The 105,689-nt window shown below is 52.9% G+C and overlaps 7 protein-coding genes across 16 annotated transcripts; 6 read left to right on the top strand and 1 right to left on the bottom strand.

Moving 5' to 3' along the window:
* Positions 1–4,788: 4,788 nt before the first annotated feature.
* On the top strand, positions 4,789–41,571 carry PRTG (protogenin). The gene is made up of 19 exons (XM_063314325.1): positions 4,789–5,185; positions 17,970–18,114; positions 18,691–18,824; positions 19,031–19,168; positions 19,899–20,057; positions 20,443–20,602; positions 21,023–21,270; positions 24,141–24,305; positions 24,904–25,209; positions 25,866–26,054; positions 36,376–36,471; positions 36,863–37,049; positions 37,684–37,811; positions 37,990–38,160; positions 38,616–38,801; positions 38,994–39,114; positions 39,681–39,846; positions 40,893–40,997; positions 41,221–41,571. The coding sequence occupies exons 1-19, from the start codon at positions 4,789–4,791 to the stop codon at positions 41,569–41,571; spliced, it is 3,552 nt and encodes a 1,183-aa protein (XP_063170395.1).
* Positions 41,572–46,356: 4,785 nt separating this feature from the next.
* On the top strand, positions 46,357–50,749 carry PYGO1 (pygopus family PHD finger 1). Its single transcript, XM_063314037.1, has 3 exons — positions 46,357–46,500; positions 46,650–46,735; positions 46,893–50,749. The coding sequence occupies exons 1-3, from the start codon at positions 46,449–46,451 to the stop codon at positions 48,057–48,059; spliced, it is 1,305 nt and encodes a 434-aa protein (XP_063170107.1). The 5' UTR covers positions 46,357–46,448; the 3' UTR covers positions 48,060–50,749.
* A 333-nt stretch (positions 50,750–51,082) lies between these two features.
* Positions 51,083–61,609, top strand: DNAAF4 (dynein axonemal assembly factor 4). 4 transcript variants are annotated; one of them, XM_063314102.1, is made up of 9 exons: positions 51,083–51,241; positions 51,331–51,481; positions 51,622–51,755; positions 56,745–56,973; positions 57,912–58,057; positions 59,228–59,337; positions 59,703–59,856; positions 60,352–60,457; positions 61,405–61,609. In XM_063314102.1, the coding sequence occupies exons 1-9, from the start codon at positions 51,119–51,121 to the stop codon at positions 61,503–61,505; spliced, it is 1,254 nt and encodes a 417-aa protein (XP_063170172.1). In that variant the 5' UTR covers positions 51,083–51,118; the 3' UTR covers positions 61,506–61,609. The 4 variants fall into 4 exon arrangements, with proteins under 4 accessions (XP_063170172.1, XP_063170174.1, XP_063170173.1 ...); XM_063314104.1 differs by having other exon boundaries at positions 60,384–60,457; positions 61,405–61,508; XM_063314103.1 differs by lacking the exon at positions 60,352–60,457.
* Positions 61,610–62,267: 658 nt separating this feature from the next.
* CCPG1 (cell cycle progression 1) lies at positions 62,268–75,103 on the top strand. Of its 6 annotated transcripts, none has more exons than XM_063314205.1 (10): positions 62,268–62,382; positions 62,996–63,065; positions 64,840–64,966; positions 65,572–65,651; positions 66,649–66,856; positions 67,978–68,028; positions 69,486–69,728; positions 72,096–72,241; positions 72,656–74,076; positions 74,483–75,103. In XM_063314205.1, the coding sequence occupies exons 2-10, from the start codon at positions 63,006–63,008 to the stop codon at positions 74,664–74,666; spliced, it is 2,520 nt and encodes an 839-aa protein (XP_063170275.1). In that variant the 5' UTR covers positions 62,268–62,382; positions 62,996–63,005; the 3' UTR covers positions 74,667–75,103. The 6 variants fall into 6 exon arrangements, with proteins under 6 accessions (XP_063170275.1, XP_063170276.1, XP_063170278.1 ...); XM_063314206.1 differs by having other exon boundaries at positions 62,275–62,382; positions 72,123–72,241; XM_063314208.1 differs by having other exon boundaries at positions 62,277–62,382; positions 74,522–75,103.
* On the bottom strand, positions 75,096–81,825 carry PIGB (phosphatidylinositol glycan anchor biosynthesis class B). Of its 2 annotated transcripts, XM_063314212.1 has the most exons (11): positions 81,038–81,825; positions 80,842–80,959; positions 79,833–79,937; positions 79,557–79,687; positions 79,000–79,140; positions 78,681–78,732; positions 77,735–77,946; positions 77,395–77,459; positions 76,528–76,738; positions 76,020–76,206; positions 75,096–75,484 (listed from the first exon to the last, which is right to left on the bottom strand). In XM_063314212.1, exons 1-11 carry the CDS (start codon positions 81,265–81,267, stop codon positions 75,344–75,346), a joined length of 1,593 nt encoding a protein of 530 aa, XP_063170282.1. In that variant the 5' UTR covers positions 81,268–81,825; the 3' UTR covers positions 75,096–75,343. The 2 variants fall into 2 exon arrangements, with proteins under 2 accessions (XP_063170282.1, XP_063170283.1); XM_063314213.1 differs by lacking the exon at positions 79,000–79,140 and having other exon boundaries at positions 81,038–81,282.
* Positions 81,826–88,331: 6,506 nt separating this feature from the next.
* RAB27A (RAB27A, member RAS oncogene family) lies at positions 88,332–92,533 on the top strand. Its single transcript, XM_063314066.1, has 5 exons — positions 88,332–88,899; positions 90,792–90,877; positions 91,288–91,391; positions 91,834–91,957; positions 92,273–92,533. The coding sequence occupies exons 1-5, from the start codon at positions 88,747–88,749 to the stop codon at positions 92,469–92,471; spliced, it is 666 nt and encodes a 221-aa protein (XP_063170136.1). The 5' UTR covers positions 88,332–88,746; the 3' UTR covers positions 92,472–92,533.
* Positions 92,534–92,929: 396 nt separating this feature from the next.
* Positions 92,930–94,628, top strand: RSL24D1 (ribosomal L24 domain containing 1). Its single transcript, XM_063313870.1, has 6 exons — positions 92,930–93,072; positions 93,144–93,257; positions 93,371–93,443; positions 93,632–93,695; positions 94,092–94,177; positions 94,414–94,628. Exons 1-6 carry the CDS (start codon positions 92,992–92,994, stop codon positions 94,482–94,484), a joined length of 489 nt encoding a protein of 162 aa, XP_063169940.1. The 5' UTR covers positions 92,930–92,991; the 3' UTR covers positions 94,485–94,628.
* Positions 94,629–105,689: the final 11,061 nt, after the last annotated feature.

Raw genomic sequence — 105,689 nt, 5'->3', positions numbered from 1 at the left:
GCTTGAGTCCTAAACCTTCATTGGCTCCCAGTGAAAGACAAAAATGGTGTTGGGCATCAGCCAATATGCATGTTCAGTATTTGCACCGCACCTTAAAAGTACTATACGTGCTGAAAAGCTGAAAACTAAAACAAGTTAAAGCAGCAACAAACATTAAGTCCAGGATCTGGGAAGGCTCAGAGACACAGGCATGTCTTTGAAAAGAGGCAAAACAGCATCCCAGGGGCCAGGCATGGTACTAGAAAAATCTGCTTTTTCAAGACATCACCATAAGCTGTACATAGGCTTTCATCAATGAAGTCTCATCAAAGTCTCTCTTGAGAACTACAGTGACATTCAGATCCACTGGACTCAAGTTTTCAAGATTATTTTCATCATAAAAAGATGTCAAAGGTGGCCTGATTGTGCAGTTAGTGCAGGTCCTTCAGGACAGGTGTGAGGTGTGCCTTGCTCAGTTCTCCATCAGCATTTGTGACACTGTAGTCTCTGGACTGGCTTTTAAGGAACTTCTCTCGTAGAACTTGCTGGCAGAGCTTTGAGGTGGCGGGGGGGATGGGCAGCCATCCATGCAGACATCAGCAACTAGGGTGTATCTCTGTCCAGGAAAGCCTGTTGCTGGCATATCAACCACATTCTCCCGTTGAGAGCTATTTGGGCATTCATGGATTATCCCTGCCCAAGGGGAAAACTGCTTATTGAGAGGGAAATGCAATACATCCCAGAGATGCCTCCCCCCCCCCCCCGCTGAAACTCACTCTCAGAGCCTGTCTTCCCAGGGAAGCCCAGTCCAGCACAAGACTCGCCTTCCCACAGCCACGATCTTTGCAATCACTTGCCTGTTTCCACAAGAGGGCAGAGCAGACCCAGGCAGAGAAGAGGCAGGTGAACAGGGGCCTTTGGTCTCCTGCCCTTCAATTCTTTGGGTGATCTTGGGATCCAGACAAGAAGATGCTGAGTGCAGAGGGAACATCCGGGGATCAGTCAAGAAGGGGTCCGGCCAGCGAATGAATGGGAGCTGAATGAATGCGGATTGAGAAGTGAGTAACCATGCAGAAGAAGCAGGAGGCCTTAGTTTGGCTTTGTGGAGTGAAGGAGAGCAATCTCAATTACCAAAGTGATACACAAAGGAAGAGTGAATGGGAAGGCCAGAAGTTGTAGTGTAACTGAGCCCTTGACCGTAGCTCTGTTATCCTCAGAGAAAAGTTTAAAGAACAAGGCAGCGTATGGGTCAGTGGAGGGTGATGGCGGAAGCAACCCTGGTTTGCAAGGACACCAGGGTGGAGAGAGGTGACTGCTACCTCAAGCTATGCTTCCTCATGCCTAAATTTTTGCTGCTGTCGCTTAGCTGCTTTTTGGCTTTCTGCATGACACCGCTGACCTCAGAAGGTAGTGAACGGTGTGCAGAATTTTAGGGGTGGCCAGACCACATGTGAGGGTAATGGTGGGCTCAGCCCCTTTCCAATCATCTCCAGTAGCTGCTGCAGCAAGCAGACGGGTTTTTTCCCCATTGAGCCGCCCTGAATCGCCTAATGATCCCATCCTGCGCACTCAGGCCCAGCGCCGGTCACACACTCCAAGTGCTCGCCTGGGCTGAACCCGCCTGCCCTCTTTTTCCCACAGTGTTGGAGGCTGCTGTCCATTGTCCCAACAGCACCACATACAACTCCCCCCTCGCTCTGTCATAGTTTGCAGGCCAGTTAAGGGCCACCCGACACGGGAGCCAGGGGGCCGCAGAGGCCAAGCTCCAATGACAGCAGGGGCCCTGCCGCATGGCATCCTTGGGGGTGGGCGCTGGGCTGGCCCCCAATCCCAGGCAGCCAAGCTGCGAGGGAGGCCTGCCTTTGCCGGTCAGTTGCATGGTGGGAAAGTCCCTCCTGCTACTCTGGAACAAACCATTCATTCCTGCTCTGCTTTCCTAGAAAGCAACTCCTCTGCAGGGCCTTTTGAGTGTGCCTGATTGGGCAGCCAGGCAGGAGGACCTGGCATCTTCCCAGGGCTGAAGTCTATTCTCAGGAACTGCCTACGCTCCGCCTGCCTGCAGGCTTCCTGGGGCTACAGTGGCTGCTGGCAGGGAGAGGAGAGTTAAACTAAAGGAAGGGGCCCTGTTGGGCTTTGCCCCTCCAGAAGGTAAAATGGAGGAGGAGCTAAGATTGACGGTCATTCATTCATTCCTCTAGACCCCAGTGCATTCAGTACAGAATCATAGAGCTGGACCATTCCTAAGAGGTCATCAAGTCCAACCCCCTGCACACTGTATTTCTTGTTCTGGATTCCCTTCTCACACGTGGCAGAATGTGAACAAGCAGCATCTGCTGATGGGCCTTGCCTCAGGATGGAGGACTGGGTGGGAGGCCTCCTGGGGGCCTTCTGTTGGCATCGGTGGGACACATGACTTTCCTAGACCTTCTCTCCTGTGACTGATGCTGGAAGTGGTCCAGATTTGGCTTGCTGGCCTGAACTAGCAGCCACTGGTTAGGGTTGGGTTGAAGGCCCAATGAGGTCAAAGCCATTTTGGGCAACTCCGTATCAGAACCAGCTTGAATCTTGCCATTCTGCTGAGCGTGAAGCCCTCTGCTGCCTGGCCCATCATCCTATTACATGCCAGGATATCAGCCAGGCTGAACACCCAGGGTGCCCCCAAGAGGGGGGAACCACTTCCCACAGCTGTGTGGGCTGTGTATGCTGGGAGTTGTAGTCCCAAGGCAGGTGAGACATTCCAGTGGGAAAAGGCAAATACAGAGCTCTGCCCCGTGGTAAGAGAGAGGCAGCAGGTGGCTTGACCGGCTCTTTTCCACAAACAGGCCAGCCGGGGCCCCTTCTGTCACCGTGGGGGAGGGGTGCGCCCCGGGGGGGGTGGGACCTTCCAGCACTCGCGGGGGGGGGCTGTTTGCAAAGGCACCAACTTATTTTCGGAGGGGAGTGCAAGATCTCAGCCTCAGTGTCCCCGAGAAGCTTCCAGTCTCGCCACCGCATCCCGAGAGGGTTGCTGCAACCTCGGCTTGCTCTTGAGGCGCCTGTCGAGGGTTGGGCGTCCTGAGCCCCCTTGCTTTGCCCGAGGCCTTCTCCGGCCGAGGGCGGGTGGCGGCACTTTCGGGGACCACGAAGCCTTGCTGGAGGGCGGCGGGGCGAGTGGCTGCTCCTCTCGGCCTCGCCCGCTCTCGCTCTCAGCGGTACACTGCGCCTCCGCGAGGCGGTTTTGCAGCGCCTGGCCTCCCGCAGCCCAGCGCGCGATGGGCGGCCGGGCGGGGATAGGCGGCGAGGGCGCGCGGCGGGCCACGGGAGCGCGCCTCCTCCCTCCACCCCGAGCCTCTGACCTCAGGTGCCTGCTCCGGCCGCGGGGGAGGGGCGAGCAGGGGGTCGCTTGCCCCTCCCCAGCCGCACCGAGGGCCAATGGCGAGCGGCGCAGAAAGTAGCGCCGGAACCGCGGCGCGTCCGGGGAGCCCTTGCGCCCTCCGCCCGGCCTGGCCTGGCCTGCCCTGGCCTGCCCGCCCCTCCCCCGCTTTTGTGCAGCCGCCGTCCGCGCGCCGGGGTCTCACTCTGTGTCCGTGCGCGGCCGGGGTAGCGGCGGGGGAGAGGAGAAAGAGTCCCGCGGGCGAGGGGCCGGCCGCGGGAGGGCAGCCATTCGCCTGTGGACCGAGGGACGCGCGCGCGGCTGGCTGGCTGGCGGGCTGGCCGGCCGGGGAGGGCGATGTCCGGAGAGCCTGCCGCTGCTGCCTCTGCTAAATGGCGCCCCGCCGGAACGCTGACCTCGCCGCCGCCGCCGCCCTCCTCCTGCTCGCCGCCCTCCCGGGTGAGTTCCTTTCCGGCCAGGCGCCGCGCATCCCGGTCTGGCCGGGCGCTCGGCCGGCGCCCCTCCAACCCTGGCGGCTGGCCCGGAGGAGCAGGCGAGGCGGTCGCGGCCGCTCCGCGCTCTCGCTTCTCCTCGCCCCTCGCCTCCCCTTCCGAGCCGGCTCCGCTGGGCGCACGTGCGTACCGTGGTGCGCCTTGCCCGGGAGACCTTCGCCGGGCGCGGAGGGGGCGGCCTGGGGGCTGGCCCCTCGGCAGCCCCCGACGGGTAGACTCGCACGCTCCGCTTCGAAGCGCGGCCAGGGGGCTCGACGGTCCAGTGCCGGCCAGGCTGTTGTCCTGGCAGCGCGCCGGCGCGGCCCTGGCCGCGGTTGCCGAAGCAGCGGTCCCTCATCCCGGCCGGGAGCCGCGCGCTTCTTGTCGGCTGGGAGTGCCCCGTCCTGTCCAGCCTGCCTGCCCGCTCCTCGGCAAAGGCACCTCCGTCCCTGCGCCCCCCCCCCGCTCGCCCTGTGCCCCCATCTTGTCCTTGCAGTAGAAAAAGCTCTCCCTTCCCCTCTGATCTGGTCACCATCAGCTGGGCGCCCTCGTTCGGGGTTGGGGTTGCCTCCCCCCGTGGCTGGCTTAGAAGGGTCACCTTGTTTCCAATGCAGGCAGGTTATTAAGAACCTGAGGGGTCCCCCTGCTGCCTGTAGAAATGCGGGGAAGCGCTCCTCGAGGCTACTGCTCCCCCCGCCCCGCGATCCTCTCCCCTCCCGGAAGGGCACTTTCAGAACAACGGCAGCAGCGCCAGAGGATGTGAGCTGCCTTAGAGCCCCCATTTCACAAATCAGTGCTGATGGTCCGGAGGAGGAGGAAGAGAAGCCGTCGGGAAGCGGCAAGGCCTTTCTCTTTCTCTCCCAGCCAGCCTCCTCCCGCACGAGACACCTGTCTGCCAGGGAGGACCCGGGAAGGCTGATCGGCTCTGCTGGGCTGGGCCACCACGGTGCCTCCTGACTGGGTGTGATGGCGTTTGGTGGAAAACAGAGTAAAAGGCCTCTGGCAAAAATAACGTTTTCCTCCTTGCTTTCTACTTTTCTCGCTCTCACTTTCATAGGGATAAGGAGCTTTAGCGAACTCTTTTTCCTGCGAGAGCCTCAGGATATGACTGTTGCTAGAAAGGAAGCCGTGGTTTTAGACTGCCTGGCCGGTGGTGAGGTCCCCATCACCATCACATGGCTCAGAAATGGGGTGAAGGTTTCTGAAAATGAGCAGATCTACTCTCTGTCCAATGGCTCGTTATACATCAGTGAGCTGGAGAGCAAGAGGAAAGGTGAAGCGCTGGACGGAGGCTTCTACCAGTGCTTGGCCCTGAATAAATATGGCGCCGTCCTCAGCCAGAAAGCGCATCTGACCTTTGCAAGTAAGTTTTCCTTACTTCTTTGGGCTGCCTGTTTCAGCACACCCTGGACATGGTTCCTGGGTTTCGGTCAGGTGGGTCCACCCTGGGCGCTTCAAAGAAGCAGGCATGCTCAGTGCCCTGCAATTGCCTGGTGCTGCTCATCAGCCACCCGACGTGGCTGCTTCTGGGCACAAGTCAGCATCTGCTTCTCCTCTGCGAGGCACCAGAGTGGGCTGCGTGGACGGGAGGCCCGTCCGGCTGACTCCAGCCCCTGAAGTTGATGGCCCACGAAGTTGCTTGGTCTTTAAGCGCCTGGGAGATTATGCTGCACCATCACAGTTGTCTTTTTGCGGCTTACCAAGTTGTGTGAACCCTGGCTTGTGATCTGTAAATCTTGGCTTGTGGCTCATTCCACAAACTGATTTTAAAAGCTACCTGCGATAGTGCGGTGGCCAGCACTGTTTAAGGATGTTGGTTTGCTGCCATCCTGTGGCACTTTCAAAGCATTTGAGCCTCTGCCCACGTCTCAGGGCTGCTGAGAAGAATAGCAGCTGCCTGGCAGGCCGGCAGGCCCTGGGCAGAAAAGGGGCCCTGGTTACTTCTGGGAAGCATGGAAGACTCTGCTTGCTTGGGCACTCCTGTCTGGACTACTGGATGTGTCTCCCCCTCTTCCATGGGTTGTAAAACGCAGAAAGTGCCTTTGAGATGCTTGCCTGCTGGTAAACCAACGCAGTGCTTCCACGAGGCTACCTGCGTGTTGTTTTGAGGGGTTAACTTCTCAGTTCCCCTGAACTTTCTCTGCTTTCTCTGTCCTGTAAGAAGGATGAAGTGGGTAGGAAGAAAGATACCTTTGGGGTCTCTGGGTAATGTCTCTCTGTTGTTGTTGCTGCTGCTGCTGCTGTTGTTGCACGAAATGCTGCATTGGGTCTGCAGCCCCATCATTGCAGGGTTGTTTTTTACAGACTTGTGATGCCGGCTGTTCTTTGTTCCAACTGCATTTTCAGCCTCAAAGATATCCCTCCCCCCTGTGGTGCCGAATAACGCAGGAAGTAAACTAAGGTGTTGAGATTGCATGTTATTCAGCAGAGGAGTACCAAGGAGCTATTTTGCGGTAGTGTTTGCCATCCCTGCTTGCCTTTGCGTCTCAGGAGAAGCCGTGGTCCTCACACTGGTGCCGAGGAGCTGATCTTGGGAATGCTGCAGAATTCCATTTTATCCTCCGGGAGTACCTCTCCACCAGCTGCTCCTGCTGCTCCGTGATCAGGGAGCTCTTTGCAATGAGGGCGGATAGGTGGGCTCCCCAAGGCTTGGAGGAAGGGCCGCTCAGCCAGCACCCCCTTTTGCAAGGGAGCAGGTCCAGCCAGTGCAGCAGGATCCAGCTGTGACTCTGCACCAGGGCAATCCTTCCTGCCCATCCACACTCCTCTGCTGGGTTTAGGGGCGGTGCCAGGCCGAGAGGGGGGAAGGTGTTATGGAAGGAAAGTTCCAGCCACACCGCCTGTAAGGCTCCATGGCCCTCTTTGATCTGGCAGCTGAGCTGGCCTTTCCGGGGAGGGGAGGGGTGGGTGGCCTTTCCTGTGGCAAACACTTCGCCTTCCCTGGGAGTTGCTTTCTACTGAGCCTTGTAGCTTATGGATGAGGGGCCTAGAGACTGTACTTTCCTTGTGGAAAATGGGGTGAAGGGACACTTAATGACTTCAGGAACTGGGAAAATGTCTTATTTGGGTTATGTGGAGCCAGAGAACTTGGAAGAATGTGGGGTTGCATGATGGGGTGGGGGCCAAAGCAGCAGCACACTGAACTCTCAGGAGAGCATAAAGGAGACCCTCCACCCCACCTTAGACTTTTGCCTCAGCTTTTCAGAGGCACCAGGGACAGGCAAGGCCTTTTGCAGATGCACAAGACAACACAGTTTTGGGGTGTCTACATGCATAGGCCCAGCAGTTAACCAACTCTACGGAGTGTTCTCCTGCCTCCACAAAGTGGTGTTGTGCTGATAGCATTTGAAGGTTTTAAACTGTCGTTTCCTTGTGTGCTTAAAGTTTGTCCAAAGTCTGTGATTCCCCAGTGATTCATAACTTCTGCCATGAACGTGAGAAGGCCCAAACTCTGCTTTAGGTTAAGTTCCATAGATCGGAATTAAGCTGGCTGCCTGTTGTCTGCTGCAGGGATCTCGGGGTGGGGGTGGGGGGTGACTTTCCAGCATTTTGTGCTGAAAGGAAAGTTTTCCCTGGTCTGTGACCACTTTACGGCCTTGAAGAATAAAACGACTTTCTTCGTGGCCAAGCCGAACCTCAGCATCCTCCGCAGGTGGAGGAGGGGCCTTTCTCCCCTCCCCTCCCCTCCCCTCCCCTGGAGAAGCAAGGGGTAGATTCTTGCTCAAGCCTTTCAGCACCTTGCTGTGCCCTGGGTTTCACAGTGTGATGCTGGGCACTGAGTTTGGAAATCTAACACTTTAATAATCTACCCTGCAGTTTAAGGCTTCAGCACGCAAAAAGCCTAAAACGTTAGCTGGGGAAGAGGAGTGTTGTTGCACCCTCCGCAGCCATTCCATTATTCATGTGCAAATTAAGAATTCACTGGGTTAAAAGGTTAGAAACTGGCCAGGGTGAGGTTTACCCTTGTGATAAAGAGCAGATGACCCTCATTCACTGGCTGGAGCTTTTCATGTCAACTCCTCTGCAAAGTTAGTGATTGCCCTGAATTGTTCCTGAGGAATGCAGGGTCCAAATGTGTGCAGTGGCCTCCCCCCCCACCCCACCCCCGCCATGCCACTCCAGCCTTATCTTGAGAGCCCATCAAAGCAGATCTGGTGGGATGGCAAGGCCTCTGCAGAGGCCCCCAGGGGCTGGCTGGCTCTCCCTGGAAGAGAAGGAAGAGAAGAACTGAAGGGTCTGGAGTGGAGGCTGCCCTTCCCCAGCATCTCTTCCTCACCTTCCCCTTTTAGAGGGGGACCCGAGAGATAAGATAGCAGTTGGCTGAAGCTAATAGCTTTGGGGGTAGGTTGGGGGCAGATGTCTGCCGGCTTCTAATACACAGCAGGGTAATTGAAGGGGGGGAGATTCCTCTTCTGCACTTTCTTTGTGAGGCACCAAGTGAGGGTAAAATGCTAATATCAGAAGATTAAGCCTCCTGTTTGAAGTTGAGGCGGCCCTGCCTGTGGTCTTAACAGGAGCTGAGTTGGGCCAATATCCACAGCCTTTTTAGCTTGGCTGGGGAAGTCACCCCACCATGACCAGACATTTCAACACCCAGGATTCAGACTAAATGAGAAAACTGCACATTGAAAACTGCAGATCCTTCTGAAATTATTTCAAAATAGAGCTGTGCTGTATTTTAGATAGAGGGAGAATTGCTTTAAATTGGCAGTTTCATTTATTTAACTACATTTCTAAACTGCTCAGCAGCCACAGTTCCTCCTCACTAGTGTATAGACAACAATTGGAGGGTTGGGAGTAGGGCTGGGCCCATCTAGCCATTGTTGTATCTGGCACCAGGGCCCACCGGGTGCATCCTCTTCTGCTCTTGGCCCTGCACGTCCAGGAGTGGAAGCGGATTGCCCCTGTGCCTGGGGGCAGCGCCCAGACATCAAGACTGGGAGCCGCTGAAAGACCCCAGAAGTTGTTCAACCCTTTTGAAGCCATCTATCATCTTGTGGCAGCATGTTCCATGGGTATCAGAAACACACAATATAAACAAGCTAAGATAAAACAATACTGTAAAAACAACAAGGTTGGGTGTCGCATTGACTGATTCAAGTTTGGATATGGCGGCATAGGACAGCTGCAACCTAGAAATCCTTCTAGAGAATTCCTTTTCCTCTAAGACTTACTGTTTTCTAAGGTTCAAGGAAATATAACCTTATTGGTCTCTTCTTGCTTTTCCAGTGCCAGCAGAGCATTGCTCTGAGCAAGGATGAGCAGGTTGCAGGGAAGGAAAATCAGAGGTCTTGATTGGGTCTCTCATCTGTTTTAGCCTCCTGGTGAGACTTCAGGCTGTTTGGAATACAAACCTTTACCCCTTGTTTGTTATTCAAAGCCTTCTAGAGCACCAGTAGAAGCACCCCCTATTCCACCCCCTACCCCGCGCCCCGCCATTGAAATGACCTCAGGATGTGGTTTAGCTTTCCAGATAAGAGCAGAAAGGACATCACACCAGTTTTAATCCTAATGCAAACTATTAAATAGGAATTCAGGTCCACAGGAACAGCAGCTTTTATGGGACCTGGAGAATGAGAGGGGGGAACAGGAACAGAAATCTTGAGCTTTGTGCCTCAACAGCCTGAAGCCTGGAAAGGGAGAACCGGTTCTTTTCCCCCTTGATAAACATTTCCATTTCTGGCTGCGCACTGGCACTTTGTCTTTTCCCAGATGGCCAGGCAGGCGAGTGGGGATATGTTTGCCTGGTTAAGCATCCCTCTGGTGCAGATGTTAACTGCAGAACACTAATCCAGGGTTTGTCCTCAGCCTCTGGGTTTGCATGAACAGATTCTGGCTTGTCTGGGCGGTGGAGCAAACATCAGGCTGGAAGAACGAGGACTGCTCCTGTGGCTTACTGGTGCCGGTCGGGAATGATTAGAGGAGCCATTCGGCTGCTGGGGGGTGTCAACGCAGCTGCCCCTGACCAGCTTGGGGTAATGAATCTGCAGGCTGCCACCCACAGCTCTCTGGTTGCCTTGTGGGTGCCCCTGCCCTCCGCAGTTGCCGAAAGGCCTGAGCAGGACCCCCGGCTCTCAGACCAGCTTCCCTCCTTCTCCGCTTAACAGCTGGGCCTTTTCATCCACCACAGAACCACGGCATCAGTCGCTAAAGGGCACGTCCAAAGGCAGGGAGGGATCCCTGCACCCTTTCCTCCACCCCGGCTGGGGCTGACCACCCAAAAAAGTTCCTGCCCGCAATGTTGCCACAGAAGTGCCCCCAGCAGCTGTCTTGGCTTCAGTTTGGCACTGTTTTCTCTGCCCCAGCTGCTAAATTGGGGTCAATTACTCCTAATCTTTATCACTAGTCATTTCGGGCACTCAGCCGTACTTGCTGCGGTCAAAGCAAATGTTAAGTCAAGGAAGAGGTGGGAAGAAGCAGAGCTTTCTGGCTGTGATGTTTGTACATTTTGGACAGCTAGCCCAAATGCTGAGCTTTTGGGTTTGACGCCTGGCCACCCATCAGCGAAGCGCTTTTTGTCTGTGTAGAGAAAGGGTGCCCTGAATAAGTAGCCAGAGGAAGAAAGAAAACAAATGGTCGGTCAGAGGATAGCTGTGGACGGAAGGTGGAACAGCTGCCAGTACAAAAGAGAAATATTGGGTTAAATGATTAGAGGACAATGGCAAGAAGAAAGTAGCATCCTATCCTCAAATCTAATTTGGATTCCCACCTCCTCCTTCCCCCGGGTGGGTTTTGTGAGTCGTCTTTTTTGCCATGGTTGGTGGCTCCTAAGCAAAACTAGGAGCAATTGTTCCTCATTGGCCCATTAAGGGCTGTATATTGTACTGGTGGGTAAATGAACAACACTGCACTGGCTTTTGTTTTGCTGCTGAATATTTTCTCTGCTGCCCGAGCAAGTGAGGTGGCATCTGGATGCTGCAGCCACTGAGCAGGCTTGACTCGGGTCTGCTGGGAGGAAGGTGGGACTGCCCTGCTGTGCTCTTGCACCGAAAGCCTTCCCCGTGTGCGAAGGCAGATCTGCTGGTCCAAGTGGTCTCATCTGAATCCCGGCCTGCTAAAGAAGGCACTTCGCTAGCCTCCATGGAGGCAGAGCTGAGCCTAAACCTGTGCTGGCAGCAGATTGGGAGCCGTTAGGGCCGAGGGGGATGTTTCTGGTGGTTAGCATTCTTCAGAGAGAAGGAGGGAAGAGCCTTTGTCTGGAGCAGAATGTCAAGTCTGATTGGATTTGTATCAGACTTGATATGTCCCTGTGTCATTGCCAGCAAGACATTTGATTAATTCCCCGTTCTGATTTGGTGCCTGTTTCCTAAGCACAATCTTGCTGTTTGCTTGGGGGGGCGGGGGTTCAGACTATTGTCAGGGCTGCCGGAAGTCACTCATCTCATGCGGGGTTACCCACTTGGGGAGGCCGCTGGCATGTTCTGCCCCAAGTGAGAGGTTCTGCTGGTTGGTTGCCTCGTGGCAATATGCCGTAAAATGGCCTGTTTGCATTGGGCTTAGGGGATGGTGCATGGCTAGCAGGTGGTTGTCTTGGACCGGAAACGTTTGCCAGTGAGTGGTGAGCAGCCTTGGCTGTCTTGCTGGAGGGGGAGAGCAAAGGATCCTCTCCCCTGGCCCTAAGCGATGGGTTCCCACACCTGGGGAGGAAGGTCTAGAGCATTAGCTGATGTGAAGGGTAGCAGATGGGCTGCTGGCTAGCCTGCCACATGGGAGCGGGCAATACCCGTATCAGAGGTCTTTCCTGGACATAATTTAAGGTTTTGACCCTTGAAGGCCCAACCAGCCAAGGGCCTGCTAAGCAGGGAGCGGGTCTCTTCCTGTGCTGCTCCAGAGCCTCTGGCCCTCTCTTCCATGGACTTTTCAGTTGGGATTAGGTGACAGCTGGTGTTTACTTTGCCATAAGATGTGTTAAGCGCTTTAGGGTTGTTTCACTTTTTTCAATTGCTAGCCGCGTCGAGTGCCCTTGCAAGACCAGGAAAGAGGCATTTGTGGCTTTCTGCGCTTCCCCCTTTAAAAGATTTTGTGAAAAATAAGAGGACAAAACAAGGCAGGGAGGAACTGCTAGGCTTCCAGGCAGGGGATGGACTGTCCCTAAATACTCCAGACCAGCTTTGCTGGGCTCCTGCAGGAGAGTCGCCTTTGAAGCATTTTCAGCTGCTCCCCTGTTGGCTGGGAACAGCGTGGCTGCCTGGTGGTCTGGATTCCTGCTTTTGGCCCCAGCGCAAGCAGCAGGGGGCCGCTTGAGGGGTGCGTGAAATAAGTGAACTGGGGGGGAGGGGCACAACTGCCAGGCTGTGCTGCTTTTGGCTTCCTGGGGCCAGGAAGGTGTCCTGCTGGAAAGGTGGAAGGAGGAACAGGTATCTCCCACATACAATTATGCAGGTGGTGCAGGGGGCGTCTTCTGAAGATTCTCCCCACCCCACCCCCATATTGGCCCAAGAGCTTGGTGCAGGGTATTCTCCACTTCCGGCTCCTTTGAAGTCTTGCATACATCTCTGAACCTTCATAAGGGTACAGCTTGGCAGGAATCAGTGAGTGGGTCCCTGTGGTTCTCCTTGGATAATCTGCTTCTGAGGTTCTGTGAGATCACAGCGGCTGACTGGGAGTATTTAAACAGGCAACTCCGTCAAGCAAGCAGATCCCAGTCAGCGGTCTCTGAGTAAAGAAGCAGAGGGGGGTAGCTGAATGTTCTGTTAAAAACCCACAAAGGCAATACGCTGCCCTTGAAACAATGGGGATATTTGGGCCTTTATTGCATGAGCCTCTATCCGGGTACTCTAGATTAAATGAATGTACTGATTTCTGCCTCTTTGCTTGCACATTTGTGAGCAGCTTCTTTGCTGCCACAGACCCAGGTCAAAGGTCAAAGCTTTCTGGGCAGAAGCACACATGCCCCCTCCCTTTCAGGTGGAAAATCCCGATCCTTTACTTGTGGTTTGGCTGGGGAGTCTTTAAAATGCACCTCCTTCCATACATTTCTGACATTCTTCATGGGAAAACTATAGGTACTGTTCAGCGCCCCTATTATCCACCGGGAGTGCAGTTGGGGGATAGGGGCCCAACCAAAGGCTCTCTCCCTGTGTCCCCTTTTCAGCCAATGTAGGTAACAGCATCCTCTGTACCTCCCAACATGATACTTTTCCCAGAGAAGCATGAAGCTGTCTTTCCGTTTCCCAAATGGTATGGATTCATGCTTGAAAAAACGTGTTCCCTGTTGTAAATCCAAAACTCCCATTGTGGGTTGGCCCTGAATAAGAGAAGGGCCAAGGCCTCCTGATCTGCTTGTACTGGGTTAGAGTCTCTGGTGATCAAAAACCAATAATTCAAAACCTGTTGGAATTGAAAGACAGAAATTAGCATAGCTGCTGGGGTGGGGGTGGAGTGTTGTGTGTTGCTTAGCCCTGTTGGCTAAGGGATACCCCAAACGGGGGCAATCCACACTGCAAGAAGCAGATTGGGAAAGGAAGACTCATTTTAATCCTAACAGTCTACTTCAGAACGTTGCAAAAAGGATAGTTTCTTAATCATCATTAATGCTTATTTCCTCTTTAGTCCTTGCAATGTTATATCAACACAAAACACTGTTCCTTCCTAGATCAAAGGAAGGGCCAGCTTTAATTATGCCCTAATGCATGCATACACAGAACAAATGTGCTCTTAGGTTGCAGGGCTTTCAACTAAAATGTGGCCTCAGAGGTAACAGTGTCCTTAGAGGAGGGTCTTTTGGCTTAAATTCCCCCCCCCCCACTGCTGGTCTGGTTGCAAGAGACAAAAGCTGCCTGGCCTCGCAGAGCCCACCCTGGGTGAGTGCGCCAGGCATTCCCATGGGCCAGGGACAGCGTTGCCAGGGCTCCCGGCTGACCTCTGGAACCCTAGGCCACACTTTGAAGGGCTGGGCAGCCTCTTTGCTTGTCCTGCTCTGGCCAGCGGCAGGAAACTCTGGGGTCCTGGCTTGGCCACGGAGGGGCCGCTGACCCTTGGTTCCCTCCAGTGTCCAGATTCACATTCTTTTGTTGAGAGTTTGGGGGGGGGGAGAAGCATTGCCAAGGAAGGCTATTCATCTGGTCAAAAGAGGGGGGCTCCGGCAGAGTGGATTGCTCTGGGGTCGCCAGAGCCCCTGCCCAGCTTGGCCTTCCATCAAAGAAGATTTAGGGCGGGCCTCTTCTCCAGCCCCACAAAGGGATGGACAGCTCCCGTTTCAAGGGGGTGATCCTTCCTGTCCAAGGGGCCCCGGACAGCAACCTTTGCTGTTTCGCACGAAGGCCAGCCCTGCAGGACCTTTGAGGCCCCTCTGCACATCTCGCCTAGCCTGGTTTAGACAGACATCGCCTGAGAGATTTTTCCTCAGGAAAATGCTGTTGTGTGCCATGCAACACACATTCGTTCCCCTCGTGTTTTGGGGAATTGGCCACACCATTTCCAGAAAGGGCAGCCAGGGAAGTTTCCATGGTTGTCACGCCAGCCCTGTGCTTCGAGGATGCATCCTTCCCTTCCTTTCACCCTGATGCTGCAGGCTTTGTGATCAGAAGCTAGTGCAGATTTCAAAGGCTAGTTGGTGGGGGCATGTCTTTTAACAGATGTTCTCTGCCCCCCTCCCTCCAGCTCAACAGAGCTGTGCTCCTTGCTCTGCTTTTCCCAAGGGTTTGGAGTGAGGAACATTGGTTAGTCGATTTGTGGATTCAGGGACTCTCTGAGGCACAGGCCATTTCTGCCCCTCCTGGCCGCAAGCCCTTGCTTGGATGGGGCTGGATCCTGGTCTTTCGGAAGGGCCATGATGGAGGGGACTTTGCCCCCTCTGTCGAGCAGGAACAAGGCCCTGGTGGGGCCTGGCCCACCCATCAGTCGGCCAGCCAGCTCTGCCTGGCCCTTTGGGCCGTGCTGGATTCTCTCCTTTCGGGCTCGGCGGGAGGATCCTGGCACTTCCCCTTGGGGGCTGGTTCTCAGGCTGATGTTCCCTCTGTGTGGGGTTACACAGGATGTGGGGGCTCGGGACCCTCTCCTTCCTTTTACACGTGGCCGATGAAGGCCGACAGCGAGAGTCTGCAACACCCGTTGCAACAGTGCCTTGTGGTCTGAGAGCAAGACCCACATGGGGGGTGTGCCTGGGGGTGGTGCTCCTGGGATCCAGCCTGCCCTGTCCCCTGCAGCCCCAGACCCCACTGGGAGGGCTGGGCCCTCCTGTTCTGCCGCGAGAGGCCTTCCCGCGTGCCCCTGCCAAACCAGAGTCCATCGCGCTGCCCAGGGACACCAAGTCCTGTGAGTGCAGCTGGCCACACACCCTGCCTCCGAGGGACCATCTGTCTTTTGGCGGGGAGAAAACCGCTTCATGCTCGTCGAGAAAGGAGGAGGGGAGGAGGCATCTGCAGCTGCAGCCTTGCTGCTTGGAAAGGGACAGTGTTTGCTGAGCATCTTTTCTTGGTAAGCCTCAGCTACTCTCTGGGCATTTGCTATGGCTGCCATCGGAGGGAGCCACCCTTGTGCGAAGAAGCAGGTGACCAAATGCCACCTGGGGGTGTCCGGGTGAGGCTCTGGGTGGAAAGGGTCTGCACCAAGGGACCCTCATCCCTCCTCCGTTGGCATCCCTTGGGAGTGGCTGGGTTGCCCTTCCTTTCTTTGTCCTCCCAAGGGGCTGCTGACCTATGGCAGAGGCGATAGAACTCCAGGCCACCCAGAGCTGGCCCTGCTCCTCGTGGGTCAGCCTCCTACAGCCGGCCACAAGGCCCGCATGAAGTGGTCCCCCCAGCACTCGCAGTGGGCCTGCCGAGATCTGCCCAGGCAGAGGTGATGAATGGGGCCTGGCAGAAGGGACAGATGGCTTGGACCCTCCTTCCCTGCTTATTGCATCTGGAATGCCCCTTCCTATTCATCGATGGAAGCTTTGTGTCCCTGTCTCTCTGGCAAGACTGATTTATGCCTCTTAGCCTCTCAAAGGGAAGCACAAGGCAGAAAAACCAGTCCATCGTGCTTTGATCGTGTTTCACGGCACCCACATTCACACTTCTGGCAGCCCTGCCGCAGCAGAGCAGAGCAGAGCAGGCTGGTTGGAATGTGGGTGACCTCTCAGAGGCCTTGTTCCGGTCCCTTCTCCAGGGAGGTCTTCCCTGGGTGTCTTCCTCTTTGGCCACTCTGCTGCCTCCATTCTATCCCCACGTGATGGTTGCATGCTGCCTTCCTCTCAGAAGGCTGGTGTTATGTGCATGCGTGCATGCAACTTGTGTGAGAGAGAGAGGTATAGCAGAGGTGCTGCGCAATCCCCATTCCAGTGACAACTTCCAGAGCACCAGGGACAGCGCTGGGGCATTGGCAGTCCTTCCCCTTGGGCCAGGGACCCCTTGGACTCTGTGAAGGGGCCTCTGCGCTGCTGGACAAGGAGGGTGGTTCCTGGGGGCAATTACCCCCTTTGCTCTTTCCTAGGAGCTGTTCTTTTGTGGGGCTTACCCAATACCCCCAAAGGAGAGTGATGCTTGCTGCACACACTGAAAGGGCCAATTTTCCCTGGCGGTGGGGTGGTGGTGGGGAGAAAGGGAGGTGGATCCCGTGGAGGGGGTTGCAGTGCTCTCCTGAAGGGAAAAGGGGGTCCTTCTGTCTCTGATGCCTGTGAAGTCCTGGCCTTTGGGCTGTTCTAACACACGACCCCTGTTTTGTCCATTGCGTACAGTTCAATAGCAACTTTTAAGGAAAGACGTCATTTCTTAAATCATGTATAACTCTGAGAAGACTTTTAATGCAACTTTATTGGTGGTCATGGTGCCACTTGCCTGGCAGTGCCTCCATGCACCCAGCGTGAGAGCCGGCTGTCTCCTGCTTTTGTACATGCAAAGGATCGGGGTGCCTTTGGGGAGCTGAGAGGGTTTAAATTGGTCCCTTAGTCATGCCAGGGCTGCAACTTCCAGAATTCCCAGCCTGGTGGAAATGGTGACTGGACAGAAGGAGCTGGGAGGGCTGTAGTCAACCCCTCCCCAAGCATTTTGTATGGGCCTCCAAGGAAGGGGTAGGTGCCCTACCTCCATGGGAAGCTCCTCCTCATGTGAAGGCGACAGCTGCTAAGAGCTCACTCTTCCTCTGACCTGGGGAGGCCCTTCCGGCTGCTCCCATCCACGGGGCTGCTTGGACTGGGATGTTGACTGGGTGGCCACATGGTTGGCTGCTTCTCCTGGCCCTCGCCCACAAGGGACCGGGCTGAGAGGACGGCACCCATTTTATTTCAGAATGAGCCCAGAGGTGCACATCAAACCTCTCCCTGCAGTGGGAACCACGGCTGTGCACCACATTGGTGTTCCAGGAGAGACCGATGGCTATTGCTCTAAAGCAGACTCTCTGGCATGTTTCTTCTCGCAAGTGGAGGAAGAAGGAAGGAGAATGGCCAGGCCAGACACTCGCATGCAACTGCTTGCTTCCTGTGGTCCAGTTCTCCTTTCCAGTTCAAAAGGAGCTCTGTGGGGGACACCGGGGGCTCTCTGTGACTGACTGGCGCTGTAGCTGTGTCTCTTCTTTGGTGCGTTGGTGCATTTCTTTACAAAATGACGAACAAGTTGGCTATCCAGCAAAGAAGCGAAGAATATTGTGCTGGAGAGAGACTCTAGGGCTCTGGCGTGCAAGCAAAGCTGTTCCTCCACTGGCTGCACCAGAAGGCTAGCCTGGCCAGCTCAACTGACCCGGAGGTGTCTGCACAGGCCCCGAGGCCTCCTGGCCCTTGGGAGGACCTTGCTGATAAGGCGCCCTCTTATCAGCAGTACTGGAGTTTATTGATGCACAGCTTAGCAGTGCTATAAGGCTCCTGGCCAGGGAGGGGCAGGGCTGGAAGGAGGGACTGTTAGAAGAGGGGGCTGGCCTCCCCCAGAAGGGCCCTGGTGACCAGCTGACTCCCAAAGGGCCTCCTGGCCACCTTCAGAAAGAACTCCCTCGGAGTGAAAGGTCCTTGGTGGGGAATTATATTGTCCCTAAGCTGCAGCTTTTAACCGCCAGCTCATTGGATAGGTTGTGTTGTCGGGCTTTCTTAAATTCACTAAAATGTGCTGCTGTTAATGCGCAGCAGAGTCACCTTCTTTCGTTCAACAGACCTTCTCTCTCCTCCGTGTTGAGGTCTGAAAAAGGGAAGGTTCCCTCTTCCCCACCGGCTCAGCCTTTCCCCTCCTCCCTCCTTGCAGCCATCTCTGCATTTGAAGTCCAGCCTCTTCCCAGTGAGGTCCACGAAGGGAGCGTGGCCAGATTTGCCTGCAAAATCCCTGCCAACCCTCCAGCCATTATCACCTGGGAGGTGAACCGGACAGCTCTGCTGATGGATGCAGACAGGTAAGGCTTTTTGATTCTCTCCTAAGAACCTCTCAATGTCAGGGGCAGGACATGGGCGCATCTCCCTTTTAACCTGCACAATAACCCTATGAGGGGAGGCAGGGAGGAAGGGTGGACTGTGGCTGAGAAGGGTGAGAAGTTCAGCTCTCCTTGGGCCTGGGTCCAGCACCCATCTTTGGTACTGCAGTGACACTCAAACCGTTTTGAAGTGCGAGAGCCTGACTGCACCATCCACAAGATGCAGTTGTGAGCTTCAGACAGACATTACCCATTTTGATTTTGAGAGAACAGAAGGAAGAGGGACACTTGAGGCAGGTACCTTGAGCTTAAATTAGACTAGAAAATGCAGAGATGCTCTGTGTGCACACTGGAGGATGTGATTCTGCCTTCCAAAATACTGATTCCACATTGCAGCTTTCCCCAGCGGGGCGGTTCCAGGCGTTGTGGGATTGTAGCTCCGAGACCCCTCAGCTGGCTCTGACCAAAAGCAGCCTGACTGACTTGGAGGGCACCAGGCAGGGAAGGCAGACCCCCTGGAAGTACAGATCTACTTTCTTCCCCATCCCCTTCTTCCAGGATAACTGTGCTGCCATCAGGAGTGCTACAGATCTACAGTGTTCGGTCAAGAGACGCAGGGAGTTACCGTTGTGTTGCTACGACAGTTGCTGGCCGGCGGAAGAGTGGTGAGGCGACGCTCACAGTTGTCCCAGGTATCCAGAAAATCTTGCTGCTGGCAGACTTTCTGACATTGCTGTCAGCAAACAGGGATGCTCGGTCTCCTGGTGTGCCAGGTGGGAAGATGGTCCTCACCCAAGTCCTTCCCTCCATAATTTCATTCCTGAGGCTTAAAATTGTTCACGTGTGGTGTGTGGATGACACATTTCTATTTAATGCTTTTTGAACTTTTTTCCAGTAGTTTCCAATACGAAGCTTTTCCATAAGCCGTCCATTATAGCTGGCCCCCAAAATGTCACGGCTTCTCTTCACCAAACGGTCATCTTCGAGTGTGTTGCCGTCGGGAATCCAAAACCGATTGTGTCCTGGAGTCGACTTGGTGAGTTGTGGCACGTCTGCAGGTGGCCTTTTGGGGGAATGAAAGGTGCCACAGCTTGCAGGTGGGACAAGGGAGAGTAGGTGGAAAAGGCCCTGCTGAGTGTGCCAAGCTCATCGTTGCTGCCCACAGGTTGGCACACAAAAAGGGTAACTGTCCCTTTGAAGTTCTCGGGTGGTGCCCCCAAAGCTGGAAAGGAAGGCTTGCACTGGAGGGGACAGTCATTTCTGGGCAGATGGTAGGCATCACCAGCTTTCCCCAGCCGGTGGGCAACTCAGGGTCATTTGCCAAGTCACATGGCAGAAGCTCCCCGCCATCCAAGCTATCTGGAAAGGGTCCATTGAGGAGAGGAAGTTAAAAATGGCTTGTTGTCTGCTAAATGCTTCTCAACATTGCAGTATCAGCCAGTTGTGCAGGCCTTGTGCATCCTGATGAGGGGAAAGTGGTAGTGGCAGGCTTGCAACTGCTGGGCAGCATCAGCGGGGAAGAGGCGAGTGCTGTGGATCAGAGCCTTTGCTACCAAGGGAGTTGGGGATCTGCTGGCATTTGTGCAGAAGGGAAACTCAGCACTCGGGACTTCTCCAGCGCCAGACTGGGGAAGCAGACATTCCAATAAGTCTTGGGGTTATGGGAGGCAGCTTCCACTTCACAGAGATCCTAGGCGGGACCTGGCAGCCCGGGATGTGAGCCATCACAAACCAAGGTGGACGGTTGACATGTTCCTTCCCAACAGACCTCAAGTCCATTGATGTTTTCAACACCCGGGTGCTTGGAAATGGGAACCTCATGATCTCAGACGTGAAGGTGCAACACTCTGGTGTGTACGTTTGCCGTGCTACAATCCCTGGCACACGCAACTTCACCACTGCGATGGCAACACTTATGGTGCTAGGTGAGGGGCAGTGGGCTGGGGGCAGTTTCAGCTCTGGGCAGGAGCTTGATCCCACCGCTTGCACGGGGCCCGGAATCTCCTCTGCTGAAGGAGAAAGCGAAGGGAGCCAGGAAGGTCCAGATGAGGTCCTGCCAGCTTGGATTTGGGGTGGAAGATGGGACTTGTGGTCAGAGGGGTTGTTTTTGAGAAGTTGCACAGGCGTCCTCCCTTATGTGGGCCAGGCTTTCCGGAGGAAGAGGAGGAGGATCCGTCAGAGATGTTTTGCCTGGATCCCAGACAAGCACAGAAGGGATGTGCAGTTTGAAATAATGGTGAAGGTTGCATGAGAAAGGGAGAAGGAGAAATGGGTCCTGCTCAAGGTCAAATGCAGTCTCCTCTCTTGCAGCCCCCCCTGCCTTTGTGGAGTGGCCAGAAAGCTTGACCAGGCCCCGAGCTGGCACAGCCCGTTTTGCCTGCCAGGCAGAAGGCATTCCAACCCCCAAGATATCCTGGCTGAAGAATGGCCGGAAGATCCATTCCAATGGCAGAATTAAGATGTACAACAGGTGGGGATGCTTGCCAGCCTGGTTCTTGCATAAGAAGGGGTGGCCCAGCCAAGGCATGGGGCAGAGGTGGAGCACAGGGTGAGGGTGAGGCCTGCTCTTGGGGGAATGGGAACAACGCTCTTCCCTCTGGGTAGGGGTGTGTGTCTTCAAGATGTGCACGACATACCTGCTGCTCCATTTGGATGGGAATTTGATGTGCAGAATAATGGTGTTCATTTATCAGCACGACAAGAGTACTTGCCCACTCACCTCCCAGGACTTCTTCGTGTGGGCAAGAATTACAAGACAATTATTCTTGATAGCCCACGTTGATTCACATTTTTCTGAGCTGACCTTCTGCTTTACCTGTCTGAGCCGTTGTTTGCTTCTCACCTGCCTGGTCTGGCTCCCTTCCAATGCCTTCCCTCTTCACCTTTCCAGTAAATTGGTGATCAACCAGATCATCCCTGAAGACGATGCTATCTACCAGTGTGTGGCCGAGAACAGCCAAGGGTCTGTCCTTTCCAGGGCACGCCTGACAGTGGTTCTCTCTGAAGACCGACCCAGCGCGCCTTGCAATGTTCACGCAGAAACAATGTCAAGCTCGGCCATCCTCCTGGCTTGGGAGAGGCCGCTTTATAATTCGGACAAAGTGATTGCCTACTCGGTGCACTACATGAAGGCGGAAGGTAGGTTGAGGAGGCCTTCTGTGGCCTCTCTTGGCAAGCCTCTTGGGCCAGCTGAAAGAGGGCTTCAGCTGTTGGAAGGCTAGGAAAAAATACCAAGGCTTGGGGCTGGGAGGGACTGGCTTGGATTGGAGTGGGTCCTCAGCTAACAACCGGTGGAATTTGGTTAGCGACGGTAACAGGGACTGCTGTTGCTAAGCAATGTGGCCACGTGGCATCGCGCTTTACCACCGCATCACTTAGCAATGGAAATTCCAGTCCCAATTACTGTCATAACTTGAGGACTACCTGTAAGTGGATGGATGAAATTTTCATGGTGGCCAGGAGTCTCCTGGTGTAAGGATTGCTGTACTCAGATCCCAAATACTGTAGTCTCACACATTTCCATTGTAGAGAAGGAAAGCTCTTTATTGGAAGATTGAAGTAAGCATTCCAAGAGAAAGCTGCAACTGTCAAAATTGGCGCACAAATCCTAATTAAAACCTTCCCTTCACAGTGAGCTCATGTTCCCCCTCCCGCACATGGCTCCAGCCGTTGCGATGACCTTGGTTCCCGGCGCCTTGGCTCCTGTGGGAATTCCCCCCTCCCTCCATGCAGCACAAACAGTTGTGACACGTGTCGAGACTTCTCGGTCAGACTGGCATTGACAGGAACCAGCAATCAAATGCACTGAGTGTGTTTGATTGTACGATCCTGGCGGCTGGGTCCGTTGGGGTTGTGGGACTAACTGGAACTGCTTCTGTGTGTGGGTGACCTTGTGTGGTTCTTCAGTGCCTAGAGCAGTGGGCCCTATAGGGACCTGGTCAGAAGTCGCAGCCATGTATTCCCTCCTCATATTCTGCATTTTGGCATTTATTACATTTTTTTTTTAATATCCCCAGATCTTTGGGAACGTAGATATTGTAATAAATTAGTCTGATGATGGGCTGGAAAGCTGATATTGATTCTTCCCAGCAAGTGGCTATATTTAACTAGTGTGTCTCCAGAAAAAGGACTCATTTGGGGATGCAGGAATTGCTGGAAAGATAAGATCCTGTGGAAGGAATGATGGGCTTCTGGCATATCCCGGAAGGGGGGGGCGCGCTCAGTGACTGGAGCAGAAGCAAGTTGCGGGCGGGGGGGCAGCAAGCACCTGCCTGGCTGACCCTGGTGGGAGCAGAAGGCTGGGCTGAAGGCCTTTGAGCTGGGCCCACGTTGGGGCTCTTGGGGTTGATGGAGAGAGGTGTCTTTCTGTTTCCCAAAGGTGGAGGGGGGGCTTCTCACAAGCCAGATAGTTTTACATTCATCAGAGATGGTAGTTTGCCACACTGGCCCCAGTGCTCCAACCTGGGAGTTGCGCTCTCTTGTGGTTGAGGCTGGTGGTGGTGGTGGTGGTGGAGAATTGGGGGTCCATTGAGAGGGTCTGCTTTGGAAGATGGCTTCCTCTCCAGAGATGGGGGAGGACGGGTGTTTGTGGGGATGGGAAGAACAGGGCTGCTGCTGATTCCTCGCTAGCAAGAAGAAGCAAGCCGAAGGTCCAGGGAGCGGCTTTCTCTCCCCTTCTGGCTGAGTCGTGAGCCGCATTGCCACAGGGGGCCTCACAGCCATTCACAGCACACAGAAACCCTTTCGAGGACCTTGTGTGGCAGGTCAGAAATTGTGCCTCATTAACAATCCAGTAATTGGAGGCAAGTGCTGATAATCTTGCCTAATTAAAATGCTATCAACTTAACTCAAAACTGTGGGAAAATCAACCAGTGGAATGTTGGCCGTTTGCTTCCATTCTTAAGAGGAAACGCTGATGCTGCTTTGACAGGGTGGCTTTGTGTGTGTGTGTTTGTGTGTGTGTGTGTGTGTGCGTGTATCTTTTACAAAGCTGATAAGCAGTTGGTAAGAATTGGGTGCTGAGGAAGGTCCAGGGCACTTGCCAGCTCTTTTCTGCTTCAGAGACCCATGCTGAGCCTTCCTAACATCCCCGCATTTGGATATAAATTGCCACGGGCTCTTTTCCCAGAACATCGTTAAGGAGCAAAAAGTGCCTGGTCCTGTTCTAGATCAGGCGTTGCCTACTCTTTCTGCACTAACTGCTGCCTTTGGGTTTAAATGAGAACCTCCTTGGCCATTCCAGAGCACTGTGGTCTCTCAGTGGGTGGGTGGGTATCGACGTTGGTGGACCTCTAAGGGAAGGGCTCCTCCTGGCTGCAGGCGAAAGGGGTCCAGCAGTTGAAGCCGTCTGGATGTTTCTCTCTCTCCTGCTCCCACTTTCTTTAGTCCCAAGCATATGCAGTGCCTGCTGGTGGCTATTTGCTGGCCCTAAACCACCCATGTCCAAACAGTGTCAAAGCCCGCTTGCCAGTGTGGCCCTGTCATTGATCAAGAGGCTGCAGCGTAGCCTGGACAAGTGAAGGGGTAGGAGAAAGTGGCTCTCCTGTATCCGAAGGGTCCTGCTCACACATCTGCGGTTGCTCTGAGGGAGTGGCAGGGAAGCAGAATTTGGCCATGTCTGGAGAAAGTTTGCAGCCAGAAGCGGGACCGGAGACAGCCTTTAGAATCGGCAGGGATTCCTTGGCGAGTTCCGCAGAAGCAGCAGTCGCCTCTTGTGCATTGAACAGGGATAACTGACCCTCCAGGCCTTTCCAAACCCAGCAGATCTGCTGCCGACTCCCGCCAGTTGGCTCCTGTCCAGGCGACTGCTTGTAGAATCACGAGCCTGACCCTCCTGACAGCTGGGCCTGCTGGCACAGGGGGTTGGTTGTAGCCAGGCTCAGAGAGGAGACTTGTTCTTAGTTTTGTCTTGGCCTCACAGGAACCCTGATTTATTTTAGGGGCTTTTGAGGGAGCCTCCCATCATCATACGTTCATGCTGCTATTGGTCAACTCCTTTTGTGTTCTAGGCTTAAACAATGAAGAATACCAGGTTGTCATTGGGAATGACACAACCCATTATATTATTGATGACTTGGACCCTGCCAGCAATTACACCTTCTACGTGGTGGCCTACATGCCCCTGGGGGCAAGCCAGATGTCTGACCACGTGACTCAGCACACGCTGGAAGACGGTACTTGTCCCCCTTGCTGGAAAAGCTGCTGGGAGAGGCCCAGAACCTGGGGTGGGGGTGCTGCTGGCAGCAGTTCTGGCCACAGAGGAGGACCCCAGTGGGTTTAGCCAGACTCTGCAAGGAAGGGGTCCATTTGCATTTTTACGACTGCCAGGTTGCCGTAGCCCAGCTGGCGATCCTGCAGCATGAAGGGGTCACAGGCCCACTGCAGTGGGGCTGGTGGCCCTTGCAGATAGCAGGAATAGGCTTATTCTGCAGGGAGCACCCGACAGAAGTCGTGGCTCCTTGGATCTCTTGGTTTGAGCAGCTTGGCGAGTGCCTGGGCCTGCCCAGTTCCACTGCTTTTATTGAGGATAGTTGGGTTCTCTCAAGAGCAGGGTTCTCTGTATGGATTACAAACCTACTGAAAGAATTAAAACATGAATGACAGTAGAAATGTGACAAATAGCACAGGGGATGAAATACGGTACATCGAAGCCTCCGTCTCGGAGTGTTCGGCCTTTTGCTTTCTGAGTGGAACAGACGCCTCCGCGTTCCACGTCCTTTTGAGCTGGTGGAGAAGCTCACCCATTCTTCCGTCTCTCCTCCTCCTCCTCAGTCCCGCTGAGGGCGCCCGAGCTCAGCCTGACGAGCAGAAGCCCCTCCGACGTCCTCATCTCCTGGCTGCCCATTCCAGCCAAGTACCGGCGAGGGGAGGTGGTGGCCTTCCGCCTGGCCTTCCGCCTCAGCACGGAGAGCGGCATCCAGGTCCTGGAGCTGCCGGGTGCCATCTACGAATACCTGCTGCGGGGGCTGAAGCCCGACAGTGTCTACTTGGTTCGCGTTTCTGCTGCCACGAGAGTCGGCTGGGGCGAGGCCTCTCTGTGGACTTCCCATCGCACCCCAAAAGCCACCAGTGTCAAAGGTGCTCCCTCTTTTCCCACCCAAAGGAGAGCAGAGCCATTCCATACACATGGGTGCCTTCTATGTAGGTCAGGGGTTGGCTTGGAAGCAGCAGTGTCCAAAGTCACAGGTGGTGGCCAGTTCCGCGTCAACACAGGGTGCTTCAGATGGGCTGCTCTCAGAGACATTGTGGTCCCTTTTACTTAGTAGCGTTGTTTGTGACAAGCAAAGGGCAAATGAAGCCATGGGAAACCACGAGAAGGTTTCAAGGGGAAGATGCTGCTGCTCGGACTGCCAAAGAGCTCCAGTGTGACCCAGCTTTCTCCTCAAGCACTGGGGCCAGGATGTCAGGGAGCCCAGTTTGTTCTGTGGTGGGCTGTGAGTGGTGTTCTGTTGTATTATTGTGTTGTTTTATGTATTGTCACTAGATTGAGATGGGCAGCCATACAATTTCAGCAAATAAATAGGAATAATTTTGGGGGGATTGCAATGCCTCCCACCCCCTTTATCAAACCAAAGGGTGGCATCACTCTCTGATGCTCTGCTGAAATGGATAGGTGATAAGAATCGGCTTTGTGGTCCTGCAGCTCAGACTCCTCTTTGTAAGCCTGATAAAGGTGTAGTGTGGGGCTCTTCCCTTCTGCTCTTGCTGAGCCTCTCAAATCCATTCTTTCCCAGCACCAAAGTCTCCCGAGCTGCACCTGGAGCCCCTGAACTGCACAACCATTGCTGTGAGGTGGCAGCAAGAGCTTGCAGACATGGCAGCCATCCAAGGCTACAAGCTGTACTACAAGGAGGAAGGCCAGCAAGAAAGCGGGCCAATTCTGCTGAAGGCCAGGGACTTCACCTACACCCTCAGCGGCCTCGGTGAGCAGGACACGCGTGTTCTTCCCCATGACCCTCCTCAGCCCAGGGGTTTGGGGGAAGGAGCGGGAGGAGGCACTTCCTTTGTTGCTGCTGTCAAGAGGGGGCAAGAGAGAACAAGAATCGGTGGTCAGGGTGTGGCCCCCATGAAGTCGCATGGAGGTGGCCCAAATTATTCACAGTGTGGAGTTGGGAGTGAGCAGGTGGGAGGCCGTATTTGCTAATGACACAGGAATATTTTGGGTGGGTAAAAGGAAAAGAGGCAGCTGAGAGCTGCGGTGGCTGTGCTTAAGATAAGCCAGTCCTGCATGTGGCACGCTGAGCAGATGCATCCAGACCACAAACATGTCGATGGCATCCGAAGGGGACAGTGGAAGTGTGCTGGGCATCTCCATGGAAACAGAGACTCAGGACAAGGGAGGGAGGTGGAGCCTTTCTAACAGCCTCCTCTCAGTTAAGGCTCATAATACGTCAAGCTCCTTGTCGTAGTCAAGCTCCTTGTTGCAGCCCACAATCGAGAGCACCAGGTTCTCACAGATTCTGAATAGGGAGGGTTATTGCTGTGTGAAAGGGGCAGGGTCACAGGATCTCAGAAACTGGTTGTATCTACCCTGGCCCTCATTTAGCACCAAATACCTCCAGGCAGGGCCTTCCTGTTTCCTTTGATCTTCTTTCTAACTGAGTCTTGGCTTAATGGGGAAGATGCTAATTGCTTATTTGTTACCGTAAAACAGCAATCTATTCTTGTTCTGCAATATCTTGGAAACATCTGTCTTCATTCCTGGGCTCAGCGTCTTCCATCACAGAGATACTGCTTAGCCGGGCTCCCAGCATGTCCTGGGATTTCCAGGGGTTCAAATGGGGGCTCTCTTTGGAGTGTGAACTACTGGGTGGGGATTACAGTCATCAGATTGTCCCCCTTGGCACAGTTTCCAGTCATTCCTCAGGCACTCCTGTCAAGCTGGCAGCCTGTGGCATTGCTGCCTCTGAAGAGCCCCCCCCTGCACTTCCTTTCATTGCCAAAGGCTACTGGCTCTGGGAAGGTAGGCCCCCTGCCTCCCTCTTCTCCTGCTTCAGCTGCCCTCGAGAGCTAGGTGGCAGGGCCACCACCTTCCCTTTCTGGCAGGAAGATGCAAGCAAGCTCTTTGTGCCCAGAAGCCAAGGCTCTTATAGACACACACACACATCGCCTCCCCAGACCCTGGGTCCTGACTCTGCCTGCTTGGTGTCCACTGTTTATTTTTGAATGCTCCACAATTATGTGCCTGAATTCTGGGCTGCCCCCATTCAAATAAACAACTTGGCTCCCTTGGTGATGGTGTCAAAAGTCCCAGACACTGATTTTTCAGTAGAAGATGTGGCTCCTTGCACTCTGGTGTCATACTCTTTCTCTAAGATTGCTTGGATTTATGCCAGAGGTGACCTAACCGGGCTGGGCACCTTTGCCACTCCCTCACTGAATCCTTCTCACACTCCCTTGGCACTGAAACTCCCTGAGGTGGCACTTTGCAGATTGCTCAGTGTTTTGTGTCTGCAGTATCTGAGGAATAAACAGATTTTTTGCTTTGCGGAAGATCCTGGCCTGCAGCAAAGCGTGGAAAGAAGGACGATTCAAGGAGAATCACAAACCATTTTTGTCTGTGGCCTTGTAAGAGTGTCCTCTTTCCTATGAAGGCTGGGTGAGTCTGCATTTGGGGAATTGAAGCATTCTTGTTTGTTTGGGAAAGGGTGTACCCTCGAGGAAGCCCATTATTTCAGCAGGAGGAGAGAGACCAGCTGGAGCCTCATAGAGTCTGCCTTTCCAGAGGGGCTTCTGTAGATCCGGGAGAGTTGTGGACCCTCTCCTGTGCTCAGGCTTTGCTGATCTGCTGCCCTCAGAGGAGAACCTCCCAGTGGTGGTGCACACAAGGCTGTTGAGGGGAAGGCTTGTGTAATATTATGGCATGACCACAGAGCCAGCCTGAGCAGGCCTTGCCACAGTAAAACCCCACCACTTTTGCAGAGGCTTCTGTTTCCTCAGGCCGCTTCAATAAATCCTGATGCTTCAGCTACACTGGACCTCAGCTTGCCTAGGCTGGATGGGACCTGTGGTGGCCTCTCCATCCGCAGGATGGCTTCTGTGCAGCTCCACCCACTCAGCTGGCCATGAGTGCGTTCCCAGGGGACTTTCTGTTGATTCATCCTTGCTGCTACTTCCTCCACCCTTCATACAGCTTCCCTGGCTCTGCTGCTGAGACACCAGTTCCCTCGGCATCCTTCCCTGACCCTGGAAGTGCTGTCCTGGTGCTGACTATGAGAAGCAGATGAGCCCTGGTGGGCTGTGGCACGAAGCCACCTCCAGATGACTGGGAAGCCACTTCCAGGGCCCCTGAGCATTCAGGCTCCCCCCTCCTTCAGTGAGGGAAGCTGAGGTTCTGTGCTCCCAAGAAGGAAGACAATCTCTATTTTTTTTTAAACGTTGATTATGAGGCTGAAAGAGGAGTTTTCAAGTGGAAGAAGATCACCTCAGACTTTCCGTGAATTCCCTGGATGAGGCAGTTTAGTTAGGGGGTGAAAGAACAGTCTGGAAACTGCCTGACAGTGAAATTTGGGTGCAAAGCTAATGTGTCAGTGGCTGTGGGCCAAGACCAGCTCTCTCTTTGTGGACCTCCTCTACCTCCTATGTTGGCCCAGGTGGGGAACCTCACTCACCTTCACCAAGATGAATGTGGCAGTTTTGCTTCCCATCTTTGCCCAAGAGATGCTGGGTCATGAAAGACAAGAGAAAGGCTTCAAGGCTTGGCAAGAAGTGAATCTGGAGGGCCTGCCTGGTTGTGGCCACAGTATATTGGAGGGAGATTCACAAAGCCCTTGTGTTAACCAAGGCAGGCAGTTGCCGGCAAGTTGGCCATCCAAGGTGGGATAGAGGTTCTGGAACACAACATTCATTTATGGTGTGAAATAAGATGTTTTCCCTTTGATTTTTGCAAAAGGAGAGAAGTTGCAGTTTGTATTTTCTCCTAGTGAATATTCCAGCTTGAATTAATCTCAGTGAAAGGCTGAACTGTAGGGAATTTAGAGGGTATGGAAGAGGGAAAATGCAATCTGTGGAGCTCCCTCTTTGATGGAACCTGCCCCAATTACAACTGACTTCCACCTTCTCTGCCCCAGGCCTTTTCATCCCAAGAAAACATAGACACGACCAAAGATTGTCTTGTTTTTAATTAAGAAACATCACTGGAAATCTGTACTCCAGAAATCATGCATTGCCAGAGAGAGCATTTTGTGGCCCAGCAAGTTTAATCTGCTTTGTGGACAATAATGCAGACCGGACATCCTAGGCAACTGTGTGTTGCAGGTGAGAAGACGCAGGTCTCACTCTTGAGCTAACCTTCTTCATTAGTCTTCCGTTTCACTGATCTGCCTTGATCATGATCTCTTACAACAGGAGGATAAGATATTTTGGAAACTGCCTGAAACCAAAATCACCCATCTTTGATGGGAGCCCAAACAGAGGTTGGAGAGTGGCAGCTGCCTCCTGCACGGGCAAGGCACTCTTCCACCTCCTGTGCTGCAAGCTCTGCCAGCACTGCTCAAGCTCTGTGTCAGCTCTCTACTCTGCTGGTGTTTCACCCTGGGCAGGCGTGTCTGAGCTGCTTCTTGCCCAACCGCTTCCTGCCCCCCAGTCAAAAGGTTAGAGTGATGGTCAAGCCCAGTGCCCGGGCTCCTGGCCAGGCCTAGCAAGGAAGAGCTTTGATGCTATGTGCCTTATGCGGCCGGTTTGTAGGTTTGCTTCTATGCTCACCATGCGCATGCCATGGAAAATGTGTCCACAGTGGCCGTATGGCCAGCTTGCATCCTTTCTGGTTGCACAGCTGGAAGCCGAGCTGAGGGTGCTTCGGGGCTTCGCCCCTCTCAGTGGGGGTTCTGTGCGAGGGTGGGAGGGCGTGCGGCTGCTCTTTGATCCTGAGACAGTCTGTGCTTTTATTCTTACATTTTTCCGTGGTGTTTTCACTCCCAAGGGGAAAATATGAATTTGTTTTCCTTTCTCAATGAAGAGTTTTTAGAATGCAGCTGCAGATAGAGAGGGAGGGACTTGTCCCTAGGTATTTTATTGGTAAAGTTCCAACAATTTGGGAATTACACTATTTTTTTTTAGATAAACCCTGTTCTTTTCAGCCCTGATTTAAAAAGCAGCAGCTTTTGAAGGGAGTTAGAAGGGAACGTCTGTCTGAGGAAATGAAATCAGCGTTGTCCATTCATCATTTGGTGCACCAGCCAACCCCCAGCCCAAGCTCTCCATGATTCCTGGAGCATCCAATGAGGGACCCTTAGAGGCGTGAGGCCCCTAAAGGTCTGGCCAAATCAAATGGGAAGAGAAAGTTTGTTAAGCTACCATTAGCACATGAAAGGGAATTCAGAGTTAGAAGACCTGTTTTCTATGTCTGTCTGTATTTAAAACCAAAAAGGAACATTCAACCTTAGATTAAAAGTTTTAGTAGCCTCCACTCATAAGTTTTTGTTGCCATCCAGTGTTTAAGTTTTTGCAGAGCAAAGGGGTTAGGGTTAGGGTTACCATACAAGTTCAGTGGATGTAGAGAAAGGTTCGAGAGTTTGGTAGCCCCAGCAAGGAGTCATTCAGCCTCAGGATAAAGGGGGTCTCACTCTCCCCCAGATTCCCCTTCCCTTCCTGTGTTGAATTAGCGATTGTAAGCTCTTGTACAGCCCCCACAATTCCCCACAAGCATGGGTGTGGTAGTCCCAGCCCATCTAGAGATAGCGAGTTGGGAAAGGCTATTGTCATGAGCACTGATGGCGAGCTGGAAGGGGCCTCTATCCAGGGGGGAAAACGCATGCGTAGTACTGAGGAATTAAGCAGCCATTCAAAGAGACACAGATCAGATCCGCCTTAACTTTTGGGGTTTATCTGTCTGGGTTTTTCCCACGCTTCTTCAGTTTGTTAGGATTCTGTTTTATGTAGCAGTAATAAACACTAGAGACCTACTCCTCGTCTCAGCATGGACAGCTATCTTGAGATTGGCCCAGGCAGGCGAGGGACGGGGATCCTGTGTGGATCACGATCTTCTTTTGTGGACATTTACTGAGGCATGTGGTGTTCACACGAGCATATATTTGACCAGCGAACATTAGACTTCACTTTCACTGTTTATGCCCCTCTCAGTTTATAAATACATAATGCTGTATAGAAGGGGTCAGGTTGAGACTGAGGTTGCAGCAACTTCCATACCCGCCTTTGTGGCCGATGTGCTTGGACAAGGTGCTCCCCTCCAGGACCAGCGGCTGCAACGTGGGTGAAGGTGTTGCCTATGGGGCAGGGCCAGAAAGCAAGCTGCTGCAGAGCAGAGCTTGTGAGATGAGGCCCCTTTCCACATATGACAAGCAAGGCAAGACACCCCACTCCGAGTCGCCACAGTGCAAGGACTGTTGGTGGTCTTTCCATTTTACCACTCCAAGGGGTCGGAATGCCATGGAGGACCTGCAACAGCCCAGCAGAGCAGTGTTCTGTTAGCACTTATTTTGGAGCTGGTGGGGAGAGTTAGAGCATCGGGGGTGGAATCTCTCTCTGTCAGTCTGTAAACGTTTGCAAGATGACGGCGGGGCATGTCCTGCGATTGGCCAGATATGGGGCATTTCTTGCTTTGGCCAGAAAACTTTTAGGCGAAGGGATTAGTCTGTAGACCAAAGGGCCCTGGGATTTTCTTGCCTCTGTCTGTCTCTGCTCACCCCACCCTTGTGTTCTCACTGGTGTGTGTGTATGTGTGTAGCTGCTTTGGGGCTTTTTCTAAGCCAGGTACCTCTTGCTTTCTCCCTTAAATAAATTTGTCAGCTTGGGCAGCCCACGTGGACTGCTTTGGTCTGCAGAATCTCCTGTGTTGGTTTGAGCAGCTGGCTGTTGAGAGAACGGCTTCCGTCGCGGTGCGCCACAAGCGGGTGCTGTCCTCCCCCAGGGCCCTTTCATGTGATGGGATGAGAGGCAAGCCACACAGCACACTCTCTCTCCCAGGTGCAGCCTCCTGCATTTGGGGACCGTTTTGTATTAACTTCCATATCTTTCTGTATTGTTGTTGCAACTAAACTGCAAAAATTTGCAAGCCCCCCTGCCCCCCCCCCAGTGCTTTTGGTCCATCAGCCAAGGTAGGATGACCATGTTCTCTCCAGTCAGACTGGTGTGGGGGGGAGCAACATCGCCCCTGCCCCCAGTATGGCCTCTTTCTGTGCAATTCCATTTGAATGGTGTTGGGTGAGGTGAGCTTTACGAGGCCCTGGTCTCATCTTACAAAGGGGCGGGCGGACAGACACCAACAAAGGGAGGAAGGGGGCCATGGCAGGCCAGCCGGCTGAGCAGGGGAGATCGAAATGAGGCCCAGGCTGCTTTGGGGAAACCTGCCTCACCTTCTTTCCTGGCTTCCGGCTTCAGCTCCAAGGCGGCTTGGGGTTCTGTGCTGCTTTCATGCAATGTTCAGTCAAGCTGAGCCCCATGGTGGGAGCTCCAGCTCTGCGGGGCTCCTGGGGACCAGAGGAAGAGGAGGAGCAGTCACACTCACTGGCATCTCCCAGTTTGGGCATCCTGTCCAACTGGTTCGCTCAAATGGCTGTTGGCTAGCGCCAATCAGACCATGGCTTGCTAACTCTTGATTGGAAGTGTTTGGAAACCAAGATTTGCACTCGTTGCCACAAGCCATAATTTTGCCTCTGGGTGTATAGGGTGACTCCCTACTGCTTTGGTTTTGTTTATATTATTTATTTCCTGTAGATGTTTGTACATCACCTGTTTCACGAGAACTGTAAAGCGTTTCTGTCAGTAAGACAATCCTCAAATGTAAGCGATCCAGAAGCCAATAAAAGTCCCCTGGTAAAATCAACTCTCACAAAAAAAGATCCATCCCTTGTGCGAAAGTGCTCACCAGATCAGGGTGATCTCTGGAAAGGGGGGGCTTTGTTCTGTAGCCCCCCCCCAAAAGGACTTGTTTCTTCCATGCACATTTTCATTCAATTTCTCTTTGTTATGGGGCTGAAAACCACCCTTTCTGTGGGGAGCATTTGTCCCAGGGAAGATGAAGGCATTTCAGCAACCATTTGGAGGGTTGTGTGAAGGTATTTCTTGTTGGGGGGGGCAGCAAGGGGCTTCTTTCTATTTTTATGCAACAAGAGAAGCCTCTTCAGATGGCATGGACCAGCAGTTGGAAATCCCATGGGAAGCTATTGATGGTCAGAAAAGGAGGAATGCCAGGCACTGCTCTGTTCCTCTACAGCAGTGTTTCTCAACCTTGGCAACTTTCAGATGGGTGAACTTCAGCTCCCAGAATCCCCCAGCCAGCATGGTTGAGAAACACTGCTCTACAGCATCAATTATATTGTTGCTGCTGCAGTGGCTGAGGCAGGCTGTGCAGGGCTCAAATAAAGGCTTAAAGGAGAAAGCCCCCAGAGAAGGAGGAGGGGTGGGCTGCGGGTGAGCTCCGACAGCCCCCCTGCTGTCCAAGCAACAGGAAGGAAGGAATCTGCCCCCAGGCGGGCTCCCTGTCTGGCAGGAGAGTCGCTTAAGATGCCCTCCCCGGTCCTCCCCATGCAGAACAGAGGTGGGATGAAAAGGAGATGGCTCCTGGGATGCCTCGGTTTCCCAGGGCCCTGGGAGGGAGGTTGGGGGGACAGTGGCTGCCCCCACAAAACACAGGTGGCACCCTGGAGGCTTTCGCAGAGTTTGACTGCATCCCACCACTGCTCAGCGCCGTATTGGCACAAGAAGTTCTTCCTTGAAAGGTGTTTTGAACTGGCGTGGAAGACCAAGAGTGTGGCCCCCAGGTGCTGCAGAAAGAGAAGCAGCACTTTTACTGTGGGGGGGGGGATGGCCCCCTTCCTGGGGAAGGACAAAGCCACAGCAAGGCAGGCTGGTGTAGGGGGAGGGCAAGATGCTGGGCCTTCCCAGAGTCTGCTCCCCTCCCCTGCTTTGTGCAAGGAGGCAGGAAGTGTGTGGGTCCCCTCCCGGGACTGGGCCCCACAGTGGGGAGAGGGGAGGCAGGCGGATGCTGCTGGACAGGAGTAATTTGAGCACCCTGTGTCTTCCCATGGAGTGAGCTGAGCGCTGGCTGGGAAAACAGAGGTGCCTTCTCTCCTCCTCACAATAAATTCAAGGAGTTTCCAGAATTGCTGCAAACTGCAGTGAGGAATTGTTACAATTTTGCTGTTGGGATCAGCAGAACCCACTGCTGGAAGGAAATGCTTGAAACAGCGGCATCCCCGTGGCCCCGGCAGGGCCCCCCTCCCCCCCTCCGCTTGTGCCCAGCCTCCGCTGCTGCAGTGCCTTTGTGCCCCTGGGCTTTGGGGGTCAGGTTTCTCTCTGCTGGGTCGTTCCCACCCTTCCCCCTCACAGCTCCTCCGGCCGGGCTGGCAGCAGTTGTTGGGAGTGGGTTTGGGAGAGTCCCAGATCCCGGGTCAAAGGCCACGACCCAGATGTCAGAGCCGCCCGGCTGCCGGCCTCTCCTTGAAGGGTTCTCTGGAGTTTATTGTGCAGGGGGAGGGCAGGGGAGGGAGGGGATTGTCTTGGGGGCTCCAGCCAGACCGGCTGGGGGGCTTAACTCTTGCAGAAACACAAAAGCTTAAATTGGACACTTGGGGTAGAGCCCAGGGCCCCCTTTCCCTTAAGGAGCAACTCTGCTCAGCAGCTCTTAGGACAGTTTTCAGAATCCCAGCAAGTTCACTTGCCGTTTTTCTTTGCTAAACTTTCCAGTCCAGCCTGACAATGAATGGCTGCTGCCAGCCAGCCTCCGTGGAAGAAGGGTGGCTCCTGGGTGCTGATCTTCCCACAGGAGCAGAAAGTGTCCACTGGTGATGGGATCCCTGTTGTATCTGCAGACCCACATAAAGCGCTGCTGATTTTTGGTCTGGAGATCAGGCATCCAGACTCTTTGCAAAATGCAGAGGATTAAAGCCCCATCATGCATACCTTTGAAATGTATCTTCTAAGATTTTTTTAAAAAGATCCAGTTAATAAAATGTGGCCTCCTGCCCAACCCATATAGAGGGAGGCAAAAAGAACGCAAAATAGTGAACAAAATCTCAGTCCTGGGAAAGTGTGGAGTGTGCGAGAGACCCCTTGACTCTGCTTGGAGGGAACTCTGCCGGGCCTCCAAAACCCTCTTGCTCTACAGCACAACAGTGGAGGTCCATAGTCCTTGCATCATCTGATTTTTGACTTGTCTTCCTCAAAGGGTTGACATCCTCCCCCCTCCCTCACCCTTTGCTTTCCCAAATCTTTATCAGCTGGGAATGAGAAGGTGCCAAGGAGAGGGTTAGGGTTAGGCTGCTCACTGTCCTGACCTCGGATTCCTCCTTTGTTTTATCTAGTCCTGACCTGTTGCCTCATTTTGGCCCCCTTTGGAGGCTCACAGCATAGCAACTGAAAGAAACGGGGGGGGGGGGGGGCTTTTCAGGGGCTGGAGTGCCACCCTTTGCTGGCCTTCAAGGGAAAAATCTGTAAAGAGATGCCCCTTCTCGGAGGTAGACAGTCTTGGCTAGGATTTGCTCATCTGTTCCCATTTTTTCAGCAAGGGGACCAAAAGTGGTGTCTTTTTCTGCAGCGTTGAGTATAAATGGTCTCTGCTGGATTCTGAAGATGTGGCTGGCTGGACAGTCTTGCTCTTCCCACTGAGGTTTCAGTCATGTTTTGCTAGCAATGATGGGGAACATTCTTGTGCAGCCCCTCCAAGTCTGTGGCTTCTTCCAAGGAAGGGGAAGGGCCCCCTCTGGTGTCCTGCCACAGAAGGAGGCTGGCCGGATGTTAGCAGATCAAAGGACCCTGGGCTGGAGGAGAGGGACAAAGCCTTGGCTTGCCCGATCTTTGTCCAGCATGGGGGGTGGGCCCTGTTTCCTTGACTGCCTCCCCCGCAGACCATTAGTTCGGGGATGGTGCCTCTGAAGGGAGGTTGACTAAAGACTGTCATGGGTGAAGAAGCAGCAAGCCTCCGCAGGTTATACGGCTGCAGCCAAGTTCTCCCTGGCAGATTCGGGAGGAGAGTTTAGCTCTCCGCTGTGTTCCAAGGGGTGTGAACGTAGCCCCCCCATTCTAAGCCCTCTCCCAGCAGTCCGGTGCGCTGCTGCGTCCATGCAGTCATTGTGTGGGATCTTCAGGGAGACTGATGGCTACGGAGCCAGGCGTATTGGGGGCTGCTGCTACAGGAGGAGGCGCCCATGCTGGCTGTTCTGGGAGTGCTGAGAGCACCAAGTTGGAGGAGGCCAGTCTGGAAACTGGCTGAGGATCAGGGTGCTTGGCTTCCCTCCCAGTGCTGGGTCCTGACAAGCTAAGCAATTGTTCTTCAACCTTGTCCAGACCCCAGAAAGAAGTACCACGTCAGGCTGCTGGCATACAACAGCATGGAGGAAGGCTACGAAGCAGACCAGACTGTCAGCACCCCCGGCTGTGTGTGTGAGTCTCCCACTAGTTTTTCTGCTGGGCTTGTTGTGCTTCCAGAGGCTCTTCAAATTGTACAGATATTGTGAAGTCTGGGAATGGGATGATGTGGGTCCAGAACAGCAGATGGTTGGGGTGAAGCTTCTCTGTCCTGCTCCTTAGCCCCCAATGCCCCTGTCATAATTTCCAGGGGTTGATAAGGCGGTCTAAAAAAAAGACGGGGGGGAGCCATCTAGAGCACTGGGGCTTCTTGATTGCTTTGGGCTGTAGAAAAATTGGCTTGATTTGGGGGGTTCTTTGCTGGCTGGACTTCTGATGCAGAGCCATCAGGTCACCACAACTCCTTGGGAAAAGCAGGATGCTGATCTGGTTCCACCATGCTTGGGGCACTCTCCTCTCTCTGCAGCTGTCCGGGACCGCCTGGTGCCACCCCCGCCGCCACCCCACCACCTTTATGCCAAAGCAAACTCTTCCTCCTCTATTTTCCTGCACTGGGGACGGCCAGCCTTCACTTCGGCACAGGTCATCAACTACACTCTCCGCTGTCACCCCGTGGGGCTGCAGAACGCTTCCCTGGTCCTCTACCTTCAGACGTGCGTAGTTCCTCTTTGCCTGCTCTGTCCTTGCCCTGCATCCCCTCCAAGAAGTTGGTCGGGACCCTTCCTGTTCACCCAAGGCAGAATTGGGGCGTCAGCTGTGGTTTGGAGGGCAGCTCCTGCACCAACCAGGCCTTCTCCACAGACGTCCCTGAGTCCACTCTTCATTCTCCAGGCCTGGTCCTTGGCCAGGATGTGGTCTTGAGGAGGCCTGGTGTCTAGCCTGCATGAAGCGCCAAGCCAGCTAATCCAGATTATAATGCGTTTAAGCTAAAAGATCCCATATGTAGCAATCTCTCAATAGGGACATTGGAATTTGGCCAAGGCCTTTTGTGGGTAATGGTGGCTGGGTGTGGGGAGACTGCCTCTGGCTGGGGCCTACCACCTCAATCACAGGAAGTGGCCCCACTGGCAGCCAGAGAAGCAGCCCAGGGCTCCTGGCTGGGGAAGCCCAAGGGAATGCTTCTGCTGGTACTGGCAGGCCAACATGGCCCTCCCTCCCCTCCCCAAAGAACCTCTCCTGTGGCAAGGTTGAAGCGCATCCTCCCTGTTGCATGCCGGGAAGACTGCAGAAAGCAACAAGCAGGGATCCATGCTGTCTCTCTCCTGCTAACCTGTCCCTTATGTCCAGGCCAGAGACTCACCTGATGGTCCAAGGGTTGGAGCCAAATACCAAGTACGAGTTTGCTGTTCGGCTGCACGTGGATCAGCTCTCCAGCCCGTGGAGCCTGGTGGTTTACCACACCACCCTCCCAGAAGGTGAGGAGGAGGATGCCTGGCGCCCTTCGACTGAGGATCCACCCCAGCCCACAGGGCAGTCTCCCTGCTCTGCCCTGCATGCTGGAAAGGCTGGGGGCGAGCAGGTTCTCTTGGGGTCCATCAGCTGAGGACTCTGGAGCCACAGAGGTATCCACTGACAGCCTGTTCGTGCCCACAGCCCCAGCCGGTCCACCACTGGGAGTGAAGGTGACACTGATTGAGGAGGACACAGCCTTGGTCTCCTGGAAGCCACCGGCTGGCACTGGGACCCTCGTCTCCCGTTACACCATCCTTTATGCGTCCAGGAAAGCATGGGCTGCAGGCGAGTGGCAAGTCCTGCACCGGGAAGGTGAGTGGAGCCTGCAGGCTCTGAAGGGGGTGTGCCAACAGTAGGGCCTTCCTGCTTTCCTGTTCCTTTCTCACTTGTGCAGCCTTAACCTTATGGTTGCTGAATGTGTTGCCCTGGAGGCAGCCCTGGTTCACCGGGCTGATGGTGTTGGGGGTTTCAAGTGAAGCATTTGAAGCACAAGAAAAACACTGGAATTTGGTTTGCAAAACTTGGGACACTCTTCTTTTAGAAGTCATGCTATGATAGAGATGTTTTGCTGCCATTCCGTAATGTGATGTCTTATTGGTCAGTCACAGATCTCATAGTGATCTTGCACCATGATGAAGAATCTCAAGAAGAATCAGAGAGAGCAGAAACAGGCCAAAGTGCTGTGCCAGGCACCATGCAGTTTGGCACCAGTCACCCAAGCAGATAATAATGGTTGGCATGTCATCTTGTCTCCTTCCTCCCTGTAGGAACAATAACCATGGCTTTACTGGAGAACCTCAGGGCAGGAAATGTCTACCTCATCAAAATTGCTGCATCCAATGAAGTTGGTGAAGGGCCTTTTTCCAGTGCGGTGGAACTGGTGGTCTTGCCAAAGGAACCATCAGAGTCAAACCAAAGACCTAAACGCCTGGATTCTGCAGAGGCTGACGCAAGTGAGCCCCGTGCTTCCTGACCCAGCCTGCATGCATCACACAGCCCCCCTGCTCAATGGTGCCATGCCCCTCCACCCTCTGTCCTACAAGCGCTTCTCATCTTAGAAAGGGCAGCCTGGCAGATCCTCTCCTGGCACACTGTAGAGTTTGTTTTCTTGCTGTGGGATAGATGTGCCTGTTTCCTTGTTGCAGCTCTTTCTGGCTCTTACCAGTTGGACCAGAAGTCAATGACGGGCATAATTGCAGGCGTCTCCATTGCCCTGTTGTGTATCTTGGTCTGTGTCCTTATCCTGATCTACCGTGGCAAAACAAGGTAAGACCTGTCGTGTGTGTGCGAGTGAAAGCCTGGGTGGGAAGCATCAGGCCCACAGCACCAATGTACCGTGTGAGAGTGCATTGATGTCTGTGTACGCAGACCAGTCGAGAATCCTTCCTGGGATGTGTGAAACTGGTGGTAGAACTTCAGTCTAGCCACAGCCCTCAGGGACACAGCCAGAATGACCAAGTGGCTCCTGGTCAAGCTCTTGCTTGGCTACCCCATTCTGACCGTAGACTGCTCGGGCAAACGTTCTGTCTCTTAACACGCTCCTACCATTAACTTGTACATTCCAAAGAAGTGGTGGATGGAGAAGGCTCAGAGGTTAGGAGGGAGTTGCAATTATCAGAGAGAATTCATAAATGTGCAGCTTCCTCTTTCTCCCCGCCCCTCTGCCCATAACTGAATGCCCAGTCAGGGTCAGATCCAGCACTTACACTGCTAGTGGACATGCCTTCATTCAGAATTTGGTTGCTGTAATTGGAGCTTAGCAAGCAGTCAACCTTCAGCTAGAGGACATTGGCCTCCACCAGCAGGCCAACATCTGACTTCCTCCTGCCCAGGAAAGCAACACCTTCAAAAAGCAGCCGGCCCAGCCCTGATCAACTCACTCGCAGCAGCTGCTCTTCTAGGAGGGCCGACAAGGGAGCCAAAACTCTGGAAGGCTTGGTGGAGAATGAGGAATCTCTGTTGCCCATGACTGTAGGGAGCAGCTTTCTGGATGCCAAGGTACAAAGGACATGTTTGCTTTTCTGGTTCATTTGCAACTCTTGAGGTGGCTTATAGCAAACCCACTAGGTAATCCCACTGAAGAGTCAAGCAAAGGAAGAAACAGGTTCAGCAAATGAGGGCACCAGGCAGATCTCATGGGACAAGGTGTTCCATGGTCTGGAGGCCACCATTGAGAAGCTCAACAGTCCTGCCTTTGACCTGGACAAAGAAAAAGAAGATCTCTCCAGTGGATCTTAAAAGGAAACCGGCCAGCTGGATCAAGAGGAAGTCCCCCATATGTCCTGGATCTAAGTCCCCAAGGGCTTTGGGGGAAAGGAAAGGAATAAATATTGGGCCCCTGGGTAGGAGTGTGCGCCTTGACGTGAAATCAAATCATTGTGACTCTCCAACCCAGCCATATAGGCAGCATGTTTTATTCATGTCTGGTTGTAAATAGGAATACCTTTACATTGTGGGAAAAGGCCTACTCCTGCCTGATCTTCCCAGCTTTTTAAGATCTTGAGGAGGGGTCCTCACCCGACAGCAGCAAAGGCCTTTGGGTTCAGGGGGTGCCTGGGTTGACTTGGTGCTAAAGCGGTTTCATTCAGCTGGGATGTGACTTATTTTGCCTTTGGGTCTGCCCTTACTTGTGCTGTGTGTTCCAAGTTTGGTGGTTTATTTGCAGTTTTTAGTAGCCGCAGTAACATTCAAGAAATGATAATAGATGACCTCATGGACTCACAGAAGGGCTGTGGCCACCTTTACATTAGCTGATCTTGGGAAGGGTTCCTCAGGCCTGTGTGTCTTCCGGGCAAAAATCCAGGATCACTTGCAAAGGGGATTGGCATTAAGGAGTTGCAAGACTTCGACCACTGTCCACTGCATGCTTACCCAGGGGTGAGTCCCATGAAGTTCAACAGGGTGTGCCCGGATAAAAGTGTCCAGGAGTGTGTCCTCAGACCAAGGTGACCTTTGGGGAATGGTCCCGGGAACCATTCTGTGGGCCTGCCTTGACTCCCTCCCCTTTTTCTAGTCAGCAATACAAGAGTCTCTTCCCCTTTTAGGGTGGAACGGACCTTATTATAAACCGCTTTGGTCCAGTCACAAAGAACAGTGCCAAGAAGAAATGGCTCTTCTTCCATCGCTCTAAGAAGGAGAAAGCAGAGGAGGTGAGATTAGCAGCCTCTTTGTCCAGGGCAGGAGAAGGTGTGCCTTTCCCTGCTGGGAGAACGTGGCCTCTCTGGTGGACCAGGCCCCCTCCCATTCCCGGACTCCTCCCCTGTTACAACATGCTAAGGTGCTTGGAAAAGTCCCATTCCTAAAGCTGAACTGAGTCGCCCATGTCCAAAAGGAGCCGTATCAAACATCCCAGTGCTTTTGTTCTTCCCGCAGGCCCCAAGGCGACTGGCCTCAGCCGTGTGCCTGTACCGGTCAGGGGCAGCCGTGCTGATTGGCGAGGAGCAGCAACTGAGCAACCACGTGACCAGCAGCCCAGGGACTGACACAGAGCATTCAGCCCACAGCCAAGGCAGCCATGAGACTGGGGACTCGGGAAGGTTCTCCCATGAGTCCAACGAGGAGCTGCGCCCCTCGGCCAGCTTCGGGGCCACGGATTCTTTCCCAGGCAGCGACTTGCACCTGACAGCTGGGAGTCCTGTCCCTGAGCCTCTCCCACCGCCGCCAGTGTTTCCTCGCGGGCTGCCAGCAGGCAACGGTGACATGGAGTCTCGCAGGGGACGGTGAACTGAGAGGCTGAGTTTCAGCGGGGTGCCCGGAGGCCAGCAGGCAGCCCATATCTCTGCCAACTCTGTGTGTTTTTCTTTCCTGTGAATGTCCAGCGTGCAAAAATGTGAGAGGAGAGTAGGGCAGCCCCCTTCTCTGTCACTGGAGCAAAGGCGGCCCCTTTGCTCGGATATCTACCTCAGTTTGTCAGGGGCAATCTCCCCCACAGAAAGCGTTACCTCATTGGCTTGTGTGGAGGAGTTGCTCTCGGCGGTGTTGCTGGTGATAACTTCCTAGTAGCCCCGCGTCCTTCCCCCTGAATGTGTAGAGCACGAGTGTGTGCGTGTGAGCCAAGGAGTTGTGCTGGGAAGCAGAGGGGGCTGCCCCACCGGCCTGGGGAGGAGTGCTCCCGAAAGACCACTCAGCCGGGCTGCCCGAAGGGCCAGGCAGAGGCTGCGGGGAGCCCCGGAACCACTCCGCGGGCCTGCTGCCTCCCAAGCCCCGAGGGCCTACCTGCCTCGACAGTGCCTTCTTCTGGTGCCCACAGCTGAGGGCTTGGGGACCTTCCCCCTCCGCCTCCACTGGGGCCTCTCGACCAGATGGTTCCCCCAATTTGGCCAGGCCAGGAGATATTCCTGGTAGTAACGGTGCCTTCCATTAGAGATAGTATGAACTCACTGCTTGCCTTATTCGTGGAGTTTCTCCGGAGGATGGAAAGATGCCTTACGTGTGCTCTGCAGGCCGGGTCTGGGGTCCCCCATTTGCTTCCCCAGCCAGTCCCGAGCACCAGGAGGCTTTGGCTTGGACACAGCCTGCAGCGGGCACTCGGCATGGGCACGTGAGCTCTGACGGAGCCCCTCTCCCCAGAAGGCACAGTGGAGCACCCCCCCTTGGAAAGAGCCTTGTTCCCACACAACTCCTGTTTTATACTACCTCCTTTTAAAGTTATTCTAGTGTTATTATTTTCCTGTACTCAGGGTGCAGTTTGTTACTTTTAAGCTGTCTTGCGCGTTGTAAGGCAAACTGACAGGGTATCATGTTGTGTTTTGTTTTGAAGTTGACGAGTGAGCGAGCGAGTGAATGAGACATGAGCAAGAGAGAGAGGTCCATATTCACCAAAGTTGGAAGCTAGCTGGGTCAGTTCCCTTCATTTTCCACCCGGAAAAGGTGTGGGGAAACATCCCAGGTGTGACTTCCTGGATCTCTTGCAGATGGCGAGAAATGTCCAGTTAAGGCAGCAGGAAGTCTGAGTGTCAGTGGGCCTGGTGAGAGGACCGGCACCCCCCTGGCCCTCCCTGCCCCTCGTTTGGTGGCAGCGGGCTGGCCTGGGGCCTGGGAAGAGACTGGAGGCAGCTCTGTCGGCTTGCTGGTGCTGGCCAGGCAACGTTGCCTTTTCCGCCGCTTCCTGATGCAAAGGCTTTAAAGAAAATAATAATCTTGTACCAAAGAATGTTCTGTGGAAGAGAGCTGCATATTTTCCCAAAAAGATAATTGAGCTAGTTAAAAACGGTAGCATTGAATATTTTATTGCCTAAGTAGATATTAACCCAAAGGAGCCGAGAACCGAATGGAGAATAGGAGTGGACTGGGTAGGTTAGTTTTACAATGTGACTACCTTTGTTATTGTGGCTGCCAGAACCTTTTTATAAAAGTAAGACCTTCTCAGCTCAAAAGACTTCAAGCGTAATTTTGTTTTCCTTTTCTTCAGCAATTCCATCAAACAGTAGAGAGAATATTTCTACACGTTTTATATGTGCTTGCTGAAGAAAAGGAAACTCGCCTTGCCAAAGATTGAGTTGGGGGTCTCATTGGACAAAGCTGAGCCTGCCACGCCGCAAAATAATGTCTGCTCTTGTGGGCAGCGTTTGGGCAGCTCGCTGAGCTTCGTAGCAATGTGCTCCAAGGGAGGGCTGACGTGCTGAGGGGCCCCCTTCTCCTCCAAAGACGCATTTGCTGTGAGTGTCGACACTTTGTGGCCGCTCCCGGGTACGATGAGGCAGTGCCAGGGCATTCTAGTTTCTAGCAGCTGGGAGTGAAGGAGCGCCCTGTCCCGTGTGAGCTGTTTCGGGGAGCTCCAGCCCTACCCAGATGTCCTGCCCCCGCCGGGCTCTCTTGCTGGGGGTGCAGAACTGAGGCCGGAGCTGATGCTTTCCGGCCAGGGGAAGCTCCCTGCGACTGTCCCACCAGCAAAGATGATCCCGGCAGCCTCCCTTGGGCCTTCCGCTTGTCCCGCAGAGGGGCCTGTTCTCCCTGGTTGCCAAAGAGTCAGCTTAAGAGAGGGAGATTTGCAAGGGTGGAAACTGTTTTTGTCTGAGGTTGCATAGCAGCAAATGAAGAAAACCAAAGATATTTAAGGTTACCTCAGCATAGAGGCCTGTGCTAGGTAGGTAGGTGACCGTTTTTTGCTTTTTTGTTGTCCTCATTCTTTTGTTTTGAATTGGCATCGCCTTTTCATGTGCCCCCCCCACCTGTATCTGGGGGGGTTGATCTTTCCTTCACCCTGGGGCAAACTTGGGTTGGCCTGTGGTGGGGGGTGAGGCTGACTCCCTCCAGAAGGCCGCTTTTTGGTGCTGTGGATAGTTTCGCAGCAAAACTGCTGCCTTCCTTCCATCTCCTTCTGAATCCCGTGGGACATAAAGGGATGCAGCAGGGCTCCCTGGAAACATCTGCCCCCCGCACGAGTTCCTGTGGGACATCCCAGAAAGCAGATCCAAGGAAGCATTTTGGAAGCATTCTTTGAATTGCAGACACCCCCCCCCCAAGTGTATACTCTGAGCTTGCCATTTTGCCATCAGGTGATGCAGGTGCACACATCCTGCATCCCGAAGAGGAGAAACCGTCCCTTGGGTGAAGGCTGCTTTTCCAAGTATCAGTTCAGTGGCATGTCCACGTGATGCCAGGCAAAGAACCAGACCGGGTGCATGGTGTGTCTGTGTGTGCAATGTGCAGGTCCTTCTGGCGGTTGGATCTGACTTGAAAACAGCAATGCCACCTCCCTTGGCACAAGGGGCACCTGCCCTTCTGGCTTGTATTGGGGGGGCCCGAACTCCATCCACAGTTGTGCTGTGTGGACTCAGCCAGCTGACCTGTGGCCGTCTTTCATGTGCTAGGTGGACCCCACTGGTCACGGCCTATTTGGCAAACAACGGCTCCGGCCCTCATTCCCAGCTGTCAGGACAAGACACCTGGCTTAATTTTGTTTGTGAACCAACTTCTGTTTCCTGAAAATGTTCATCACTTAAAAAAAAGTTTCTGTTTTTCCATCTCATCCTTGGGGTGCTTTAGAATCCTGCCTTGCATCGTTGCCGCAAGATCTGCTTCGTGTTTTCTGTGGCATGTTTCTTGGGGCATGGTTGGCTTGCTGCCCCCAAGAGCGTAGTGTGGTGTAGCAAAGCCTCAGGAAAGGGGCTATAATAGCACGGCCAGGGCATTCCCTCGCATGCCTTGCCCGCCTTGCCCCTCAAGAAAGGGCAGTGCTGCCTGGCTTTTTCCTCTGCCTTGGGGGAAAGCCCCAAATTCATTTTCCATCAGACTGGAAGAGCAGCTAAAAGCAGAGCAGAAGAAAATGACTGGCACAGAAGTATCAATCACATCTGGGTTCCAATACCGAGGTTCCAGTTGTGTGTTGAAGCACGCATGAACCACGCCGGTGTGAGGTTGTATTTTGCAGGTGCTCTTCCTGACCCCGGGTCCTTTGGGGCAACCCTACTCTTGTAACTGCCATCCTCCCTGGGTGGGGATCAGGCCAACAAAAGGACTGGGGCCGGGTTTGCCTTTTGCTGCTGCACACACAGACATCTGTTAGGTCGGGCCTGGCCCTTTGCTCAGTGGCTCTTTAAAACAAACTCGCTTCGGTGGTCTTTTTAAGATGTGAATTAATGCAAGTGTGGGAGTCCAGTGAGGCTTTTCGCCAAGGGTGTTCTGGGTCCTGCCACTCCTGCTGTTTTCCTGAAGGGCATCAACGGCTGGCCGGCAAATGGGGGAGGGAGCTGAGTTATGTTAATTTTATATTTGACTCAGGGGATCAGCTCCGTGAATTCCATGGCACGAGGACAGCCGGTGATGGTCTGATAATGAATGTACCTTTTAAAATGTCTTTTTTTATCATTTTGCTTATAATGTGGATTTTTTTTAAAAAACCTCTTTTGATAGCATAGTGAATGTTTACCTGTGTGTTTTTCCTCTTTCCCCGTACCCATTCCCAGGCTTGCCCTAATACTAGCACAAACATCATGCCAAAAATGAGTAGAAATTTAAATGCCAAAGTGTTTATGAAACTGTTGTCTTATACAGAGGGATTGCACAGTTGAAATAAAAGTTTCCTGTAGTAACCTGCGGCTGGTTCCTCTTGGAAGGCGCCTCTTGGCGGACAGAGCACGGTGGGGCAAGGGGTGGGCGCGCGGGACGGGAGGGGGCTCGACGCGAGCAGCTTGGGCAGGACCAGCGCACTGGGGGTCCCCGGCAGGGCCTCCCGCTGCCGCCAGCCTGCCCCGGGCCAGGAAGCCCACCGGGCCCCATTCCTCTCCATTTCTGGAAAGCGCCTTGCTCGCTCGCTGGCGGGCAGCCCTACAAATCGGGGGGGGGGGGGGGCAACGCCGCTCGGCCAGGCGGGAGCGCTTCCTGTAGCAGTCCGAGGGGCGAACGGGGGCGCGGGGGCGGCGCGCGCTCCTCCCGGGGGCGCCTCCCGAGCTCCCAACCTGTGAGCCGGCCCAGCCCAAGGAGGGCGCTGCTGGCGGCGGGGCCCGGCGAGGCGGTGAGGGAGGGGGCGGCTGCCCCAGGCAGGGCCCGCCCCGCGGGCGGCGGAGGGCCGGGCTGCGCTGCGCGTCGCGGTCGCCGGGTCGGCGGCTGCCTCGGTGCTGCGCCTGCCCGGCGGGGCGGGCCGCGATGCTGCGCCGGCGATGTCCGCGGAACACGAGAAGGAGCCCGCCGCGGCGCTCAAGAGGCCCCGAGGTGCTGTGCGCGGGAGGCCGGCCGGGCCGGGCCAAGCGGGAAGGGAGGGGAAGAGGCGCCGGTAGAGTCCCCCGGGCCGGTGGGAGGCGGCCGCGCGGGGAGAGGCTTGGCGAGGCTTGGCGACGCGAGCCGTGCGCTTGGTCTTGCAGGCGGAGACGGCGGCCTGGAAGGTTTGGCGGGCGCCGGGCTGCAGCTGGGCAGCCCCGACAAGAAGAAGCGCAAGGCCAGCGCGCAGGTAAGCCGGGGCGCCGCCGGACCCCTTTCCCACCGGTCTGGGCCGGCCGTGGGGGGGCAGGGGGCGGGTCCCGGGGAGGCGCCCGCCCGCCGGCCTCCCGAGCGGCCCCGGGGCTGCCCTCCCGCGGGGCTCAGGGGTCTCCTCTCGCCCCCCGCAGGGGGCCCCCTTCCCCGCTCCGCCCTCCGAGTACGCCCCGCCGCCCAACCCGAGCTCCGACCACCTGATCGCCGCCAACCCCTTCGACGACAGCTACGCCGCCGCCACCGCCGCCGCCGCCCCCTACAAGCCTGCGGGGAGCCCCTACTTCCCCGGCCCCGGCTACCCCAGCTTCGGGGGCTACAACGCCTTCAGGATGCCGCCTCACCTGCTGCCCCGAATGGCCTCCCCGTATGGGGCACCCGCGTACCCGCTCCGCAGCCAGCCGCACCCTTTTGCCCAGAACTCCCCGGTGGGGATGGTTTTCAACAGGCCCCCGGCAGTGACCTTCGGGCCACCCGAGAACGCGGGCTTCGCAGGCCAGCCCTCCTATGGCGTTGCCAGCACAAACCAGCCTGTGCCCATGCCTGTGCCCAGCCAGCCCTTCCGTCCCAACCCGGGCGAAAACTTCGGCCACATGCCCTCGCAGAACGCCGGCCCGGTGCCTCCCCGTGACGTCTCCATGCATTTCGGGCCAGGGCCCAGTCCGGCCTTCGGCAGCACCCCGGTAGAGCCCAACCACTCTTATGCTCCCGGGCCGAACAGTTACAGCCAGGCGAAACCATCCCCGAAACTGGCTGCGAACAAGCACCAGCCCCCGCCCCAGCAGCAGCACCACCACCCCGCTCACGGGGCAGAGGATGTGCTGAGCTCAGGAAGTGCAGATGTGAAAGCCGCCGGGCATCGGAATGTCCCAGCGGGCAACCCTGAGGGGGTCCTGCCCAAACACATGGAAAATCTGAACAGTGCCCATGCAAACGGGACCCCCAATAAGCCCCGCTTGCCCCATGGAGGCCCCGAGGGCAGTAGTTCTGAGAAGGGGGGTGGCAGCGGTGGCAAAATCCCGCTGCACCCTCCCCAGCACGGCCACACGTCCTCCGAGCCAGTTTACCCGTGTGGGATTTGCACCCACGAGGTGAATGACGATCAGGACGCCATCCTCTGCGAAGCATCTTGTCAGAAGTGGTTTCACCGGATCTGCACGGGCATGACGGAGTCGGCGTATGGCCTGCTCACCGCAGAGGCGTCGGCGGTGTGGGGCTGCGATACTTGCATGGCGGACAAGGATGTGCAGCTGATGCGCACCAGGGAAACAGCGGGACCACCAGCCCTGAATGCCGATGCGTGAGCCGCCCCCCTACTCTCCTGCGGCTGTGGTTGCGAAACTCCATCTTCCCACACGTTTTGTTTTCCGCCCAAGTGCATTAAGTTTTCATCAGAAGAACTTTGGGGAGATGCTTCCTTTGTGCCAGTGAACTTGGTTTAGACATACGAATGGACTGGTTCTGTGAAATGCCACCCTTTCGCGGCTGTTCAGCCTGAGGATGGAATGCACTGGACGAACTGGATGTAGCGATATATTTGCAGTACCTGTTGCTGTCTCGTGAGGAGCCCACTTGTTCCTCTGCTTCTGAGCTTTCTCCAGTTGAAAAGGCAGGAGGTCCAGCCCAGGAGAAAACTGAGCAATAGTTCTTCCAAGGTGGTTGCTGGGAATGTCAAACTGTTTGTATGTGAGCTGGAACTTACCTAGAAAGGGTAACATGGTTAGTCTTTTTTAGTTCTACTGCTATTCTTACAGTGCCTATTTCTGATCACGTTAGTGGAGCTTGCAGGGCCTTTGCAATAAACAGATTTTAGGGGATCCTGAGGGCTTTCTCAGTACATCTCTCTCTGTTGGCTTTGGCAGCCTGTTTCCAACAACCCCTCTTCCAGTGCCCAGCAGCACACAGGCAGGCCTCTTCCCTGAAATGCCAGGCACGGAGCTGGGTGCTGCGGCCATCTGCTGACCCCAGCACGTAGTAGTTGAAGCGATGTGGAAGATGTCCGGCTATTTGGAGAAAAATATTCAGAGCCAGAAGCGCTTCTGATTCCAGCTTGGCTTTGGGACTGTTGGGGACCAGGGCCTCGGGTGGCTCTGAGTGTGAGATCCCAGCCGGCGTGGCCTTGGGAGACAGGGACCCAGACTGGGGGGCTACAGCCACGGTTGCAGAGTTCCGTCCTGGAGGTTAGGGTGAGGAGGGGCAGCCCTAGCAGCGGCAGCTCAAGAGGAGCAGCAGCAGCAGCAGCTTGGCCACCGTCCGTGGCAGAGGGTTGCATTTCCCAACCTCCCTTGCATCCCAGAGGCCATTTTTTTTTAAACCATCAAAAATTGAAAGCATTTTTAGGGAACTTGAATTCCCACACACTTGCCTAGAAAGAGGAAGAGTTGCTGGGAAACTGGCACCCCTTTGCCCATCCCTTTGTGTGTAAGTCGGATGGGAACATGGCTCACGGCTGCCTCCCTCCTCCTTGAGGGAATGTGAGTGGCCATCCTGGGCAGTGGGGGAGCCTCCCATATAGCAGCAACCATGGCAGTGAAGCTGGGCAGATGCTAATCCAGATGTGGGCAGCAGCGAGAACCTCAGGCTTTAAGAGGCAGACATTATTCCAAAGTGGAGGGATACAAGTGTCACCTGCCGAGGAAGCTTTGAATCCAAAATTTAGTGGGGCCGCACAGTCCGGGAATTCTAGAGTCTCCATTGTGCAAATGGCAAGATGCCTTCATAGCTGTGAAGATCAATGATAAGTAAAAAATTCCATAGAGTGAGTCAGTGTGTTGTAGCACATGCATGCGCATGTGCGCACGTGCACACACTGAGAATTTGGCTTTTGTTTGCCTTGGAGATAAATCAGGATGGACCTTTATCTCTGGGCTGGAAACAATTGGAGCAAAAATATTAATTTGGGCAACTCAATCCAGATGTAAGTGGTGGAAGTCAGCCGTAGAAATCTGGTAGGTATCTCAAGAGGTCTTCTGCTGATGTTGTAATTGTTTCTAGCTTCCATCTGCTGGAATTTGGGGAAGGACTAGCACCCCTCCTTGTGACTGGCTCCCCCCCACTCCAGGTTCAGATATCTGTGTGGCTTTAAAACTCCCATGCAGACAAGCGACTTGGCCACCCATCTGCTGGTCCAAAGCAGAGCCTTAAAGCAGGGGTTGGGGGTGGGCTTTGCTGCTGCTGCTGCTGCATTCTCCAGATCTGGCTCTGAGCGGGGAGCACCACTTCCCCTCCCCCAGATGGACACAAGCTGCTCCAGTTGGAGACGAAGGTAAACCACCTGGGAACCCCTTCCCTTTTCCCATCTGTCTGGTGCCCTAATTACATGTGGAATAACACTTCACATTTACAAATTGTGGGGATGTTTGAAGACCCTAATGTGTGTGTTTAATTCTGAGAGGTGGTTTTTTTTTTTAAATCAGTGACTTACATTTTCCATTTTATTTTTTAATAGAAATTTTGCTATCTTTCATGCCTAAATACGTGTACCTCTCATTATATATAAATAGAGCTTTGCTTGCTAGTAATGTGTAACATTTTATACATACTTGGCCATGTGTCTTTTCTGTTGTATGTGACTTAATTACTGTTTCATATTAAAACTCATCTTTTCTTATGTACTGCTTACGTATACCTGTTTTGGGGATATCAGTTGAGTACTTTTTATACAACCTCAAATGTGTTCCACATTGGTGACATTTATTTTTGCAGCAACTTTTAAAAGAATAAAAATAGGGCATGTCTGAAATAACACATGCATTAGGACTGTGATGCGTGACAAAGTTGATGTATGTAATTCAAATTGGAAACAAGCTCCCAAACTTTGTCCATTATTGTTCCCTTAGTAAGAAATGAAATTACTATGTAATACAAATGACGTCATATCATGGTGCGTGTGTAAGCTACTCTCTGAAGTATAGGAATAACGTTTCTGTTTCTATGTTGAGGGATGGCGAGCTGAGCTGACCTCATGGCAAACTATTAAACCGTTTTTGATGTATTTTGGCATACGTTGAATTTGTCTCCGCTACAAGGGATTGTCAGCGCGCTTATTGTACTATTCTGGGAAACGGGCGCCGCGACGCCTTCTGCTTCTTTAAAACTGCGGCGAATGAGAACCAGCCCCGGTTGCCCTTCCTGAGGCCTCGGCGAGACTTCTCGGAAGTCCAAACGCGATAGCGGGGCCAGCACCGACCGCGGAGCCCGCTCGGCGGAGGCCTCGGCCGGGAGGAGGGCAGCTGCGCACACCTCCCTGAGCTGGCGCATACCGCTCCCGGCAGCCCGCGCGCGGAGGGCGGCTTCCGGCGGAACGGGCTGCGACTCCCGGCGGCCCGCGCGCCCGGCGTCTTGGCAACGGCCTGCTCCCGCCATGCCGGTCTGGGTACGAGACTTCAGCTGGGAGCAGACGACCGAGGCCGTGCGCCTGACAGTGCCCGTGGGGGCCCGGCGCCCCCGCCGCGACGGCGTCTTCTGCACCGAGCGGTACCTCAAGGTGGGTGCGGGGGGCGGCCGGCTCGTCGGGGCGCTGCCCGGGGGCTGGTGGCGGGCGCCGAGTAACCCGCTGCTGCCCGCGTCCCGCAGGTGAGCGCACCCCCGTTGCTCTTCGAAGCCGCGCTCCACGCCCCCGTCGACGCCGAGCGCAGCCGCGCCGAGATCCGGGATGGCTTCGTCGTCTTCACCCTCCTCAAGAAGGAGGCGGCCCCGTGGGCGTCCCTGCTGGCGGAGGACGGTGGTGAGTGTCTGGCCCGCGGGCCGCCTGCCCCCGCCGCGTGGAGGGGTCCTGCCCACACCCTTCGCTGCAGCCCGCGGGGCCGGTTTCTCTCGCGCGCCCGCCGGCCCCGAACTTGTCCCGGCCGGAATGGCTTTTTTCAGGGGGCGAAACGAAGATGCGGGAAATCCGCGAGGAGGCTGTACGCCAAGCTCAAGAGGAGGCCCGGGCGAAGGCGGAGGCAAAATCTGCGGAGAAACGGGAACGCGGCAAATTTGCTCTGGAGGCCACCATCGAGGTAAATGGTCATCCTTCGGGGAGGGATCAGCAACCATGGAAGGTTGCCTTAAAGTTTGCCGTCCAGCCTTGGGATTCTGACCAATCACACGCCTCGCCTCGTGGTGCCCTTTCCCTCGGCTCCCTCTTTCCCCCTTCCTTTTCTCTCCCCCCTCCCCCGCCACCATTAGAACAAAGTCTACTGCCTGGCCTTTCTTCTCTGGCCAACAAGCCATCTCTTTCGCAGTTGTTGTTTATTCGTTCAGTCGCTTCCGACTCTTCATGACTTCATGGACCAGGTCGTCGCAACCCCCAGCTCCCCCAAGGACAAGCCCATCACCTCTAGAATACCATCCATCCATCTTGCCCTTGATTGGCCCCTCTTCCTTTTGCCCTCCACTCTCCCTAGCATCAGCATCTTCTCCAGGGTGTCCTGTTTTCTCATTATGTGGCCAAAGTATTTCAGTTTTGCCTTTAATACCATTCCCTCAAGTGAGCAGTCTGGCTTTATTTCCTGGAGGATGGACTGGTTTGATCTTCTTGCAGTCCAAGGCACTCAAAGAATTTTCCTCCAATGCCACAGTTCCAAAGCATCTATCTTCCTTCGCTCAGCCTTCCTTATGGTCCAGCTCTCACAGCCATATGTTACTACTGGGAACACCATTGCTTTAACTATGCGGACCTTTGTTGTCAGTGTGATGTCTCTGCTCTTAACTATTTTATTGAGATTTGTCATTGCTCTTCTCCCAAGGATTAAACGTCTTCTGATTTCCTGACTGCAGTCAGCATCCGCAGTAATCTTCACACCTAGAAATACAAAGTCTTTCACTGCTTCTACATTTTCTCCCTCTATTTGCCAGTTATCAATCAAGCTGGTTGCCATAATCTTGGTTTTTTCAAGGGAAACCTTTACCTTTACTAGCTGCAAGCCAGCTTTTGCACTTTCTTTTTTCACCTTCATCATAAGGCTCCTCAGTTCCTCTTCGCTTTCAGCCATCAAAGTGGTATCATCTGCATATCTGAGATTGTTAATGTTTCTTCCAGTGATTTTAACTCCAGCCTTGGATTCCTCAAGCCCAGCATGTCGCATGATGTGTTCTGCATACAAGTTGAATAGGTAGGGTGAGAGTATACAGCCCTGCCATACTCCTTTCCCAATCTTAAACCAGTCCGTTGTTCCGTGGTCTGTTCTTACTGTTGCTACTTGGTCGTTATACAGATTCTTCAGGAGGCATACAAGATGACTTGGTATCCCCATACCACTAAGAACTTGCCACAATTTGTTATGGTCCACACAGTCAAAGGCTTTAGAATAGTCAATAAAACAGAAATAGATGTTTTTCTGAAACTCCCTGGCTTTTTCCATTATCCAGCGGATATTGGCAATTTGGTCCCTAGTTCCTCTGCCTTTTCTAAACCCAGCTTGTACATCTGGCAATTCTCGCTCCATGAATTGCTGAAGTCTCCCTTGCAGGATCTTGAGCATTACCTTACTGGCATGTGAAATGAGTGCCACTGTTCGATAGTTTGAACATTCTTTAGTGTTTCCCTTTTTTGGTATGGGAATATAAGTTGATTTTTTCCAATCTGATGGCCATTCTTGTGTTTTCCAAATTTGCTGACATATAGCATGCATTACCTTGACAGCGGAACAACAGACTGGTTTAAGATTGGGAAAGGAGTACGGCAGGGCTGTATACTCTCACCCTACCTATTCAACTTGTATGCAGAACACATCATGCGACAAGCTGGGCTTGAGGAATCCAAGGCTGGAGTTAAAATCTCTGGAAGAAACATTAACAATCTCAGATATGCAGATGATACCACTTTGATGGCTGAAAGTGAAGAGGAACTGAGGAGCCTTATGATGAAGGTGAAAGAAGAAAGTGCAAAAGCTGGTTTGCAGCTAAACCTCAAAAAAACCAAGATTATGGCAACCAGCTTGATTGATAACTGGCAAATAGAGGGAGAAAATGTAGAAGCAGTGAAAGACTTTGTATTCCTAGGTGCAAAGATTACTGCAGATGCTGACTGCAGTCAGGAAATCAGAAGACGCTTAATCCTTGGAAGAAGAGCAATGACAAATCTCGATAAAATAGTTAAGAGCAGAGACATCACACTGACAACAAAGGCCCGCATAGTTAAAGCAATGGTGTTCCCTGTAGTAACATATGGCTGCGAGAGCTGGACCATAAGGAAGGCTGAGCGAAGGAAGATCGATGCTTTTGAACTGTGGTGTTGGAGGAAAATTCTGAGAGTGCCTTGGACTGCAAGAAGATCCAACCAGTCCATCCTCCAGGAAATCAAGCCAGACTGCTCACTTGAGGGAATGATATTAAAGGCAAAACTGAAATACTTTGGCCACATAATGAGAAGACAGGACACCCTGGAGAAGATGCTGATGCTAGGGAGAGTGGAAGGCAAAAGGAAGAGGGGCCGACCAAGGGCAAGATGGATGGATGATATTCTAGAGGTGACGGACTCGTCCCTGGGGGAGCTGGGGGTGTTGACGACCGACAGGAAGCTCTGGCGTGGGCTGGTCCATGAAGTCACGAAGAGTCGGAAGCGACTAAACGAATAAACAACAACAACACCTTGACAGCATCATCTTGCAAGATTTTGAACAGTTCAACTGGGATGCCGTCGTCTCCTGCTGCCTTGTTATTAGCAATGCTTCTTAAGGCCCATTCAACCTCACTCTTCAGGATGTCTGGCTCTAGCTCACCGACCACACCGTCAAAGCTATCCCCGATATTGTTATCCTTCCTATACAGGTCTTCTGTATATTCTTGCCACCTTTTCTTGATCTCTTCTTCTTCTGTTAGGTCCTTGCCATCTTTCGTTTTTGATCATACCCATTTTTGTCTGGAATTTACCTCCGATGTTTCTAATTTTCTGGAAGAGGTCTCTTGTCCTTCCTATTCTATTGTCTTCTTCCACTTCTGCACATTGCTTGTTTAAAAATAATTCCTTATCTCTTCTGGCTAACCTCTGGAATTTTGCATTTAACTGGGCATATCTCCCCCTATCACTGTTGCCTTTTGCTTTCCTTCTTTCTTGGGCTACTTCTAGTGTCTCAGCAGACAGCCATTTTGCCTTCTTGGTTTTCTCTTTCTTTGGGAGGTATTTTGTTGCCGCCTCCTGAACAATGTTGCGAACTTCTGTCCATAGTTCTTCCGGGACCCTATCTACTAAGTCCAGTCCCTTAAATCTATTCTTCACCTCCACTGCATATTCCTTAGGAATATTAGTGAGCTCATATCTAGCTGATCTGTGGGTCTTCCCTAATCTCTTTAGTCTGATCCTAAATTGTGCAAGAAGAAGTTTGTGATCTGAACTACAGTCAGCTCCAGGTCTTGTTTTTACCGACTGTACAGATGTCCGCCATCTTTGGCTGCAAAGGAGGTAGTCAATCTGATTTCAGTGTTGTCCATCTGGTGAAGTCCATGTATAAAGCCGTCTCTTAGGTTGTTGGAAGAGAGTTTGTTATGCAGAGTGAGTTGTCTTGGCAAAATTCTATCAGCCTATGTCCTGCTTCGTTTTGTTCTCCCAGGCCATGCTTACCTGTAATTCCAGGTGTCATTTGACTGCCCACCTTAGCATTCCAGTCTCCTGTGATGAAAATAACATCTCTTTTAGGCGTGTCGTCCAGTAGGTGCTGCGGATCCTCATAGAACTGCTCTACTTCAGCTTCTTCAGCATCTGTGGTTGGGGCGTATATTTGGATCACTGTGATGTTAGATGACTTGCCCTGAATTCAAATTGAGATCATTCTATCGTTTTTTGGATTGTATCCAAGCTCTGCTTTAGCCACTTTACTATTAATTATGAAGGCTACTCCGTTTCTTCTGTGGTCCTCTTGTCCACAGTAGTAGATCTGGTGGTCATCTGATGTGAAGTGGCCCATTCCAGTCCATTTCAGTTCACTGACGCCCAAAATGTCTATCTTTAATCTTGACATCTCACCAATAACCACATCCAATTTGCCCTGGCTCATAGATCTTACATTCCAGGTTCCAATGGTGTGTTGATCCTTAGAATATCGGATTCGCCGTTCACCACCAGCACCGTTGGCTGCTGGCCATCCTTTCGGCTTTGAGCTAGCTGCGTCATCACGTCTGGGGCTAGTTGAACTCATCCTCTGTTCCTCCCCAGTAGCATTTTGACCATCTTCCAACCTGGGGGTCTCATCTTCCGATGGTATACCGACATATCTCTGGCTGTACTGATCCATTTAGTTTTCACGGCAAGAATACTGGGGTGGGTTGCCATTACCTTCCCCAGGGATCGCATTTATTCTGACCCCTCTGTCACGACCTTCCCGTCTTGGGTGGCCCTTCACGGTTTAGCTCATGGCATCACTGAGGTGCTCAAGCTCCAGCACCACGACAAGGTAACGATCCTTTGCTGAAGGGAGCAACTCATAAGCCTACTAAAATCAATAAATGAGCAAATAAAAAGCTAATTCTGAAAGGCTTGTGGAAAAGAGGAGGTATTATGCTATCAGCAAGTGAATGGAGAATTATAGTTAAAACTTCTTTAGCTGTTCAGTAACTGCCGCTTGCTATGAGAGAAATCACTTCAGATGCATTTCTGCAAATCCACATTGTGCTCAGGCGATGTTGTAGGGAAGAGATGCAGGTGCATTTGAGCTTTATGACCTGAGCTGGGCAGGCTGTTCCACTAGTTCTAGATTATGCCTGATATTCAGCTCCTCTGCGGCCTTCTGAAGACAGTACGTCAATGAAGATCCTCAGTCATCCAGGTGGAATTCTCTGTAGGCTGAGTCATGGCAACTGGATTTCTTTCTTTTTGGTTGAAATGGCTCGCTGCTTCTCCAAGCAGCTAAACGTTTCAAACAAAAAGAAATCCAGTTGCCATGACTCAGCCTTCTGAAGACAGTGTCTCTGGAAGTGGGAATCTTAATTACCTGCCTGATAAATCAGTAATGAGGAAGTTTGCCCCTCAACACAGAAATAATTCTAGAACAAATGTTCTATAATTCAAACAGCTAGAAGAAGCAGAAAGAAAAAGAATAGAAGAGCTGAAAGAACAGGAACGAAAAAGAGCTACTGAGGAGATTGAGGCATGGAAAAGGCAGAATGAGATGCAAAAGAAAATATATACTAAGTGCCAGTTGCCGGATAAAAAGACAATAGTCCCCAGAGAAACACAAGGGTGCCAGAATTTGGGATCTTTTGCTGGAAAGGGAGCATCCAAGTCAGGAGCATTAACTAAAGGTACAACATTCTCATTATGTTACCATATGGATGTTACACTTCCTTTCATTCATGGGACAATGCAATCCTTTTGCTTTGCTCTGACAGTTTTTATTTATTTAAAATATTTTCTTGTTTAAAATCTGAAAGCTTCCCATGTTGAATTCCAATATATACAATCACAACATATGACAATGTGAACTAAAACCATACCCTCTTCCAAAATGCAGTAATACCAATCAGAAGCATTATTCAAAGAATACTGGCCATATAATTATCAATTACGGCAGCGCCTTCTGTTTGGCAGCCCAAGGAAGGGGTTAGGGTTAGAGGCAAAGGCACTCAAAGGCCATTCAGCCTCTGAGCGCTGCTTCATGGTCTGCAATGAGAAATCCTGTGATGGGTAGAGAGCCACGGAGATGACTTTGGGATAGCCAGGCCGAGGCTGTGATGGCTACATAAACAAAAGCATACTTTCACCCCAGGCAACGGAGGAAGTGTGACAAAGAATCTCAGACTGATTCCTTCCTTCCTAAATCACTATTGTAAAGGAAGGAGAGAGGGGAGAACTCGGTGGGGCTTTCAAGATTCTGTTACTGTAGCACACATAAATACAGTAGAGTTCCAGTCAGACTTCTGGGGTCTGTTTCCTGGCCTGGCCTGCCTCAGAGGGCTGGCATGATGAAAGTGTACCCCATCAACCCGGTGTTCTTTTTATGTTTTCCCCCCATCGACCCAAGAGACAACTCTCACAGTAGTGCATTCCAGGAATGCCTCATAGTGATATGCACAAGATTTGGTTTTGTTTAAATCTGCATGGGTTTGTATCTCCAGACATCTGCCATGTAAATATCAGAAAGAGGAAATGCTGTGGCTAGACTCCTTTTTCTCTCCTATTGTTACTTTTAACTATGAACAGAAATACAACATTAAATGGCTTTTGTGTTTGACTATTGCAGCCAGAAGTTCTGGAAATTTGTTTTCAGAGAAGATAAAGGAAGACTCAGTTCCTTCTCCACGTCCTCCTGGTAGCATTAGGATAAATTTTACGCCTCGTGTCTTTCCAACAGCACTTAGAGAATCACGGATCCCAGAGGAGGAAGAGGTAGGGGGCTTAGCTGCTTTGGGCCATGGAGGGCTGGCCCTTCCATGGGGGTGAGCCTGTTGTGCCAGGCAGCACTTGCAGGGCCGCAGTGGCATGTTACTGGAGAAGAGCTGGTGCTTGCTTTCCCCACTGCGTTCAGGTGTACTTACTTTTAGCAGAATACCTCATTTTTCCCAAGGTTGAAGAAACACTCAGTATCCCTGCATGGCACCACCCACCCAAGGCACCACCCTCTTTCTGGCACCAAATGTTCTTGGGCCAGCCCTGGTGGTCTGGTTTCAAGCCACGCCTCATAAGAGCAAGATTTTCCTAGTCAGCATTCTCCTTTTCCCCCCTGCACATCTGGAATAAATGCTCCCCAATATTTCATGAGGTGTGGCTTGAAGCTGTGGCACCAGGGAAAGAGGACATTTATCTGAGATACTCAGGCAAAGAAGGGGTAGCTCTTAATGGCGATGTGAAAGGCACCAGGAACGCGGCGCCTCTGCAGAGCCACAGAGCTGGCCTCAGAGGGACGATGCAGCAACCGTTGCAGAAGCCTCTTTCCGGGCAAACCTCCAGCATCTCTTTCCTGACTAGGTCTGCCTGGAAGGGCTGGCATCACCGTACCTAGCAGTGCAGTGCTGGAGGCAGAATGCTAGAAAAACGCCAATGGCCTGTGCCAAGCTGCACTTAAGGAGAAGACCTCAAAGGCCAAAGTACACATGTTAAGGGTAACCTCACTGTTCAAGGGGAACCGATGGAGGGAGACCAGTTGTGGAGAGACATTTTACGATTTCGATGTATGCAATGTTTCACTGTGCTAATTGCAGACTACAGAAATAAGGAACCTCCGTAAAAAGTTTCAGCTGCAAACCTTGTCAGAAACTAGAGAAAATGCAGCATATGACAACTACAGAGAGATGTCATTTCTCTTCAGGGATCCGCTTTCTGTTACAGAAATCCCAGGAGGAGAGGCAGTCTCAGCAAAGTGCAGGGTATCCTCAGCAATAAGCTTTAATGGTTGGATGGAATCTTTTGAGCCTTCCTCAGCGGAGTCCCAGAGCAGGAAGACCTTGTTTTTAAGCCGTGCCCTTCTTAGGGCTTACTTGGAAACCTCTAGCAGCCATTGTGGGGTACAGAGTGCTGGGCTGGTCTAGGTGACGTTCTGCACCTGTCTTATGTTCGCAGTGGCTATGTAAACAAGCAGAGGCACGCAGGACAATAAACGCGGATATTGCTGAGATGGAGGATTTGAAAGAAGAGGAAAAGAACCCAGAGTGGTTGAAGGACAAGGGAATGTGAGTTTAGAATGGGTGTCCCAAAGATGTGCTCCAAAGCCTGCTATGGCCTAGAGTGGGGGAGAAGAAGTAAGTAAGTGCCAGCCCGCCTGTTGGGTTTCAATCCTGTTTGTTTCTTGTAAACCACCAGGAGTCCACGTGGAGTCAGTGATGTGTGTGTGCGCGCGTGCATATGCTGTCAACATACACTTAAATACACTTGCTAAATCGCAAAGCCCTGAGTATGTTCAAGTTCAACTCTTGCTAAGTAAAGTAGGTGGTTGACATAATCAGTTTATGGTCATTTAGTAACGATGTTAAAGGTTTTAAGTCCTGTTGAAAATGCAGTAGCTATTTGTTCACGTGGGTCTTTTTGGTTTATTTAGTAAAATGTTTGAAACTGGCAACTATCTGGCTGCTGTCAATGCTTACAACTTGGCAATTCGTATTAATAATAAGATACCGACCTTATATTTGAATCGAGCTGCTTGCCACCTGAGGCTGAGAAATCTACATAAAGCAATTGAGGATTCCTCCCAGGTATTTGTTTCTGGCTCATGGCCAATGTCTCCATTGCATTCCCTTTTCCCTTGTCCCGGATTAAACACTGGAATATTCTCTTCAACATTATTACTGTACAACATTAGCCAATGTCTCTGGAAAATTTATCATCTCCTAGTTGTGCATAAACAAAAGGTGAAAATGAAAATCTGTCACCAAAACATAGCAATTAATGTCTCATATTCTGTCTTGTAGTTTGCCTTGAACATTTCTAAAATAATGTGGTTCCTTCTTTGATGCAAGAATCTTTTATATAAAAAAATTTAGAACTCGGGAGGGGGGGTATAGGTTTTTAAATCCTATGCATTGATTTAGAAACTTCAACATAAACGCTTTAATACATAAGCATAGCAATGGGGCTAAGAGCGGAACTGATGTATGCAAGTGCGTCACTTAGGTTCCTTCCAAGGGCCAGGGTTAGCTCCGACTCCGGGCCATACAGAATCTGTGCGTTTGTGCATTTCATTTTGCCAGGCCTTGGACTTGCTGACGCCGCCTGTTTCCAGCAATGCCAAGGCAAGAGTGAAAGCTCACCTGAGGCGTGGGACAGCATTCTGTGAACTGGAATTGTATGCAGAAGGTACGGAGTGAGAGTCTTTGAAAGGCGAAGCGCCAATACTTTCCATTTTTTGTTGTTGACATTTTCTTTTTACAAAATGGGTTATGTATGCTTTAAACACAGTGCTTCTTGAAACCAGCAGAAATGAGCCACTGTACTAAAAATATTGTTTAGGTAGAATATTTCAGTTTATTGGAAATCTGGTTTGGGGGGGGGGGGAGGATCTTATTTTCTGTGCCCAGAACATCTCTTCCTCTGTCAACTCAGAATCCTGTCCTTTTCCAAGTGCAACCCTTCTGGGTGAATCTGCCGCCTGCTCAGCTCTATTAAGAACTTGATCAAATGCTTTCTTGTATCAGGCTTTTATCACTTCTGCTGCCCTGTGTTAAAAGGAACTGTGGCCATTCCTTTTTTCTCCTGCCTCTTCTCCGGCTCCTCTTGCCAGTTGTATTGTTCTTCTTCAGTTGGTCTCCCAGAGGAAAATGTACAAAGCTTCCATCAGGCTTCCCGGCGTCCCAAAAGGAGATCTGCTAGTCATAGTAGCTGTTTAAAGCCACCAGCACCACCACAGCACGTTCATGTTCTTCAGTGTTACTATCTGCAAAATGTGATTTGGGAATCTAGCTAATGGTTTTACAAATATTTATGAAATGCTGATAGTGGGGATGGGGTTAGTGTTTTGTATTCAGACTGAATTACTTGCATTCTGCTAAAGAGTCTTTTAATAAGAGGAGTCTGTGTTTCCACAAGTCAGTAAAAATGACTTCACGTACTCGTTAGTTGAGAAGCCCTGGCTGAATTATGTCAGTGTCTGAGGAGTTCTGTTTTGGACTCTTGTCATCTGGGCTAACCTGGGAGTAAAGCCATTTTGAGGAGAGGGTGTTAATGCTGTTACATAAATACACCATATATATAGAACATGGTGTGTGGCTTCAGTTATAAATGATGGATGCTAAAATTTACTCTAGGCCTTCAAGATTATCTCGCTGCTCTCAAGATTGAGCCTACGAATAAAAATATAGAAGAAGATGCTGAGAAAGTTCGGCGCATAATTCAAGGAAATGAATAACTCTGGAAAAAATTGTGCTGGTAATTTCGAGGTTGATCTCCGGAAGAATTTTTTTTTTGTTTTGCATGTCTTCAGCTTGAATGTCATTACTAGAAAGTAGAGTAAGTGTGGTGGGGGGGGGGGGGCGTAAAAATAAAAATCTTGTATTTTCTGTGGAAAATGCTTCTTTATCATTAAAATGTGTTCTCGCTGCACGGAGAAAGGTCCCACTTGGCGTGAGCGGCCCTCCTCCAGCGACGCGGATTCCCCTGGCAGCGGCGACCGCGGGGCTAAAGCGGGGGCGCAGGCAGCAGCGAGCGGTCGGTGCCCGTGTTGATCCCGTTGCTCTGCGGCGGCCCGGGGGCGGCCAGACGGGCAGTGAAGGAGCTGTCCCGCGGGCAGAACCGGCAAGGCGCCGTGGCCGAGGTGGCCCGCAGGGCGCCGTACTCGCCGGCGGTGGTCTTGTACAGCAGCGGCCGCGGCGCGCTCAGGCGCGTGCTCGTCAGCAGTGCCCGCGCGTCCTGCAGGCACGTGAAGACCGGGTTGGCGCAGGGGACGCGCCACGGGGCGGGCAGTGACGGCGACTCTCCCCCGGAGGCCATCTGGGCCGTGCCGGGCCGGCAAGCAGCGGCAGCCAGTGGCCCTCCGCGTCGCCAGGGGAACGGCCAGGCCCCGCCCTTTGTTGACGCGCGGCGGCCGGCCCTCGCCGCGCTCCCCCCTGGGGCCTGTAGTCCCGCAGCGGCTCGCCTGCCGCAGCGCCGGGCGGAGGCGGACTACGCTTCCCGGCGTTCGCCCCCGCGGGAGGCGCAGGCGCAGCGGCGTCGCCTTTCCGGCCTCTTGTTTGTTTTTCTGGCGAGGGAGGGGAGGCCCGTCGGTCGTTGCGCCGCCGCCCCAGCAGGTAGGCCGGCCGCGGCCCTGGAGCGCGTCGGGTCTCACGGCCCCCGGGCGAGAGGTGGGAACGGCTCAGAGCTTCCGGCCGGGGCCGCGGGAGGGAAGCGCCGCCGATCTGCCCCGCGGAGAGCCGATTGCGACCTCCCGACGCCCCCTGGCTGGGGGATGGCGGCCGGCGGCCGGGCAGCGCAGGGTGGGAGGGCCGGCGGCTGCTCGCCCTGCCCAGGAGGAAGCGCGGGCCGGAGAGCGCTGCTCCCGGAGCTGGATGGGGCGACGGCTGCTGCTCACCTCAGGGAAGCTTCTTCGGGCCCAAGGAGCCTCGGGGCACGGGGGGAACCGGCTTGGCACGGCGGGGGCAGCGCCGGAGGTGAGCCAGGAGGGGCTTGGTCCCCAGACGCGCCCCCCCCGTCGCGTTCCCTCCCGCAGCGGCTGTTTCGGGGTGGGAGAGAGAGATCTTTGGGCCCCCTAAGGTGGTCACCTTGGAAGGTCCTTTGCTGGCCATTGCCCAGATTGTGTTTCTGGCGGAGAAGTCCGAGTTCGAGAACGTTTGTGCCCATAAGACGGGCGCAGCCTTCATTTTTCAGCCGGGAGCTATAACCGCCTGGCTGTTTTGCTTTCAGCTTCTTGAAAATGTCAGAAATTTCCAGTGACAGCGACTCGTCATGCGGCTGGACAGTTATCAACCATGAGGTACTTGGCAGAGTGTACTTTGGGAACAGGGGCCGTCTCCCCTTGTTGTGAATTCAGGGGTAGGAACATCCTTTGCACTCTTCTTGTTGCTCTGTCCCTGGGCTGAATGGGTCTCCAGGAGAGAAAGAGCAGGACAGTGCCAACCCACGCTGGAGGAATGCCGGGATCTCTGGCAAAACACTTCTGGTATCAGGCAGAGCAGGAAATGTTCCTGCTGCTTTAGAACTGTTGCTGCAGCAAAAGAACTTTACAGGTTCAGTCAGGAATTTAGTGTGATGTAGGATAGTTTTTCCCTGTTGACTGTGTTTTGCTCGCTTGACATTTTTGTTTATTTTATTTTTATCCCGCCTTTACCATATTTTATAAATAACTCAAGGTGGCTAACATACCTAATACTCCTTCCTCCTCCTATTTTCCCCACAACAACAACCCTATGAGGTGGGTTGGGCTGAGAGAGAGGCATTGGCCCAAGGCCACCCAGCCAGCTTTCATGCCTAAGGCAGGGCTAGAACTCACAGACTCCTGGTTTCTAGCCCAGCACCTTAACCACTAGACCAAAGTGGCTCTCTAACAACTTTCTAACAACTTTCAAATCCCATGCTTTCTATGGCTTAAAGACCCCTGGCAGCTGGATTTTTTTTCCCCAGCCTTCTCTCTCTCTCTCCCCCCCCCCCCTTCCATAGATTCTGTTGAGCCGGAAGGGGAGTGCAAGGAACATGCCAGCCAAATTCAGGGCCTGGTGCTGAAAAAAGCCCTTCGCCTTCCAACCAACAGGCGAAGGGCTTTTTTCTCAGCAGTGGGGAGTTTTCTGCAAAGGCTCGTGAACACAGCTTCATCGGAGACTACCCCATCATATAATAGATGAAGTGTGTCCGCTGTTGGACTTCTTGAGTGTTCCTGTTGATGTTTACTTAAAATCCCTGATATCTTTGGCCAAGGTCTCTAGTGTCACTGGAGAAGCTCTGTTTATGAACTTCCTTCTCTGGCACCTACAAACTGTTCATATCAAAGCTTCTGAGGGTGAGCACCCCCGTGAGGAGCTGCTGCCATCCCCACCCATCAAGCAGCATAGTCCATTTGAGGCAGCCAGGGCTTGGGAGGAATCTGTCATGCCCCACAAAACAGGGTTTTGACTTAACAGAGGTTTAAAGGACCAAAGCAAGCCAGACCTGTATGAGCTAGGGTGGTGGGCAGCTGTGGGCAACCCTAATTACAGTTCTTGCGTAAGACAGAATAATTGAGGAAGAACAGGTCCTTTGAGTCATGGCACCTGAGGTGTCCTCTGGTTTCAGATAGAAGCATAGAGCAGCTCTCTCTGTACCCATGTGCCAAGCAGCGAGCTTTGAGGTGAAAGGGCAGGCACTTGTTCACAGATGGGTGCTCTGGGCTCAAAGCGACCTGTGAGGTGTCAGGCACCACAGCTGTTCTACCCAAGCTTCAGGAGGGGATCTGGGGACAAATATGGGGAGGGGGGGAGGCAAACTGCTCCCATTTCCACCCTTAACCCTCCCCTCACCTAAAGACCTATACGATTAGCCAGATTTTGGAAGGATAGAAAGGCTTTGCTTCCCAGAGGCCTCTTGCCTTCCCACCTTTATTTAGGGAGCAAACCACGCAGCTGATGAGCATCCTGCTTGTGGACTGCTTGTTGCCCATCCCTGCTCTGAGGTTCCAGTGAGGTGCTGGTTGTGGAACACCAGGGGGCTCTTTCCGGAGCTTCCAGCTCAGTTTCCTAAAATTTTTGAGTTTCCTGTGAGTGTGCTTGTGTTTTCAGGGTTCTGACATCGAAGCAGTGGCACCTGACTCTGACAGTGCAAGCGGCCATGAGGAACTGGCCTCAGAGGAATTTCCATCTCCAACTCAAGCAGAAGACCAGTGGGAGCAAGCCGCTAGCCTGCAAGGTGAGGCTGAACACGGAGCCTAGGCAGTGTTGCTATTCACACCACAGGGAATTGCATGCTTGGATTGCTGAGCCAACTGAGAGATGTCTGGCTGCATGGAAGGGGAGGGGGCCTGAGGTTAGGGTGGCCAGGAATGAAATAGGAAGCTTTGTTTTGACTCAGGTATTTGAGGATAAGCCCTGTAATGATCTTCCCTGTTTGGGGAATAAATAGGCTGGTAGTTGCTAGCGGGGTGGGAAGCATTGGCAGCATCAAAGCAGGTCCATACCCAGAGTTCCAGTCACCAGCTTGGGACTGGAACATGGGTCGCAGGCAACGTGTCAGCCTCAGAAATAGTCTGATCTGCATTAGTATTAATACCGAGCTGTTGTTCTGTAGCAGTGACTGCTGTTTCCATGGCCAGATTCACGTATAATGAGTAAAATGGACATATATGCCATATAACTGATGCAGCCCAGTTCAAATTCTGCAGCTGTGATAAGCTGAGATTGGCCTAAGCAGCACGGGTGCGTGCAAGTACGTACATATGCCTGAAAAAAAACGGGCCATTGGATAGCTCTGTATATAACGTTGATTTTGTATGTCTGCATCCTTTGCTTCTGCAGCTGACCTGGGCCAGGGTGGTGTGTCACCAGGAAGAGCTGCAAACCAGCCCCCACTGGAGCCCAGCAAGCCGGTTCCTGGGGTAAGCTGTGATTCAGCAAAGGGCTTGGAAGATCACATGCTGGGGACAGAAGCCTCTCGTGTTTGTAGCTGTCAGCAGAAAGGTGGAATGCAGCAGGTGGCCTCTTCAGAAGGGCTTCTACAGACAGAGGAGACCTGCCCCCCGCTGCTCCTTCCCACCCTGCTATGTGGCCCTGTTCTGTTGTCTGGAGGATCCCCTGTGAATGTGCCCCAATCAAACGGCTCTGGGTGCAGGTGCTCTACCTGCTCTCTGCTGGGGTTTCTCTGTGAGGCTTTTCCAACTAGGAGAAAGCGGCAGTCCGAGGGGCCACAGGCAGTCAGCTTCTTTCCCCTCAAGGGCAGTCGGGGGGTTGCCACCCATGGAAGTTGCTGTCGTGTTCCCTACCCTGAAGGTAGGAAAGGCCTGGAGTGCTGGAAAGGCCTACAGCCCTTCTGTGCCCTTGGCATCCTCAGAACAGGCCTCACCCGCCTCACCCAGCCCTGGTGCCAGCACCCCTCTGCTCAGCTGGCCAGGTCTCAGACACGCCCTTTCAGGGCTTTCTCTCCCAGCCGATAGGTCTACTCTCTGGGTCCGTGAGCAAGCTGTGGAAGCCTGGCCATCCATGTGCACGCTCTCGGTTTCAGAGGGGCTTAATAATGTCCAGGTGGGGGACATTTCCATTCAAATTATTATGCAGCACCTCTGCGAACAAATTTTTAGAAAAAATATTCAATTTCTCAGATGTAGGAAGACCATCCTAATGTTAAAGGGGAGAAAAATGGGGTTGGGGGGGAGAAAAGAAACATCCATTTAGCTCTTGAATTACATTGCCACTCTAGTTTTTAAATGCAATTTTTCATTTGAAATTTACAGAAAATACTTGTAACTTCAAAGTATTTTTCCAAGAGTTTCTGTAAAAGAAAAAACAAAAGCCTGATAAGGCACTTGCAAAAAGATACACCCATTTAATTTTCCGAGTTGGTAATAAAATGCCACTCGTTTTAACGTTATATACAAGGATGAGAAAGAAAAACTGGTGGATGAGGCTTCCTGTGTGGGGGCAGCAAGTGACGATTCAGACATTGTGACTCTGGAGGTGCCGAAGGCAGAAGACGTTGCAAGCCAGGAAGAAGCTGCCTCCGGAGATGAGGAGGGCCAGGCCTCGGAGAATTTCAACATGGGCTCCTCTTCCAGCAGCCAGTACACCTTTTGCCAGCCAGAAACAGGTACGCAGAGTTCTTCAGCCTCTCGAAAGCAGGCAGCATCCTGTGGAAACGCTCAGCGTTCTGAAGGCGACAGTCCTCAGACAGCTGCCCCAGCTTTGTGTATTGCCTTGAGTTGTTTTGATTAAGAATAGGAAACCAGTTTTCACCCTAACTCTATTGAGCATTAGAAAAAGCTAATGTTTTTGGCTCTGTGGAGCTATGTGTTGTTAGGCCCTTTTTTAACTCTGTCTCTTGAAACTTCTGTGGGGAGTGTGGGGCCCATCTGGCTCTCTGTTTAATCAGTTGAGCACCCTGGAAGATCTATGCCACCAATTAGACAGAAACCCTGCCCTCCAGTTAAGAAGGGATAGGCCTCCTTTAGGGTTTCTTAAGTGTGTTAATCTGATCATGGGCTTTACAGAGGCCTTGTACCAAATGGCCCCGTGCTGCTGCCTGGCCTCCTCTGGAAGAGAATGCTGTTCTTTGCACAGGGCAAGCAGAGGCAAAGGCGAGTCTTTGTTATGGGGACCTGGGACTTGTCCAGCAAACAGTCACCCATATCATTTAAAACAAAGGTGGGGATTTTTTTACCTCTGTTGGGAAGCAAGATGGAGCATAAATGAGTATTTCTAAACCCTTATTTGGAGCTGTAGGTTAGAGTTAATATTTAACCTCAGGTAAACTTGATTCACCGAGTTCAAATCTGCTTTCTAGTCTATAACCGCTGAAAGAGCCAGCCTCTTCTAGTCAGTCTATCTGGGAAATTGCATGTTTTAAGTCAAACCATCTCTGGCATTAGAATAACTTTTCCTCCGCCTCAACCTGTTCTGGGGGGAGATGCAGATGGTGAGCTGGTCAGATAAGGTGATTGAAAGCAGACTGACGGGGATTGTAGTCTGACGCCTCTGGGGGTCCTGCAAACAAGTGCCCCTTTGGTGGGGTCTGGAGTCTGACCAGGGAGGGGTCAAGGGAAGCAGGGCTGCTGCTCTGGGTCCACCCTGGCTTTAACCAGAGAGCCTCCTTCAGCCTCCGGCAAGAAGCCGGCCCTTCCCCACCGTCCCTTGTACACGGAACAGGTGACCCTTTGCCGTGTCGTCTCAACCAGAGGTTACAATCTCTTCCTTCTGTTTTGTGTGCAAAAGCCGGTTGGCTGGAGCAGCTCTGGACGGTCCCGCAGTGGGCGAGCGGATGGGGTAAGCAGCCAAACGAGCCAGTGGCCGCCCCCCCCCTTGCTGGCACGATGGCCGGGCGGGAGGCGCTTTCCTGCTTTATGGGTCTTTTGAAGAAGCGAGGGTGCGTCCTCCCTCCTCACCCCCCTGCAAGAAGGAATCCCTGGGGGACGTGTGTGTGTGTGTGGAGGGGTGGAAGAGAAGGCCTCCTGGGGTGCCAAGAGATGGCTCCTCAGGTGAAGCCAGGGCTCTAAGAGTAATTGAGGGTCTTGGGGCAAGTTAAAAGACTAACAAACACCTAAATCCTGACTCATAAACCAAAAGGCGCCTGCATTAGTGGGCCATTATAAGGAAGCACCTTCCCCCTTTCTGTTGCAAGACTGATAGCTGCACTTGTACCATCTCAAAGACCAAAATCTAGCCAGCTTTGTGCCTTTGGTTTCTGATTTGTTGCTTACTGTGTGTGTGCGCGTGCAATTGTCCATGCATGTGTATAGGCATGCAATTTTCCAAGTATGGGTGTGCTTAATGAAATCCCTCGCGTAACACGAGGACTTGTTCAGTAATGGGGCTTCTTGTGCTGGCCACCTGTCCCTTAGGGATGATGCCCCGGCTTGCCTCCTGGCAAGCCTTCTGTGGCTGGAGGAGACACACCTCCCAGGGAGCCCCTTCCCAGCCCCTTCAAAATGGGAACATTGGCTTGGCCTTGGACCTACTGGGCAGAAAGAACAGGACAAAGAGGCGGATTCGGGGGAGCGTTCCCTGCACCTGACTGCTCACAAGGGGGAAAAGGCTGCTTTCTGCAGTGCCAGCCTAGCTAACCCCTCGCATGAGCAGCGGCTGTGAGTTTTGGCCCCATTCCTTTAGCCCCAATCAGAACATTTGGCCTTGCCCTGCCCTCAGCCGGGCAGCAGTCTGCCATTCTGGCTGGTTTCTCTTCTGAACTATGCCTGCCATGCAACTAGCATAACAGCAGCTCTTTGTATGGTGCCAGGTGTGTTTTAGCTGCTGGTTGAAATATGTGACGTTAAATGATGTTGGAGATGAGCTGCAGTAAGATACTGAGTGCTTTCCCCTTTGAACGACTACCTGCATTCCTGTCGGAGGCCAGTTTTCCATTTGCAAAAGGGCACCAACATGATGTGATTGGACAGTACGGGACCTGCCCAGGATTCAGCCCCAGAAAGCCTGGAGGTGGTACTGAGAGTTCCGATTTCCACTTGACAGAACCCTGGCTGCTGCAGCGCCAGCAAGCATGGAGTTAGGTGCCCATGGTGTCCTCTGGAATACAAGGGAGGCCTGTGGGCAGAAGGGCTGCTCCCCCTGACCTGTGCCAAGGGGCCCAAGGGAAGGATGAGGCTGGGCAGGCACCCTCCCAGGCCTGCTTGCTTGGAAGTCCTCAAGTTTGGGAGGAAGAAGCTGCTTTTGTGCCCAGAGGGGGCCCGGAGGGCCTTTGTTTATCGTCTGTGTTTGTTGCCCAGTTTTTCCGCTGCAGCCAAGTGGCGAGGAATCCAGCAGCGACGAAACCAGCCACTGCTCCAGCCCTGCCTTGCGGCGGCGCCGTACAAAGAAGAGGCTTCTCTCCAGTTCAGAGTCAGAGGAGGGCCTCCCACTGCATGACCCAGAAGTCAAGCAGGCCAAGCACTTGCTGAGCAGCGGCCTGAACAGGTGCATCATCCTCGCCTTGGTGATTGCGGTCAGCATGGGCTTTGGGCATTTTTATGGTGAGTGCAGCAGGGATGGAGAACACACAGCCAAACAAAATTCTCCCTTTCTGGCATTTTAAGGGGCAAAATAGCCTGAAAGATTAAAGGCTGCTGCATTTTCGGCACACCTGGGCTTTTATGTTGGGATTGATGGTCCCTGAAGGCCATTTATGCATACATTAAGACTCCAGTGCAAGAGCAGACTTGCCCAAGCACGTGATGCTCTGCAGCCAGCAGGAGAGCTGAAGGGCCTCAGGGTGAACTGCCAGACTGGTGCTGGGGAGACCCGTGTTCCGGTTCCCTCTGTGCCATTGTAGCTTCCTGGGGGATTTGGGGCCAGTCATTCTCTCAGCCCAGTGAGCCTCATAGGGCTGATTCTGGGGGATGAAATAGGAGGACAGTGTAGTGTGTACACCGCCTTGAGGTCCTTCAGGAAAGGTGGGTTATAAAACTAATAAAATTCAAATTCTGAACTGCTGGGAAAGAGGCTTTTTCTCCCAGGTGAGCAAAGGAATAAAGAGGATTGTTCAATGCAGCGCTTAGCATATGGATTTGGCTTGGAGAGGTCCAGGTTCCAATCCTTCTTGCCGATTCCCTGCTTGGTTGCCAGCCAAGGACTCATGCCAGGAGCTCTCTCGCAGGATGATCCCTTGTCCTCCTGGGAGAAAAAGTGGAATATACACTGGGTAAAGGTAGGCGCTTTCTGCAGTGGCGGATCAGGAGAGTGCGCCAGCGCCACTGACTCATCAGAGGAATCAAGCTAAATCCACCATTTCTAGCTGCCTGCCCCATCCACAGAAATACTGAAGGCGTAGATGTGGAACGCTACTTCTCTTTATAGCTGGTTGCAGTAGAGGGAGTAAGCAATCCATGTGGGCTCCCTACCTGACTCTCCAAGGTACTCTGGGAAATTCTGCAGGGGCTCCAGTTTCCAAGAGTTGGGGTTACTTCCAGTCCCAGCCAAGTGCTCACGAGAAAGGCTGCTCTCCAGAGGCAGACTCCCACGCAGGTGAGCATGGCTTACAAATCCAGCGACCTCATCCTTGCACTCTTGATACACATCATTTTGTGTGTTGCAGGGAAAACTTTTGCAAATCAACCATGAACCACCTTTGGGGGTTCTGTGTCTTTTCTTTATTCACATAATGTGATGGAATGTGAGGGAGACCTTGGGAACAGAGGGAAGAGATGCCGTTCAGGGAATGATAAAAGGAAAGGGAGCCCAAGAGAGGGTGGCGGTCCAAAGAAACCTAGGAAACACCCTACTGGACCACCCAAGCTGTAAAGAGGGAGGGCGGGAGATTTGTCCTTTCAGACTTGCAAGGTTCTGTTAATGGAGCCTAACAGTAAAGTAGAACTAGCTCATCTGGTTGTGTTTCCTGCCTGGTTTACCTGAAAGGGCTGACACATAATTACTAAAAACAACCAGCTGAGAAACAAAAATATCTTCCAAAATATTCCTTCAGATGGGGACCCAGATTATGGGTAAAATTCTGGTTTCCTAATGAACTGGCTCAGAACCAGCTTGGAATGAAGCGGCATAGAAATTCTTAAGATTGATAGATAGTGCTTATTGGTTTCTGGTGGTCCCAGATCCTGGTCTGGAGGTAGAAAACATCATTACAGTGTCATCTGAGTAATGCTGATATCCATCTGCTACTTTTGCCCCCAGGGAAATTTGAAGGTAAGAGACATTATTGAAAGGTGTTGCTGTGAAATTGAGTTTAGCCACCTTTGCCAGATGTGCTTTGGGTTTTTTGTTTCACTGTGGGTAGGGTGGCCTTTAACTGCCCTTTCTCCTGGGAGGTTCTGTCCAGCCTAAGGGCAGTTCTGCATCTGCGCTGGGAGAAATCAGGTCTACCTTCCCTCAGCGCTGTCTCTGTGTGTTTTTGGCAGTGGCTGCTGCTCCTTTGATCCTAGCGGATCTTTCCGTTTGTTGGGGGTTGCTGCATGGGGTTCTTCAACTAAAAGTGCCTACTGCACATGGCTGTGAGCCAGAGATGCTTCAGTCACTGACAGCATTTCTCATAAAAAAGAGCGTCAGTTTTCAGGTATCCCCTATCCAGGCTGATGCAGCTTGGTGCAGCCACTGTTTTAAAGAGGGCTGGTATGGGCTTGACCCCGGTTTATGCTCTTTTCAAAACAGGCGCTAAGCATGTGGTGCTGGTTGCAAGATTGCATGCCTACCACATTAGCTGCATTCTTATACTATATAAGCTGCTGCTTTAACAACAGATCGAAACTTTTGCCATGGTTTGAAACCTTCATTTCTATTAAAGCTCAGTATTTCAGTCTGCTCTACCAGGTCATAGTTCAGTTTATAAAACTGAAGAAAGAAAATACATGTCTCTAATAAGCTGCCTAACTTCCCATTTTTCTCATCAGATAAAAAAGGAAATTTTCTGTTTCAAGGTACAGTTCAGATCCAAAAACGGCAGGAACTGGTGGAGAAGACTCACGAAGATGAACTGAATGATATGAAGGGGGATCTTTTGCAATGCCAGCAACAAGGAAGTAAAACGCAGTGTGGGGTAAGGAGAATGTTTCCATTCCCTGCAGATTGAAAACATCTCAGTCCTGAGCATTTGCCCCCTTCTGTTACATGGTTTTGCAGCTTTGTCACCTCAAGCAGCCAAAGACAAGCGGAGGCAACGCATTGTATTTGTTGTCTTCCATGAGCTCCAGACCCACACGTCACTAAGTCTGAGGAAGACACGAGGCCAAGCGCTTGCCTCGTAGTGGAACGCAAAGTGGGGAGCTGAAGCCCACTGCTCCTCATTTCCTCTCCCTGCAGAGCAGGGCAGGCAGGGAGGGAGCCTTCCTGCTCTCTGAGTTCTGCTGCTGCCAAATTGTCCCGTCTTGGCTAGGACCACAATCTCTTTTTCCCTTCTCTGTTTTTCCACCGCTGGAACTTGTGCGACTTTGTGCTTTCTTTTTCCACCCAGTCTCTGAAGGAGGGCCTCACAACTTGCTTGCTCACAGCAGAGTTGGAAAAGAGGTCCTTTGAATCCCAGAAACATCACCTGGCTTCAGAAAACCAGCACCTGAGGGAGTCTTTGCAGAGGGAGGAAAAAGCACTGGCACGGTTACAGGAAGAGCTGAGGGAGCTGAGGGAACAAATAAGACACTTGGAAAGCAAAGGTCCCAGCCCAGAGTCACTGATTGCTACCGAAAATCAAAAACTCAGAGTGCATTTGGAGGAGGAAAAGCACAGAACGCAGAGTTTCATGAAGCAAAAGGAGACGTCGTTGGCTGAAGCCCAGATGCTAAGAAGGGAGCTTGACAAAGAGCGCCAGGTGACAATGGCACTTCGGGAAACCCTGGAGAAGCTGAGTTCTCAGCCAGTGCCGCTGGAGACAGAGGCCAGCTTGCTTAAGAGCCAGGAGTTGGAAACCCTGCGTGGGATGCTGACTGAGCTGGAGAAGAAGCTGAGCTTCGAGCAGCAGCGGTCAGACTTGTGGGAGAAACTGTATGTTGAAGTTAAAGATCGTGCAGAGAAGCAAGAAAGAGCAGAAAAAGCCCAGAAACCAGCTGGGAAAGGAGGAAGCCAAAGTAAAGCCAAGCCAAAAGCAACCTTTTTTGGTTCTGTAAAAGAGACGTTTGATGCCATGAAGAATTCTACCAAGGAATTCGTACGCCACCATAAGGAGAAAATCAAGCAGGCCAAAGAAGCTGTGAAAGAGAACCTGAGAAAGTTCTCTGATTCTGTCAAGTCCACCTTTAGACATTTTAAGGACACAACAAAAAATATCTTCGATGGAAGAGAGAAGAAAAGGTACGGTGACAGAAGACACGAGATTAACAGAAAAGGGAGGACCACGTATCAGGCAGACAGTTCCCATGAAGGGCCAGCTAAGACAGCACACCCCAGGGCCCCGGGCAGCCAGAGGCCTTTCAGCCACCGGAGACCACCCGAGGCCGCCCGGCCCCTTCCGCCCTCACCCGCAGATGCTGCTTCCAGGGAGTGTCCCAAAGGCCCTGCGGGGAGCCGGAAACACCACACCCTTCTAAAAGGATGTTCTGGCATTTTTGACTGTGCCCACCAAGAATTTGTTAGTCTCTTTAACAAAATCCTGGATCCTATTCGGGCTGATGAATTTAATCAATTAATGCACAAGTATTTGCAGCAAGAAGTAAAGAACTTTCATCACTGGCAAGAACTGGAGATTTTCGTCAACAAGTTTTTCCGCAATGGCGTCTTTATCCACGACCAGATGCTGTTCTCAGATTTTGTCAGTGATGTCAAGGACTATCTGGAAGACATAAAAGACTACCAGAGACGCAGTGACAGAGCATTTGAAGACTTGGACAAATATATATACCAGTACTACTTCCATTACGATCAGTTACCTCAACATGCACCCAGGTGAGTGCAAAGCGTGGCCAATTATTGCTATTTGTATGGCACCAGGGAGAGGACAGGACTGCACACCTTTCTGCTTGGCACATGGGGGGGGGGCAATCATAGCAATGCCTTTGTAGGGAAGGCCTCTAGCTGAGGCGAAAAAGGCAATCCCTTTTTACGCTCAGGGCATGAGTTCCAGGGAATATTTGCCTGATGGCCAGTTTCTTTGCTCCACTAAACACTAGCATCAGGAATATTAATTGATCAGGGAAATTCCACAGTGTTTGTCAAAAGCAGTTTGCCGGCTTCCTGGATTGTTCTTTCAGATGAGCAGAGGCACGCTCATCTGACAAGGAGCTGAATACCCAGACTTGAGGCTTCCAAGCAGGGAAGACGTTTGAGCCCAACTTGCTTTCTCCCTTTACAGCTATCCCAGTCAGCAACCCTCTTTCACATCCTCCTACAGCCCTCAGCAGGAAGGACACATTCCGAAGCACCAGCAGCGCCACAAGAGGGAAGGCCGATGGCAAAAACGAGGGCGCAGCAATGGGAGGCACACAGCCAACTTGGAGATAGAAGTGGGACGGCTGCCTTTTGACCCCAAGTACTGAGCGGTTGCGTGGAGCCCTGCAGGCTGGCAACAGGTGCCCCTGATCAGCCACGGCAAGAGCTTTCCCCAGGGCAACTAAAGGCCGACTACCCCAAAGCTCTGTTGGCTTTTCCATCCCCATCCTTCCTGCCTCGCGTTCTTGTGAAGCATTAATTAATTTGGCTGCTTTCTACTATTACAATAAATAAGCAGGGTAAGCAGTAGCTTTAGGCAAGTTGTAAAATAAGCTTTTTTGCACTTGTTGGTACTTGGTTCTAATGTAAGATTATATGGTACTGATTTCATTTCATGCTCTCCAGAAGCACATCTTTTATGGCTGTTTAATTATTCTGATCATGATGGGATTATTTGTGTGGACTCCTGATCATCTTGCTTTTAAATTTTTTTGCACATCTGTATGTTGTAAAAATAAAATAATATAAAGAGGTGGTTCCAAAATGTCTTATTTATAGAAGTTTGCATAGCTGTACATACTCTGAGCAGATCTGAAGTCTTCACAGATGTGTCACAGAAGGCAGCCTTTGCCAGAGCAAATGTGCTGGTACCTTCCACCTCCCCAGAGCAAGCAAAGCAGCAGCGAAAGCCCCTAAGCCGCGTTTTGGGCCTACGTCTGAGCATACTTAAGGTCAGGGCTGCTGCTTTGTTGTTTCCCCTGCATCAGCACCACCTGCTCATCTCTTAAACCAGTTTGGCCAATCGTCTCCAAAATAAGTTTTCGAATACATAAATGTGGCTTCCAACTCGTCCTTGAGGCATATGGGTGTGAAAGAATGTGGCAGCTTTTACATAACTGTTTGAAATCAGAAACGGTGATATTTCCTGTAATTAAAAATACAGTTAAGGATTACATACACTGCATCTACTTTGAAAAATGTTCATTCAATAATTTGTTTGGGAAACTGCAAAATGAAACTAGTAGATAGGATCAGAGCAGGAGAGACCTTGGAAAACTCCGCCAAGCAAAGGTAGTTTTGCCTTACTGCAGACATGCCTCGAGCGCATGGTTTCTTTTCAGTGAGAAACTCGATGCTCCCACAGCTGCATGGCAAAAGAGTGGGCGCTAAAGTGAGCTGGCAAGACTTGGTTGTGGGGCAGGGATACCCATTCACCTGCATTATCCTAAAGGAGACAAACCTTTGTCATGGGCTGCCATCAGGGCATTCAGCAGGGGGGCACTCTGGTGTGCTCCTCCAGCAGGACTTGTCTCCTTGGCAGGCTTTGCATCCCTAGCCCTGTCAGGACCTGCACACCGCCCTTGGAGATGAGGCTCACTGCTGAAGCTGCTATGAGCCATGCTAAGAAAGGACCCCAAAGTTTCAGTGCTGCTGATTGGGGGACTTGGGGGCTTCCATACCTGCTCAAGAACGTTGAAGAAGACCAGGTGGGAGGGCAGCTGCGTGGCAGTGGCATTAGGGAACTCTCCGCTGAGCCACTGGAGAGGGTGGGAGTAAAATAACTCAGCTTCATCAAGATAGTTGGCTCTTCCCATCAAATCTGGAGGGCACTGAAGAAATCTCAGTTGCAGTGGACAGTGAATATGGCTAGGAGCAAAAAAACCAGAACAGCTGAGAAGGGGAGCTGGCTGGGCTGATGTTCTTCTAACATACCTGCCTTTTTTTTTCCACTTCTAAAAAACACAAGGGGGGTGGGGCAGAGATGGGAGACTTCTCTGTTGCGCCCACGTCCAAAGGGATTGTGGTGCAAGTTGCGGCTCAGAGACCTTCCTGCATTGAGATAAAAACACAAGGCCTCCTGGAACCTGGTCTTTGTGACCAGGGAGGCAGGAACACTCAGCCTTTGGGAAATGCCATTTCAGCAGAGGAGGAGGACAGGTGGCATGGCAACAAGACCTTAGCCCTTACCTGTAGAAAGGAGTTGAATGACAGGGCATTAGCAGGAGAACGGATGCCTGCTTTTGGGCCAAAGGGCTGCAGAGCTCCCGGAGGTAAGCCATCACATCAAGAGTGCCACGCTGATGGACCAGCCCAGTGTAGAGGGCAAGGAGCAGGTTGGAGCTCAACAGAAAGGAGACGGCGGCCCTTCTCCACCTCTTCAGCTGAGCCAGTGAACGCCCTGTGGAGAGGGGGGCAGCTGTGCATGTGAGCAAGTTGGAAACAGCCAGACCGCAGGCACCATCCAGACTGCTGCTCAAGCAATCTGAATTGTGGTAGACCAGGGAAGGGATGCGTTTGTTTTTGTTTCTCAGCTGACAAATAATTGCCTGAGAGAATAAAGGCCATACACAGCGCAAACACCTGTGGGCATTGCCACTTCGGGCTGTGAATTACTGGAATGAATGTGACAACCAAAGTACCAAAATACCAAGAGAATAAGGAAGAACTGAACTCTCAAGTAGGGGGGAAGCTGCTTTGGCTGCTGGGCGGGTGCTCACAGTTGGCAAAGATCCATGGGATGGGGCTCCTGCCGTTTTTGCAGAACAGCCTACCAGAACGGCTACCACACAACAGCTGTACACTCTTTGTCCAATTTTACTTCTAGAAGCAAATCCTGGCCTTTTTACCAAAAGGGGGGTAATTGGAACCACATCCTTGTGATTTTAAATCCTTTGCGGGCATACAGGGTTTTATTTTCAATGTGAAGAGCATTTCACAACTTCCAGGGAGCTCATTTCTGTTTCCTTTGAAGCATTTCATGTGGCAAAGGGGGGTCTGGAAAGCAAAAGTGGGGCCCCCAAAGGACCACGATAGACTTCAAGCCAAAATGCTTACCACAGAAGAGCATGCAGATGGGCAGGATGGGATAGATAAATCGGAATTCTTTGTGACGAAGTACGCTGGAAGAAATAGACAGGGCAAGGCCATCGCGGAGGTGCCCCCAAGCCCAAAGCTGCCCTCCTCTTCCTCAGAAAATCTGTAAGGCTCCGTCCTGCTACGAAAAAGACCAGGAGGCTCCCCTGGCTGCAGGAGTGTTCCCCTTTGCTTGGCTGAAGGGCAAAAAACTGATTAAGCCACCTCCAGCAAGGAAAGGCAACAATAGCCTTACATCCACAGAGGCAATGGGGACAAGCACATGAGTGAGTCTCAATGCCCAAAAAGGTATACGGGGTACCTGTAGGCTGCCACCGTCCAAAGCACGACCACCAAGAACACACGATGCTTCCTCGAAGCGTGGAAGCAGCCATGGAGGAAGAAAGGCAGGTGAGGGCCCAGGATCACTGGCAAGCCCTGGGTGAAATACCAGTGCCAGGAGTGGGATCCATAGAAGGCAGCCAAATCATGCAGGACATTAAACTTCAGAAAGTTGAGTGGAACCACAACCCACTGCAGGAATGAGAGAAACAACAGCCAGGCTGCCCCATGACAGGAATGACTGCAAGCTGGGGCTGCTGCCTCCCCTGCACTCCTCGCCTCTGGGGAGGCGTTTAGATGTGCCTCCCAAACAGGCGCCGTGTCATCCCAATTCTCCTTTTTCAGACCAAAAGGTTAAGCAGGGCCAGGTCTGATTAGAGCTTGGATGGGAGATGGCCAGCTTGGCAGGCTCTAAGCTGGACTAGGAAGCTGGAAAAATGCAAGGAGGTGCCAGCAACCAAGCTCAACTTGACTTAAGGGAATGTGGCACAGCTTCAAGGGCTGGGAGGGAATTTGCTTCACTTGGCAAGGACTGGCGACACCCTGATGCAACCAAATCATTGTCCTACACACATAACCCACGCACACAATTACATAGTTGGAAAAAGGAACCAGGGATGGTGCAGAGTGGGGGGCCTGTGATATATAGCCTGTGTTGGTCTCATCCTCAAAACAAGGTCCTGGGCTCAACGTCTTTAACCAGTTTCTCCTGTAAGCCGAAAGCCTTGCCCCTGTCTGAAAATGACGATAAAGGAGACAGATAAAAGGGGCAGAGAAGACAGGATAGCCCCAGGGAGGAAAGTGGCTCATCTCAGTCTTCCTGAGGCTGTAGGAAGAGCAGGCCTCGGACAGAGCCAGCAGCTCTTCCCAGGCACTTGGATCCCAGGCTTGACAATCCTTGGGTGCATCTGATAACACCAGCTTACCTTGCCAAAAAAGACCCTGTCGACTACTAACGAACCTCCCAAAGCGATTAGTCTGTTAAAGAAAGAAAGGAACATCTGCCTGGAAGAAAGTCAGGTTTCCCTCACGAGGCCCTGGATGGCCCATGCATTGTTCCCCACATCCTGTGCTCTTTCCCATCCACCCCACCTCAAGCACCACAGCTCCTGCAGCTAAGCAACGGTTCCTTTTTGTGACTTCCCCATTTCACTTCTGTGTTGCAACTGGCTGCCTTGAGCATCATTTGAGAGGTGAGCCAGGCATGGCAGTGATTTTACCAAGGTTCAGTAAAGACCCACTTACCCCACTGGAAGGCAAGTGCCCCAGAGGAGGTGCCTCTTGTCAGACTCCTTTACGAAGTGCCAGAGCAGCAGCGGGGCCCACAGAATGGCAGCTGTTGGGCGGATGACGCACGCCAATGCAACCAGGGCCAGATAGCACCTGCTGGAAGGACGGCAGACAGGAAAGTCCAGGACAGCTTCAGCAAAGCCACTGAGATGGGCTCCCGTGCCACAGTTCAGCCCTGGGGTTTACTCAAGTTTAAGGGCACGTGGAGCTGCAGCCTAATGCATTTTGTGAAAGCTGCCCTTAGTTAAAGAGAGGAGGAAAACAGAGAAAGGCCCAAAGTCCCTGTGCTCGAGGCTGAAAAAAGCTCAGGTAAAGGCAGAACTTTTCCAAAGAAAACAACAATATGTTGGGAAACCAACCAAGCACAAGAAACTTCCGTCTGGGAAGGATGACAACAATGGCTATTTCTCCAAGTTCAAAGGTGTAATAAAAAAACCTTAATTTCAAGTCTAAGCTCCTCTGTCTGTTCTGCCTCTCCCACCCCACCCCCAGCCAGATATAAAGCATCTCACCTGTTCTCCATTTTGGTGCCTTCCGTGGGATAGCAACGAAGGGCAAAGGTGGTGAGAACCGCTTCCATGGTGTTGGTCAGGGTCCTGGTACAACAGTACCATGTGAACCAAGAGCACAACTGGCAAAAGTACTGGAAACAAAGCAGAAGTCAGGTGCGCGTGTGAGGAGGGGTCCAATCACAGCAGGTCCCCTTGCCATGAAGCCTGTCAGGAGACATCCTACACTACTGGTTGGGCTGCCAGACTTCTCCCCGAGGGGGGGAGGCTGAGACTCACCACCCATTTGGCCGTCTCAATGTTGTCCAGTCGCTTTGCTAAGGAATATAACTTCACATCTGCAAATGCTGCCAGAACTGCCTGGAAAACCCTAGGGAGCCAAATCTGTTAGGGATGAGAAGACAAAACAAGAGTATGGAGGGAGTTCTGGCTTCTTTCCAAAAGGAGTCTGATCTTTCACTAAAAATACAAATGTACATTGAAACAAAAAGCTTCCAAAAACACAACACTCAAACCAGGAGAACTAAAACCAGCAAAGACTGTACTGACATATGGCTTTCCAGTATAGCTGTTTGGGATTTTTCACAGACCGGCCTTGTGTTTTTAAGCCATGCAGCTTTGTCAGCCTGCAGTCTGACCTCAGCCAGTCTCTGCCGAAGGGCTTACCTCCTAGGACGCTACAGAACTGCTGCCCACCACATGCAGTGGGCATGACTTGGCCATTTCTAAGGCTCCCATCGGATTGCCTTACAACTGGCAGGCAGCTTTCCTTGGCAACACATTACAGACAAGCCAAGGGGGTGCCTGACTTAATTTGGCCCTTTGGGGTGGGTTTCAGGATGGAGAACCTCTGGACAGCAAAACCCCAAGGGCCAGAATTTGGCAGCCAAACGGCTGACTGAATGCTGCTGCTGGGGGCTTTTATTGTTATTTCTAAATAGGAATGGGATTTTAAGGCGGACATGAGAAAAAAACGCTCCCCCCCCCGTTTCTTTCCATTTCTGGACTTTTCTTAAAAATACCATCGAACATCGGGCCTTTTTACAAAGGAGCTCGGGGGCCCAATCCCACAAGTTCCTCCGCACTTGGCATGGTCCGAGGGCCGCCGAAGTGCCGCATCCAATCGCAGGCGCCGCACTTCGGGAGGCCGGCGGGGTCCGCGGGAGAAAAGGGCCGGGGAGAGAGGCCAGGAAGGTCGGGGTCCTCTTTGCCGGGGGGATCACGCGTCCCCGCCCGGCTCTGCTTCCCAGCTCGACGCGGGGCGCGAGGGGGCGGCGGGTCTGCTCACCAGCAGCGGCGCCTCGTCCTTCGCCAGCAGCTGCAGCACCTTGTAGAGGCCCGCGAAGAGCAGCGGGTACAGCGGGCTGCGCAGGCCCTCGGCCCACTCCCAGGTCAGGCTCCCGTATCTGGCGCCGCCGTTAAGGACTCCACGCGGCTCGGGGGTGGGGGGAGGGGGAAGGGGAGCCCGCCCCGCCGCAGGATACCCGAAGGCTGCCCGGTGCGCCACCTCCAGCGACTGCCAATACTCGTCCGGGACGAAGCTGGTCCGCACCGAGACGCAGCAGACCAGCCGCAGCGCCAGGCTCAGCGCCAGGAGCCGCCGGGGGGCCGCGGGGCCGCCCGCCGCCCGCCGCTCCGGCCCCTCCGGTCCCCCGCGCCGCTCCGACTTCCGCTTCCGAGGCCTCCCGGCAGGCGTCCCCCTGCCCGGCTCCATGGCGACCGCGACCGACGGGCGGCGGCGGAAGGGCGCAGGCGCGGAAGGAAGGCGGGCGCGCCTGCGCCGATTCTCTGCGCGTGCGCGACAGCGGCGGGGGCGGCAGCCATGCGCGGGCTGGAGCCGGTGGTGCGCCTGGTCGTGATCTGCGTGCTGGGGGTGGGCGGCGGCATCTACGGCGCGGAGCCGATCCGCAAGGAGGCCGCCCGCTTGCGCGCCCTCTCCGGCTCCCCCCCGCCGCCGCCCGGGGAGGCACCCCCGCCCCCCTAGAGGACCCGGAGACGCCCGGCCCGAAGCTGCAGGAGGCCCGGCCCGGCGGAGGCGGAGGCCACTCCTGGGACTTGCAGTCCAGCGCTGCCCGGCGGAAGCTTCCCCGCGGCGAAGAGAAGGACCGCTCCCGCTGGTGGCCGCGGCACCCGCTGCCCCTCCGCGGACCGAGATCCGAGCCTGGGCCCCGGGCTTGGGGCTGCCCCGGCTCCTTTCTGCCAAGCGGACCCCGGTTGCAACGTGGGCCTTTCGGTGGGAAAACCTGTGTTTTGCCTTTGGTTTCCTGACAGTTCACGTCCGTGAGCCGAAGCCCGGCGGGGCGTCATCCCGTCCCAAGTACAAGGACGCTGCTTAGAATGCACTGGGGGAACGCGGCGACTTCCTTTTTTCCTCGCGGAGATGTAATAAATTGCTGGGAAACGAAAATGCTGCGAGCGGGTCGTTCTTTCTTTCCTGCGACTCCGCCGGTCTCTCTTTGAAAAGGGCAACTGTTTTCCTTGTTTACAGTGACTGGTAAAGGGAGCGGAATTTCCACTTCTTGCCTTTTGGAGTTCAAAGGCGCCCGGTTTGATCCTTTCAAGTCAGGTGAAACCCAGCCCAGGGTAACTGATCCTGCTACCACCGGTAGCCCTGGGGATGCGGCCCACAGGGAGCACCTAGTGTAGGTAACCCCCCACCCCCACCCTGGAGGCAAGGAAGGTGGAGATGATCTCACACAAATGGCGACCTTTCAAGTTCTGTCTTTCACAGGGCCTGAAGAAGCTGGTGTTCCAGGCCTTTGCAGGAAGGAAGCCAGATCAGGGCTGATGTTTCTCCCAGTTCTTGTCTCTTATCTTGGCAGAGCCCTTGATTCCCTGGGTCTGAGCACAGAAAGAGGACCAGGCCTGGTTGCCAACCAGCCCTCCGAAACGGCTGCTACTGAACTAGCCGCCCAGAGTCACTTGCTGAGATGGGCGCCTATAGAAATCAAACACAAACAAACTCATGGCCAGCAGCTGCCAGTCTGTGCAGAACATTCCCTCTGGATGGGGCAGTACTCTGCCTTGGCAGAAGGGGCTTCTCCTGGCAGTTGCTCCAGCTGGAACAGGATACGAGGGCACCACTGCTTCCTGCCCCTTCCAGGCTGGAGTCACTGCCAGCCTGTGAGGGCCAACTTCCCTGGGCTGGTAGAGGCAGAAATTAGCGTTGCCCAACTGTTGTGGAGTTTTGTGGCTCAGCAACTCCATTGCTCCCAGTGCTTCCACTAGTGGAAATTGCTGGGCACAGCAAGGAGGGCTCCCGCCCTCTGCCCAGGACCCCAAAGAGCCCTTCAGCAGGCGCTACTGCAAGGAGCTTCCGCCTCTTTCTGCCAAGGGGCACCAGGGGCTGCTCCTTGCCCCAGTTTCTCTGACAGTGGAAAGCATCCTCCCAGGCCAGGGGTGGGGGTGGGTGCTGCAGCATCACTTGGCCAGCCACATGACCGTCAGCTGAGAATCACTGGGGGGCGATACGCCAGCTGGCTGGTGGGGCTTCGAGCTGCTCTCTCAGCCGGCCTGTTGCGGGCCCTTTGGCATCAAGTAATCACTGCTAGAGCCTCCAGCCACATTTGCATGGAGTTAGAGTTCCTTCTCCACAGGAAACCCACCCCTTGACATGCCAGGATGCCTTGTCTTTCCAAGCAGGTAGGTGGTACTCCCCCTCTGATGCTTGCAGACACTGTGGCAGCTCTTTAGCTCAATGCAAACTTCCTGGATAGTTTTTTGGTTCCATGCTGTACCAGAACAAATGCAATGGCTGCAGGTTGACTGTAAAGCCAGTCCCTAACTGCACCCACTCTGAGAAGGAACGCCGATGCAGCAGGACTCCCTTCGAGGGAAAAGTGGCAAGGCCGGTGTTAAAGAGGAAGGCAGAAGCCCATCGGCAGCGGCCAGGACCCAGGAGCAGGGGGGCAGTGGGTGGAAAGGCATTCAGTCTTCCATGCTCAGGTGGCTTTTGAAGCACCTTCGCTTTAAAAAGTGTGGCTTAATCCAGAGGCAGCAGTTTGGGGAAAGATGCAGCTGATAGCCGGGTCTTTGGTGTCTTGACTCAGAAATATGTACCTCCAGGAGAAAATTGTGTGTCCAGGGTGGAGGCTTTGTTGCTGCTACGCTGTCCTGAGACTGCTGCTGAATTTCTAATGCCCATCAATCCTGATTCCTAAGAACATAAGCCTTGGCTTGCTGGATGGGACCCCTGGCCCATCTAGTCCAGAGTCTTTTCTGCAGTGGTCCATCAACTGCCCAAGGAAGCCCATGAATCTCCCAGCAGATGCCTTTCAGAGGCAGCCCCGCTGCCATCAAGGCTAAGAGCCCTCAAGCCTCAGGACTTCTGTGAATCGCTCCAACTCGTTTTTGAGACCAGCAAAGCCAGCACCACATCTTGTGGTAGCAAATTCCAAAGTTCATCCTGCAGACAGTGCACAAACAGGATGGCAAAGGAGTTAAGCCCCACTGAAATAAATCATCTGGGGAGATTGGCAGGTCCCCTCTGTAGAACCTTTCCTTAGAATGTTATCCATGCGCATAGGAATGTCATCACATTGTAAAGCATCTTTTGCTGAACTTAAGCCTGGCCATTAATAGGTCCTGTGAACCTGCCTTTTTGCTTCTGCTTATGTCCTCAATCAAAGGAGCAGATCCCCTCATTTAGGCACCCTCCCCACATCTGCGAAGGGCCTCCCATTTCCATGGGACCAAGCCCAGTTGCACTGCTCTGTGGACCAGCCTTCCCTCTGGTGCTCTGTGTTGGCTCAGCCTTGGAGGTTCAACATGCTCTTAAATAAAACGCTAAAAGGATTTTTTTCCCATGCAGTCTGTTCCGCCACAGTAGCTGAAACAAGTCTTTATTAAGGGTCATATGATACTGATTATATCTTGATTTGTCAGTTGTACAGCTAAACCACAGATCTTCCAACTTGCAACCACTGGCAGGAAAACCACAAACTGTGGTGCCTATTGGAGTTCTTCCTGAATTCAGTTCCTCTTTCAACACTACAAATGCCAAGGAGATTTGGAGAATTTGGCAGGAAAAGAAGCAGTCCAAGGCTAATGGAAAAACATCAAGTATATGGAAGAAGTTTAATTAAATGCAGTATAGGTGAAAAAAACTACTTTATTAAACTTGCCATGCACACGAGAAAATTATTATCAATCTTACATGGCACCACAGGAATCTAACTGAATGCCCTTTGAAAGGGCAGGGGGCTGCAGGCATCTGCCTGTCTGCCTCGCCCTATGCCCACAATTTGGTGTCTGCAGAGGCACTGACTTGCACAGGCCAGCCAGGCAGGTAGCAGATCCAGCGAAGGCAGCTTGCATCCTCTCCTTGCACAGCTGCAGCTCCAGAGTCGGTGTCCGTGTTGCAGGGAAGATCAGTGATGGACCAGGACAGCCTGGTTTCCAAGTGGAGCAGGCCCTACTGTTTTGTAAACTGAAGCAGAGGAGGGGTTGGCACCCTCAGTTTGGATCCAAACATGAGCCTTTGTGGCTCAAGTCCCTTTTGAAAAGGATGAGAATTCTTTGCACTTTTCAGGGCTTTGCATGTGTTCTACTCTGATGAAGTATGAAAGTAAACACCCAAGGTGTGCAATCAAACAGATTTAGCAAGAAAAATGGCTGTTTGTTTTAGCTGCACGGACTGATAACCCCTTGACAACACCACTTCCTACAGAAGCCAGCCTTACCATGTTTTTCCTCTCTGTTTGCAGCAATAAATGAAGCAGCTGCTCCTGATTCATCCTGCACTGTTGCGTGGCGGCATGTAAGCTTCTGAACTGGCGCATTTTGTTTCTGTGTTTCCAGGCTACAGAAGCCCTCCGGCTAGGAGAGCACTTCCATGGTCTGCTAGAGAGTTCCCCTCCTTCTTCCATGCCACCCCCTTGCGGTGTTCAGCCGAACAGCCTCCCATTGCTTGGTCCAGTTCCCCTCCCCCGCCATAACACAGGAAACCCCACAGGGCCTGCTTCTGGGGGCCTCCTTCTCCAACTGTGGGGAAGTGAGAGAGGCATCCTGGGCGGGCCGTGATCATGCCATAGGTTTCGTGGCCTGCAGGAATTTTCCCTGTTTTCCGCACTGGGTCCCTGCACAATGGTTGCCCTCTCAGCGTCACAGAAAAAGCATTGTCAGAGCAGCGCAGCCAGGCCTGAATGGCCTGGGAGGATAGCCTGGCTCAGCTGAAGGGTCGGCGATTGAGTGAGGATCAGCCATTGCATGCAGGCTGCATGTGGCGAAGGATGAGATGCAGAACGGATCTGGAATTTTAATATCCTTTCTGGATGAAATTTGAGCTGCTGAAGCCTTAAGTGTGAATGTCCACATTTGTACTCCCCACCCCACTCCTCGCAATATATTGGAGAGATTTTGCTAAAAGGTAAGTGGGGAGCAGCCTGCTGAACAGCAAAGACGTCTCCTGCGGAGCAGGCAGGGCAGGGATCCAGTGGGTGTGGATGTCTGGGGCTGCAGGGGCCACACTCCTTGGCACCTCTGAGTTTGTGCTGCAGAAGACACCCCTCCAGGCTCTCTCTCGCATCTGCCCCCCTCCACATCCCTGGACATCCCTTTACATACCACACCCAGGTCTAGATCCTTTGGTCAGAGTCCCAACCCCCAAATCCTTCCTGGGCTAGTTCCCTCGTTTGCCAAGCACCTCTTTTTGCTTGGCCTCCACAGCTTCCTTTGCGGGGACTAGGATGCCTAGGCACAAGGCTGCCCCTGGCTTTGCCTGGCTGGCAGAAAGCAGCCTTGACTCCTGACTTTGTGGCTGTCGAGAGGAGGGGGTGGGTGGTCTCTGTGGCTCCTCAGCAGCAGGAAGCCCCCAGGGGGTTGAAGGCAGCCCAACCTCCTGCAAACGGGGAGGGATGGTGATGCTGCCCCTTCCCAGCCCTCGTGCCCTTTGCCAGCCCCAGGAAGCACACCTTCTGCCCGCCCGCCCGCCTTTGACAGCCTGCAGGTGACACGTAATCTGTGGTTGCTGCTCCCCACTGGGTGTGAGGCAGGTGGAGCTCCGGAGGCCAGGAAAAGGCACGCCTGGCTCTGGCAGCCACCCTGATGCAGCAGCAAGACGGTGAGTGCCTGGCCTCTCTTGGGTGCTTTGTTGCAGGGCGCAAAGGAGCAGAAGGCAAGGCAAGAGCTTGTTGCAGAGGGCAGGGGTGGGTGGGGGAGTCCTGCTTAGGCAGAAAAAACTGCTTCCCTTCAGCAGGAGAGTTGGAGCCTGGCTGCTCACCTCCTAGGCCCTGATCCTGCCCTGGGATGCTCTTGGGCACGGAGCCAGGTTGGTGGGAGGACCAGAGAACACTGATGCAGGTGCCCTCAGGGGAAGGCTTTATCCCAGCTGCCCAAAGGGAGCCCAGTGGACTAGGGACGCAGCAGTCAAGCTCGGCAGCCGGGTGATGCCCTTGCGGCTTTTGCACAGCCACTTTTCCCCCTTTTAACTCCCTTCCAGCATTCTGCATGAGGGAAGGCCCAGCTCCCTCCTTGGAAGCGGCCAGGCCACAGACAAGAGGACAGAGCTGAAACCAGTGGGCAAGGCAGGGAATGCAGGAGGCTGCCCACAAAGGGTGCAGAGGTCAGCCTGGGCAAATACTGTCACAGGACAGAGGCAAATGTGGCACACGGGCACACTGTGCAGCAAAGAAGCTGTGCCAGGGTGCCCTGGACCAAAGGAAAAAGCTTGATGTTGCTAAGAAAACCCACAACTGTGGGTCTAATGGAGACCCAGGGGAGGTTGTCCATGATGGCTCCTGTGGCAGCCACACAGGGTCCAGATCCAAAGATTGGCCTTCTGGCACTGCCCTCTGATCAGTATAGTAGAGCACTGAGGGAGAGCACACCTCTCACTACATGCCCAGGAATCCCCTGTGGTGCCAATCACTCTCTTGTGGGGAGGGGGGTTTCCTGCAATCTAGACTCCTGGAAGGGGAAGGTCCTTTTCCTTCATGAGCATATTGGATGCACAGGCAGCTTTTTTGCCAGGCATTCTGGTAAGGATCCCCTCTGCATCGGCCACCTCAGCCTTCCTTTGGAACCCCGGCCAGGGCTTTGCAAAAAGGAAAAGGTCCAGGCCTCCTCCTGGCGTTTCGGCTGTGATCCAAAATCCAAATAGACAAAGGGAGGAGGCTGTTGGTTCAATATTTGTGGAGGGAGGAGGCAGCAGGAGGGAGAAGCCTTCCCAGCACCTGTCCTTCCTTGGCCGATTTCCTTTTCTTGGGAAGTTCAGAAGGGAAGGATGAGGGGAAGCACAGCTATCTTTCCTGGGAGGCATCCCCTACTCTGGTTTCACCACCTCACTTCCACTACCCACTTCTCAAACACCTGAGCTTGCACTCTGAATTATTTGCAGACTTGTGTGGAAGGAATAGGATTTTTTTTTCTCTGTAACAAAAACACACAAGTGGAGGGACAGGTGAAGTTCAGCTGCAGGCAGCCTTGGGGCTCCAGGAGAGGCAGCTGGCCAAGGCAAAGCTCTCCTCCTGGTCTCTTGTCAGGGAGATCCATCAGTTCACACCTGCCCTTAAAACTGAGACAAGAGAAAGCGACTGCCAGAGTGGTGCATGCTGGGGTTAGGGGCCAGGGAAGAAGTGCTTACAGACATCCCTGCTCCTGCATCAGCCCGAAGGTAAGGGAAGTGCATCCGGGAATAGCCTCCAAGAAAGCAGCAGTGAGATTCAGATGACCTCCAAAGGTGAACCTCTTCCTTGTATTATCCATGCCCACATAAACACATGTGGAAAGCCTATCTTTTAATCAAAGACTACCAGGGAGGGCATGATACGCTCTCTGTAGCAGTGTCGCCTGGAGCATGTGCCAGGCCCTGAGAAGTGTTGGCTTCCTAGTTCTGTTTAGAAGGCTTCATAGCTGAACCACACCCCCTTGCCTTCAACTCAATGTACTACCATACCACAACATCCATAGTCCAAATGTCAGAGGTCCAAAGAGGCTTTTGGCCTTTTTATGCCTATGATGCACCAAAGTCAGCTGCCAACACAGCTACGCTACCTGTGGACAAGATGTGGGACAGTACCCTATTTGCACACAATGTCCTTTTGATCCTGCAGGTGAAGAAGATGTCATGGGTGAACTGCTATTGGGCACCAGGCACTGGGTGGGTTCCTTGAAACCACTCCACTTGACCATGAACTCAAACTTCTTCCCTTTCTTCCCACCCTCCTCTTCAGGCTGTTACTGAAGGTCACTCACTATGTCTGACGGGGACTACGACTACCTCATCAAGTTCCTAGCCCTGGGTGACTCTGGGGTTGGAAAGACCAGTTTCCTTTACCAGTACACAGACGGGAAATTCAATTCCAAATTCATCACAACCGTTGGCATTGATTTCCGGGAAAAGAGGATGGTAAGTCCCAGCATGGTCTGCTTTCCCCCTTCCAACGGCATTCCTGTTTGGGAGAAATTAAACTTAGATGGGTTGGTGCAGCAAGACCCATTCAAGAAAAGACACCTGCTGTTGGTGGGGAAGGAGGAAGGTGACAGATTCAGTGGCTATCCTACCTTTCTTCCTGGAGTTGCTACCATGGGTAGAAATGCCTCTTCCTTCAAGCCATTATTTTGTCACCCGGCTGCTTCTATCTCCCTGTCCTGTCTTCAGCAATGCCTTTGTCTTGAAGGCTGCTACTACTACTTGCCCAGTCACCCCACTTGGCTTTCAAATCCACCACCTGTTCCAGCCCATGACTGTAACTATACAGGCATCACACCGACACCCAACAGTTTGGGTTTAAAAGATCACCACTTAAAGCCAGAGCCAGCTGCAAGAGAATGATGCAGAAAACCTGGTTTGTGACCTTGTTATAATGTACCAGCTGCAATTACACAAGCCTCTGAGCAATGAAAGCCAGGATCCACCCACTGCATGAAGAGCAGGAGCTGTGGGGGGCAACCCCTCCAACCTTGTGTGATCTGGCAGAAGGAAGCTGGTGATCCAAGTCTGCCTCCCTCTTGCTTTCCCTGTCCCGCTGGCTTTCCAAGCAGGGTTTTGTCTGCTAAAACCCTGTGCCATTTTTTGGTCTCTTGCTCAAAGATGGGGGCTGCCCTGGAGCTGGTCTGGCAGGCTGACCATGCATTTTTAGAGGCCCCAGTGATAACTTTCCCCAGTGAAAATCTGCTTCCAATTCCCACACTCAGCCTTCTTCAGGCAGATACATTGGAGACTTTTGTCAGCTGTGCAACTGAAACTTTCTTTCCTCCTGTAAGATTTCTCCAAAGCAGCCTCTTTTAAATCAGCTCCAGATCAGATTTCCAGACAGCTGTTTCAGTCCGCTCGTAGAAGGCTGCACTTACTGCCAGCTTTCACAGTGCAGAAGACACCCTACCTCTAACCGGTGAACATTCTGCCCTTCCTTGGCATTTTTCCAAACAGAGAAAAACCTGTCTTCCTGTTCAAAACCTTGGCTATCTTTTGGAGGGAGTTAATACCATGCCTTCCCCGTGTAGAGCCATCTGCGATCCATCCTGCTCCATCCACAGAGGTTTAGGGCCTTGTTCCTGGTACCTCCAATTCTTCAGTGTCCAACAAAAGCTGCTCTTGTGCAAGTTTGCAGCAGCCCTCGGAATGGCTTCTGCAGGCGAGTTTGAAGTTTGCTGCTTTCTCCCTGTGGACACGGGGCTGCTGCATCCAGGGAGGTTCCTTTACATTAAAGAAAACTTTCCTCACTGCTTGCTCTGAAAGGGTTTTTGCAGATTCACAGCTGCCCAAGCTCAGACGTACCAGAGGCAGGGCCCATGCTTGGGTGCAAGGAATGTGGGTGCTACTGCCAGGAGGAGGGCAAATGGCAAATACCAGCTAAAGCTCTGTAGATGTGCAAAGACAGACATGTGCTACGAATACCAGCATAACAAGAAAAGGGGAAACCAACCTGAAAGCATTCCCATTTCCTGTAAAGTTGCAACAGGAAATGGGAAAGGTTGGAAGGTAGAAAGGCTGAGATTCTGGAAAACTCATTATGTGGGCAGGGCATACATGGCACTGGACTGCAGGAGAAAATCAGAACAGGCTCATGTGGGAAGGATCCTGTGGATTTAGCACCATGGATTTACCTATACACACCACATAGTAGTAAAACACCAACCGTCTTACTGTTCCAGAAGCCCCACGAATGAAGGAAGTACAGGATTTACTGGCTTCCTCAAAGAACTGGGGGAGGGTGGGAACAAAGTTCCCTAAAGCCACCCTGATTTTGTCGGATGATGGCTGGAGACACTTGTTCTCACAAACCCTTTTGGAATCAGGTATACCGATCCAACAGACCAGATGGGGTCAGCGGCCGAGGGCAGAGAATCCATCTTCAGCTGTGGGACACAGCTGGGCAAGAAAGGTGAGCATGTTTGGAAAACGGATTGAGCCGCGCTCCTCCTCCAGTGCACTACCAGTTTGGCTTCAGACCAAACCAGCTCCCTTGACGCATCAGTGCAACTGGAACCTGGCTATCCCTCAGTAGCACCTGATCTCTGCATTGTGTGTTTTCTCTGGCTGAAGAACATCCGCAGAGTCCAAGTATCCCTGCAATTCTTTGTAATGACTTTAGAAATGGCCCTTAGCAATTAAGAACTTAATTCTTGCATCTTTAAAGCTGACAGCAAAATATTTCAGACCTATCTTTTCTCTTAACTAGCAAGCCTAAGGAAGACCCTGGGCTCAGGGGCACTTATGCATCTTTTTGATGGAAAACACTGATGATCTGAGAGGAGGGGGAGCAGGGTAACACTCAGCCCTTCATCTTTGCAGGTTCCGTAGCTTGACAACAGCCTTCTTCAGAGATGCCATGGGCTTTCTTCTCCTCTTCGATCTGACTAGTGAGCAAAGCTTCCTCAGTGTCCGAAACTGGATGAGTAAGTCTCACCCCACTTCCAGCAACTGGGGCAGGCCTGGGCTGAGAGGGAACTCCTGTCAGCAGGAGCCAGCCAAGCCTCAAGGGAGTCCAAAGAGAATGGCCCAGAGTTACCCGCTGCTAGAATGCCAGTTGGAGATTGCTTTCAAAAACTTAACAGCGGAACACCTCATCTGCATGGCAGGCACTTTACAGAGTGCAAGCGGAGTGGCCTCTGCCGCAAGGAGCTTACAGTTTATAACGTGACCAGGGCAAGCTCTGGTTCTGGAGCAAATGTGCCGGAGGGGGTTTTGCAGAGGGGCTTCTAGGCCAAGCGCTGGGCTGAAAGAAGTCCGGCTAGGCGAGAGGGCCAAGTCGTAGGAAGAGTTTCAGGGCCCTGTTGTCTTTTGTTTTGGCCATCTGAGTGTTGCAAGGAGTCCCCCCTTCCTTCCCATTTCTGGCAGGCCAGTTGCAAACTCACGCGTATTGCAAAAGCCCCGATGTGGTTCTGTGTGGAAACAAAAGCGACCTGGAGGAGCAGCGGGTGGTGAAGGAAGACGATGCCAAGGAGCTTGCAGAAAAATATGGGCAAGTAGCTTCCTTCTGCTTCCAGACATGCCAGTGCTTGGCCTGCAGGAAGCCCTTCAAGGTGTGGCCGCCAAGCGCCCTTCTCCCTGTTGGACATCCCCTGCAGGTGCTCTGCCAGTCTCCCTCTGCAGCTGTGGCGGTTCTCCAGCGGCCTAGCCTGGCCTGGCCTGGCCGGAGGATTGCTTTCCAATCCTCCTCTGGGCCCCGCAGCTGGAGGCAGCGAGCCGTTCTGTACCTGAGGGGGGGAGGCCATGGACGCGACCCCGCTGCTCTCCTCCTCCTCCTCCTCCTCCCTGACCTGCTGCTCCCTTCCAGGGCCCCCTACTTCGAGACCAGCGCCGCCAGCGGCGCCAACGTGGGCCCGGCCGTCGAGACGCTGCTGCGACTGCTCATGGAGCGCATGGAGCGGTGCGTCGACCGGGCCTGGATCGCCGAAGGGGCGGGGCGGCCCAATGGCCTCGGCCGCGCCGAGACGGCCCCAGGGCCGCGGCAGGCGAGCAAGTGCGGCTGCTGAGGGGGCCCCTCCGCGCCGATTCGCGTCCGGCAGATGCGCAATAAATTAGCCCGTGGCGGGACTCCGAATGCTCTCTGGACCCGTTTCTCCGCGGCCGTGGGCGGGGGGACGCGGCGCTCCCAGCCGCCCAGAGTCTCGGGGCAGGACCGGCTTCTCCTTGAGAACTAGCGCCTTGGGACGACGACCCCGAAAGACCCCCTCAGAATGCAGCGCGGGGCGGTGAAACCCGCGCACGAAGACAGGCGCACCCTCACGCGGCGATGGGGTGGGAGGGCGTGGCAACGGCTTTCCGGGCTTGGCTCCTCCCACCAGGCGGCACGCTCGGCGGAGCGGCGGACGGAACGCAACGGAACGGAACCCGGGTGGGCGGTGCCTCGGCAAGAAGCGGCGGGTGGGTCCGACGCAAGGCGCACGCGCGCTGTGGTCGCCGCAGCCTCCAGCCGGCAGGGGGCGCGGCGAGGCGCGGCAGCGCTGTGGCCCGCGGCCAGCGGCGCGTCCTTCCGCTCTCGCCGCCGCCGCCATGCGCGTGGAGAAGTGCTACTTCTGCTCCGGGCCGGTGTACCCGGGTCACGGGCTGCTTTTCGTCCGCAATGACTGCAAGGTGAGCCGCCGTCCCCCGCGGCCCCGCTCCGCCCCTGCCTCCCTCCCTGAGCCCGGCTGCTCTTCCCGCAGGCGTTCCGGTTCTGCCGGTCCAAGTGCCACCGGAGCTTCCAGAAAAAGCGCAACCCGCGGAAGGTGCGCTGGACCAAGGCCTTCCGCCGGTCGGCGGGCAAGGAGCTGGCGGTGGTAAGTGGGGGGGGGGGCGGGGCGCGCGGGCGGGCCGGGGGGCGCGGGGGCGCGGCGAGCTGCTGCCCCTCGCCTGCCGCCCCGCTCTCCTCTCCTCTCGTCTCCTCGCGCAGGACCGGTCCTTTGAGTTCGAGAAGCGGCGGAACGAGCCCCTGAAGTATCAGCGGGAGCTGTGGAACCAGACCGGTACGCGGGCGGGGGGCGTTGGCGGCCCTTTTTCCCCGGGCGGAGGGGTCCCCTTTCCCGAGAGGCTGCCGGGCGGCGAGGGGGGGGCCGCCCCGCCCGCAATCGGGGCGGCCCGGCCCGGCCCGGCCCGGCGCGGCGCGGCCCGGCGAGACCGCCGCTCTTGACGCGCGGGTGCTTTTGCTCTGCAGTGGAAGCCATGAAGAGAGTGGAAGAGATCAAGCGAAGGCGGCAGGCCAAGTTCGTCTGGAACAGGTACGGCAGGGGACGGGTGAGCCTTTGGCCCCGGCGCTGGGTGTGCTAGGCCAGCCCTTTGCCTTTGGAATAAGCTGGGCAGTTCGGAGCATTTCTGAGTTTTCTACACAAAAATCTCATTCCAGAATTCGTTATTTTGGGGTGCTTCTCTAGTCTTTACTGGCAGGAATGTAATAAAAAAAATGCATGAAAGTTATGGTGCTGACCTTAAAAGATTCTGTCCTGTGAAGTGGCAAATACCGAACGCACTTTGCTGGGAGTTTATTTGAATTTTCCATCAGTCTAGCTGTTGGCTACTCTGATACCTAATGAAGGAAAATGCTTCTGTTGTGATCCTGGTTTGCATTTCATTTTGGGCATGGGGATAAATATTTTTCTTTTTCTCTCTCCTCCAAGATTAAAGAAGGGGAAAGAGTTACAGAAAGCACAAGATATCAAGGAAGTCAAACAAAACATCCACCTCATCCAGGCCCCCCATGCAGGTGAGCAGTGGAACCAGCATAGCTGGAGATTCTTGCAGGGGTTTGTTTCCAGGGTTCAACTGGTCTCCCCAAACCATGCCTTGGCCTAGTTGCCTTACATTTTTGGAGATTTGGCTGTGGTCTCCTACCTAACCAGCTCAGAAGCTGCATCTGAACTCAGCCTTCTACAGGTAATCTGTTGTAATGTTTTCGGAGACTCCTGAACCATCTGCTTACCTGTGACTTCTTTCTTTAAGGCAAAGCCAAGTTACTGGAGGAAAAGATGATCCCGGTGATGCAGGACACAGTGTCCATGGAAGATTCTTGAAGCGTTGTGCTCTCTGGGTTATGGCCTGTTTAAGCCCATGACTATTCTGGGGGGACAAAGGGCATGTTGCTTATATTTTATGAGCCTCTGTTTCAAGAAGAGCATCTGTAAACCCAGTATAGAGATTAGAAATAAAATGGTGGAGATGATGATTCAGTTCAAGATTTCTCAGCTATTTCAGGCCAATGAGGTTATTGGCGCAGCACATAAACTGCTGGCTGGATAGGGAACTCTTCTGCATGGAATTAATTGCCTTAGTGACCAGTGATTTTTTCGAGGAGGAGGAAATGTAGTGCTGGGACACAGCTGGACCATCTCAGACGTCTGGATTTTCACAGAAAGCAGACTAATCCTCACTGAGGCTGCATGAGGGTGTACAGAGGCTCAAACCCGGGGTGCTGTGCCAAATCCTCCCTACCCCCCCGAGGTCCAGAGCCACAGCTACTTTATGTTCCTGGCTGCACCTGCCAATCTTTTGAATATTGCAACCTGACGGGGTGCTGTGGTTTCTGACATTCTTGGAAAAAATAGCCAGGCTCTGCCCCATGCAGGCAGTTGGGAATCTTCCTCAGGGTTGGTGAAAGGGATGGCAGCAGAAAACTTGAAAGCAGCTTCCAGCGCACAAGTCAGGAAATGGCTGTTCCAGCAGCACAGGCCTCTGCTGGATCAATTCTCCACTTGTGGAATATATTTTCAAACAGCAGTAGTCAAAAAGCACCCCCACCCCCAATAGCCTGACTTGGCGCAGCCCCTTCTTCCACTCCGGGACTCCCACTCGCCCTCTTCCTACCTCGGTTGCACAATGTTTCCTGCAGTGGGAAGGACAGGAACTGGCAGGCTTTCCTGGATCACAGCTACCCCATCTTTTTTGTGCCAGAGAGAGAGCTGGTTTCTCCAGAAGGGCGGTGGTTATGAGAGCCTGGGATCAGAGTAAAAACTGCTTCCCTCCCTCCCTGCCTGGGTGGAAGGATGGTCAGGGCTAAGCTCCCTGTAGAGGAGACCAAGCATTGCAATCTTGGACCGCGCTTTGGTTTGTATTTCTCTGGAAGAAAAAGCTGCCTTGGTGCGTCCCTCTGAGGAAGTACGTCCATGACCGGACTGTCAGGGTGACTAAAAATGGCCATTTTCACAAAGCCAAAGAGCTCCTGGGACTCGAAGCCTTGTGGGGAGGCGCCTTCCCCACCTGGAAAGGCAGCTCTTTGTCAGAGAACCCCATGCCAGCTTGTCTGCCAAGTGATGACTGGGCAAAGGTGAGCTGTCCAGCAGCCCCGGTGACACCAAGCTATGATGGGAGTTCGTTGGGCAAAGGAAAGAGATGGTGATGGGGAATTGGCATGGATTTAGGTAAATGGCTAGTAGGAACATTCTGCCCAATTTAGAAACCTCACTCCTGAGAGCAGTGTTTCCCAACCTGGGCAACTTCATGATGTGTGGACTTCGATTCCCAGCTGGTTTGGGAATTCTGGGAGTTGAAGTCCACACATCTTAAAGTTCCCCAGGTTAGGAAACACTGCCTTAGAGGCTGGAAGTTGCTCAGCCTGAGTTTCCAGGAGTATGATGGTGGAGAAAAGGCAGGCTGCCTTCTCAGCCAAGGGGCAGAAATGGAGTGGAAAGATGTGCCCTTGGTGACCAGAGCATGCATCTGTGACATCCCCGCCTGGGCCTCTGCGTCTCAGCTTCTGGAGCCCCCAACAGGACGAGGACTCTGGCATTTCTCAAGTCGAGGCAGAGCTCAGGCCTCCAAGCCCCGGGGACAAGGGCCCCTTTGTCCAATAGAGAATAATTAGGCTAACTACCATAGACCAATTTGGAACAGCCTCCTGTTGATTTTTGGATCCCTACCTCCTCACTAGACTTTTAGAGACCTGTGAACGCTTGGGTCTGGCATCGGTCTCAAGGAAAGACCACGCTCCCCCTAAGGGGAGGCACACCAGGTGGTGTTTCCACTCTTTCTAGATATTCCTGCTGCTTAACCTGACTGGGGCTTGCTGGCAAATCAGATGGAGTGTATGAGAACTGAACTGAAGCAGCACACCCTCCACCCAGCAGGGTTCCTTGTGGATCTCCACACTTTCTTGCAAGGGCTCCTGGTCTCTGACATGCTGCCTGGCAAAGGCCTGCAGAGGGCACTGCCTTGCCTCAGCAGAGCTAAGTCAAGCTCTCCCCCTTCCCCCCCCAGTTTAATGCCCTACACCCCCCTTTGGTGATTACACTGCAGAGCTGGAAACGCAGTCTGCAGCAATCATTAAAATGGAAATGTATGTGTATATATGTGTATAATATTTTTTCTGCCCCCAAAGATGGAAGGATGACAAGAGGTCAGCTGCTTTTCAAAACTCAAATTCTGGCAGAATATCGGGCCGTATGCCCAGAGAGGGAGGGCCAATAGCAGGGCACCTTCAGCACCCCATCCAGAGAGGCCTGAGGAGGAATGCATCAAAAGGCACAGAGGCACGCAGCAGCCTGAGGCAAGCTGCCATCTGCCTTGGCACAGTTGGCCTGAAGCCACAATCACACTGCCTGCTCCTCTCAAATGTGTATGGGTGATCTCTGACATCTTACTGAAGATGGGGAGGTCCAGGGAGGTCACCCAGAGGAGGTATTGCGGCAGCGCTTGCTTGGAGACTCTAAGGCAGGACCCAAGTGCAACGGCAGGAAAGATTCAGCCATCTGGCCCTTGGATCTGCCACCTTAGTCTTCTCTTGGTGGTATGATACTTACTTTTAGAGCTAATTTTATTCACAGGCTGGGTGAAACTCTTGACCCGTATCTGCTATTTTGGGTAACAAAGGGTTGGAGGCCTGTTTACTGTTCACCTTCCTCTCTTTGAGAGGAACCCTTGGGTTGCCATTATTATGGCTGGGCGAAAGCAAGCCAGGGACACACATCTCTGTAAGGGCTCCTTTTGAGCAGGAGCAGAGCAGAGTTCCTCTGCCACCACCAAGATGCCCATGCACTCAGCCCAATTTCCAGGGGGCCCAACAGCCTGTGAGAAAGGCACCTTCAGGAGAAGGCAGGAGGTGGAGAGGTTATTTCAATCAGCAGAAGGAAAGTCACAACCTTGAGGTCAAATGACAGTGCCCATTTCACTGACTCTTCCACGTTAAGCCATTTCCTGATCGCAGGACTGGAGAGGGAAGGAGCCTGGCTGACTCTTGATCCCTGCTTGCTTGAAGTCCCTTTCTCCAGGCAGCAGAGCTTCAGTTCCAACTTCTGCATGATATTGCACGGTCTGTCCAAGCAACACAGATGGGAGGAAAAGTAATTTGAGGAGCAGAAAATCCTATTCGGCAGATGGGCCTGGTGGAAGCCAAAGTGATTTTCTGTAGCATAACCTTGTCCAGCTCATCTGGAAGAGGTGTAAAACTTGGTTTTGCGATCCAAAAAGGCACCAGGGAGTTTGGGGGCTCTTTCTTTCAGCCTGACCTTGTGCTCCCCTCAGCAGCCCAAACCAGGCAGCACTTAAAGGCCGCAGAACAGGGCAGCCCAGCCAGCTTGGCTGAATTGGCCCCGTTCTCTGACGTTTGCAGCAGGTGGATTGGCGCCTCGCTTTGGCCTTCCTCCCCCTTCAGGAAAAGGCTTGTTTCGTTCCCTCCAGTCTAGGCTCCTCCTCCCCCCAGGGAGAGGGAGGTGTGTTCCACATTTCCAGCAAGCAACTGAAGCGCTTGTTCTTCAGTCTAGAGGTACCCAGTACCTTGGGGAAGAGGGTTAACAACAGCCTCACTGTCGGGCACCAGACTTCTGTGCCAGCTTCACTGCTCTGTGGCAAAAAAGGGGTCAGCAAAAGCAGCTCTGGCTGCAGGACATCTTGAGAAGAGGCTGTCTTCCGTATTTCCAGAGGCGGGCAGAACACAGACGGGAATTCTGCCAGGCCACCGCAGGAGCCCAGCGCTACCTTATGGCCCCTTTGCACCGAGGGCAGGGCCAATCCCAGACCATGCCACCCCCGCATCTCCACAATGCCACCGGGCTTCTCCCTGTCATTGCACAAGGAGCTATCAACTTGGGAAGCTTCTTTTTGCTGGGAGAAGGAAAAAGCGGCTGCCTGGAAGGGGATGGAAAGGATCCCACTTCAGTCCTTGAACAGGAATGCGTAAGCCCCAAGCTACCTGCCTGCGACTGGCCTGAGACCCGGCGAGTGACCTCTTGGAGTCTCCCTGCAGGGCTGCCTCAGTTCAGGCCTATGCTGAACTCGGATGGGGCAGTTGCGTGCAGCTTTCCCCACAGTGAGCACTGTGCGATGAATGATTAATGCATCCTTTCTTTAAACTGAGATGCGCTTATGATCCTTCAGCTTGGCCACTCAGGAAGATCCCTGAGTGCTTTTCAGCACTCTGATGACAGGCATCCTCTCCTTGCCTGGGCCTCTGGGGTCACTGGCCAGCTCAGCCAAAGCAGTGCTTCCCCTGACCGGGAAAGGACTTCGCCTGCCACACTCTTTCAGCCGCAGTCTGCTTAGGGTCCTTCCATCCCTCCAACCACCCCCACTTCCAATTTTGAGGCAGAGAGAAAGATGAACACATCTCAAGAGGAGGATAGAGACACAACTCTTTCCCCCAACCCCCCACCGGCTTGGAACACTGTTCTGTTTCCCACTGTTTATGGGCTTGTCTCAGTCGTTGCGCTTGGGCCACGTGGCAACCTTGGGCCTGAGGAAGAGAGAGAAGCAACTGGGATGTCCAGATTGATGTTCCCAGCTTCCAAAATGAGTCAGCAGGCAAGGGACTCCTCCTCCTCCCTGCCTCAGCTGGCACCAATTGAGGCACCACCAGATTCTGGTGGCAATCGGGAGGCCCTCTGGCTATCCTGAAAGGCACAGCAGAGGCCATCACTGGCCGGCAGCAGAAGAGCCGCTTGCCTCCCTACCACTGGAAGGAGGTCATGTCCCAGTCTGACGATTCTGGTATTTTCCAGCAGCAACTCCCAGGACTGCTGTCGCTCTGCCAGCCCAGCTGCACTCCCCACCTTGCGCCACTCCATGGTTTTTTGTTTCGCTGTGGTGGCAGCAACAGCAGTGAAGGTCAGAATATGCCACTCTTGGCATTCAGGCACTCTGCCAGATTCTCTAGGGCTCTGTTGGCCTCCCACAATCACCTCCTGAAGTGACAGACTGAACTCTGCAGCATTGGGGGGAGGGGGGAGTGCATGCTGCATATCACAAGGGCTGCGCAGAGCAAGATTCCCTTCCAAAGCCCCCCAGGGGGCAGGTTTGCATCACACCAAACCACTGAGAAAGAAGGTGCCATCCTCCTCCTGCTCCTGCCAGCCTCAGCTCCCAGGAACCACAAGGCCTTGGCTTCCTTGGCCTGCGGGAGCCTCAGGCAGGCCAGGTGGCCAGTCACACAGGACTTGGCCCTGTTTGGGCCCTCTGGGGCACAGAGTTTGGCCCAAGACACATGGGCATAGCTCAGTGCCCCGTGCGGGCAGATGCACATGTGCCAGGGCAGCTTCTGGCCTCTCTCTTCTGAAGTGGTGTCACCTCTGGCTGTAGATGGCTGTGTGGGGTAGAATTCTCTGGGGACCGTTTTCTTCCAAGGCAGTGGAAATGAAGGGGTGAGCGGCTAAGCCAGAAGTCCAGCAGACCTGCCAGCTCACCCCTCAGAGGGTTCTGCGGTGCCTGGCAGCAGCTGTTACTCAGATGTTCCGGCAGCCCCCCAGCAGGGGTGAGGGAGACCAGGTAACGCCCCCCCCCCCCCAGTCCTGCCCTGAAATGAGTCAGTGGCTGTTGGCTGGCAGGGACTGGGGGTGCATTATAAGCGAGAGAGAGACGAGGGCTCCCCACTCAGCATTGCTTTAAGGATCCAGTCTTAGCCCAAAAGGGCCATCATCCCTTGCCACGCTTCTCAGGTCTGTGCCCATCCTGGGCATCTGGACATGCTTTCTTAATGCTGAGTTTCTCGTTTCCAAAAGAGGGATAACTTTGTGGTGAAAGTATCTTTTTTTGTTGTTGTTTTAGGGACTTTTTTTCTCTTTTGGCAGGAAGTGCAGAGAGAATGCAGCATATTTAATCAGATTTCAGCCACAGAGGAAAAGCACAGTTGGTCTAAAACAAAAACTCAGCCATTCCTAAGTGCAACCTCTGAAGCCCGTTGCAACGCTGATCTTTTCCAAGAGTTGCTTCAAAGTGGCAAAAATGAGATGTCCAGCCACAGCAATTGCTTCTGTAAAAGGACGAAAGAAAGCATGTCCAAACTGGAACAGGTGAGCACCATGGGAGATTAAACTTTGAAATATATAAGCAACAGAAAGAGGGTGGAAAGCAGGGTTTGAGCTCAAGTGCCTTTTACAAACAGACCTAGTTCAAGAATCAGCAGCTTTCAAAATAAATGAATTTATAATACCAATTAATAAAAAACACAAACACAGAGAATAGCATTCAGCAGTCCATACAACCACCACATTAATAAACGGAGCATGTGGGGGGCATCAGAAGCTGCACTAGAGGGCTGTCACTGGGGCTCGCAAGAATGGCTCCCTTTGAGAGGTGACCATGAGGTCACGAAATTCTTCTGCCTCAGAAATGCTGGGCCCACCCACTGGCCTCTGCTGGCTTTCCTTGCTCTGCTTCTAAAGGCAGAGGCTGGTGGGTGGTCCCCACCTATGCAGCACAAGAGGACACGATGGGCCCAGCCCCATCAGAGATCCTGGGGGCATTCATAGGAGGCAGACTGAAGAGGGAAGAGGGAATGGCCTCGAAGGATAGGAGGGAGAGCAGCTACCAAGGCCATCTTTTATACAGTGCATCCCCATTTTCAAGCATTGCTACAGCAGCTGAAGGCATCTGACCAAGGATCATCTCCAAACCCCGAAATAACGCACATTTCTGCCGTCTAGTCCTGCATCCCTTCCCCATCTCTCTTCTAGCTTCTTGTAGCAGGGAGAATAAAATATCACCTGCACCGATACCCCCAGCTAAGTAAAAACCAAATAGTACAAAAAGAATGCAGTAACATTTGAACTTACAGTGACATTGCATTCAAATGCTAATAGCTAGCTTATTCCTGGCCAAGCCCCAGACCCTCCTTTTCCTCTGCCTGGAGCACTAACTGCAACAGGCACCCAAGTGAATCGCCAGAGTTGGCCCCCTGAAGGTGCCTCAGCGAGCTGGTGCTCATGTGTCTTCCTCAGTGCCATGGAGAATGCTCAGCTGGGCACTTTGCAACCAACCATATTTATTGGGTATCAGTGGCAATGCTAACTATTTTTTCTTTCCTTCGCAGAAACTAATAGATGCTTCTGTTTTTTGCAGTAGCTGTGACCCAAAATAGCTTAATTTTCAGCAAATGCTTAAAAGTACAGCCATAAGTCTGAAGGTTTGCTCTAAACCCTGGGGAGGCTGAGAAGCAGCTTTATATATCATTGAATTAATTTTGTACGAGGATTGCATTATCTTTATACTGCAGGCCAAGAATTTGTTCCACTTTGAAATATAGCGTGGCCCTGGCTTTCCAACTTTGTCAGTCAAGTCTGGTGCTCTCTTCTTCCCAGGCACTGGCCGAGCAACCACGACGTCAAACTGCACTCCAGCGTTAATGGTCTCCACCCGTCCTTGAATCGGCAGATGTATACCAGCACAGAATTTACCACCAGTGCTGGCTGTCCTTTTCCTGCCAGAAAATGGTGCTGACCTTACTGGCAGTGCCCTGGACATGGTAAGGAAGTGGGTCCCCAGGCTTTGTTTCCCTCTCCTCCTACCAAAGCCACCACCTGGCAGGAGAGTGTCCAGAGACTGCTGCGGAGGAAGCAAGTTTTGACCGATGGTTCGACCAAGGGGTTTAGCCACCTGTCAGAGCTCACTCGGGTTGGAAGGAAATGCTTTGCATGGATGGTGTCAAAGAAAGTGTTTGTTTTGCTGCTCAGCTGTGCCCTGTAATAAGAAGCTGGGCTTCCACAATTCCTGCTTTGGGCTAGTTTTCTACTCGATGCTGAGAGCAGCAGAACTATGAACGCAATGCAAAGCAGACCAATCTGCTTCAGCTCTGTGTTACTCCCAAGATCCAAACACATGATGAGGAAAAAGGAATCTTCTCTGCGAAGCATCTGTTAAAGATCCCCTTTTGTATAGGCGGTAGGATTCTCCCCCCACCAAAGCAAGAGGCCAAGGCAGGGACAAAATATAGCCCCTCCTCCAAATTAGGATTTAATGCTCAAGTTGCCCATAATGCAGGACAATGCTCACATCTCGGCAAACCCTGATCGATTGCTTTGTGGGAAAACTTATCCAGCTGTGAATCTTGGTGTAGCCCTTTCTTCTCCCTGTTTTTCCGTCCTGGCATTCCTGTTCTGTCCCTTCTTCCTTCTTGACCGACCTGCTTGTTCCACAAATGTCATGAACGACCAAGATATCAGACCATTTGGAGCATCTGAAGACCCATCGGTCCCAAGACGTATTGCAGTGCAGACAGAGCATCCAGGCAGCATCTGCAGAAACGTTAATGCGCTTTGGCTTGGGGGACCATCTGGATGGAGCCCTCCGGGCCGGAGGCTCCTTAGCAACATCCACCGGCTTTTCCTCTCTGTGGGAGGCGGGAGGCAAAATCAGCTCTGCCTTTGGAAAGCAGCATTGTGTCAGACAGGCTGTGCTCTGGCTCACAACGAATCCTCCTCTGCCCCCATTGGGAGGGGAGGGGACAGAGATGGCTCTGCACCATGCTCTTTCTCCCCTTCAAGAATCATTATGACTCAATCCCCTCCTCTAGTCTGATCAGAAATGATTTGATTCGCTGATGGACAGTTCAGGAGCCAGCTAGAGAGCCTCTGGGGATGTGTCTGCCGACGTGTAATGAGCTGGCTAATCAGGATGGCACGGGATGCTTTGTCAAACGCTTTGATGAAATCTACTAAGGAAGGCCCTGATCAAAAAATTATTTAAAGTTACTTTGGCAACACTTGCTTGACTCCTGATTGTCCGTTTTGTTCTCAAGGTATTTCCAGGTGATTGCAGTTCAAAGCCTTCCCAAGAATAGTAACAGGCTGATGATCTTAGTTCCTAGATTCTGCTTGTTCCCTTTTTAAAAACAACAGTCACCTCCTTCAACCATCAGTTACTTCAAGCTCTCCAGAATTTCTCCCAAGATAACGTATAAAATATGGCTGGTTCATCAGCAAGGGCCCAAGAGGAAATTTGTGGCATCCTGGAGATTTAAACTCAGAGCTCTAAGCTGCAGCCAGCTGAGGGTTTTCCCATCTTCCTCCGTTTGCTTGTCTTCCGAGTTTCTTCCAAAGCCTTCTCTTCCCTCACCAGCTTGAGGGCTGCATTATTCCTCATCGGGATTCTGCTGGTTGCATCTTCCTTTTTTTGCAGAGGTAGATCATGCACTGGATTTTTTAAGCTGACAAACAAGCCCCCTTCTATTGCTGTAGGGACCTCTTTCACCGCACCTTGAAAAACAGCTTCCAAACGTCTCGCTCATGTAACTCCGACAGACAAATCAGCTGGATTAAATTATTAGCAAACAGATCTGCTTCTTTTCAAATCACTGTTTGCAAATGGCTAGAAGGCCGCAACTCACTGTTGCTTTATAGATTCTTCCATGCGGCCTGAGCAGCCAGCAAGGCACTGAATGACAGGTACGATTTAAAACCCAGCCAAGCCTCCAGGAAAGGCAGACAAGTGTGTGGGGCAGGCTCCAAGGGCACGGGGAGCCAAGGGCTGCCTGCTAGGTGGATCCAAGCACAGCTTCCCTGCTTGCAAGGTGATTACTAAAGGAATCAGGCACAGCCACTTGTTACTGCTAGGAGATACCTGCTGGGGCTCCAATTAGCAGCCTTCGCCCTGGGCAGTGGAAGACCACGCCTGACTGCCCTTCCTAGGGTCAGCGAAGAGGTGCAAGTCCCAACCCAGTGAAAACGGGGCCTGCCGGGCAGCAGCCTTTGGCTGGTAGATTCCAGCCCACCAGAAGAAGCCAGGGACTCTGCAAGAGAGTTGTCCTCTGTGTACTGTGATTAATCATTTAATTGTTTTTATGACTGTTTGCCACCCAGAGTTGCTGGTTCGAGGTGGGTGGCTATACAAATTGAAAAAATAAAATAAAATAAATCCTGGCTTTCTAACAAATGGGTGCCTTGCACAGAAGACAGCAGGCTTGTGACCCACAAGCTAAACTGTAATCAGACACATATTTTAATGGGCTTTTTTCTGGTGATGATTCTCATGGGATGTTATTTTAAGAACCATCATACTGAGCACACTGGACTTGCGAGCAAGTTAAGAAACAATTAAAGATTTGGCACTTTGGATCTTTGGCATCAGGCATCTCCTCTGTCCTGGAGCCTCTGGGCTGAGAGACAGGACTGTGTTCTGCCATGGAGATCCAACTGACATCCAGTTAAGGCTTGTTCCTTCTTGCCCATGGAGACAACTTACCAAATATGTGTTCAATGCTTTGTAAATACCGTCCCTAAAGCTCAATTGTCCATGTAATTGCACAGTATTTCTCTCCTGCCACAGACACAGCAAAGGCATTTGCTCACGTTCTGCATCCCCACCTCTCCCGAGGCAAAAGGATTCAGGAGCGAATGGCAGGAACGTCACCCAGCAGATCATCAGCCACCCCATCGGCTTCTTTGCTGTGGCTGGACTCAGCCTAATGCCCCAAATTATGGACCCTGATGAAAGAATGCCAACAAACCCTGATGGCTGACTGGCTCCCCACATTCCAAAGAGGAGCCCCCCAACTTCTGGAGCAAACACCAGGGCCACCTGCAAGACTGGCGTTCACCACCACAGCCTAATGCAAGAGATGGTCCGGCAAGTCCAGTGAGAACTAGCAGATACTAACTCAGCAATATTTCAATGATCCATTGGTAAACATGATTTAATTGGCATTTCTCACAGTAGCATTTATTGGTAGCAAAGCTGATGCAGCCAAGGTTACAGCCCTCCATTCCAGCCTGCTGTGTGGGGTGGTGATGGTGGGGGGTTGGAACAAAAGGTTAAAAAATTCAGCCGGCTCCATGGTGCGCCCCATGTACCCCTCGCTCGACTTACATGGGTCCAGGTCTCTTTCCCTGCCCCAGCGGATGTCCACAATCACCCCCACGCCCCATCCAGGAGAACTCTCCGGTACAGAGAACCCACTTAGGTTTTAGAGACAGCTTGGTAACATTTTATTACTGCAGTCCTAAGCTATGCCAACTGTCCCATATTGTCTTGGGAATGCACCCGTGACTCCGGGCAACAGTTTTACGAGGCGTCCAGCTCAT

This window comes from Candoia aspera, chromosome 13, assembly GCF_035149785.1.
Source record: "Candoia aspera isolate rCanAsp1 chromosome 13, rCanAsp1.hap2, whole genome shotgun sequence".
In the NCBI taxonomy this organism is placed as follows: Eukaryota; Metazoa; Chordata; class Lepidosauria; order Squamata; family Boidae; genus Candoia; species Candoia aspera.
Note: the sequence above shows the minus strand (reverse complement) of the source record. Positions and strands in the feature narration are given on the sequence as shown.

What these genes read in the sequence shown, in the direction of transcription:
- PRTG (XM_063314325.1), top strand. Translation starts at nt 4,789, where the DNA reads ATGGCGTTTGGTGGAAAACAGAGTAAAAGGCCTCTGGCAAAAATAACG. An exon ending in GACGCTCACAGTTGTCCCAG is followed by an intron (nt 18,825 to 19,030) that starts GTATCCAGAAAA and finishes TTTTTCCAGTAG; the next exon opens with TTTCCAATACGAAGCTTTTC. An exon ending in GCAAGTCCTGCACCGGGAAG is followed by an intron (nt 38,161 to 38,615) that starts GTGAGTGGAGCC and finishes TCCTCCCTGTAG; the next exon opens with GAACAATAACCATGGCTTTA.
- PYGO1 (XM_063314037.1), top strand. Translation starts at nt 46,449, where the DNA reads ATGTCCGCGGAACACGAGAAGGAGCCCGCCGCGGCGCTCAAGAGGCCC. An exon ending in GGCGCTCAAGAGGCCCCGAG is followed by an intron (nt 46,501 to 46,649) that starts GTGCTGTGCGCG and finishes TTGGTCTTGCAG; the next exon opens with GCGGAGACGGCGGCCTGGAA. An exon ending in AGCGCAAGGCCAGCGCGCAG is followed by an intron (nt 46,736 to 46,892) that starts GTAAGCCGGGGC and finishes CGCCCCCCGCAG; the next exon opens with GGGGCCCCCTTCCCCGCTCC.
- DNAAF4 (XM_063314101.1), top strand. Translation starts at nt 51,119, where the DNA reads ATGCCGGTCTGGGTACGAGACTTCAGCTGGGAGCAGACGACCGAGGCC. An exon ending in CTCTGGAGGCCACCATCGAG is followed by an intron (nt 51,756 to 56,744) that starts GTAAATGGTCAT and finishes TAATTCAAACAG; the next exon opens with CTAGAAGAAGCAGAAAGAAA. An exon ending in GGATCCCAGAGGAGGAAGAG is followed by an intron (nt 58,058 to 59,227) that starts GTAGGGGGCTTA and finishes TTATGTTCGCAG; the next exon opens with TGGCTATGTAAACAAGCAGA.
- CCPG1 (XM_063314205.1), top strand. Translation starts at nt 63,006, where the DNA reads ATGTCAGAAATTTCCAGTGACAGCGACTCGTCATGCGGCTGGACAGTT. An exon ending in CCAGCAAGCCGGTTCCTGGG is followed by an intron (nt 65,652 to 66,648) that starts GTAAGCTGTGAT and finishes GTTATATACAAG; the next exon opens with GATGAGAAAGAAAAACTGGT. An exon ending in GCAGTGGGCGAGCGGATGGG is followed by an intron (nt 68,029 to 69,485) that starts GTAAGCAGCCAA and finishes TTTGTTGCCCAG; the next exon opens with TTTTTCCGCTGCAGCCAAGT.
- PIGB (XM_063314212.1), bottom strand. Translation starts at nt 81,267, where the DNA reads ATGGAGCCGGGCAGGGGGACGCCTGCCGGGAGGCCTCGGAAGCGGAAG. An exon ending in TGGACGGTGGCAGCCTACAG is followed by an intron (nt 77,460 to 77,734) that starts GTACCCCGTATA and finishes TATTTCTTCCAG; the next exon opens with CGTACTTCGTCACAAAGAAT. An exon ending in TCTTCAACGTTCTTGAGCAG is followed by an intron (nt 75,485 to 76,019) that starts GTATGGAAGCCC and finishes TTTTAATTACAG; the next exon opens with GAAATATCACCGTTTCTGAT.
- RAB27A (XM_063314066.1), top strand. Translation starts at nt 88,747, where the DNA reads ATGTCTGACGGGGACTACGACTACCTCATCAAGTTCCTAGCCCTGGGT. An exon ending in GACACAGCTGGGCAAGAAAG is followed by an intron (nt 90,878 to 91,287) that starts GTGAGCATGTTT and finishes TCATCTTTGCAG; the next exon opens with GTTCCGTAGCTTGACAACAG. An exon ending in CAGTGTCCGAAACTGGATGA is followed by an intron (nt 91,392 to 91,833) that starts GTAAGTCTCACC and finishes CATTTCTGGCAG; the next exon opens with GCCAGTTGCAAACTCACGCG.
- RSL24D1 (XM_063313870.1), top strand. Translation starts at nt 92,992, where the DNA reads ATGCGCGTGGAGAAGTGCTACTTCTGCTCCGGGCCGGTGTACCCGGGT. An exon ending in GGAGCTGTGGAACCAGACCG is followed by an intron (nt 93,444 to 93,631) that starts GTACGCGGGCGG and finishes TTTGCTCTGCAG; the next exon opens with TGGAAGCCATGAAGAGAGTG. An exon ending in GCCAAGTTCGTCTGGAACAG is followed by an intron (nt 93,696 to 94,091) that starts GTACGGCAGGGG and finishes CTCTCCTCCAAG; the next exon opens with ATTAAAGAAGGGGAAAGAGT.